The sequence below is a fragment of the Brachyistius frenatus genome, unplaced genomic scaffold (assembly GCF_029030835.1).
Source record: "Brachyistius frenatus isolate BFR_SWC_R1_liver_20210118 unplaced genomic scaffold, ASM2903083v1 Contig_3, whole genome shotgun sequence".
Taxonomy (NCBI): domain Eukaryota; kingdom Metazoa; phylum Chordata; class Actinopteri; family Embiotocidae; genus Brachyistius; species Brachyistius frenatus.
In genome coordinates, this window is record NW_027210602.1 from 1,946,362 (window position 1) to 2,086,651 (window position 140,290).

General features: G+C 41.1%; 12 protein-coding genes across 25 annotated transcripts in view; 9 read left to right on the forward strand and 3 right to left on the reverse strand.

Moving 5' to 3' along the window:
* Positions 1-3,028: 3,028 nt before the first annotated feature.
* LOC138623195 (anthrax toxin receptor 1-like) lies at positions 3,029-17,821 on the reverse strand. Of its 4 annotated transcripts, XM_069702581.1 has the most exons (19): positions 17,540-17,605; positions 16,130-16,326; positions 14,924-14,995; positions 14,752-14,823; positions 14,562-14,643; positions 14,416-14,449; positions 14,083-14,162; positions 13,536-13,604; positions 13,374-13,454; positions 13,194-13,254; positions 12,890-12,988; positions 10,702-10,771; positions 10,004-10,082; positions 9,544-9,639; positions 9,322-9,363; positions 9,126-9,218; positions 6,614-6,778; positions 5,822-5,902; positions 3,029-4,540 (listed from the first exon to the last, which is right to left on the reverse strand). In XM_069702581.1, the coding sequence occupies exons 4-19, from the start codon at positions 14,808-14,810 to the stop codon at positions 4,163-4,165; spliced, it is 1,569 nt and encodes a 522-aa protein (XP_069558682.1). In that variant the 5' UTR covers positions 14,811-14,823; positions 14,924-14,995; positions 16,130-16,326; positions 17,540-17,605; the 3' UTR covers positions 3,029-4,162. The 4 variants fall into 4 exon arrangements, with proteins under 4 accessions (XP_069558682.1, XP_069558663.1, XP_069558672.1 ...); XM_069702562.1 differs by lacking the exon at positions 16,130-16,326 and having other exon boundaries at positions 17,540-17,821; XM_069702571.1 differs by lacking the exon at positions 17,540-17,605 and having other exon boundaries at positions 16,130-16,459.
* A 2,618-nt stretch (positions 17,822-20,439) lies between these two features.
* LOC138623088 (bone morphogenetic protein 1-like) lies at positions 20,440-35,228 on the forward strand. The gene is made up of 20 exons (XM_069702380.1): positions 20,440-20,569; positions 24,200-24,310; positions 24,390-24,539; positions 24,668-24,785; positions 25,462-25,640; positions 25,717-25,822; positions 26,891-27,015; positions 27,199-27,314; positions 28,143-28,245; positions 28,332-28,448; positions 28,603-28,748; positions 30,918-31,113; positions 31,215-31,340; positions 31,934-32,097; positions 32,219-32,399; positions 32,663-32,788; positions 33,220-33,347; positions 33,435-33,648; positions 33,863-34,113; positions 34,203-35,228. Exons 1-20 carry the CDS (start codon positions 20,440-20,442, stop codon positions 34,335-34,337), a joined length of 2,922 nt encoding a protein of 973 aa, XP_069558481.1. The 3' UTR covers positions 34,338-35,228.
* Positions 34,884-38,870, reverse strand: trim69 (tripartite motif containing 69). 3 transcript variants are annotated; one of them, XM_069702353.1, is made up of 6 exons: positions 38,137-38,870; positions 37,654-37,749; positions 37,234-37,467; positions 36,507-36,529; positions 36,301-36,434; positions 34,884-36,185 (listed from the first exon to the last, which is right to left on the reverse strand). In XM_069702353.1, the coding sequence occupies exons 1-6, from the start codon at positions 38,764-38,766 to the stop codon at positions 35,641-35,643; spliced, it is 1,662 nt and encodes a 553-aa protein (XP_069558454.1). In that variant the 5' UTR covers positions 38,767-38,870; the 3' UTR covers positions 34,884-35,640. The 3 variants fall into 3 exon arrangements, with proteins under 3 accessions (XP_069558454.1, XP_069558461.1, XP_069558470.1); XM_069702360.1 differs by having other exon boundaries at positions 34,885-36,185; positions 36,301-36,416; XM_069702369.1 differs by having other exon boundaries at positions 35,670-36,067.
* A 5,905-nt stretch (positions 38,871-44,775) lies between these two features.
* On the forward strand, positions 44,776-59,959 carry LOC138623102 (calsenilin-like). 4 transcript variants are annotated; one of them, XM_069702413.1, is made up of 10 exons: positions 44,778-45,133; positions 48,424-48,598; positions 49,132-49,148; positions 55,188-55,427; positions 57,428-57,497; positions 57,732-57,802; positions 57,902-58,009; positions 58,113-58,217; positions 58,922-58,984; positions 59,090-59,959. In XM_069702413.1, exons 1-10 carry the CDS (start codon positions 45,128-45,130, stop codon positions 59,135-59,137), a joined length of 903 nt encoding a protein of 300 aa, XP_069558514.1. In that variant the 5' UTR covers positions 44,778-45,127; the 3' UTR covers positions 59,138-59,959. The 4 variants fall into 4 exon arrangements, with proteins under 4 accessions (XP_069558507.1, XP_069558514.1, XP_069558522.1 ...); XM_069702406.1 differs by lacking the exon at positions 49,132-49,148 and having other exon boundaries at positions 44,776-45,133; positions 55,117-55,427; XM_069702421.1 differs by lacking the exon at positions 49,132-49,148 and having other exon boundaries at positions 44,781-45,133; positions 55,303-55,427.
* A 4,128-nt stretch (positions 59,960-64,087) lies between these two features.
* On the reverse strand, positions 64,088-66,181 carry LOC138623096 (calcium-binding protein P-like). The gene is made up of 2 exons (XM_069702393.1): positions 66,088-66,181; positions 64,088-65,634 (listed from the first exon to the last, which is right to left on the reverse strand). The coding sequence occupies exon 2, from the start codon at positions 65,628-65,630 to the stop codon at positions 64,188-64,190; it is 1,443 nt and encodes a 480-aa protein (XP_069558494.1). The 5' UTR covers positions 65,631-65,634; positions 66,088-66,181; the 3' UTR covers positions 64,088-64,187.
* Positions 66,182-68,862: 2,681 nt separating this feature from the next.
* On the forward strand, positions 68,863-77,704 carry LOC138623133 (protein phosphatase PTC7 homolog). Its single transcript, XM_069702440.1, has 6 exons — positions 68,863-69,404; positions 71,056-71,235; positions 72,265-72,463; positions 74,175-74,298; positions 74,404-74,533; positions 74,963-77,704. The coding sequence occupies exons 1-6, from the start codon at positions 69,203-69,205 to the stop codon at positions 75,019-75,021; spliced, it is 894 nt and encodes a 297-aa protein (XP_069558541.1). The 5' UTR covers positions 68,863-69,202; the 3' UTR covers positions 75,022-77,704.
* Positions 77,705-78,421: 717 nt separating this feature from the next.
* tbc1d10ab (TBC1 domain family, member 10Ab) lies at positions 78,422-85,580 on the forward strand. Of its 2 annotated transcripts, none has more exons than XM_069702601.1 (9): positions 78,422-79,114; positions 81,283-81,382; positions 81,578-81,685; positions 82,105-82,211; positions 82,311-82,425; positions 82,628-82,693; positions 83,162-83,351; positions 84,164-84,318; positions 84,517-85,580. In XM_069702601.1, exons 1-9 carry the CDS (start codon positions 78,948-78,950, stop codon positions 84,919-84,921), a joined length of 1,413 nt encoding a protein of 470 aa, XP_069558702.1. In that variant the 5' UTR covers positions 78,422-78,947; the 3' UTR covers positions 84,922-85,580. The 2 variants fall into 2 exon arrangements, with proteins under 2 accessions (XP_069558702.1, XP_069558710.1); XM_069702609.1 differs by lacking the exon at positions 78,422-79,114 and adding an exon at positions 79,803-79,957.
* Positions 85,581-100,542: 14,962 nt separating this feature from the next.
* aplnrb (apelin receptor b) lies at positions 100,543-102,884 on the forward strand. Its single transcript, XM_069702454.1, has one exon. The coding sequence runs from the start codon at positions 100,628-100,630 to the stop codon at positions 101,696-101,698; it is 1,071 nt and encodes a 356-aa protein (XP_069558555.1). The 5' UTR covers positions 100,543-100,627; the 3' UTR covers positions 101,699-102,884.
* Positions 102,885-107,445: 4,561 nt separating this feature from the next.
* nfkbil1 (nuclear factor of kappa light polypeptide gene enhancer in B-cells inhibitor-like 1) lies at positions 107,446-110,049 on the forward strand. 2 transcript variants are annotated; one of them, XM_069702466.1, is made up of 4 exons: positions 107,446-107,765; positions 107,868-107,980; positions 108,807-108,927; positions 109,014-110,049. In XM_069702466.1, the coding sequence occupies exons 1-4, from the start codon at positions 107,492-107,494 to the stop codon at positions 109,607-109,609; spliced, it is 1,104 nt and encodes a 367-aa protein (XP_069558567.1). In that variant the 5' UTR covers positions 107,446-107,491; the 3' UTR covers positions 109,610-110,049. The 2 variants fall into 2 exon arrangements, with proteins under 2 accessions (XP_069558567.1, XP_069558576.1); XM_069702475.1 differs by having other exon boundaries at positions 107,447-107,765; positions 108,810-108,927.
* A 1,881-nt stretch (positions 110,050-111,930) lies between these two features.
* atp6v0a2a (ATPase H+ transporting V0 subunit a2a) lies at positions 111,931-123,288 on the forward strand. The gene is given in 22 exon segments (XM_069702488.1): positions 111,931-112,209; positions 112,448-112,621; positions 113,027-113,105; positions 113,309-113,406; positions 114,431-114,568; positions 114,921-115,018; positions 115,120-115,246; positions 115,455-115,537; positions 115,624-115,717; positions 117,006-117,218; positions 118,937-119,087; positions 119,189-119,296; positions 119,299-119,327; positions 119,418-119,575; positions 119,688-119,778; positions 119,869-119,987; positions 120,253-120,463; positions 120,557-120,676; positions 120,760-120,876; positions 121,096-121,213; positions 121,353-121,524; positions 122,265-123,288. Coding segments are annotated over 22 exon segments (2,610 nt in total). The 5' UTR covers positions 111,931-112,200; the 3' UTR covers positions 122,368-123,288.
* A 1,649-nt stretch (positions 123,289-124,937) lies between these two features.
* Positions 124,938-137,890, forward strand: osbp2a (oxysterol binding protein 2a). 2 transcript variants are annotated; one of them, XR_011311069.1, is made up of 15 exons: positions 124,938-125,257; positions 126,639-126,844; positions 130,541-130,791; positions 130,936-131,104; positions 131,444-131,564; positions 131,658-131,724; positions 131,845-131,982; positions 132,099-132,344; positions 132,491-132,611; positions 132,741-132,844; positions 133,182-133,277; positions 133,727-133,911; positions 134,057-134,277; positions 134,810-135,008; positions 137,445-137,890. XR_011311069.1 is itself a non-coding variant. In XM_069702502.1 (14 exons), exons 1-14 carry the CDS (start codon positions 125,097-125,099, stop codon positions 134,950-134,952), a joined length of 2,229 nt encoding a protein of 742 aa, XP_069558603.1. In that variant the 5' UTR covers positions 124,938-125,096; the 3' UTR covers positions 134,953-137,890. The 2 variants fall into 2 exon arrangements, 1 of the variants encoding a protein (XP_069558603.1); XM_069702502.1 differs by having other exon boundaries at positions 134,810-137,890.
* A 532-nt stretch (positions 137,891-138,422) lies between these two features.
* The window catches only part of slc35e4 (solute carrier family 35 member E4), a 7,641-nt gene continuing 5,773 nt past the window's right edge, over positions 138,423-140,290 (forward strand). The window contains exons 1-2 of one of the 3 annotated variants that reach the window (XM_069702528.1): positions 138,423-138,642; positions 139,703-140,290. The exon at positions 139,703-140,290 is cut by the window's right edge and continues 23 nt beyond it. In XM_069702528.1, coding sequence (XP_069558629.1) covers positions 139,722-140,290 — 569 coding nt within the window. In that variant the 5' untranslated portion in view covers positions 138,423-138,642; positions 139,703-139,721. The other 2 variants (XM_069702536.1, XM_069702520.1) reach the window with 2 other exon arrangements.

Below are 140,290 nucleotides of genomic sequence, written 5' to 3' on the forward strand. Positions count from 1 at the left end.
CACTGTCTACCTTGCCTGAACAAATAATGGCAATCACTGACCTCACACAGCTAATCAGCTCCACTGTGATGCAGGTTTATCAACCACAGTAAATTTTACACACTGCCTTGAACTAATATATAATAAAAACCTCCCAAAACTATCTATATCCATTTGTGTTTTCAAATCCTGACGGGTTTAATGAGATTAAATCATCTCATGACCTGATCTGGGTCACTTTCCACATTTTCCATGCGCTCTTCTTGTCCCACGTTCAGGAAAATGAATCAGTCTAAGCTCACATGACAGTTTGCATATCGCTGAATGAAAATAAGAGGCTCGTCTTTCACAGATTCAACGTACCCTTCAAGATATTTCAGCAGTAACTCACGGGTTTTATGTGGTTTTACTGGAGGAAAAATTCTCTTGAAACTGCAAACACATTATGTTTGCAGTGATCTTGGGTTAACTTTATTTTTAATCTTTTTTTTCCATTTTACCTCTGCATTTTCTTTAATCCTCATAATCTGGTTTTGATAAAAACAAAGATTGCCCAACAAAATTTTATGGGAAGACAAGAGTTTGTGCTCTGCTTCTACTTTGACTTGAGCTACATTTGCAGACAAAGTTGACAGCATGTGGAGCCACCATGTCCTGCTGGACTTCATTCAGATTTAGAGGACAAAGACTGACGAGTAAACATCACCAGGTCTCCAACAGAAAAATACAACATCCCACTGGAAGAAATTTTTTTTATTTTTAAAACCAACTTAAAAATAGAAATATTTTAAATGAAAACCCCACCTCACTTTGCAGCTGCATGTCCCTCCTTTTCTTTGACCCGCAAGCTGGTCAAAACTGTCCAGATTTAAAAAAAAAAAAAAATCTTCCAGATACAATCTGAGTTTTTAGAAAGAAATGAATTTGGGCTGGCAGTCTGAACATTGCCTAAAAGTTTTAGGATTAGAATTGTTCTTTAACACAAACAGGTTTTGTTCTGCAAGTGAGATCGACCCTGCAGTTGTGCTGTACACTGAAGTCGCCAATAGGATGCAAATGTGCAACAAAAATTGTAAACACACACAAACACTGTTGCAGACCTGATTATTAGCGATCGAAGCACCAATGGTGGTGGAAGCCTATTGTTTTTGCTCGGATTATTAATATTATTCTGTCCAAAGATATGGTTGGGGAGCCCCAACCCTACGCGGTGCAAAGGGGAAATTTTCATAGAAGATAGTGATCCTTGAAAGTTCTTTTCTTACAAGAAATGACGCATGTCAACCTTTAGGGGGCGCTATGATAAAGGTCAATGCTTTTTGTTGAATAACTCCTAACTCGTAAGTAACACAAGCCAATGCTGTGTATCCACGCGTTCCTTACATGGTGCCCACTGTGGGAAGCATTGGGTTGCTACACAGGTGATAAAATACACAGATGAGTTCAAATCTAGATCTTCCAAAGACATGAGGAAAATGTCAAAGGGTGGTGTGAAAGATGTTCACTTTCTTTCGTGAAGCAGCCAATCATGTCACAGTGTATCAATCAACTGGTTAAAATCCTACTGGAAGATACTCTTGTCCGTTTTCACTGTAATTGGTGAAGTTGGAGTTTCAAAAGACAACAGGATGCTTCCCTTGGGTGGGTGTAGCTTCAGGTCTGATTTGTCTTTGGACACTTGGCTTAAGTCAATGTGACTTCTGGTCTGAGTTGCGTGGGGGTACTGGGACCCCTTTGTAATTTCTTGCCATCCTAGTCTGTATTATTGTTGCTGTTTTCACGCAGGTGGTAGGCTAATTAAACTTTCATAAGTGAGCGGTGGGAGGTACAAAACGATTGGCAATAAATTATGATAAAAATGGGTCATTGCGCCCTCAATAGAAATGACAGTATGCTATGGCAAAAAAATAAATTAAAAAAAAAGCTACATGAACCTGATTAAAATGTTTACTAGAAGCTTCAAAGTACACTGTGCTTCATTATCTTCTATTTGACTTGTAATTATAGCATATTTTTGGGTCAATATTAAAGGTGAGAAATTATATGAATTAAATGATTGTTTGGTTTGGTTTGTTTTTGCACATTACATAATCTAGCCCACATCACCCTGAACAGCCAAAGTAGGAGCAAATTTATGAACATTTAAAAATCAGCATAGAGTCCTGCTCATTACATTTAACAATCTTTGAATCAAGATTTTTACATATTTTTTAACTTTTTGGAACTTTGCTCTTTGTTACACTTATATTGTGTCATTTAGGCTGATAATATAGGATTAATGTAAAAATTTCAGGAAACCTTAGCCTCCAAATGATCTTCTCATCTTCGTATGTCTTTGTCATTGAGCTGGTTCTGTGATACGTTCTATGAACCTTTCCAGGCTGATGCTGTTGGTGTAATGCTGGTGGGGAGTGTTTTCTTGAAGCCGTATCAATCGTGGGTTGAATGCAGCAGCTTGACTGAGTATTGATGACCATTTCACAAGGCAAAAGTCCAATTGGTTTCATAAACATGATGGTGAGTTCAGCAGACCAGATCTGAATCCAACAGTGCACCTTTAGGATGTGGCAGCAGTGTGCAGCTGAAGCAGAGAGCTTCAACATGAAGCAAAAAAAAACCTCAGGAATGTTTTCGGCTGCTTTTAGAGAAAAGGGACGTCTTGCCCAGTATTTTTTATTGTGCCCCCGTTGAAGACAAAAATAAAAGCACCCTTTACTTTTTCGTTCTCACCATGAGTACCTGTCAATGAGTAAATAATAAACTTAATTTAATCACTGTGTTCACCAGTGTGGTTTTTTTTTGCTTTTTTTTGCTTTACATTTATGCATCAAGGCTGATCTGAGGTATCTGTTTTTTGAAACAACTTCCTGAGCCGCCTCGCTCGGCCCCTGCACTTCTTCTACTTCCTGTTGTGGGCACGTGCCTCTCACTGGTGTAGCTGATGATGCTTGTAGTTCTTTGGAGAAGCCACAAAGGTCAGCCTGTATTCATATATAAAAACATTACATGCTGTCAACAAGGAAATAAATTGAGTTAAAAATGTGAATAGTAGCGTTTCAAACAAATAGTTTATTGCCTCTGAATAGGAGCATGTCAGCGGTAAATGTCCTTAAAATCAAAATATAATGTAAATCTGCTTTCATAACAGCCTGTGCAGATCTGCTTTTTTATATTGTTTGCATATTTACTTTGTGTGTGCTTGTTATCAGATCATTGCCTGCTTTGTGAGTAAATAACAATGTTGTTGGTCGCTGTTTTACCATCAAAGTTTTTTGCGTAAATCTGGCTTTTGTATGAGCTAGTGCCCAGCTGCGTGTGTGCGTGTAGGTGTTGCCTATTTTGCATATGTTTTCTTATATGAATATTTTTCTTTTCATAAACAAATATAATAAGTTCAACAAAGTTTACTACTTACTTTTTAAAGGGTAATATGTATATAAGAAAATAGAAAACCCTTTTTCATATGGGACATCTCATACTTTATATTGCATCATCCCCACTAAACATTCGGCTGTGCTGTACAGTGAACGTGAAGCTAGAGCTGGAAGGCGATTAGCTTAGCTTAGCATAAAGACTTGAAACAAAGGGAAATGGCTAGCCTTGCTTTGCTCAATTTTCCAAAAAACCTCAACATCAAAACTGTCATCGTCCATCAAATGCAATGAGTGTACATAAATGTTTTGTGATTTAAAGACATTCATTTACAAAATATACATTTTCCATTTACCAAACAGACTTGCATGTATAAAACACATGATGCAGTTGAGACTTTAAACTCAAGATTTTTGTTTTTCATTATTTAGACCTCTGTGAAACATTAAAAGATGATGTTAGGATCAAAAATTCAAATCAGACAAAGGCTAAAGTGAAAGTCTATACTGCTCCATCACAATTGTTTGATTTTATATTTGGTAAGAAGACATTTTCTGAAAAATTGAAGAAATGCTAAACTCCAATTGCACTTAATAGCCAAAGCTTTGCTTTTTTACAGTAAACATACACTTTGTAGACTTTCTAAAAAGTCATAGTTCATGTCACATAATGTGCGAGCCATACACAGGTGGTATAAAACTACATAGTCACTGTAATTTCATTCTGTTTGGAAGTAATCAACAACAGACACAGTGAAAAGGTCTTTTCAGGTTTCCAATCTTGGATCCTTCTCCTCAAATGTTTGGCTCCATCAGTGGTTCTCCTGATTAGGGCGCGGAGGGGGGCGTGATGGAGGAGGCGCTCTACATGGAGGTGGGCCCTGAGGTGGAGGTGGCAGAGAGCCAGTTGGGGATGGGGGTGCAGAGACTTGGCCCATGTTGGACGGGGGCAGCGCTCTGTTTGGAGGTGGCGTGTACATGGGAGAGCTGGTGGAGGATGGAGGAGGAGTGGATGGCAAAGGAGGGAGGGTTGAAGTTGGCGAGGGGGGAAAATGGAAGAGCTGGCTGCCCTCTGACGGATGACGCTGGTAACTGTGGGGCAACGTGTAGACCGGTGTGGAGGAATGGTTGTAGATGGGGTAGCGAGGAGCAGGGTAGGATGGGCTCCGGGTGAAGTTTATGCACCTTCCCTGTAATCAGTGCACATAAAGTAATCACAGGTCAGTGAAAGTGTTTTAATTATGAACAAGATGGAAAGAAAAGTGAATGTACTAAAACAGGAAAATGCCATAAACATTTTTTATTGTGGGACAGCGATTGGCAGGTTTGGAGGGGTACGGCTCTCAGCAAATGGAAAGAGAAAATTCCTCTTTTAGTGAGTGTCATGGAAGCAAACGGCATTCCTGCCAGCCCGGCCGTGCTGACGGACCTGACGGAGGCAGGCAAGCAGCATCTACTCTTAATGACTTCTGCAGACAGAAGCATACCTCCACACTATACTGCAGTTGTTTTTAGCTTTTTCTACTGACGCTGCCACTTTAGAGTTCCTTTGAAGTCAATAGGCTTATGATTAGAAGCAGTTTGGACTTAAAAATGTTTAGTCTATGGAATAACTGCAATTAATGTCATGGAGATAAGATTTTGGCCTAATTCCTTTCTGCTTTGTTGTTTGATCCTAAGCCTTCACTCCAAACATCCCTTGTTCCACATTTCCAGATGTCCTGAATTAATTCTCTGAATTCTTAAATATCTCCCTGCCAAAAGTTGAAAGTTGGATCGCAATCCTATTAATTGCTTTGTTTTGAATACGTGTGATCAATCTACATAACTACGTGTGTAAAGGGCTGTTACTCATTTTTGTTTCTCAATACAATTATTACATAACAAGCTGACAGCAATCATTGAGCAAAATCATTAGAATTTCTTGTATTCATCCGTATGAAAACAGCTAGATGAAATTAACAGAAATGTCAGATTTCCATCACTATTTCAACATCATTTTCCACCGTTTGAGGTTTGTCTCGCTTAATGACATCGTCACGTTGCGTCCTCTTCTCTTGCTGTGGTTAGTGCCACCATAGTACATCGTTTATTTTGATTATTGGTACCTGTCATTATCAGTAATTTCTTTGTATACTTCAGTAATAAGCTCTGTATATTCAAGTGGTTATTTGTGTCATATCTGTCCTGTGCAATTTTTGTTAACAAAGCCTAAAAAGCAAACAGAAATGTAGTTTTTATTTGTATGTTCCAATGTCCAATGACAACAAATGGCTCTTCTTCTTCATACGGTGTATGTTATTAAACTATGATTTGGCTTTATGCAGTAATCGTGGCATAAAATGAAAATGAAATGACAATTAACTCTGTGATCCGACTTTTTTGTTAGACAATTCATTTCCATGATGGTGACAGACCTTTTCATAGCATCACACCTCGACCCCTCATGGTTGTGTTATCCTATTTCTCACCTTGTCTCCGGGATAAGGTCGCATCACAGACACTCTGTCATAGCCTTTTCTCAGGAATACACAGAGAGCGTCCAGTTTTCCCTGTATAGAGATGACAGTCAGTAGAGCTGAACAGTCCCTCAAAAGACAAACAAGTGCAGAAACTATAGTAATGACAAGAAATTGTCTTTTGCTCCAGATGTCTCTTTGCATTGAAAACTACTGTATATACTGTAATAAAGAGACAGATAAACAAATATTAACACCAGCTGCACAGATTCCACGTTCAGGGGTTAGCTCAGTTCATGTCTGGTTCATATTACCCTTCATCCAGATGACTAATATGTGAGGAAGCAAATGTTATAAACTATTTCCTGCTAACATCATTCCCAGAAACACAACATTTTTTACATTTTCTAGGTTATGATCGAAAGACGACAGTGTAAGGAAGAGGCCTACATGTCAGAAACAGTTTTAAAGCATCTGGAATAATCATCTTCTACATATGTGATCCATGCCTTAACTTACATTTTATGGCAGTAATACATCTCTGACAACTGAGCAAACTTGGAAAGAGCATGAGATTTGTTTAAAAGCTCTGGAAAAAGCCATCAAGTGAACCCTAAGCTATGATTTCTTGTCAAACCATGATAAGTAATATTTAGTAGGAATTTAAAAGCCGTTTCAGGGATGTACTCATAATAAAAACACTTTAAAATGAGTAAATTATAAACATATATTTGGTAAAAAAAAAAAAAATGGCAGAGGGGATGAATTGAAGCAGTTAAAATGAATGGAAAAACAGGGGAGCACCTTGATGGGGGAGTACCACTTCTGGGGACGGATAGTTTTGTGCATGTTGTAGTAAGGCCTTGATGGCGATGGATCAAACTCCTCTTCAGGCATCACAACTCGGGCGTTTTTAGCTTTTTCCAGTTTGGCTCCTTCTTCAGTTGATCCTTTATCTCCCCAACGAACCTGAACAGAAACAAGATGCTTTTAGTACTGGACTGCAATTAGTGACAAATAAAAGGAATTAAGTTAGTGTCAAAGATTTAAAATTGGTATTGAGCTGAGAATTTACTATTTGGTTGTATTTTCAGCGGCAGACAAGATTAATTGATATTAGATATTAATGTAAAAATCCATGCAGATGGATTAATGAATCAAGGGAAACGATTGATAAACTTTCTTGACAACACTTCTTCACTTTAAAAGGAGCTGTGTGTAGGATTTACTGGCATCTAGTGGAGAGATTACTGAACCAAATGACCCTCCCCCCTTTCCAAGACTGTAGAGAATCTACAGCGGGCGCGAAACTCGCTCCCTATGCAGATATGAAAGGCCTATTCTAAGGTAATGAAAACACCATTTCTGCCCCTAAATCCTACACATTGGACCTTTAATCTAAAAGGCCCATTTAAAGAAATGATCCCTAAAAATGATAGATTATGTACAATATGCTTACTGCTACCTTTAGCTGCTGATAGATTCCTCACAGTTTACATCAGCACCAACAGGCTCAGGTATGAAAGTTAAATGAAATGTAATGTAAATCCCGTTTTTCCATCAGCCTCAGCAGAACTTTCCGTTTAGTGCAAATTAACAAATGTTAGCATGCGAGCTAAGATGGTAACTGTAACAAATATACTGCTTAGCTTTCAGCAGGCAGCGTCACAAAGCTGTGAGCAAGGCTGTAGTGCATCATATCCTAAACTGTCATTTTTAGGCTCTGCATCTGCATCTGCAATTTACATAGAAAAAGTTTCTCTTTCCTTTCACATTCAGATGTTTGTGGCATGTCTTCATGGGTTTTAATTAAATCCAGTCCCCTGAAATCCACAAGAGAACAAAAGTTGGCTCCTTTGCCTCAGTTTAATTTTGTCAATTTATGACGCAAGTTTCAGAATTGGGTATTTTCATGAACCTCTGAGAGAGCATAAATCCTTCACTTTTGAACTTGTATGACACAAAACACCAAAATTCAGCAAGAGACCTGCTGTCGCGAGTCGTTTACACTGTCAAAGGTTTTTCTTTTCTATCACTAAAAAAAGCTAAAATGTCTAGAAAGATCCAGCACGTGAAGGGTGAAACCAGAGCTGTCAAAGCAGCCTTGAAAGTTCATTACTCAAAGTCACACCCCTCCAGCTGCCACAGAAAAGCCATGAAGGTTTTAACTTGGCAGAAAAAGCACATAAATGAAGCTGTGCATATTTTCCATGGCTGTGTTTGGAAGCGGAGCCGTTTCAACTTCACAGCACATATACTCCTCAGACTGCGCTAACAGTTTGTACAGCACTTCACACCGACAGAATTACTTCTGTCTCCTTGCCCTTATCTCCCAAGACAAAGCACACATCTGGTCCGTCTTGGTACGAGGCAGTCTCAGTAAAAATTCTATTCACCTCCTACAAACTGCTGCTCTCAAGCCTCACATTTCAGACTTTCTTATTCCACCATTGAGGTTATCATCATGACTCTGAACTTTTCTTACTGCTGGTCTTCCTCAGAAAGACAAATTCCTCCTTCGTTTTTCTTTCTCAATCTGTAAAACCCAAGCCACTCAACAACTGTACAACAACCACAAACAAATCATGCAAACTCCGGCCCTTAAAACCGCCCCTCTTAGATTCTACCAAGCAATTCTGCCGTCTTTGCAGTTTACTGTCCAGATGGCCTCGTCTTAACTCGTCACAACAACACAGTGACTCAGCCTCTTCCAGGGTGGACTTTTGTTCTCATCTCTTTGAAGGAACGAGCTGCTTTGTGCTTCCCTTTTTGTTCCCTGCTTACTGGTGTTTGATCACACTGCCATCTTTTAACATTTTCTGTAAACTAACTGAGTCAAACATGCCACGTGTTTCACATGTGAACCTGAAACCAGTTTACAGAAACACATATAACGTTTGATATCATTTGAATATTTTGAAGATTACATGTTTAACGTTAAAAGAAAATGTAGGTACACTAGCAAGTAAGGAAGCACGACATTGTAGCTGACAAATTACCCATGGAAAATAGTCATGTGACTTAGACTTTTAGAAAAATATTTCCATATTTTCTTTTAATGCTTTCTCTTTTGCTTCTACGTGTATTGTTTGATAGTTTTGGAAACTGTTGTTCCTTTTTTACCTTTTGACTTACTTTTTTAGGTGTTCATTTGTCAGATATCACACTTTAATTCTATTCTAAATACCATTACCCAGGACCAACCAGTTCTTGGTCTTGGGTATTTACACTGTAGTATAAAATTGTGTCATATTTGTTCACTGTGTTTGCATGATTATTATATATTGCCTTGTTTGCAGTTTGCTTTCTGGGTTACCTCCATTCTCTTGATGCCTCCGACTCCACGGCCTCCGTAGTACGATGCATCCACTGTGGGCCACCTCTTCTTTGGAAAACCATCCTCATCATCCTAAAGTAAATAAATATGTGAATATTTTTTGCTGTGACAAACACAATACATATGTTTAAAGATATTGAAATGTAATTGAGCATTTGAATAATAAAACACTCACTGAGATGTCCTCTATTATTGGGGGAGGCGGCTCATGAATGACCTGCAAGCATGCAAGAAACATATTTACAATGAGCTTCACAGGATCGCTGGTGTGTCTTTTATCACATCATCAGTCCTGTTTTATTCAGGTTTTATTCAAGTACAAAGTGCAATGATGTATGATGAAGATAACTGTCAGTGATTGAGTTCATCCTTGAGATTAAATTTTCTGTTGTCGTACCACAGTGCAGCAGAGAGGCCAGAACCACCACAGCAGAACGATGGTCAGTAGGAGCAGCAGGATGAGCAGAGCTATGGCCACAAACATCCCATCAGACTAGAAGAAGAAAAAAAAGTATCAAACAAATGTTACTTCCATCGCTAATACACAACAAAAAGTGTATATAGAGAGAACAATGTGGATTAGTTTCAAATTTTGTAACATCTTGTGTCAAGGCCATTAATGAAATGCAGCACCCTGTGGCAGAAGATCAAGCTGCTGTAGCTGCAGACATGTGTGATGTGGCAGTTCAGAAACAGCTGATTCACACAAGAACTAAAGAGCTGGTGATGACACGTTTCTACACAATAGATAATTTGCAAATTTGAAGTCAGTATCTACACTGAAGTTTATTGCACACTTTTAGCCATCAGGTCTGGGTGACTTTGGCTTTTTTTGTTTTAGTTTTTGTATTACTTACACAAGAGACTGCAGTGATTGTGACAGAGCTTGATATGAAGCTGAGGCCATTATTCATGCTGACGTGGAGAGTGGCAGACCTGCAGAAATGGGAAGAGAGTAAAGCAAAGTGCCTCGCTGGCATATTCATGGCACCTCTAACTGTGAATATAACACTGAGAATCAGCTAATACATGTGGATGTGCCTCCATTTCACATTAAAATCTAGATCATAAAGGCAAAGCAAGTCTGCTTATAAAGCACTATTCAGACACGGCTGTTCAAAGTGCTTTACAAAGGCATACAAATCCATTAAAAATAATTTAATTACATTCAAAAGACAAACAAAAACAAGTCAGTTCAAAGTACTTTACTGAGGCAGAGAAGTGGAATATATTAAAATTGCAGTAACAAATTTACTATACTGGAAAGCCCTGAGCAGACAAGCTTGTCCAACAGGTGAGAAGCATTAAAGCAGCGTCACCGTGCTTGGTTTAGATTAAAAAACCACTGACTTAACCTGTCCCAGTGTTTAGGCCCAAGACCATTTAGAGCTTCATAGATGAATAATAGGATATCAAATACAGGGATCCTCAGTTAAAACTAAATTTGTTGTGTATTTTAACTGATTAGACTAAAAAGAGAACGGCAATAGTGTTTATAATACAACTACTAATCTAAGGAAACCCATACTTTCTATTAACAGTAACAATCACTTACGTTCCCTCTTTCTCCAGAACAGGAGCGGGGCACAGAAGGTACGTATCTCTCACTACCAAAGGTCTTTTCACTGCGAAAAGAGAATTGTCGTAAGAATTTGTATACAGTAAATTAAAAAGTATTGTGATGAAAGAAACAGTAGTATAAGGAAAACCAGAGTTCGCTCTTTTCTAACTCCAGAAAATTCAAGCCTCAAAATTGTTTTTTTTTGTTTTTTTTTATTAAATTCCTGGACTTCCTGTCCTTATGGAAAATGAAGCAAATGAGGGAGGGTTGTGGTTTATTTACGCTGGCTGAGTGAGTGTCTAGTGTGTGCAAAGACAGTGCTCGTCCCTGATGAGATCCACATTCCCTGCTAGACATCTGAGAGGCGTTGAGCGGTACACCAGCTGATTCAAAGCGGGGGGAGACGGCGCTGATGGTTTTTGAGATTGAGGCTTTAAGTTGTCGGCCACAAAGAGCTGCTGCCCCTACCCATCCTGACCATATGGCCAAAATAAACTTGGCACAGTGATGTAAATGGCAGCTGAGAGCAATCCCCAAAATGTTATGTTGTGTTAATCACTCTTTTGTGTGGACAGTTATTTATTATATTTCTTTGTAAATGCATTAACATAGTCTTTGGAGAAACCCCGACTGAGTCTGTCCACTGTCACGCTTTGCATCTAAATTGTAAAACTTTTGAAATGACTTTTTTCTTCTCCTCAACCCTCCTCCTTTCTATTTGTTGTTTGTGTCCCGTGTGAAAACAAAGTCAGCAGTGACTTACTTTAATTTGAGTAACTTAATTTAGGTATAGTATTTAACTTATTGGCGGCACAGTGGTGCAGTGGTTAGCATTGTCGCCTCACAGCAAAAAGGTTCCGGGTTCAAATTTGGGCCTGGGCCTTTCTGTGCGGACTTTGCATGTTCTCCCTGTGCCTGCGTGGGTTCTCTCCAGGTACTCCGGCTTCCTCCCACCATCCAAAAACATGTGTCTCAGGTTAATTGGTGGTTCTACAAATTGCCCTTAGGTGTGAATGGTCTTTGTTTCCGTTTGTCTCTATGTGGCCCTGTGATGGACTGGCGACTTGTCCAGGTTGTACCCTGCCTTCGCCCAATGTGAGCTGGTATAGGCTCCAGCCCCCCGTTACCCTGTTCAGGATAAAGCGGGTATAAATAATGGATGGATGGATGGATTTAACTTATTCACACGTTACGTGACGTACGGTCGAAACGTGCGTAACTGTAGCCCAAACTATGATCTTTTCCTGAACCCAACCAAGTACAAATGATGCCTAAACCTGACCAAACTGTGACAGCATCACAACGTTAACCATACGTTAATTGTTGTTACCATGACAATTGAGGTCTGGTTCTCCTATCACTGGTACAGTCCAACAATCATATATGTGGTTGATAATGGCCTTCTGAACCTACTAGGCGTTTTATGAGCCCAAATAAGACCATATATTTGTGACAGCAGCGTCTTAATAATTTCATAATCAATAGTCTGATATACAACTGTAAGTCAAACTGATTGGTTTCATCTCCCCGTTTCTAATCTTTAAGCTACACGAGAGTATCTATGTCGGCCAGATGAATGTGTATTTCAAAATCACAAACTATTCCTTTAAGTAGTTTTAGCTTTAAGTTGAATGATTTACTCACAAGTTTTTTTTCAATACATATGATTAAGTTTTGGTTGATCACCTTTGATGACCAACAAAGGAATTATCAGTTACTCAAAGATGGAGGAATACTTTTTTGTTTTATTGTTGCTTTGCTTCTTATGGGCAGAACTCCACAACAGCCTTTGCACATGTGACTTATTAAACACATCCAGCAGACGCAGAGTAAGAATAGCACTAATTTGATGCCAGGTGTCTGCCAACCAGCTCCTGAAGGAAATATCTGACTCTTAAGCTGCTAAATGTTTCACCATATTCACCATCTCGCTGGCAGTTTCGTCTGTCTGGTGTTTGGCACTCGGCATGCACCACTGTGCTGGTAAAGTTGCAAGCAGTAAAAATAAAACAATGAGCAAGTTGTAATAATTCTCTGTGGAAATGAGTGGGCTGCAGAGCGGATAAATCAATTGGTCTAATATATTAATAAATAAAAGAGAAAACTCCTCAAAGAGATTTGTTTTTAGTGTATCCCTGTGTGCCTGGGAGAGTGGAAAATACCTCAAGAGCAAAGTACTTACTCAAAGTAACTGTGTCATTGATGCGGAAGCTGCAGAGGACTTTCTGTACATCTCGGGCGTGAAGGAAACCGTTTCCCTTGACAACCACCTGAAAAGACTCTGGAGAGGGAATAAATCAACCATTTATATCATTTTTCTTTGCAGTAGATTAAAAAGTACAGAAAATGTTTCAGAATAGTGGTCATTAGTGTATTTTGATTTTAATAATGCATCTGGATGTAACTTTGAGTACATTTCTGAACTAAACATTGTTTGTTTACAGCACAGTGCTCTGTGGTTTTATTACATATTTATGTTTCTTTACCTCCTTCACAGATGCTGGACGGCTCCACAGCCAGGATCTCAATGCACGATCTCTTCAGGATCTGCATGAGAAAATCACAATATCAGATGGACTAAAGGTAACGTAGTTTAAATTATGCCCGGATGGATTTCATCAGGAATTGAAATCTGTCTATGAATGTCATGCTTGTGTCTTTCCTACCGAGTCAATGACCCCTTGCAGCGCTTGAAATCCATCGTTTACAGGGAACACGTGGTCTTTACTGTCAGCTATCGTTGACAGCTGTCAATAAACAGGGCTTATTGATTAATTGATTGTTTGCAGGATTGATTACTTCATCTGTTGGTTAACTGACTGATTTACCTGGGTCTCATTGAAGTCTTTGACTCCAACACAGTACACAGTGGCACCCAACTGACGCGCTCTGCCGGCCTGATTCAAAACAAGACAACGAACAAACAAACAAGCCACAGTGGAATAATGAACACTATCCACATCACACTGAAAGAAAAATGCTGCTGCCGACAGGCTGAAACTGAAACTTGTTTTGTGATGTCACTGCTCATGTTATGCCATTGACAGCGGCTGGAAAACATCTGGAGTGACGTAACTGAGAGTGATGTGATCACAAACACAACAAGCTTCCTGTAGAGAAATGAATGCAAATGCAGTATTCAATTCAGGGTGAATTAACCCTTTAAGTTCTCTAATGTTGAATTATTTTCAAGCAATGAGACACAACCATTGGTTGTTTGATGGTATGATAGACATCATAATTACTGGCTTTTGGGAAAATGGTGTGTTTGAGAAGATATTAATGATCTATAAACTTGTTAATTGTGCTTTTATAGGTTTAAACACTCCACAGTTTAGTAAAAACTCCAAATGGTTCTCATGTCACCTCTCTTACCTCTCTTTGTGCCAGGTCAAACTGATTTTCTCTCAGTTCGCCATCTGTCAGGCCAATGATGACACTCGCTGTCCTGTAACCTAGGAGACAGAAAAAAAACTGCGGTTAAAATTGTGAACAACTTTACTTTCGACAAGTGAACTCTGTTGTAGATTGGATTCATTTGGAAAAATATTTAGAATATAATTGTGATGGGAAGAGCAGCTGTGTTTCAGTTGTTTCTCTCATTATGTGATGACTCTACCATACAGTGTGCTTGGACTATGAAGAATATGAATGATCAGTAAAGACTCCACCATGATTAGGTGTTAAAAAGGAAAATGTTCTCCTCACCATCGCCGGTCCCGTAGTATATTTGCTCGCTGGCCTGAGAGAGAAGTTTTGAGGCGTCAGTGGCTATAAATTTAAACAAGCCTCATTTGAAGAGGTAGATGCCAACCTGTTGGGTCAGTTTTCCATTGACTTAACAGATGACTTACTCTTTGAAATCCTCTGTGCATGAAGGTGTCTCCGCCTGGCTGCACCATGCGCAGCTCCTCCAGTCCGGCCCGAATCTGTTCTCTGATCATGAGAGCAAAAAGTATTGATCGCATTGAAAAGACACAGCTCAGAAGGATTAATGCAAAAGTGAATCATAAAGATGTGTTGGTGTGTCTGTGTGTATGCCACCTGTCTTCTGTTAGTGCCATGAGAGTCCTTCCTTCTGTTGAAAATACAATAAAAGACATCCGCAGCTGAGGACTGGGAAAAAAAACAAAAAAACAGCAGAATATTGTCATGTTTCACAGTCTGTTATTTTCTCCTCACTTTTTAAATATCAGCTGTTTCTGTGTGGACATACCTGATAAACTTGTGAGCCAGATGATCAACAAAGTAATATATCTCGTTCCAATAATGTTGCACACTGCCTGACCTGAGAAGAAGATCCAACAGTTAAACGATTAAATAAGGGATTGAAAAAACTTTAGTTCAGTATTGTCTCTAAATATCACCCTACAAACTCTATACTATGAACACTTGAAAGACTAGTCCAGTTGATTAGTATTGCACTTCCATAAAGGTGACTTACGGGATATTTTATAAAAATTGTAAGATCTGATGCAATTGAAACAGACAACTGATACTGTTCTTACAGACTGTGAAGTGCTCCTCATGGTGGGTAAAATGACAATGCATAAAAAAGTGGAATGTCTCTTTTAAAGTTTTGATAGGCTTTTTATACAATAATCAGATCAGATTGAGGATTGCAGTATTCTAGCACTGCAACAGCATAATAAATTAATAAATTGTACCTTTATTGATACTGCTTATCCTTTTTATGGTATATTACAGCTGTGCAAATGAATTATTTTCACTATTAATGAATCTGCTGAATGAATTAGTGTATAAAACAACAATAAATTGAGGAAAAGTCAGTTACACGTCCTCAGATTACAAGGTGATTTTTTTTTTTTTTCACTTTGCTTGTTTTGTCTGAACTAAACCCAAAGATATAAAAATGTATTATCACATAGGACAAAGAAAACACGAAATCTTTACACAAATTAGTTGCATTTTCTTTCTTATAAAACATTAAACTGAATGGTGAGTTATCAAAGTTTAACTAGTAATTTACTCTTGATTGATTAATCAGGTAATGAACTAATAGTTTCAACTATAATTTCACATACCAAAAGTTCTGAGAAAAAAAATACATTTACAAATAACAAATCAATTGTATTACTTGTTATATTGTTGGTAAATGACTTGTAAGAAATCACGCTGCAGCTGCTTCTTGCACTGTTTAGTCCCTATCTTCTGTCAAACAGAAGTAAGTGGGTGGTTCCTGTGTTTGTGTTTCCTCCTGACTGTTTAATATTTCCACTCGTTGCTTCAGTGCCCATTTTTAGACGCCAACCAAAAACTAAAGTGCCACATGATTCTGTCTTGGCTTCTTTTTAGGTCCAGATTTTCTGCAGGTGCAGATTCACCAGAACAATCAGCAGGATGCAGATTTTTTAATTGGTGTTCCATAATTTAAGAGAAATGTGGGGAAAGTATGCTTAACCTCTGCAGCCTGCTCTGACACTGCACTGCCTCTCTTCTCCTCCCTCCCTTCTGTTTTCATTTATCCTGTGATGTGAGTCTCAGTGCGGAGACCGCCAAAAACCTTGGGATCTTTGGAACATCTGGCTCCAATGGAGAAAGGGTTCTGCAGCCCGAAGCACAGAGAGAGACGGAGCTGGGACGAGATGTGGGCTGCTCCTGTCAATGAAGTGTGGCTGCAGTTTGACAACAAGAATCCCTGCAGTGCACTTTATCATCTCAGTGAATGCACAAACACATCACAAATGAGGATGTCATAACATAAACACACATTCTGTCAGTTCTCAAGGCTTTTAACTGGCTGAGACTGAATGTTTGCAAAAATCAGCTATTAGTGAGTATTCTTATTTCTATAGCTGTTTTTAAGAGAGAGTTTATAAAGCAAAACACCAACGTGACCTGTTCAGGAGCTTCATGTTAGCTTAATGAAAGTTTAATGTGCAGTGTAATATAACCCTTACGTTAACCCTTGGAGGGCATTCAAGTCCTCAGATATCTGCTCCTTTGTTTCATAAAATGACACGGTGTTGCAATTAGAGCTCGAACAATAACTAGAGTGACAAAAAACTATTCAGCATTATAAAAAACAAAAATCATCTAAGTCTTTTCAATACAAAAATGTCTATTTGAATAATCAGGTTTCAAACTGTGGATTGGAGAAAATAATCCATCTGAAGATACATCTTAGACTTTGGAAAACTTAAATGTGTCACTTTTGTCGGGCATTTTATTCGGTAGCACAAACAACTGATCAGTTAATTTTCAAAAATTAGCCGATAATGTAAGGAATTACTAGTTGCAGCCTTTGTTTGTTGTGGATTGCAATCAGATCATTTCTCTCTTTATGATGATGTTATTGATTTTGTCCTCAGTTGAAAATGTTTTAAATGATGAAGCTTTAAAAATAGTGTGATAGATACACATTTCATTTTGTGCCACAGGAAATCATCAAGAGATATGATGAAAGGATGAATGTTTTCACTGTCATAATTTAAATTAAACTTTAGAAAACCTCTCTAACATTTCACTTGAAGTCCAGAGTTAAACAGGTGAAATTTCAAAATAAATGTACATTGGATGCATGCTGCTTTTACAGGACCTACATGAGCTCAGTTTTGGCAGTTACAAGTCCAGGTGATTCACATATCTGTCTCTTAAACCCCAAAAACTTGCCCTATTTTTTATATTCACACTGATCTGTATTATAAATAGCCTAAAATCTGTCTGTTACAACACAGTAGTGGCCCATAAATTCCTCATGAGGACCTCTTAAATGAAGTTTGCACCTGTGTCTTCAAAACAAACTCAGATGAGTCATGCACCGAGCATTAGAAGACCTCGTCTGTGATCAAGTAGAAGCAGGAGCACTCACTTGTCCAAAACAAAGTAGAGGTCGAATCCTCCGTAGCAGGACGACCCAGCTGCCCTCCTCTCGTAGAACTGTGCTGCACCGCCGGCCGCCAGGACCGCCACCAGCATGCCCAGTTCCACGCCGAGCAGGACCTGCCTGCACCAGCACTGGGACATCACCCCAAGTTTAAGCGAGCGCTCAGCCCGGGAGAGGGTAAACATTAATATTCTCCAGCAGGAGTTTTCCTCTTGACTTCTCCCTCACAGTGCGCTGATGTCATCAGCCATGCTGTGAAGACTGATCTCCAAGGCATGAAGTGCTCTTGTCTGGATCAGTGTCCCATCTCCTCAGGAGCAGATGTGTGCTGGCAGAGGAGGAGTGAAGCTGGTGGGACTGAGTCCTTGACTCCCTCTCTCTCCACACTCAATCATTTTAGCATACGGTGCCATGAGTTTGCACAACAAACCAAAACAAGCATGCTTTAGCTGGAGGATGATTTATTGCTTCTTTCTTGTATTTATGTGAATGAACCCACAGCTTTGATCACACTTCTGTTCTCCCTCATGTTTTTCTTAGTTTTTTTCTGTTACTTCTGTTGAAGGCTTACGTTATTCTTCACCTTACCCATCAGTGCCACATAGTGGCAAATACATGCATCCTGCAAATCGCTGCACTTGAACATGAAACTGTCACTCATTTCATCTGCATCCAAGAACTTGGAACTTTACCTCTGTGAAAACTTAAATAATAGCACGTCTTTCGTAAACTGATACTTGTTAGAACAGTTGATTGCAATTAATATCAAACGGAAAACCCTCATAAAATTCACAAAAAGCTATCCATTGTGTTTTAAACAGTACATGTAGAAGAGAAGGGCACTTAAAAAATCTGATTAGTTGTGAGGTTTTGTGCAATTCCCAGGCTGAGTAAAAATCAAAGAAGATAAAGATTAAGAAGACAATATTTATCATTAAAATTTAACCTGCAGTGTAGAACTTCTGTCTCCCCGTTCTGCCAGTGAAAGTAATAACAAAACCACTTTTAACGTGATCATATCATAGGCTCCAGAGTGACCTACTCAGCCATAATACGGGGGATAAACCGTGTCACAACCCCAGCCCAATGACTGGTTTTATTATCTGAATTTGATCCATTCAGTCTGACAACATTTGATCGTCACAACTGAAATATTGTATCTCCATTTAATTAGCATAGGGCAATGTTTTACCAGACACCAGATTTAAAAACTGTATTCTGTAAAATACAGAGGGATTTACCAGGTGAAGACATGATCTGTATTTCGTGAACTCATTTGAATACAATCAATGTTCATTTAGATGTAAAATCCCACCCTTTAGACTCCACACTGCATCCACATGGTTTCTTCATGACAGGAAGAGAGAGTTTTCAGGGATGAGGATACTGTGAGAGCCACAGACCACCATAACAGAAGGAAAGAATCACTGCCACCATCGTTTTAACATTTCTGTTTGTGTACAGATTTAATCAAGGACCTTTGAGGCAAAAAGAGACAAATACACGCTGTCCTCTAGTGGACTGGTGGGTGTACTACACACGGTGACGCGACACCAGGTTGTTTTTCTGACCTGTGTGTATATTATTTCTCACCTGTCCAACAGGTGTCTTCAGTCTCCTTCCCTGTTCTTCATCAGGTCTCATCTGCCGTCCAAGCTGCTCCTCAACTGCAGCTAGTGTTGGTGTGTATGTAAAACAGAGTCTGCATTGTTGTGCCTGCTTATTTTGTCAAGTTCTTTTAATGTTCAAGTCATTCATGATTTCCTGTTTAGAGAATAGGCTGTACACTGAGTTTTATTCTTCTGTTTTACTCTACTACTTCTGGCTGTTGCTTCATATTTAAGTGATATAACCATGGTATTGATCTTCTTACAAGTAAATAAGAATATGTACCAAAAAGTCACACTATTCCTTGAAAACTTTACATCAGAAACAGGACCTGCATTTGTAGAAATCCTATATGACACTAGCTGAACTGGAGTGACTGTAGTTGGGACCAAAAATTATGGCAGCGTCCCTATGGTTTTATGTGAAGCACTTTTAATTGCCTGGTTGTTGAAATGTACTATACAAATAAACTTGGCTTGCCTTGTCTTGCCTCTCTTTCTGTGCCAGCAAAAAACAGTTCATAGGAGGCTGAATCTTCTCTTGGCAGAGGCAAGCTGGAGTCTGCACAGCATGACACTGTGGAGGCAAACTATCTCAGCTGGGGAACAGAAAACAGGATTTATCTCTTGCCAAAGGTGATCATTTGGCTAATTAGAGAGGACAAACTAAGAGGGGGAGTTTACAAGCTGCATCCATCATTAGAGATGGACTAAGGGACAACAGTTGAATGTGTGGACCTGCAGCCTGCAGGTGGTCCACCGGGTCAAGAATCAGACCTGATAATGTCTCTGAAGCATGTATAATTAATTTTTAAATAGTTGATGCAATTTAAAAATGTAGGTTATTTTAAATAAATTATATAAGCAACTGTTACATGCCAGGAGCTCAAAGCTGCAACTTTTGTTCATATCCCTCAATAATTTGGCTCCATGCGTGATCATATGATCTAAAATCTAAGACACTGTACTAAACATAAAGTAATAGAAATTAAGTGAAGTTTACCGGGTACTTACTCCTTATGTAAGTGCACATAAGCCATCTGCCTGCAGGTGAAGTACCTCTTCAGAGGCATGGATGTGTGGTTGGCTGTGCGCTGAGCTCCGCTCTCGGTCCTGTATGACAGCGAGTCTCTGCAGCAGCATGGAGACGTGAGAAAACAGCGTTTATAAAAACCACACCGCTGCTGTCGAGCAACTTTTTCTTCTTTCCCTTTTTTTCCGCCTACAGTTACCAAAACCTCCCCAACTTTACGTCCCCCAGACATTTGATGAGAAGTCATGGAAGTCGCTCCTACGTTTTTGTTCCTGCTGTGCGGGCTGCGCGTTTCTCTGGCGGCTGATGGGAAGCTGGACACTACTTTTACTCACCTCGAGGATGCAATCGATTACAAGGATCCCTGTAAAGCTGGTATCGTGCATTTTCCTTCCTATGAAATTAATTGAGTTTTTTTTGGTTTGTTTTTTAACTTCCTTTTGTGTATGAATGATGTCTTATTTGGCCAATAACCAAAGTCATCTAGACCCAGAACTGGACTGATGAAAAGGATCAACTTTAAACAGTTAAAATAGCTTTCAGTGATAAAGATGTGAACACCTCAATGAATTAAAGTAAGCAAAAGTAACCAATAGAATTAAAATGTATAGTATAGTATACCATAAACTATTATATAATAAAAAATAATAGTAACTAATTGTTAATGAAATGTAATGGCACATGAATAAGATGGTGGTGTAAATGTTATTTTTTAGTGTTTTGCATTAAAATCTGGATTTTCAAACTAACCATCAAGCAAATCTATTAAATCAACACAGTTGAATAAAAGTGCAGTGTTTGCTTCAAAAATGTGAAGGAGTAGAGATGTAAAGTAGCATAAAGACTGATGATGTTTACACCTACTTAACATGAAGCACCTGTATGAAAAGTTACTGCAAAATCAAGAATACTTTCAAGGTCCAATGTATACTCTCTTCACAGTTACTATATTTGAAGGACATATTTGGACCCCTTACTCTTTTCCCTCCACATCCTATTGTAAATGTGTTCAATGTGATTAAATGTAAAACAAGTGTATTGTAGCTGTGAATCACCTTTCTTCAGACACTCCCATGAGAAGAAGTGGTGGAAAATGAAACAATAGATTCAAAAAATACTTGATTACATGCGGAATTACAAAAGTACGAGCAAAAGGTACACAAGTAAGTAAAGTAAAAGTACTTATTAAGTGATATAGTGGTCCCTTCGTTAATGTTATATTGTATTATTGTATGCCATAACCATGCTTAAGGGGCATTGTGCTGTTTTTCTTATGTATTAGTTGATAATCATTAAACTGTTGGGTAAATTTCTACAGCAAAAAGAAATGTGGTGAGGTATGTACAATATTTGTTTCTCAAATCTAGTATAGAGCAGCTTACAATGGATATATCCAAGTAAAGTACAAGAACCTTAACTGAGTTCATGGAATTTGTGATATATTGTTGTAATATGTCCTGGAGTTGAAAGGGTTGTATGTATGTTTAAAGCTGCTCAGGTTGAACGACAGGAGGGAAATCATGGTCTTCAAAAAAACAACCATTCAATAAATCACGCATGTGTTGGTCAGAAATATGCAGAGTACCCTGATGATATATTAATGCATTGGGAATTCACATCTAAATTCACTGACATGCAGCTGCACAACATATTTTTCCCATCATCGAACATGACAAACACTTTGGTTATCCGGGGGCCTCCGGCAGGTTGGGGTCCCTTTTTCACTTGTGACTTCTGAAACGTTCAAAATACACCACTCTTCCACTCTGAGGTAGTTGCCTGGAGACTGGAGGTCATTGAGGCCGTGCCAGCCTCAGTCCTCGGCTGGACGCCGGTGAAATCCCTCTGGCTGCAGGGCATGGGGTGCACGCTGCAGGGGTGACAGTCATTTACAGTCACCCTTTGCATGAGTGAATTTACTTCAAAGGCTGACACAGGGCCCGCTACGTCCTTTCATTTATACTTTCAAAGGTTGTTACATCACACGCCTGAAAGAGGTATTTACAGGGAAAGACTCCAGTGAGCTGCGTTGCTTGTACAATATGACCATCCAACAGGAGACAAAATATTATTTAGAAAACATGGCTCCCGTGTGTGTGTGTGTCATCTTCGTCAGTCTCTTGAGGATATCAAATGGCTTTTCAGATTCTGATGTCTCTGAGTAAGACTTTGTAATTTAATACAGATGTTGAAGGTTTTCCTTGTTCACTTAAAGATTATGTTGTAGCCTTTTTTTTTTTTGTTACAGACAATCTTCCCTGTTTCTAATGTGTTTTTCAAACCATTGTGAGCTGCTTGAGAGATGTAGTCTGAAACTCCTGAAGGGTTTAAGCTGCAACTATTTCCACACCACTTTTGCTTCTTTGCTTCACTGTTGACAATGTTAGAAATCTTGCAGTGATGCAAATTGTTTTGGGAAAATCAAAACAGCAAAGCAGTAATTCCTATTATGACTGATGATTTCAGATGATTGCTGTGTTTTAAAAAACACAACTGGTTTTGAATGGGATTGTTGGTGTTCACTTAGTTTGTGTGTCAAAGGGCAAAATCAGTCCATGACTCTGCTGTAATTATTCTCTATATGTGGAAATCTGCAATTGGCAATTTTATGCTGCTGCAGAAAAGGGAAGCATAAAGGTGACATTATTGTGATTTTGTCAGATATGAACAACCTTGAGTTTTATGCAAGTGATAAATGTAATGTTTGGTGAACTTTATGCTGCAACGCACACACAAAGCAAACAAACTATGTCCATAGTGTGACTACAGTTCACGGTCGATAATGTGGTCAGTCACAGGTGACGAATTTTAGAGGACAATACATTTCCTCTAAAATTCCTTTGTGCTATTAAGCAGTTACAGTATGCGTTATTTCACCTTTTCAGCAGTGTAAAAGTCAGAGTTGCTAAAAAAAATTCAGTAGGAAATTATAATTCAGGAAATTTCAAAATGTTACTCTATCTTTAAATTAATACCAAAAAAAAGATATACACTGTCTAATTTTTAGGATGCATTAAATTTTGATTTTATGTAAAAAATATCTTAAGCTGCTTATAATCAAGGCACTACAACAGTGGTGTGTAAATTTGGAAAAAGTAAAACTACACAGAGATCCTCTATTGGCCATTTATATGAAGCCCCTATAAAAATGATTAGGCACAAATCAAAGAGTGCCTTATTATTCAGCAACGCTGTAAAATGTAGCACAGCGTGATCAAAGTCCTGTCACGTATCCAACACGTATATCTTTATCCTTTGAAATGACTCAGCAGTCCTCCAATCTGTTTCAGTTTGTGTGCTGTTGTGTACTGCACAGGCTGTAATCACGACGTGTGTTTGCTGATCAAACAAACATATGGAGTTCAGCTTCTTTTCAGGACAGAGATCTGCAGAAGCAGAAACAATGGAGCCTACTACAGCCACTATAAATCCCGCATTCAGAGTTATTATCCTCGTTCATTTAAGTCATTCCAGGACAAACTAGACGTGCCAATCATGTAACAAATACCAGGCATCATTGTATTTACTTCGAGTTTGAAAAGTGTTTATTAGTAAGAGTTCATAGTTAGGACTTTTTTTTAGCCTATGTTTCCATGACTTATCTACAGTAATCTTTTGAATGCTCTCATGCTGTTTTGTGAATCATATCTGCACAGACAACACAGGCTCTACTGAACAGTTAACCAGTGAGCTAATCAGCTAAGATGTGTTAATTATATTTTATGACCAAGGTCTATATAGTATGGAACTTTGAGAGTTTGATGATTGGTCTGATGATTTCAATTCTTTTCTTCAGTTGGACTTGTGGTTTTTTTTACTCGAAGCTTCTTTTGTCAGAAATGCTCTGTCACATTCCTGAACACTTGAAGTTACTTATAATGCAGTCCTGAAGGCTACATGTCAATGTATTAGTGTATAGAAGATAGCAGGATACATTCTAAATATATGCTTTTGTTTTATTGTTAACACATATTTATATATATGTGCATTTACCTGTCTGTACAGCTGCCTTTTTGGGAGACATCGCTCTGGATGAAGAAGACCTCCTCCTGTTCAAAGAGGCCCACAGGGGTAACGATGCACAGCACGCTGTCCAGAGCAACCATTCAAACTCAGGTAGCAATGCACTAATCTTCTACAATATGAACAATTCAAATTAAGTGAAAGTAAGTAGGGTAAAGCAAAATCTACACAGTTAACAGGTCCACTTCCAATGAAAGTGTCAGAGTTGAGAGAGTTGCAGACACACAGAGTCTTCATCGTCAGAGGAGAGCAGCCACATCCAGACCGGAACGAGTGTGGCCAGACGGCATCATCCCTTACGTGATCAGCGGGAATTTCACTGGTGAGTTTCCGAAGCGAAATCTGTTTTTACCAACAAGTTGTGCTCTGTACTGTACAGCATGTGCCCTCTGCCATGTGCCGCTTGGACATCCTGAAACTGTCAAACTCTAATTCAGAGTTTCCTTACAGGCAGTCAGCGAGCCATTTTCCGTCAGGCGATGCGTCACTGGGAGAAACACACTTGTGTAACGTTCACTGAAAGGACAACTGAAGAAAGCTACATTGTTTTCACTTATAGACCGTGTGGGTGAGTTGGGATCACATTACCTGTCTGTAAATGCACAATTGTCCTCAAACTAAAAATTCTAATTAATGGACACTACAAGTGCCTTTGCATCTTTTATTAAATTTACTGTTTTAGACATTTTAAATCACCTCCTGTTTCAGGTAGAGAAATAAACTTGATTAATTTGTTTCATTTACTTTGTACAATGTGAAAATCAATTAGCCGTCTCTACAGTCAGAGTGTGTTTCATCCCAGTAAAACTAACGTGTGGTTAAATTTTACATGCATGTTATATTATTACTATTATGAGGTTATTACGTGCAGACTTTCCTATCAGTCTGTGCTTAAACTGTTAAAGCTGCTAAAATCAATTGAACATAGTAAATGGGTGTGTAAAACGTGTCACTTGTGGTGATAAACCCACAAACATAATTACATGACTTTGCAGGTTCTATGAGCTTCTGTGAGTGAGCATTTTTATCACCTTTCAGCTTGTAGTTTTGTTTTTCTGGCCCATAAAATGACTCACTAATTGAATCACTGTTGCTGCTCTCACCAACTGCATTTTTATCCACAGCAGGCAACACTTACACATTCAACAAATTGTAAACAAAGTTAGTGACTGCTGGCTGGCTGCAGTAACAGAAAAGAAACAGTGTTTCAGGATGTGGACCTGAACGGTGTCTCTGCCAACCAGATGCTGCTCCTACGTGGGGAGGAGAGGTGGCGGCCCTCAGGCCATCTCCATAGGAAAGAACTGCGACAAGTTTGGCATCGTGGTGCATGAACTCGGCCACGTGATCGGCTTCTGGCATGAACACACACGTCCGGACCGAGACGAGCATGTAAGCATCATCAGAGACAACATCCAACCAGGTAATGTCACTGCATGGTTGAAAGTCAATGCATGTGTATTCTCACTGATGCTCCAGATGTTTCTCCTTGCATTTAGGACAGGAGTATAACTTCCTGAAGATGGAGCCAGGCGAGGTTGACTCACTGGGAGAAGTATATGACTTTGGAAGCATCATGCATTATGCGAGGAATACATTTTCCAGGTTGGCATGTGATGATTTCCCGTGATCACATTTTGTATTTCCTAAAGCTGGAATTGTTTAAATGGGATTTTTTTTTTTCAGTTTTGTGTCCCAGATCAGTGTTTCCTGAGTTTTCAGCTCTGCCCTTTTCACATTAACTGGCTCTTAAACGGCACCACTGAGCCAGTTGTTGGTTAAATGGTGTTTAAACTGGTGACTCACTCTGTGTACCCCACCTATATATTAGAACTGGCAATTGGCCATGACATCATCAACACTACCTTACTCCAGACACTTTTAATCATTTCTTTTTAATTTTTTTGAACTTTTGAGTTTAAAATACATAATCTAATAATGTGACTTTTAACACTGTATTTAAGTTCATTCACATCCATCTGAAAAAAATGTAACACTATTATCCTGCTACATCACCAGCTGAGCCACCACACTGACCTGGTGTTTGTCCCTTTATTCAGCATTGCTGAACATTGGAGCCCTGCAGGGATTTGGTCCTTTATTGTCACAGAAATGGTTTCACACTAGTCTCCTTTTTATTTCTGTCTCGTGCATGTTGTTGCCCCATTGCTTTTCTCTGTGCTTTGGTTTTTTACCTCCATAACCGATTTGCAGGTCTGGGTCATGGAGGCAAGCCAAGCTAAATAAAGGCCTGGTAGTTCAGGCTTTGTTAAACAATTTGGGCTTGGAGTGGCCTTTTTCTCTGGCATTCAGGAGCGGGCTCCACTGAGCCGGCTGGCACCGGTCAAAGGCCCCATTCAGAGCGCTCTGTTTGCACATGCCTGTCATTCATGGGTGTATCACCATGGGAACTGTGCAAGAGTGAGAGCTCCGAACTCAGTGAGAGATTATCAGAATCAATAAAGTATCGAGGTGTTGAACGGAAGGCGGAGCAGATAAAATCCTGAACTCTGATCAGTCTTTCTGTTTTAAGTTTTGAAAATCAGATTTCCCTGAACATCAGTAGAGTTAGAAGATGTTGTTTCTCATCAGGCTTTCTGCGCTGGAATTGATTTTTTAATCATCACAGTTTTCAATATTCTTTTGCTCATATTTGGAATTTGTTTGAAACAGAGGCATCTTCTCAGACACGATCCTGCCACGTTATGACGTCAATGGGGTCAGGCCATCTATTGGACAGAGGACGAGGCTTAGCAAAGGGGACATCGAACAAGCCCGTAAACTCTACAAATGTGCAAGTAAGGTGCATTTGATGAGCAGAAGATATACTTACCTGATAATCCATATTATGAAATCACACCGTGTTTGTAGACTTTTATAATTTTCATAGCCAATCTGAATGTACTCAAAATAAAGCTCAAACCTTTGTACACAGGAAGTGAAAAGAGTTTTATGTTCTTCATGGTGTGTGCTTGTGACAGGGTGTGGGGACAGCCTGCAGGAAAGTGCTGGAAACTTCTCATCCCCTGGTTTCCCCAACGGGTACTCAGCCTACGCTCACTGTGTCTGGAGGATTTCTGTCACTCCTGGTGAAAAGGTGAGTGATGACAAACATGTGGAAGCATTAACTACAAAAGGGTCACATTTATCAAGTTGTAGATAAATGAAAGTCAGTGTCTTTTCATATTCATTTTCAATAAATAAACTCACCATATCAACCCAATGTCGAAGTGTCCTCGAGCAAGACACTGAACCCAAGTTGCTCCTAATGGCAGACAGCATTTCATTTAGCAGCTCTGTTGGCATTGGTGTTTGAGTTTGTGTGAGTGGGAGACAAATTGTAAAGCTCTTTGAGACTGCTAAGTTTAAAAATATACTGTATAAGTGCAGACCATTCACCATATCACATAATTGGTGAGTAAATTTAAAAACCCAATAAGTCTAAAGTCTAGTACAGACTCTTTAACTGCAATTACAAGGAGATGTTGTGCACCCGTGTGTAAAAGAAGAAGTTCTAAAGTTGTATTTATCATTACGGTCATGTTGTTCACCATCTCAGAAGGTAAATGGATTAGCTTTAAATAATTTTGTTTTTCTTCTGCCTTCAGCTCAAACAGATACCAAACAACATGGTTAATGTAAATAAACACATTTCACACAAAGGATCATTAACTAAAATAATGAAAAACTTGCATTTTCCGAGTCACTTGAATGAAATTATTTTGCACATTGATAACTAACACATTTGTCCAACTCAGATTTAACAAAACGATAAAAAAAAAACACTGACAGTTTTATTTTTGTTTGAATATCTTTGTCTCTTGTGAATCTTATGAATCTACAACATTGTAGATTGATGTTAAATCTTGATGTCTAAAATGTCTTGTAACCCTCCTGCCTTCCATCTGCTTCCTCTTCATCTTAGATTGTTCTGAATTTTACCTCAATGGACCTCTTTAGGAGTCACTTGTGCTGGTACGACCACGTGGAGGTCCGAGATGGCTTCTGGAGAAAAGCTCCTCTGAAAGGTCCATTTTATATGCGTGTTATATACTCAGCACTGTGAAGTACTTACTGACAGGCAATGTCATTATTTTCTAATGTACTTCGGCAGGCCGATTTTGTGGCGACACACTTCCAGATCCAATTATCTCCACCGACAGTCAGCTGTGGGTTGAATTCAGGAGCAGCAGCAGCTGGGTGGGCAAAGGCTTCTCAGTTGTTTATGAAGGTACGACACGGTCAATTTAAAAGACACACTCGATGTATGCTACATTCTCATTTTTCTCTTTTTATTATACCTGTGTAATGTAGACAGCTGAAGATATAGAAAGTTTGTGAATGAAATAAACTGCCATTAATCTCACCTCTCAACTCATGTGCAGCCATCTGCGGCGGAGAGGTAAAGCGGGACAGCGGCCAGATCCAGTCCCCCAATTATCCTGATGACTACCAGTCCAATAAAGAGTGTGTGTGGAAAATCACAGTAGAACAGGGTTTCGACGTTGGCCTCTCATTTCAGTCATTTGAGGTAAAATACACATTATTGGTTCTCTCTAGTCTAACCTCAGTACCCGCAGTTTTATGAAGTCATTAAGTTGCAGCCCAGATTTTTTTTTGCCACTTTATTTCACAGAAACTAGTGCAGTAAAGCACAACACCTTCATCCACTGTTGAAGAGTCTAAACTGAACTTTAGACTTTTCTTAAATTAAATGTAAAGGCAAATTTATCTAATTCTGAACCTGTTTACAACTACTAATGTGACAATGCTAATTTTAGTTGTTACTGTCATGACAACGCTGACAGCAAATGTCTACTGCACATACAGTGGTGTGAAAAAGTGTTTGCCCCCTAAACCTAATAACTGGTTGGGCCACCCTTAGCAGCAACAACTGCAATCAAGCGTTTGCGATAACTTGCAATGAGTCTTTTACAGCTGTGGAGGAATTTTGGCCCACTCATCTTTGCAGAGTTGTTGTAATTCAGCCACATTGGAGGGTTTTTGAGCAGGAACTACCTTTTTAAGGTCATGCCACAGCATCTCAATAGGATTCAGGTCAGGACTTGACTAGGCCACTCCAAAGTCTTCATTTTGTTTTTCTTCAGCCATTCAGAGGTGGACTTGCTGGTGTGTTTTGGATCATTGTCCTGCTGCAGAACCCAAGTTGGCTTCAGCTTGAGGCGGACATTCTCCTTCAGGATTTTTTTGGTAGACAGTAGAATTCATGGTTCCATTTATCACAGCAAGTCTTCCAGGTCCTGAAGCAGCAAAACAGCCCCAGACCATCACACTACCACCACCACCATATTTTACTGTTGGTATGATGCTCTTTTTCTGAAATGCGGTGTTACTTTTACGCCAGATGTAATGGGACACACACTTTCCAAAAAGTTCAACTTTTGTCTCGTCAGTCCACAGAGTATTTTCCCAAAAGTCTTGGGGATCATCAAGATGTTTTCTGGCAAAAATGAGACGAGCCTTAATGTTCTTTTTGCTCAGCGGTGGTTTTCGTCTTGGAACTCTGCCATGCGGGCCATTTTTGCCCAGTCTCTTTCTTATGGTGGAGTCATGAACACTGATCTTAACTGAGGCAAGTGAGGCCTGCAGTTCTTTGGATGTTGTTGTGGGGTCTTTTGTGACCTCTTGTATGAGTCATCGCTGCGCTCTTGGGGTAATTTTGGTCGGCCGGCCACTCCTGGGAAGGTTCACCACTGTTCCATGTTTTCTCCATTTGTGGATAATGGCTCTCACTGTGGTTCGCTGGAGTCCCAAAGCTTTAGAAATGGCTTTATAACCTTTTCCAGACTGATAGATCTCAATTACTCAATTACTATAACTTAAAATTTGAAATCAGGAAGGGGGCAAACACTTTTTCACACCACTGTACACTGTCATTGTAAATGTATGTTCTTCAAAATTAGTTGATCAAATTAATTTATAACAGGAACCATGTACAAAATACATTAATCTCAAAAAGAGGAAAGATGCTTTGTACCAGATTTAGCTACAAACTCATTTCCATCTGCAGTCCCTGGGCGTGGTGATAAATAAAAGCGAAGCAGCTAAAGTTTTGTAGAATTCACAATAAAGGTTTTACATTTTTCTCCTCAGCTTTTATCTCATTCACACATTCATGAACCACTCAAAATGGCTCTGTAACCTTGTGTCGTGTCCCACCAGTTGAGGACCACTGACCTATATTGTTGTTAGTTACAAAGTATTGCAGGGTGGATACAAATAATTGTGACAGGTGGTTTTAATACTGAATGCCCCATTAGATGGTTGAATTGTACCTGCTAGTTTTCCAAATGAGTGGCCAATCTGACAAATGCTTTACCAACTTAATTCTTTTTTTCTTTTTAAATTCAACATTTTCTTGTTCAGTTCCAAGTCTTTGTCTGCTGCTCAGTGATAACAGACAGTAAAATAATTATTCAAGTTGAAGTATGGTTCAATTAACTTGATATACGCAGTAAGCTACTTGAGGTTTGTCTAAATCCCTGTGTTCCTTCAGTGTCTCTGTAATCTGAGGGAATCAGAGTAGTAAAACTAAGAAGTAAAACACTGTGAAATATTTCATAAAGTAGTGCAGTGGAGGAAGAGTGAAGGCCTGTTTAAACATCACAGACTGCTGAACATACGAGGCCTCACCATCATCTGCTGTTAGAAAACATCACTGCCCATGCTGTGACTGCAGGTGGAGAGACATGACAGCTGTGCCTACGACTACGTGGAGGTGAGGGATGGCGGCTCAGAGAGCAGCCCGGTGCTCGGCCGTTTCTGTGGCTACGACAAACCGGACGAGATCAAAGGCAGCTCCAACCAGCTCTGGCTCAAGTTTGTATCCGATGGATCAATCAACAAAGCTGGGTTTTCTGCCAACTTCTTTAAAGGTCAGAAAGTCAATGAGAGGGATTTTAAAAAAATAAAAAATTTAACGTGATGCATATTGTCCAAACATAAAAACTTTTAATTCCGATTTTATTTTTGTTAGAGATGGACGAGTGCTCCAGACCCGACAACGGTCAGTGCGAGCAGCGCTGTCTGAACACACTGGGCAGCTATAGGTGTGCCTGTGACCCTGGGTATGAGCTGGCAGGTGACAGACGCAGCTGTGAGAGTGAGTGCAGAGCCTCACATTAACTCATCACCAACATTAGAGTGCCACTGCTTCCAAATATCAAGTACAGCTTGCAAGTTCGTTCCGCCAGTCAACTGGAGTCTGCATCTGCAACACATGGTGTCACTGTCTGCTCTGTGATGCTCACAATTTGGTCAAAATGTATGTGGCATTTTATTCGTTACATTCGTCCAGACCCACAAATGTTAAAATAAACAGATCTCCTTTGCCTCATGGAGATCTTATTCTCAGGAAGCTTTTTTTTCCCCCACAAGAGGGCATTGCTCTCCTTCTGCAACTTGTCAGAGCAGAGAGACAGATTTTACTCACTAGCCAACATTGGAATTAATTTTGCTCCTGGAGAGTTCGGTGCATTCCCAGATATTCTAGAAACTGTATGAGGCTGTCCTTAATGTGTGATTCCAGTACCCAGTAATACACCAAGTATACCCATTTGGATCTTTATTTTGATATTCTTCCTCTGTAGTTAAAGGTTTAAGGATAAGGTTAAAAAAATTCACAAACTCTCAAGGGGGTCTTGTAATTTATGCCAGTGTCTGTCTCTCTCACTTCGACTGCTAAAACCCCACCAGCAGCTGCCTGTGGCGGATTCATCACCAAGCTGAACGGCTCCCTCAGCACCCCCAGTTGGCCCAAAGAATACCCACCCAACAAGAACTGTGTGTGGCAGCTGGTGGCGCCCATTCAGTATCGCATCACCTTGGTGTTTGATGTGTTTGAAACCGAAGGGAACGACGTAGGTTTTCACTGACTTGTTTGTAAAGTGCTTGTGTACATAGTTAAAATCACAGTAATTCTGCAGAAGTTTTAGTTGATTCTTTCCTCATTAGTGCAACATATTTCTGTCTCCCCACAAGGTGTGTAAATATGATTATGTGGAAGTGCGCAGTGGGATGAGTTCTGACTCAAAGCTTCATGGGAAGTTCTGTGGAGCAGAGAAACCTGAGGTCATCACCTCCCAACAGAACAACATGAGGATTGAGTTCAAGTCAGACAACACTGTCTCCAAGAGGGGCTTCAAGGCTCATTTCTTCTCTGGTAAGTGATTGATTTACTCAGGGAGTATTGATTCAGTCCACACTGAACCAATGCTTCTAAACTGTAAAAAGTACTTTTAAACTCTATATGTTACATCTTTTTGAAAACCTGTTCTTGACGCTTCTTGAAGAATACAATATAGTACAACACAGATCTGGACCTAAAATGTCTACAAAATAAGTTTTGCCGCTTTCTTGTGACTTATTACTTTGTGCAAAGGAATTGAAATCTTTTTTTTTTTTTTTTTTTTTACATCTCAACAGATATAGACGAGTGCTCCAAAGTCAATGGAGGCTGCCAGCATGAATGCGTAAACACCTTCGGAAGCTACAGCTGTCAGTGCCGCAGCGGCTTCATGCTTCACGATAATAAGCATGACTGCAAGGAAGGTAGTAGTATGTCTTCTGCTCTCCTACATCAGTGTGATTTAATATACTGATTTAAAAGGTCAGTTCACTCTTTAAATCAACCATATTCTCACCTCTTGTGGTATTTAGGCCTGAGGATATTTTGTATGTCTATGTCTGAGGTTTCTATCTCTTCTGTTATTTTCTACAAAAGAAATAGTCGATTAAAACTGTGTTCTCTTAAGTGAACAGACCTTTTACTGGCTACTTAACAATGACCTATAACCCATTTATTATTTGGCCTTTGTAGAAAATATGTTTGCACGTGGAAAGGTTTGGTTTTGCTTTGGTTTGTCTCCACTTTTGATAAATGCCTATTCAAATTACCCCGGATGATACTTGCGCAGTGGAAAAGGAAATGATGTGAGCCCTTTCATTGTTTTTATCTGATGTGTTGTTTTGTCATTCTCCAGCTGGCTGCGACCATGTTGTAAACAGCGTGTCAGGAACAATCAGCAGCCCTAACTGGCCTGATAGATATCCCAGTAAGAAGGCCTGCACCTGGTCTCTGTTCACAACCCCGGGCCATCGAATCAAACTTGTACGTCATGACAAATTTAAAGCCATGAAAAGCAGTTTTCTTTACAGCATTTGTATCTATTTCAATTTCACTCTGAATGACTTGCAGGTTTTTAATGAGGTCGACATGGAGGCTCATCTGGAGTGTGCGTACGACCATCTGGAGATCTATGACGGGAGAGACCATCGTGCTCCGAATCTGGGACGCTTTTGTGGCACCAAAAAACCTTCTCCGGTCATCTCCAGTGGCAACAGGATGTTCCTGCATTTTTTCTCAGACAACTCGGTGCAGAAGAGAGGGTTCGAGGCTTCATACAGAGCAGGTGGGCACAGCAACCATGAAGTTACTGCTCTCATCCCCCCAAAAAGCCTGTAAAATAGACTGAAAGGGTATTTTGGAGAAAGAATAGAACACCAAAAAATTCGACATTTTCAACAGAGGGTTTGTTTTCTGTCGTGTTCAGAAAGCTGCATTCTTTCCCCACTTTTACGAGTTTCTCCTTTTGACCCTCTAATTTTGTGGTGGTGAATTCCCAGAATGCGGAGGAAGCCTTAAAGCCGAGGTCAAGACAAAAGATCTCTACTCTCATGCACAGTTTGGAGACAACAACTACCCTGGAGGCTCTGACTGTCTGTGGGTGGTCATGGCGGAGAAGGGTTACGGAGTGGAGATCATCTTCCAAGTGTTTGAGGTCGAGGAGGAGGCAGACTGCGGGTATGATTACGTGGAGCTGTATGATGGCGCTGACATCAAGTCTCCGAGGCTGGGACGATACTGTGGATCTGGGGTAGGGCTGATACTGTGTGTCGTGTGCAGTATACACAGCTCAAACTAAATCATTCTTTGAAAACCTTTTTGTCTGTTTCTTTCCCCCAGGCTCCAGATGAGGTCTACTCAGCCGGAGACGCCATCGTTTTAAAATTTCACTCAGATGACAGTATCAACAAAAAAGGCTTTCATGTACGCTACACAAGCACAAAGTTCCAGGACACGTTACATGAAAGCAAGTGACTTTCAAAACTTTCCCCAAACCTAAAGAGAGACTTCACCCCTAACATTTGGTCAGTCACACCCATTTCCAGGCGAGGACTGAATGCACTGGTCGATACCACAAACACCAACCCACATACTTTACATTGACTTCTGCTAGACAGAGTGAAGCAGAGAAATTACATCTTTACTCTTCCTCATTATATAGCTGCGTAGGATAAAAGGACTAGTTTGATTTACTTAAAGTATTCTCAGTCACACCGCCTGTAATGAGCTGATTACATCATAGCACTGTGTCAAGATATAAAATGTATATATTGTGATATAGTTTTTCTTGTTTTTAAGTTTTCTGAAGTGAAAAGGTTGAGATTTCAGAGGTTATTGTGACCTCCAGCCACTCATTCAACACTTCTCCTTGTAGGTTTGCAAAGACATCTCTGAAACATGAATCCAGCTTTTTTTAGTGAAATTTTCTGTGTGCATCTTTGAGGCCTGCCATTTAAACATTTTTTTAAATCATGAATCGAATTTTGGTAGCTCACTATATTCCTTCATGCCTTTATTAGTGCATTGGTTTGTTTCTTTGTGCTTTGGTGCTACAAGCTCTCAATCAAGACAACACATAAAGCTGGCGGCAAGAAAGTGCGAGTCAGCTTCTTGATCACAGTCGTGGAGTATACAAAAAAAAAACCTTGCCTTAAAAATGACAAATAGTTTACAATCTAGTATAAGTCTGTGCTATATTGGGTGCCTCTTGACATTCAACAGGTTTTTGATCAACTTGGGTTAAAATTACTCTCAATTCATCTTTTACATCAGGTACAAAGAAGAGATCCAAAATCAGAACCATTTGTGCGCTGTATACGATTAAATCTGATGATGATTAAAAAGCTTAATATTTAACAAACAAAAGGCGATTTTTTTTTTCTATGTCCAATCATGTATTGAGTGAAAAAGATGTTTTATTGAATGTATTAGTAAATAATGATCAAGAAAGAATATTAAACTGTAAAAAAAAATAACCACAAGATCACATTACATTGATCTCATTCAGGTAACCAGACAGTTTCACATTCTCCACTGAAGCACAGCTTCTTTGAAGTGAGCTGTGGCAGTAGATCCAGTCTCCAAACTGAACAATGTTGTACATAAATGTTACTTAACACATACATATTTCTATTGAATAGGCAAATCTAATATTCAATGTCTAGTACAAAATTACAAATCCACTGTTTAGTTCTGTACAATAGAGAGTATAAATGTTTTTCAATTTCATGCTCATTGAGTAACTTTTAACTTCTTGTTCCTTTTTTTGTCACAGCTGTTAAATCTTTGGTAAGAATACTTTGAGAGGCTCATTTTCATGCACTTTATCCAGGAAGCCCAGGTTGAAGTAAGGATACAGCGTCTCAGTGAAGGTCTCCCTGAAGGTGTACAGGTGTGTCATGCTCTCTGCATTGTAAAAGGACACCAGGCCTCTCTTGTAGTCCAGGTACACGCCAATCCTGGCCAGTGGCTCCTCCAGGGACAGGACGGTGGGAGGTGAGGTCCCAGCCATGTACTGGATCCCATAAGAGAGGGAGAGAGTCCAGAAGCCATTAGCAGGGAGGGCTTTGATGACTCCCTTTCTGGGCACCGACTCCCGGGCCACCCCGACGGTCCAGACTGTGCTGCTGTAGACTTCAATCTCCCAGTAGTGGCGCCCGTGGGTGAAGCCCTGGCTGCCGAGCAGTGACAGGGCAGCGTTGAACCTGTAGGGGTTGTCCAGCACGTTGTGGTTAAAGGTCTGGTACCGAACACAGGTGAGGGAGGAGGTCAGGCTGAGCCAAGGGTTGGCTGTGCTGGAGTTAAATGTAATGGCTGCTGGGACTGAGGAGAGGGAAAGTATGAGGCTAAAGATTTCAAAGTTTATTTAATAATACATGTTCATGTTTGCTAGATAGATTTCTGTGGAGTTCAGACATTTAGGAGCCAAAGTAAATACCTGGATAGAGGCTTCCTCTCATGGATTTCCACACTCTGTACTGCAGGGGCCCTGCAAACCGACCCTCACATAGGCTGGGCGGTGTAAACACAGGTTTCTCAAACTTCAGTGAAGGCCTGCCAACAAAAGTAAAGCTGAACAGTAAAGAGAGGAATAGAGCAGAACCCTTCAGAGATAAAAAATCGTCTGACTTTTCCCAAACTCACCTCTGGAGCAGCACTTTGATGCTCTGAAACAAGACACAGGAACAAACACAGGAAAAGAGACACAGACTGGTAATGAGTTCTGTTGTATCAGAAAGAAGCTTTTTTCCAGATTGCATCAATGTCTGAGCTCACGCTATCCCATCCTGTGGAATCTCCTTGTGGCTGGGGAAAGTCCCGTAGCCGTGGCCAGAGTATGGCCCCATGCCTGAACTAAACTTCTTATTCTCCAGATCAGCGAGGGAGATCAGTAGCCTACATCCTGTCTGAGCTCACTGACAGGAAAAGTCTTTTGTTAGAAAAAACTTGGCAACAGTGTCTGCATTATTACCAATATGTCAGTCTTTTTTTTTGGAACACATGCACACTGACTGATCAACATGATTACAGCCTTTTACAAACGGTGTGCAAACTCAACAGGAAATCCAGAGTGGTCCCACCCTGCTCAGTTAAATTTTGAGTGTTGCTGTTGGAGCCTCTTTAACATGTTGGCACAGAAATGTGAGTCTGCTCCTCAACAGTTGAAGTCCAACACTAATTTTCATCCGAAATTTGGCCTTTTTACTCCTTGTTTCAATGTGGTCAAAAAAAACAGTTTTGGAAACAAATAAGTTTGAAATCAAGAGCTCAGCATTTCTCGGCTTGATCCTCCCCAGATCTGACTCATCATGCTGTTAACAACTTCCAGATGAACTGTATCATGGATGAAGTTCATATTAGCTGAACCTACCCGGAGCAGAGTGAACGGGTCCTGCTCTTGCAGCTTGGCCTCTATCTCATGGACGGCCCTCTGCAGACGGGAGATCTCCACACACAGCAGAGCCTTGTGCTCATCCAGGCGAATCAGCTCCCTCCGCTCCTCCGTCTTCAGCTTCACCTGCAGCAGCTTCTCCTCCTGGTACAAGAACTGGTGCAGGTCACTGAACTGGGCCTCGATGCGTTGCTTCAGATCAGCAGTGTGCTCCTAAGGAGATGATGGACATTGTCACTCAGGGCAACGAGCATAACAGTGCAACCACAGATGGACAAAAGCGTGAAATCCATGAGCAGACTGAGACAGGTCACTCTGTCTAGTCTAATCTTTTTTATATTGGCAATTGAATGAGCCAGACTTTATTGAGTTACGTCTCATCTCTATGTTTCCTCTCACCTTGAGCTTTTTCACCTCATCCTCAGCTTCCCTGTCGTACTGCAGGGCTGTGTTGAGCTCAGCTTTTAAGGAATCCATCGAGCTGTTCAGAGATGCCTGTTGGGACAGAGACACAACATCACTGCATGTCGACCCACATTAAACAATGTCACTTCGACTTTTAGGAGTTGTTGTGGAGCAAAAACCATCAAAGGATACAAATTAAAACCTTAAAAATAGTCATTGAAAATGAATGCTGCCTTTTTGTTTAAGATTTCTGCTCATGAATAAGGAATCAGGGAGGCACAGCAGTGACTAACATGCAAATTACAAGAGGAAGACCATTTGCAACCTCAAAACTTTTTTGAAACTATCAAAGGTGTTGATGTTTAGATACAGTGTAGAGTAAAATTTGGGAAAATAAACATAAATCATTAAAAACTAATTTTGACATCCTGCTGAACCTTTTACTGGAGACAGACACTTAATTAAAGCTGAACTTACCCTGTATTTCTTTTCGGCCTCCTGGACACACACCATGGTATGATTCCTGTGCTCCTGAGAGAGACCACACACCAGACACACCAGCTCCTGGTCCTCATCGCAGTACAGCTTCAGCTCCTCTCTATGTCTGTTGCAGCGTGGGACAGGAGCCCTCTCTGTCATCCCGACATCTGCCAAGCAGGCTTCAGTCCCGCTCTCCTCCAGACCATGACAGTAACTTTCCACTATGTTGGCAACGATGCGGTTGGGCCTGTAGCACTGTCCGGGGTACACCTTCCTGCACTGAGGGCAGGAGCCCGTGCCCCCCTGCCCGGGGCCCCGGGGCCCGGTCCAGTAACCCTCAATGCACCCCCTGCAAAAGGTGTGATCGCAGGGCAAGGACACCGGCTGCTTGAAAAGATCCAAGCAGATGGAGCAGGTCAGATCACGGCTGATTCTGTTAGCTGAGCTCTTGGCCACTTGTCCAGCTGTGGGGGGCTGTCGCAGCTTGTCCATTGCTGTTGGCACAGCAAAGTCTCCTTCTTTTGGTTTCCAACTTTTTTTGTCTGGCTTTATCCCCTGGTTTAGTTTCTCCAAGTTCTGCAGATAAACTGACTGGATTTTCTTCACTTCTTTCTGATTCTTGCTCATTCCTTTGCCTTTGTTGTTTCCCTTTGTTCTGACTGTACTGCTGGACCTCTACGTCCTTCCTCTACTGCAGAGTGTGGCCACTCTCCTTGGCCTCCAGCCTTCCTGTTGACTGTGGGGGAATGAAGGGGGTGGTGCAGAAGCAGCCTCTCACATCCACATCAGATAGTGAGGGGATCTCAGTGGCCCCCCCTTTTCCCTTCAGACTGACGTCACATAATCAGGAAACTGAGGCGGACCATGGATATTCTTTCCTTGGCATGTTTGTTCAATGAAGTCTGCGTAGAAAGTCCAACTTCACTAAACTCTTAATCTTCTGGAGAGTAACTACAGAAAAATGTAAATCCACTTTATGTGACTGTGTGTGTGTGTGTGTGTGTGTGTGTGTGTGTGTGTGTGTGTGTGTGTGTGTGTGTGTGTGTGTGTGTGTGTGTGTGTGTGTGTGTGTGTGTGTGTGTGTGTGTGTGTGTGTGTGTGTGTGTGTGTGTGTGTCCTTGCAGGAATGTGTTTGAGACGGAGAGAGGGAAGAAATCTGTAAGTAGTAACAGATAACAGATTTCCTGTTTCTTTTTATGACAGTGCTCTCTGCCAAGTGAGTAATCATCCTCACCAGTGGAGAGTAAACATGATCATTAAGAGAGTTACACAAAGAAAGAAGCTGTCCTTCCATGGACAAATACAAATACTGCAGGCATCATGTAGTATCCCTTTTCCCTCTGTTGTTATTATAACAGTTTACTCCCTCAGGACCTCTGAACATCTGTCCAGTATTTCAACATGCAAGCTGAGTGTTCATGCTGCTCCGATTGTTTCCACTCTGTAAAAAGAGCGAAGCAGGACCATGAAGAGACTGAATATTACAGGATGTCACGTCAGGCTAATGACAAACTACAAACTCTGTGATTATGTGCTGGAACATAATCAAAGGTCAAGGGAGTAAAACCACAGTTGGATTATATTGTTTGAAAAAAATAAGAGACAGAGATAGAGATTTATTTGATCCCCCTCGTGTGTGTGAAGTGTATTCTGATGGTCTGCCTTTGTTGAAGAAGCACTGCGTAGAAAGAAAGGTATATCCAAAAGTGGGTCAGCAGCTAACCTCTTAAATGTTTTTAAAATAATCATCCCTCTGAACATTTTCAATAACAGCCTTTAAATAGCGTCTCATTTGATCTCTTCTCATTGATATTAGTGACATGCTTCTCTGAGTGTTTCTTTTGTGTTGGGAGGCAGAGCTTATTCTCTGCCTTTATTGTATGTCATGAACAGTAGTGACATCTGGTGTCCAAACGGAAAATTAAACAAAGAGGATTTATTGTATGTACAATAGAAGAGCACTTGTGTTGAACATAATACTTAGATTTGTGTTGCAATGCTGCTTTTGTTACAGGTGTCATCAGAGCCTTAAGCTCAACTAGGTATCATACAAAGTGTGTAATACACCCAGTCTGCTGCAGCATATCGTGTCAGTGTAACGTTTTTTGAAAACAAAACGATTTCCAAAGAGATTTCTCCAAAGAAATCCATGCCGTTTTCCCACAGACTCAAAACTTGTTCTCCATAGTAAAAGTGATGGGTTTGATCCATGCAACAAACCACAGGCTGCTTCTCTGAGACTTAAACATGACACTCACACAGGTGTATTACATACTTTGTGGTGATACTGGTCTGCCAAGGTTGTGGCATAACATGAACTCTGCCCTGAGACCATGGTGCTGAACTGCTGCTGGGGCTCTACAATGATTTATACCTGAGCATCAACAGGTATAAAATCCTGGATGGCGGCACCTCAGGTGGCCTGACTTGACCAGCTTTAATCCACAATCACAAAACAAGTCACACTCTGTGCACAAACTGAAACACTACGCTTATGAATTATTTTTTTTAGCACATTTTCTTGTACCACAAAGTCAAAGGCTCCTCGATATATGTTTGTGATGATTAACATCGCAATACTTTTTGTTTTAGCTCAAATTTAAAAAATAAGAAATATATATAGAATATAGAAATAAGAGAATATCCTCAACCTACTGTGGAGTACTTAATTATCATCTGAAAAACTCAATATCACCATGATACACACATGTTTTAATTAGACAGTATGAATATGTGATGAATCCTTTGCAAAGTGCTTCTGTGGCTTCTTCATTTTGTTAAACTCAAACAAACATGCAGTTTTATTCATATTAATATGAAATAGCCTGCAAAAAAATCAGGTCGCATATGGCGTACATGTTGCATTAGTCATGATGTGCAATGACTGGAAAGAGAAGAAAGACAGTAGGATATGAAAGTTTCATCGTCTGAATTTTAAATTCTCTGAGGCTTTAGTAGAAAATAAGTAAAATGATGGCACGCTGTGTAATTAACCTGTAACCTTCAGAAATGACCATGGCAGTCTCTTCAAAGCTGCTCAGGGCAGCAATTAACAGAGGCGAGCGATTAGGATTGTTGAGGTAATTAAAATGTTAAAGTACCTTATGATCCCTGTAACACTCCTGGGTCAAGAAAAATTGAGTGGGGTGCAACATGGGTGAAGGAAGATGATATACTCTGCTTCATCACACACAGTTTGAAAAAGAAAGTTCAAACAATTTTAGCTGGATTGCTAAACTGAAAGCTGTCTAGCTGCGATAAATGTTGGATTGTTTTTCCAGGTGCACTTAAACCCAGCAGCAGTTTTGGCTTTGCACCTAAATTTGAGTGCTGAAGCACTGGAGATGAAATGATAGCAGCAGTGAGGAGAGGTAGAAGGAGAGAGGAGGGAAATAATATGAGGGTCAAGGTACCTCCTATATTCCAGGAAATATTTTCCTGATGCATAAAAAGACATAATAACGGCTTCCAGCATGGACAAGAACCAAAAACATACCTTCACCATTTAAAAAAATCTTTGATATATTGTTTGACAGCTAAATACAGTAATTTTACAAACAGTGATTAGATTTATCACCACTTAAACAATATCACCAACAATGTCATCAACATATCGCAGGTTTTTGTGATACACAATGATACAAAAGAGTAGCAGTGGATGTGTGCATAATCGTGTGCAGCCATGCATGTGAGTGTTTGTGGCAAATTCAGGGGGGAAAAAATTCAACATTTATGAGAAAATAATAGAAACTGCTTTTCACAGACACACACTAAGCACACACACACACGCTAAGCACATCTGCAGCGAACACACACCCTCAATTAAACCCAGAGCTCATGTGTAAGGCACCAGGGAAACTGGAGGCTCTCTGGAACTTGTGAGGCTAAAAATAACTTCAGTGTCTGCAGGAGTGAGACAAACCTGTGGGAAGATGAAATGCGCAAGAAGGTCTGAAAATGCAGAATTTCTACAGCTTCTTTGGTGATGAAGCGGGATAATATTTTCAATAAATGTGTTGACAATCCTCTTAAGCAAACAAAATATAATAAATTCAGAGGTAAACATGTTTTCATTGTCCAGCTTTTTTCTTCTTCATATTTTCAGCCTTGCATGGCTAAAATTACAGTTATCATCCCCTGAGGAAATCGGTCTAATCCTCTCATTTATCACTAAATACCTGCAAAACTAATGACATTCCCATCAGCCTCAGTTGTTTGTTTTCATGCCGAACGAAGATAATGAACACATAGAGCCTTAGGCCTGGTGAAAGTCTAAATTTGAACATTTCCACTGCAAGCATGTTGCCGGGCAAATGTTAGCATTTAGCTTAAATCACCACTGTAAGCTAAATTCTGTCATTTTAGATTTCAAAGAACTTAAACTCTGAAAAATGAAAATGCTCCTCAGAGAAAGAGACCAAGCCCATATTTGCTGCCAAATATCTACCCGCATGCCACAACCTGAGGGACAGTGAAGGACCTACAGACGCAGGACACAAACACAAATACATGCATAGGACTCTCCATGTATCTAAACATGCATCATTCCTAATATTGTTGTAATATTTATGTGGATGTCTCTGTGTCGAATATTTGGACAAACTATATTTTAATACTGTAGTACATTTTTATTTTATTTTTTAACTTTCAATAAAGCCCCAGTGAATTTAATTATTAGAAATGACATTATATCCACACAATCATCTGCTTTGTTAATAGTAGCTGCAATGAAAGTGAAAGTAATCGTGTACACCCCTGAGGATTTTATACTAGATTCATCTTCTCTCTCTTTGTCCTCCTCTTCATCCCTGCGACACTTTCACAGACACAGATGCAATGTCAGTCCCAGCATATTTCGGGACGCTTCCTGCTCTCATATTCATTTACCTTTCAAGTTAATGTGAAACCATGGATAGATACAGATGCACAGTACAACGTGTGCTCTGACTGAGCTGTAATTTCAATTTTCAAAGTCAAATTGAAGGAACACACGATGCCTTCTTGGCTCTGTGGTTTCAGCACACTAAAACCTCCTGTGCAGTACCTCCTGTATAGTTTAATGTTCCAGAGGACAGCTCTTTTAACAACAGGTGAAAAACCTAGCATATGGCTGGACTGTGTATGAAACGCTAGTGGGCTTTTAATTTGAAACTGATACAGGAAGTGGTCAGAATGACCAGAGTTCAATTGTTATTTAGTGGGTGTACTGTAATAAAAGGCCTATCTGGAGCTCAGGTAGACAGGTGGGGAGGTCACTGTTGTTGTCAGGTGTTTGACCCCAGAAGGGCAAAGGCTTTTTGACTGCTGTGGTGGTGAAGTTTGGATGTTGTGCTGTATGTTGTGAGTTGATTTATTACTGGAAACTGGACATTTATGCACTGTGGAAACAATCAATAAAAGGGATTGTGATTCTGCAACCCAAGGAACAGCCTGCTGAAACTTTAGTCTACATAACGCACATTTAACATTTGGTAACATCAAACAGAAGTGAAACTCGTCAGCCAGGTCACTCTTGGGTTTCACGTCTCAGCAGCTTGAAGGATTAGGCTAAACTCCTGCGAACTTCTCATAGAACTTCGTACGAAGCCGTAGACAGTGAGGTTGTATTATCTGATTAAATATTTGATGATAGCTTGAATTCAGCAAGCGCGAGACAGTTTTGGTGGAACAAATTGTTATTTATAATGAGTAAAATGTTTGAATACTTGCTGTACGTTTTGGGGTTTCACTAAATTGTGGCTGCAAATGTTTTTTGCTTCATGCTGACTGGAACTGTCTAACTAGCAGTGGTGCTAATCTTAGCTTACTGCTGCTGGCCTTTATTTTTTTTAGAAATGGTTGGGTTGGATTTGACTTTCAAAGCTCTGTTGTGTCATCGTCTGACTCTGTTCATGTTTTCTTTGTGTCCTTTTGGAGCCGGGCCAACATTGTTAGGTTAATGTAATGTTACTTAGATAAGCATTTGAAATAGGAAAGCAGGCAGGCGAGGACAGGGAACAGATAAGTGTCACACAGTTCCCCCTGGGTAATGCAGTTTATTCAGGGCCATTATGATTTATGATTACCTATAATGGAGAGGGCAGAAAAGAAAAGCCAGTACACTAAAGACTAAAATGTCTACGTGCTAGTTGCATATTGGTGAATACTCATATATTGCCCACTCCGAGCACTGGTTATTTATATTTTTAAGCTGGATGGGTCCCAAAAAACTAACAAGTCAGCTGAGTTTTTTTTTAAAGTTTTTTTTAAGTTTTTTTAGATAATGCATTAAACTACAGTTGCATGTTGACATATTTTTCTCATTTTGATCCTGAAGGTAGCATATTGCATGGCTTCAGTAGAAGAAAGTGACGCATCAAAATCTGACCCCAAAACAAACTCTGATTTATTGAGAAATTCTCACAAGCTTTTATGCAAGAATGTCCTTTGTGTTCACGGGGGGAGGGGGAGGAATATAATACTTTTCTGTTATTATTATTATTATTATATGAGGAGGTTCATACAGACAACACAGCAATCCTCTTTAATTTCCTCAGAGAGTCAGCCTGTTAGGTCTGTCTGAGTTTTGACTCGCATCATCACTGCAGCTTCTAGTATGTCTGGCGCTTCTAATAACATTTGTCACGATGTAAACACCTCGTCCGGCTCTATATAAATTGTTTGCCTCTTCTTCACCTGTTGAGACCAGCTCGTGCTTTTTTTGATCCTGCTGAAGATCACGACTCTCCTGCAGAGCACTGACTGACTCTTTTGTGTTTCAGGTTGGGGCTTTTACTGTGCTGCAACACGCAGATGTGATGGGTGTAGTTTAATGGTGTTGAGCCTCCTCATCTCAGCGTGTGAGCGCAGGACTCTGAGCAGCTCTGCTCCTCCTTCAAACAGCTGCTGTCTCTGCACAGTGCAGTAGCTCACCGAGGGTCGTCTGAGAAGCAACAGTGGAGGATTGCAGCGCTTTTTCCAACCAAACAGCAACTGAAACCCAGACGCAATGCAGGTACAGTCAGCATTTCTCCCTTTAGGCTTTCGTTTTGTTATTGCTGAATTAGATTAAACCAGCATGCAGACGAATTAGTCATGATAACATTCCTGCAGGGGACTGGCAATGTAGGCTACCTGTGGTACTCTGTGCAGCAAACTTCCTCTGACCTGCTGGTTCTTTCTAATTTATCAACTGTAAAAAGTCTCACAGCTTAACTGACCATGATAGAGGAAAAGTATAGAACCCTGCATGTGTGGAAGAGAGACTGGGATGCCTCTCAAGTCCACTGAAGTACACAGCTACAAAAGTCCATTTGAAATTTACTTAAAATGAAATTACACCATATATATATATACACACACATACATACATACATACATACATACATACATACATATCACATAATAATAATATTTATTTATTTATGTTGAACATTGGGTAATATCTGCATCTGGAACATAACCAGAAATGTTTTATAACTATTGTGGAGCAAAATTAGAATATTTTCCACTGAATGTAAAATTATTCAGAGTACAAATACCTCGTAATTAAAGTCAAGTAGATTATATTTGAGTAAATGTAGTTAGTTTCCTTCCAATAGTAGTGATTTCAAGCTTTAAAGAGAGTTATGATGAAGCATTATGTACTGTATGTGTTGGTCTGACCTCAAGGAAAATACTAATGCAGTATGTGGTTGTGTGTTTTTAATGACTGCAATTTAAGGTAGTTTAACACATATATTGAGGCAAAAACATCTTAACCATAATAAAGAATTGTGCAAGCATGATGTGCGGCCTTGAAGAGACCAAAAGCAAGACATGCCTCTGTGTGTGTGCAAACAGGTATCAAATGTGAAGATCAGTGGAGGTCGGTAGCCCACAGCGTTCATGATAACTTAGATGATCACAGGGACCATCTCACTACTCAGCACACATGGCTTCTCTCCGTTTAATAATGCAGCGCTCTGGATTTTAAGAGCCCAAATTACCTTCTCTTCTGATAATTTAGGACCAGAGATTCTTAGCTGACAGTTTTATCTCACTGACATTTTATAATTTGATGGATATTTTTTTTTACAGAACTCTCTAATTGCTAAAGTTTGGGAACTAAAATGAGAATTCAGATCAGGAAGTGTTGACAGACCCTGTTTTAGACAGTCCAGAAGAGTCTGCTGCATTTATGTATGAGACAGCTCTATTGACTTGAATTAATGCATCTGTAAGTGTGATTGTGCTCCAGGAATGGATGCTTTTGTGTGTGTGTGTTCAATTGTTCGTGTGGATTTCGGTTGGTCCATCAAGAATCAGTCTTAGTGTTTTACTCGTACTCATCATTCACCCCAGCAGGGCAGGCAACTCTGATCTTTTATTGATGCAATTTTAAGGAGTGTGAATTATTGAGCAACAGTCTGGATGCTGTGTATGCTTTGGCATCCCTCCATATTCACAATAGGGCACCAAGGGGACCAAAGAGATCCCCAGATAGCAGGTCTGTAGATGTTCTTTCCAAACTCTTTACATTGCCTTCTAAATAACTTCTAAGACAAAGTTGTTTTATTCATACAGCCATTTATCAAAACAAGTAAAAGACTGCTCAGTCTGTGTGCGCAGAAAGTCAGAAAAAGGAGGCAAGACAACCCTTAGACCTCGATGATAACCCAACAAAAACTGGTTTTGAATAGTCAAATAACTAAAGGAAGAAAAGAGCCTCATCAAAATCTACAAGAAAAGGCTCAACATGAAGCAGTGCCTGTCACAGAGTACATCATAATATCACTGTCAGTGGCTGCAGTCAACAGTTACTATGTGGGACTGGAAAACACAAGACATGACACTCAAGAAAAGAAAAAAAAAAAAAAATATTCAGACTGGAAAAATAACAAAAATAGCAAAACATAGCAAAAAGCACTGCAGTTTTATTTACAATAGATCGGTTGTGCTATTTAAACTCAGAAAGTTTGTCACTGAAATTTGAATCTAAATACAGAAACATTGAGTGTAAGGTGAGAACAAATTATGTGATGGTGAAAATAACTGGAAACAGGAGAGCTTGCATGACCCCGTTCCCAGAAATGCTTGATACAGGAGAGCTTTTCCATTTTTTTCAGAATTTTTTCCATAAAAATTTGCACTTTAAAGAATGTTTAACCCTTTATGATATAAAAAAGGCAACAATTTTTCAGAATACATAAACTGATTTCCTCCTAACAGCAAAGTTAAACCCTGCTTGACAAAAATGCTGTATTTTAGGTGTGACAAGCGCAGGAGATTTAATGAGAACACCTCCAACTTCATTAACATAAATACCTTTATTCCAAGTATTAAAGTATTGATTACAAAATTATTGATCCATTCACCCCGTTAGCTCGCTGTCTAAATGTGTTTGAATGGAACTCCTGCTTACATTTCACAATAAAAGAAGATGCGCTTGCAAGTACCACACTTGCTTTCATATTATACCACCATGTAATTAAAAGCTTTTATCAGCTCTAATTCTGCATAATACCCTGACCTTTATATATGGTAGGCTGAAGTTTGTATTGCAGATTCATTTTATTTTCTTTGGAGGGATTTTTTTTCTGTTAGAGTCTTGTGTTTCCCCTCACTGAAATCTCAAAACGGCCTCATCTCTAACCCCAGCCTGCCATCTCTGAGCCCTAACCAAATCTGAGTCCTACGCCAATCATAAAGGGTGGTGTCATAGGAAACTCAGTTTAAATGTGAAGAACATAGAGTACAGTGGTATGGCTGTGTAGGTTTTAGGCTCTGCTGAAGGAAGGATGATCATTAAACCTGCATAAAGCAACATTACCACTCATTTGTGTCCTCCTGATGAATGTTCACCCTCCTTCTAAATCTGTTTTTGGTCATCAGCAACACCTCGGGGAAATATCTGTCTTGTAAACTGCTAAATGTTCCACGAGCTGATCTCAAACTGTGTGTGCAGCTGTTTTCAGCTTAAACGTAGTGAGAGTGAACCAAACCAAAGTTGTGGTCTGTAAAAACCAAAACAAGGAGCTGAAAGACGCTAAAATGCTCAGCAGAGTTTCGCTGAAGAGTTGAGTGATAATTCCCTCTATGTCCCCCACTATTAGTGACCCCCTTTCACATACAAACAGTCATGTCATCCATTGTTATGACAAAAATGTTAAGTACACTCAATTTAACCTCTGTCTTTCAATCAAGTGTGTCGTTAAATATTTTAATCAAATAATATATTAAACAATAAGTTAATTCTCCTGGTCCGAGATTTGGTTCGTCTTAAAAGCACCATGAGGTCTATCTTGATCTTTGTCTCCTCCTCAGGCAGACGAGAAGACAGTGGACGGTGGGCTGCTGCCCGATGCCAACGGGAAAGATCCAAACCCGGGCGGGCAGACCGAAGGCTCCAAGTGGCAGAAGCCGCGTCTAACACGTAAATCACTGATGAAGTGCTGCCTCGTTAAGTGGATCATCGCCAGCACCACGCAACAGGGGCCAGGTACAGGCACACAAACATGGCACCCCACCAGGCGAACACCCTGAACAACTATGAAACATATTGTATATTTGTATGATTGTGTGTGACAGCAGGGGAGATCAAAGCAGGATTAATACAGTAGGAGTGCATGACCTCAATCTCGTGTGCTGCAGAATACATACATTTCAAAGTCCCATCTATAGAATAGATCTACATTTAGAATTCTACGTTTTTCCCTGTTTCCTCGCTCTTCACCCAACGACACTTTATTTCAGCAGTTAATCAGTCTGTGAATGATACTTTCACCCACTTCATATTTCTAATGTTTTAATGTTCTCTCTCTCTCTCTCTTTCTGTCTCTCTCTCTCTCACCTCACACACACACACACACACACACACACACACACACACACACACACACACACACACACACACACACACACACACACACACACACACACACACACACACACACACACACACACACACACACACACAAATCTGCTTTCATGCTTTGTTTGACTGCTTCACCTCTGAAATTTTCATACATAAAGAACAACATAACACATTGGTATATATCTACAGTGTATGTACACTAAATGAGAAGTGGCACATGTTTTAGATGAAGATAACAGAGTCTTTCACTGACTGCTCCTGTATACTCCCAATCTGGTTTATCTAAATTATTGACACTGCTCTTCTATGCAGGTGTACAGGACAGACTTTTCTCAATCTGTCCTCCCAATATCACATCTTGTCTTGGTTTCCTGTGCAAAGAATCCTTTTCATCAGTTTTAGAGACACTAAAAAGCACTAAACAGCCTACAGAATTTCTCCTCGGTGGTTTTCTAAATGATCGGCTGTTGTCATACATACTCATTTACTGCTGACTAGTCTCTCTATGCCAGCAGACAGATGGCCATGTGCCTTGGACAGGAAAACATAGCCGCAGGACAAATGGTCTGATGGCTGACAAAGCATTGCATCAAAGTGTTTTGCCTGCATAACAGGAGCATTATACAATTTAAATACAGCAGTATCCCATCCTTGAATTGGACATCAGCAAGGACATACTTTAGATGTTTATTTACAGTCTTGTGTTTTTGGACATACAGCACTGAACCACTGAAATATTCGCTATTTTCTCTGAGCTCAGTTTGTCACTTTTATTGTTTAAAATCCATCGGTGCATATAGTTACTCTTTGAAATGGAGATATCTGTTAAGGCTAAAGCACATTTCCTGCCCTTTATTACAACTTCATCACCATCTGCTGGCCTGCAGACATTTTACCACTTGCATGCCTCATGCACCACCCTCTGTCTCCAGCAGATGGCACTCTGCACTCACTCTCTTACTTTACAGGTGTTCAGTCTAGGGATTTACTTGCAACAAAATGTAACCTAACACAAGCAACAGTGGAGTGTGGAGGTCAGCAACATCAGCAATGCAGAGCTTGGTTGTGTTTCATTTGGGCTGTGGAGCTGTTGAAGGTGCAGCTGCAAAAGACTATCAAATTTTATTTAAGGACTACTTAAATGTCTTCTTAAAACTCATGAACTGTAATATTACCTCTCAGAAATAATTACAGTATATTGTGTATTTGTGTGATGCTTCTTTGCTTTGAAGCAAAAAAGTCAACATGTTTCAGAGTTTGTAGAGATGAATAAATCTACATTGTGGCTGCTGCCGGCTCTTCCGCACATTGTTTTGCTTGATAACTTATAAGACAGGAAGATAATTGTCATGTGATGTTTCAGAGTGAGCACATTTGGTTACTGGCAAGTCAAATTAGCTGTGAAAGGGACAAGGCCATCTATGACACATGATGGAAATACTGAAAAAGAAATGGCCTTCATAAAACTGTCAAAGACTTTTATTTGATATTTTCTCAGGGTAATTAAAAGTTTGATGATAGATGGACAAAACTGAATGAAAAGGCAGTAAAATCCTTTTCTATATGTGAGCCCTCCCCTGGAAGGTAATTTTTTTCTCTAACAAAATTAAATGCCTGAATCCAACGAAAGCGCTGTGCGCACTCAGAGCAAAGTTCCGAGATAGGAAAGTTAACTGTGACGAGACGTGACAGTTTGTAATTGATGGCCTCGGTCTCTGAGCTGTAATGTTGCTCTCACTGCAGTCATTAAAGCCTGATGGTGAGACTGATGGCTGCACTGTCTGCATCTCTGCATGCTTAAGCCACCTCACTCTTGTCTGTATTTAATAGAAGAACAGGGATAGATCAGGACTTAAGGTGCATTAAACAGCATCAAGAATAATTGCAGCAAATCTTCAACTGCATGCAAAAGATGGAAAGTTGTAGCATTTTATTAGTTGTGAATTTCAGAAGGACATTGGTGACGGTGCAGTTCTTCTTTTCTTCTTTCTTCTCTTCTTTTTCTTCTTCAGAACTGAGTGCTCTGCTAAACTTTCAGTGTATAAAGTGCAATAGTGGCAAACCTTTATCAATTTATTGCTGTTATTGCTGTTACAGTTTCGCAAACTGGTGATCATCAAAGCTCCTTTTAGAGTGGCATTCTCCTAGTTTTTATAGAGTGGGCATTAAGGAACCTATAGACACATACAACACGATACAAGTATTAGGCTTAGGGTCTAAAGGGAGCTACAACGTGACCTGCAGACCACAGTAGCTGATGTGAGGCTTCAGGACAGTGTGTCGGGTGCGGTGGATCGTGGTTTGTATCGCAGGGACCCTCCAGATTAGGGTTATTTCTCCCCTTGTTCACGCCCCATATATCTGACTTGGACATAGTACTGGCAACTGTTATCTCAAGAAGTTCTCTGGATGATACAGCCATTGTTGGATATTTATTAGAAAGGAATGAAGAGTACAGGAAGAGCAGTTTGTTGACTGGTGTGAAGAAGCCCCAGATCACACCGGTGAACACCCAGGGGTTGAGTATTGAGATGGGTGGAGAGTAAAAATACCTTCGTGTTCACCTCCCCCATAAACTGGACCGGACTGACTAACATGGGTGTCCTGTGCAAAAAAGGGTCAAGATCGTCTCCATCCGTTGATGAGACTGAGGTCGTTCTGAGTGAGCAGACCACTGTTAAGAGCATTTTGTTACACTGTGGTTGCATCAGCAGTCGTCCATGTGATGGTCAACTGAGTAGCTGGAAGCACGGAGAGTGAAAGGAAAGGACTCAAAAAGATGGATAGGACAGCTGAGGTCTGGACTCCATAAAGGAGGTGGGTGAGAGGAGGAAGCTGTTGTCCATCTTGGACAACACTTTTTGTCTACTCCGTGACCCTGTGGGGGCTTTAAGCAGCTCCTTCAGCAGCAGACTGCTGCACTCACACTGCAAGATGAAGCTGATGCTCCTGCAGATCCTTCATCCCATCTGCAGTCAGGCCGTGCAACAGTAGCTCACAGCCACTTTAAGTCATATTTAGTTATCATGATCTGTCATTTCCCAATTATCATAATATTCATCCCTGTGCAATAACACTTTTACCATCTTCTCTGAATTTCCAACCAGAAGTTTAATATTTTCCTTACAATGTGAAACACCACGTGTGAATGATTATAAATTTCTGTCGACAACAGCTGTGGCTGGATGCATTATATTAAGCTATGAATTTCTTCAAATTTGCCACAAACATTCAGTTGGACTCAAAAATGAACTGATTCGATTTTGGTGGCTAAGGGTCAAAAGTCACAGACCGGACGAAACCCATTTGAGGCCATAATTCACGAATTTTAATACAAATGTCCAATTGGAGAGAATTAAGGGAAATTATATATTCAAAATGTCAAAGGTCAACTTCACTGTGCCATCAAAATGATCCACAAAAAACAATGCAAGAAACAGATCCAATGTTTGCTCCCCCCACCCTTTTCAAATATGGTCACTTCTGGCTCCAAACTGCTCTGAACTAGCAAGATGGCGATGGCCAAAATCTGAACTCGGGGCTTCATAACAGCCGTTCACAAACCAACGGGTGATGTCAGGCTTTTCTTCCACTTCAAGTAAATTAATTCAAGTAAACAAGTAAATTTTCCCCGTGTGGATGAATAAAGTCTTATCTTACAGTGCATTATGCCCTATGACACCAATTGTCACTCTGAGCCATGTCTTCTGCTTGCAAATTGCAAATTTTGCAAACAGTACTGAGATTTCTTCTTTTTTTTGGCATGGCATTATCTCCGTTCATTAAGGATTGCAGTTCATTTGGTTGTAGCTTACATAAACTCTCCCTATCATCGCAATGTATATCTGGCCCACTTTCTCTGCCTGTTTAAAGACCAGTATTTTACCTTTCAACAATCATTGATTGGCTCTCCACGCCCTTTTCCTACTTAAACCAAGTCCATTATGTTGTGCAGACTCATCAGTTGTGAACTATACTCATATTCTTCTTTACTCTCATTATCCTGCAGCACAGCACAATCATAAAAGGGCTAAAGAGCTACCTTACTTGTGGAAAAGTGTCTTTAGACTGTCGTGTATGTGGAGCATTTTACAGAAGCTACATGCAGTGTATGAAATATGCACCTCTGAGGTGTGCAGTTCACCTTCGCAGCATGGATATACTTCACTTCAGCTTTATTACAACGTCATAAACAAAGCACAGTTTTTACATCGGCCTCATTGTTTATCCAGCTCTGAGTGGATCCATCGGAGTTATTGAGTGTGTGATTCAGTGAACAGCCCAGTAGACACGGGCAGCGCCACACTGGGCAGGGCCGACTCCCTCACCCTAAGTGCTGTTCATATCCCAGCCATCAGCAGAGGCGGATCAATGTTTGGTTTTACAGTTTTGCGTCCTTGAAATGACTGAGCAAATAAAGACAGCTTAGACTGTCAACCAGAGACTATTAGAGAAGAAATTCCGTCAGTAACAACCTGCTCCACCCACCAACCTCAAACATACATGTACACACACACACAGCTCAGGACAGAGGGAGAGGAGATGGAGTAAGTGGAGGTGGAGCCCAGAGTTGATGGTGTTGTGGGAAAGATCCTAAAATGAACCAGGATGAGAAATGAGTAGTAACAGAGATGGATCGCTGGCGAGTGGAGTTAACTTTGGATGATTTGGGGAAATTGAGAATTTATAAAGTTGATATTCCTTTGCAAGAGCATATGATGGACTTTGGACCTGTTTACTTAAAGAAGGATGCCCTGCAGTCTCTCTGTTAGCATTTCCCCCCCAACTGGTCAGTGATTAAAGTCAAATAATACCTGCTGATGCTTGTACAATAGCACTGATTTTCAGAAGAAAAGGAGGCGGAGATAATAGAAAGAGATGATAGGCAGCAGGTGATGTTTATAGATGCAAGCTGCTCCGATTTATCAGCTTTGAAAACAAAATTTCAAATTACATTTTTTTTCTCAGAAGAGTTTTTGCTGAGGTGATATCTAATGCAAGGCAACAATGGGTTTGGACGGCATGGAAATTATGGCCATCATTGCGGTCATTGGACTTTTTTTTGTTGTGCTCAAACAGTTTGGGATTTGGGAGCCTTTGTCACTGGAAGGTAAGACACAAAGAAAGACACAGAAATCAAGTTGCAGGGTAAAACTGTAGTATTTAGTATTTACCGTTCTGTGTAGTTCGATCAGTGATATTATTCTTCCTGTTCATACTGACAGTGAATTCCCACTTTTCAGTACAGAATTACCTTACTGTGTTTATTTACTCTTTTTTGCTGAGCTGAAGTGTGCAGGGTTGTAATAAAAAAAAAAAAAGAGAAAGTCCACACTAAAAACACAAATCTTTGATTTCCAGTATTATTTTTTTTTAAACAGACTTGAAAACATGTGATTCAGTCCTTCTATAGTGTGTTGGAAACATTTCAATTAAGTTGAATATTTTAACAGTCCCGTGAATGTCTTTTCATTTCTTCATCACTTCTTCTTTTTTATCTTTCTGTGTGACATTCTTGTAAAGATGGTGAGTAGCTCCAGCGGTATTCCTCTGAACATTATTATTGAGTTTCATCTCAGATGTCTCAGGAAACGTTTCCCCTTAATTCAATATCAAACCGACCCTGTAAGTCTTGCACGCGGACATGATAAACCTCTTCTCATGGTGGACTTTTACACCTTTGGCATAAAATGTCTTGAGATTTGCACTAATAATTGGCAAAAAATGTGACACTTAATGTCAGACATCTTAATTCATTGCTCACTGTAAACTATCAAGTTGTATTATAATGAATAGTGAATCAGAGAGTAAAGCAGTTATTTCAAACAATGTGACAGCAAAGTGTCCCCAATGAGGAAGGTACTTTGTCCCGGTAACTGCTCTTATGCACTAGATATCATTTATTGTATATTTACTTATTTTATCTTATCATCCAAATTCCTTTGAAATATTTCTTCATGCTACAAATTCCTTGATTTTCCTGCTTTTCTCTCTCTCAAATAAAATCCTATGTCTTTCCCTTCTGTCTCATTTCTTATTTCTGTCTAATACTGTACATTTTTCTTATGGCATTGTATCGCCCACCCATTTCCTTGTCCCACCTTTCCTTCCATTTCTGTTTTTACATTTTTGTTTGTGTAAAGATGGTGAGCATTTTGAGTTACATAGCATGATTACATTTTTTTGTATCTCTTTGATTTTCTCGTATTTTCAGCTCCACCCCGTCCTCCCTTTCTTTTTTCTTTCTTTCTTGTCTTACTGTTGTTTCCTACCTGTTTTTTCCTCCCTTCTTTCCCGCCCTCCCTGTTTTCTCTGTTTCCGTGTGACAGATAGCAGTGACGGTGACCTCGAGCTCTCCATGGTGCGTCACCAACCTGAGGGCCTCGACCAGCTCCAAGCCCAGACCCAGTTCACCAGGAAGGAGCTCCAGTCGCTCTACAGAGGCTTCAAAAATGTATGAAAACAAGCAGCACAGTTTGGGGTAGCTCCTCGTCAAATTACCTTCTCAAGAGCATTTTTGATTTGAAAGGATGAGTTTCCATTTTTGCTAATATTTTTTGCATTGGCTGCATTGCAGAGCAACTTCAGAGGTTGTTTGAGTTGCTATGATTTTACAGGCAGTTGTCCTTAAAAGAAAGGAAACGAATAAAGTCGGCTTTTTGATCAAATTTGCAAGACCTTCTACTTAAAGTATATGGACAGCCATACAATGTATGTCATTGTTAATTATCTCAATTCACAACCAAGGACATACATACAGTATTTCTCTATTGCAGCCTCCACTCTCCTGGGAAGGCTGTATTATTCAAATCTTTATGGTCAGCCGACACGTGCACAAGGATGTACAAACATCGGAAGTACTTGATGCATTATTTTTGCCTCCTACGGGAGTGGGTAATGCATATCGACAGTTAGTGGCTGTAATGTGCCATTAAAGGAGGGAAAACTCCATTAAAGAGGAGAAGAAGACCACAGGCTGATGTAAACAAAGCCTGCTTTAAACTTTAAAAAAGACATGCACATGTTTAATGAGGTTTAAGAGACATCAATGGTACACATAATGAGGTGTGCTGAGAAATGTTAAGTGTCAACAAAACTGTAATTAAATCTCCACAAGACAACTTTAAATAACCAAAGAGACTTATTTTTTACAGCATGACAGGAAAAGTACAATTATAGTTAAGAGCATTAACCAGTAAATTGGCAGCAACTTCACAGATTTTGATTTTGCATTTGAGTTTTTGTTAGGAAAATTACTCAGAGGCTGTATTCAAAATCAAACATATCGGACATTTATTCTTGCAAGAAGGAGCAAATACATGTACACTCAAAGAAGGATGTCCAGCATTGCTCAGCGTCTCTCCTCCGTTGGGCAGCTTTTATACAGTGTGACAAGCAGTTGACATCCACCCCCATTTCCTTTACATCTGAGTTCAGTTGTAGGTCACAAGATAAGGACATATGGATGTCGTAAAATTAGACGTCGTAAATTAGATCATGCTGTGGACAGATAGTACTGAGTGAGGTCGTAGGTCACAGGATCCAGACATGGAGACGTCGTGTCTGAGAACATGTCCTGTCTGAGACAACAAGAACATGTTGTGCAACAGATAGACAAACATTCGACAAGTATGATGAGTCCATCAGTTTTCTTGTAACAACTCAAAATGTCTGCAAAGAAAAAGGTTTTTTTTTCAGCAGATTATTGCAGTTATCAGTGAAATCAGCGGTCATGTTTTTTTTTGGATGAAATTAAACTGTAGGTGGCATTTTGCTCTGTTAGGTTATACACATGAAGATATTTTATTTTTCAAACTCTAACGTTCTCTCGCTCGCTTTTTCTGTGTTTTTATTGATAACGGATATCGCTTGCATCTTCTCTTGAACCTCAGCATGACGTCAGGTCTTCTCACAGCAGCTTATTACTTTAGGGTATCTGCTTTCTTTCAGTAAAGCTCATAAAGTCTCAAAAGGTTTTTCTCAGTTGAATGACGTTATTGCGTATCCAGCTCTTTTCACCCTCAAGTGGCCACATCTGTGCACTGTCTGCACAGCACCATGCAGAAGAACAGGTTTTTATCAATCAAGCCTCTGCAAAAGCAAGGACATTGACATGTTTGATCATATCTGATTGTTTGGGAATTTACGCATAAATAGTTTTTCACTGGAGCACTAATATCTCTAAAATAATCAAATAGACATGTGTAGATGTATCATTTTGGACACTAAGTGATCATGGCAGCATATTGTTCCTTCACAGTGTTTGACAAAGGGGCAGCTGCAGTTTCATCATCAGTGTTGGATTCATTTAAATTTTAAATGTTCACATCTCCTGTAATTCACAAATGGTAAAAGTCCACATATGTTTGTGATTACAACAAATAACAGAAATCTAAATCTAAATATATAATTTATTGTAGTATTATTTTGTTGTTGGTGTTTACCTTTCAATAGGAATGTCCCAGTGGGCTCGTGGATGAAGAAACATTCAAAACCATTTACTCACAGTTCTTCCCTCAAGGAGGTATAGTATGTCACTTAATGAAGCAAACATATAGACGAGTGACCTAAGAGTACAGTTTATTTTTGCCAGATGCGGTTTCTTTTTAATTCTGCCACTTATAAGAGTACAATTAAATTAATTTTACAAACCAGTTAATTTTCCTGATCACTCAGTCATGGCTAAAATAAATGTGTTGTACTTAACAAACGTCACTTCCTGTTAAATTTCAAAGCTGTGTCCATTATTTGCTGTCAGATGCGACCACATATGCACATTTCTTGTTCAACGCATTCGACATGGACAGAAGTGGCTCCATCCGGTTCGAGGTGAGCAAACCAGGAGCTGCATGTTGATATCTAATAATTTATGAACAACGATTTTTATATAAAGAAAGCTAAAATACAAATATTGAATTGCATTCACAGGACTTTGTGTTAGGATTGTCTGTGTTGCTTCGAGGATCTGTTACAGAGAAACTTCGATGGGCATTTAATCTATACGACATCAACAAGGACGGCTACGTAACAAAAGAGGTACAGTGGATAAATGAATTCTCATGAGAAAAAAAACCAAATTGGTTGTATTGTCAGGATTTCTACAGATTTCTACAGATTTTTGTCTGTTTTTTTTCTGCAGGAAATGTTGGCAATAATGACATCCATTTATGACATGATGGGCAGATATACTTTACCCAGTGTACGAGACGATTCCCCCTTTGATCACGTGGAGAAATTCTTCCAGGTAAACCACAGTCTAATATTTGCATGTAAATACTGCATGTATTATTACATCTAGTTATTATACTGATCCAGTATCACAGTGTGTGTGTGTGTGTGTGTGTGTGTGTGTGTGTGTGTGTGTGTGTGTGTGTGTGTGTGTGTGTGTGTGTGTGTGTGTGTGTGTGTGTGTGTGTGTGTGTGTGTGTGTGTGTGTGTGTGTGTGTGTGTGTGTGTGTGTGTGTGTTTGTTACTGTAGTGTTTTCTACTCATTACATATACTTTACTCTCTCTGTCAGGCCCTCATCAAATAAATGAATCAAACTTTTAACAGAAAACAAATCGAACTTAATTAAGATGCGCAAGCCAAGAAAAAGCTTTTACAGCACGCTACATAGCACCTGGTGTTTTAGCACCCTGTTTCTACTTAAACAAGCCAGACCTCAAAATTGCAGAGACGCACAAAGTAAAAAACTAAATCAGCCGCTGAGCCGTCATGTCCAGTTTTGGTTTCGTACCATCTCGTGATTCTCATGAAAGGTCACATCTCTAAACAAGGACCCACTTCATCACCAACACTTCATGACTCACTTCTGAGCCTCACATTAACGTTTCTGAGTTATTATTGTTTTTAGGGGGCGTTTACGTTAGCTTGCGAGCTTAACTAATCCACAAACTATTGTTCTTACTTATTTTCCTGTTCAATTAAACATTCTCTTTACATGACAGAAAATGGATCGTAACAGAGATGGAGTGGTAACTATAGATGAATTCATAGAAACCTGCCAAAAGGTAAATCCATCATCAAATTGACAACATTTACCACATGGTGACATTTTTGTTTTTGTTTTTCACAGCAACACATTTTCTTTTGCATCTCTGTTTCTCTCTCAACAGGATGAAAACATCATGGCTTCAATGCAGCTCTTTGAGAATGTCATCTAGTTTCTGTAGAGAAATGTGGATCTCTAATGCTGCTTAGTGCTTCCAGCTACAAGCTTTTGGGCCTGAATAACTTCATTTATCCTGAAAAGGAGAAACTGGGTCATGCAACACATTCAACTCGTTTCAATACAACCAGGCAAACATGAATCATATTACCATTCAAGCTGTCCCATGCAGAGAAATGTATAGAATTCACCGAATAAGAAGAAACGTTTCTTTGCATGACAGTTCGGTTTTTGTTTTTGCACATGAAGGAAACTAAAATCGTCATCGCTGGATGAGCATGAGTGTTTGCCCGGCAGCAAAAAGCATGTGATGGAAACCACATTGAGCACAAACGAGGGGTTTTATTTTTTACCACTTTGAAGTTTGTGATTCAGAATATTTTGTTTCACTGTGAATGAAATGATTTGTATCTGAGTTTTTTGATTTTTGGGTAATTACGACGCCCCGTAATTACATTACCAGAACCTGCGAAAACAAATATCTACATTCACCGACTACTAATTCTAATAAATCTGTTCTATTTTATGTTTCAGACAACATCTGTGTGACAGGTGGTCTAAATGTGCTAAGTCTTTTCACAAGTGCATTTTTATCTTATTTCTCACCAGTATCAGTTTCCACTGGGACAACACACAAGGCTAAGATCCGTGAAAGCAGTAGGATGTTCACTTTAAACCGAAATATGGAACAAACCATTTTTACCCTCAACTGATGTTAATATCTAGCAAGTGACTGCATCCAATTGTTTAATTGTATTTGATGTTCTGTAACTGTACAGCTGCAAAAAAAAAAGCAATAAAACAAAGTTTTAAGGAATTCGCGACTGTTCATGCACAGATGCTTCACTGTTTAATGTCACGGAGTTAACAACGCTCCAATTGTCCAAACTGTACCCCAAAGAGGATCCTTGAAATCCATGACACAAAACAGAACTTTTTCTTTGCATCACAGTCTTGGTGTTTCATATGAAAAAGTTTAATTTGCTCAAACTCTGTGTCCAGCATCAATCTACAAAGTTCAATCACAGAACTTAAGATTTCTGTGTGTAACAGTACATTATGTTGTTGGGAATGATAAAAAAAATAACCAATCAATAGCAACAAAGCAACTTTGACTGTTCCCTCTCTCCCGGCAGGCCTTACTTCCACTTAAAGAGCCAAGTTCAAAAGACCAGGTTCAAATTAAGGAGACAAACTAACCACTGCTGAGCTGTGATAAAAAAAATGCAGACGGTAATATGTTTCTGCTGCTGGATGTGAAATACCAACATCAGCAAAAAACATTGAACCTGTTCTGTATTATTGATCCAGAGCCAATAGCAAAGCAGAGTTTGTTTTGGGGAGGAGCTGTGCTGACTGTGTTCACTGGATGATAGTATGGAAATTATCATGAAAACCAACATGCTGCTCTGCTGCACTGTGCTCCAACATCACGACCTGTCTGTGTGACCCATCTGAAAGGTAAATAAATCCTGTTGTTTTACTTTCAACATGTTTTCTGTTATTTAATGCAAGATTATTTAAAATGTACACTTTTAATCCACATTTTTACCTGTAGGATTTCAACTATACAAATGCCCTCTTTTCAAATGTATTGCAGTGATATACAGTTACATACCTTAAATGTTTTGGGACGACATCACAGATATGTTTTATAATAACCAATGAAAATGTACACTGCTAATCAGGGAAAGGAAAAACAAACACATCATGAAAGGGAGAAATATGCATCACATAATAGCCAGCTAATCCTAGTGTTGACTGAGCATGTGGATTGTTCTGGATGTCTGTTGTTTTTGTGCTGCTGATCACGTGACTTCTGTTGTGCAGTGAGCTACAGTTAATCAAAAGCTTTGATGCCAGTTTGAATGGCTGCCAACAGACTTTGTAAAACTCCTGTCTTTCAAATGAATAAATAAAATGTACAAAAAAGGAGGGAAATATCTTTTCAATGATATCAGCTTTAGTTTTTCAGACAATACATTCTCTTGTTATTCACCCTCAGCCTCTCCCGCGTGTGTTTGCAGCTTTACAGTCATGGCTGGCCAGCAGATGCTTCTCTCACTGTGGGTTTGGATGCTGCTTATGGCAGCGTTGTGCCCCGGCGCACAGTATGCATACAGTAAGCGTGCAGGTGGCTTCAAGGTCCGCGGTAAAGGTGATGATGGTAACAAAGGGCCTCCCTCCAAGAGCCGGGGCCTCTCCAAGCAGGGCCTGAAGTGGGCAGGGGCAGCAGCAGCCGGGATGCTGGGAGGTACAGGCACCGGGTACGGGCTGGGGTTCCTTGGCAAGTCAAAGCATGGCTCTGGGAATCACTATGGCCGTAAAACAGCTCACACCTCCGAGCAAAATCAACAAGTTTCCTACCATGAAGGCCGAGGACACCGCAACCAGTCTCTGTGGAGAGCCTTTGTGAAGGGGGGCGCCCCAGCCCCCATGACTAACATCTTTCTTACCCTCGGACATGTGTTGCCTTTCCTCACAGTAGCCTGGATTAGAGACATTTAATCCAACAGCTAACCAATGAGAAAGCAATCAATTATCAAATCAGATTAAAGGTTCTTTTAAACAAATAAATAGTCCTGTTATTTATTATTTAATACAAGATGATCACGTTTGTCCAAGTCTTTTTTTATTAACCAATCCTAGCTTTATGACTGCAGGACTGCAGTCTCCATTCTGGGCACTAAAGTCAAGTGTTTTCTGGGATTTAAGCAATTTCTATGGGTGTATGCTTCTAAGATTAAAGACAAACAGTGGTTATTTTAGTGACTTTTTCTAGTATAATGTCTGTCTTAAATTGATTAGTTTTGTGCCCACAAAAATAAATAAAAAAATTGCCTTAATTAATGTAGCTATCAGTTAATTGTTTGGTTTGTAAAACATAAGAAAACAGTGAAACTGACTCAATATGTAAGACATTAAATGTCTTGTTTTGTCTGAGCAATGATTTAAAACTCTAAAATATAAAGCATTACAATGTACTTTAAGGAATAGAGGCCAATTCTCAGTTTAAACTGAAACCTTTAAATGTTTATAATTGACAATTTTCTTTCAATCAACTAATCAGTGTTAGTTTGAATCATTTTTCATTCACTAAAGCATATCAAGCTGCTTTGTGTATCACTGTTAAAGAAACAAATAAAAAAATTCCTGATGAAGAAATTTTCTGTTTGAAACTAGATGCTCAAGATGCTTTTAAAATGGCTGCCATGAACTGCCAGTAACTTCAAGTGCAGATATCTTTCTGCACTTATAATGTTCTTATTTTAATATTTAATTCGTCAAAATAAAGAGATCATAAAAAAGAATGTGATATGTTTGTGAAATTGTATCATTTAGGCAGGGAGACCATTTTGCACTTTATTGTATATAACACATAAACATCCATGATGAACCATATTAGTCATATTATTCAATGAGTAACACGTATTTACAGCTGAGTCAAAAACAAGCGAACACTATACTCGCAAAATGACAAAGGTACAGAATATCCAGTCCTAAAGGGAAGTAAGTGCACTTTACAGATATTCTACAACCTGAATTGTCTGACAAAGTGAAACTGTAATTTAAAATCGACTAAACCCAATTTGCCAGAATCAAAAAAATAAACAGAAGGAGCTGTGGAGTGGAGTACATAAACTAATAAACTGCAGAGAATAAACAAAAAAGACTACTCCATAAAAACAAAACAGAGAAACTTTACTATCCATCATGTAAAGGGATGCATACAATTACTTCAAGATATACTGTACAGTGTTTTCAAATTTAAAATCCCTTGATTAAAATACACCGAGCGCTTTACAAAACCTAGAGGGAAAGAAGATGGAATAGACACAAACAAATAAACCAACTGAGAATTCAAACTCTGCAACTTTTAACAAAAAAGAAAACAATTATTTTTTTTCCCGTTATTATCAGAGATGCATACACTATAACAGCCAGGGGAGGTTAAGAGTTTTGGGAAAAAACAAACAGAGATATTTACAGATCCAACAACACCTGACCTCTGACTATCTCACTGTACTTCAGGACGATGCATGTGATCAGAGGAAGACGCAGAGATACCGTATGTTGACCAGCTCAACACCAAACAGCCTGGAGAATTTGTGTCTCTGGAAACAAAATAAATCCTGGAAACGTGAATGTGAATACAAAGATGGGCACAAATCTTCGAATGATTCATGTTCAGAATGACGTAAAGAAACAACCTGTTTGAGGAAATATTAAGTCAAGAGTTGGAGCTTCCAGTTCCACTGTTAGTCTTAAAAGACTGTTAGTCCAAATGATGACACATCACGGGACAATGTGTGACGAGTATGGTTTAGAAAAACACAGTTGAAGCTTGGATGTGAGAATTGAGTCCTTAATTGCTGTGGACCTCATTTGTTTAAAGACTGCAGTTTACAAGCATCAAGTGCTATTGTAAGCTAAAGTACTTATTGTTCTCAACAGCTGCAGGCAAGGTAGCAACACCACTAACGACACTATTTGCTGCTCATTAAAGGACCCATGTTCACCTTTCTGGCAAAGGGTTACATGCAATCTGCAAATATTGTGAGTACCACGTACCTGAGGAGAAGTCACACAACTATTACAACAACCTTTAATCTTATTTTGATTTCTATCATTCAAGTGTGTAAACCACCTATTTGTAGATGGTTTAATATGCCACAAAAAAAAATACCTGAATCCATATTTCTATGCGATCAGTGCTCAATAATCTGGAGTTTAAAAGTGCAAAATAACAGAGTTGCAATTTTTTTTTTTTTTTTTTTAAACATAACAGAATAATAGTGCAGCTTAAACAACAAGAAACTCATGAAGTGTAACATTTTAAGGCAGAAGTCGCCTCTGATGCCTTAATTAATATACAAATGTTAACATTTCGTTACCTTTCGCTAGTTTTCTGCTGCGATATTAAATGATTGTAGTGTATAGAAGAGTACAGGTATAGTCTGAGATAATGTACATTACCAGTGGACGTGCAGATATATGGAGGCAGTTGAAAGCCTTTTTGGGTGTGGTGGAAGGATTTGTTTTCCTCACTGCAGCAGGAGCATGCTGGACAGCAGCACAATGGAGGAAATGAAAAGCTGAATTACCCCGTTGCTCAGAGGGCTGCTGCTATTCAGCTGAACTTGTTGCTCTGCTTTTCGTTCTTGCAGGAAACGCTCGGAGTAGATCATGAAGCCCTCCACGCAGCGCCGCGACTTCAGTTGCTCAATTAGGGCGGGATACCCAATCTCCTCGATGCTGACGGTGTCATCGTCCTCGCTGCTGGCCTTTTTTTGAAGAACGTTTGTACTATTCATGCAGCGATCCATGAACTTCTCATAAGAGTCTGCCCGTGGAGGAGGTTTGTAAACGTAGTCACGGCCATAGTCCTTTTCATCTGTTGACTTGGTGCCGTAACTACGGTACATGTAATTGTTGTAGTAGGACTCTTCTTCAGGGTTGCGGAAATTGAAATGTGGTCGAGGGAAGCGGCCAAGTCCATATCCAACGGCCATTCCAGCCACAGCACCAACGCCGGCTGCCAACATGGCTTTTTTGGCAAAACCCGTGGACTGGGGCTTGTATCCCATGTTCTGCACAGAATGAGAGAAAGGGGAGCCTCCCGTCCCATAGCCACCATGTCCATAGCCTCCTCCGCCAAAGCGGGGACTGAGGATCTTATTATTCGGGTTCCAGTTGGGGTTACCACCAATCCCTCCGCCAGGGTAACCCCCTGGATTCCCACCAGGCACACCCCAACCCTGTCCTGTGTTTCCCCCTCTGACTGGGTAGCCCCCACCACCTGGATACTGGTTCGGGTAGCCTCCTGCAGCAGGATAGCCTCCAGGGTAGGAACCAGCTCTGCCTGGGTATTGGTTGGGGTAGCCTCCCGCTGCTGGGTAGCCTCCTGCTGCCGGGTAGCCTCCTGCAGGGTTCTGGTTTGGATAATTCCCTCTCCCTGGGTTTTGATTAGGATACCCTCCACCTGCTGGGTATCCACCTGCAGCCGGATAGCCACCTGCAGGGTTCTGGTTTGGATAATTCCCCCTCCCTGGGTTTTGATTAGGATACCCTCCACCTGCTGGGTATCCACCTGCAGCCGGATAGCCACCTGCAGGGTTCTGGTTTGGATAACCTCCAGGATTGGCTCTGCCAGGATACTGGTTTGGGTTACTACCAGCGGCTGGATAACTTGGTGGGTTTTGTCTGGGATATCCTCCTGGATTGGTGTTGCCTGTTCCCGGGTGAGGGTAACTTCCACCAGAGGGATACGGATTGGTCTTTCGGTTGGGATTCTGTGGCTGTTGAGGGTAGGAGCTGGACGGCTTTGTCTGTGTCCCGCCCTTGTTGCTGGAAGATGAGGTTTTCTTGCTGCTGCTGCTGCTGCTGCTGCTGCTGCTGCTGCCTCTTTTAGCCCATGTCGAGTCAGTGTTCAGAAGTGACATAATAAGAAGGACCAAAAGAGCCATCTCACACAACCGCCCCATCATGGCTCTAAAGAGAAAATTATTTCAAGGTGATGATCATATCATAATAGCATCATAGGAACAAACATGACTTTCCCTGTTCTTTATAAAATGACATACAAAAGAACCAAGTGGTGCAGATTCATTTTATAATGATAAACCAGCCACAATTGTATACGCCTGTATATATGTATATACGCCATATAGAAGCAAATAGTCTGATTCAATCCGTGTCCTCATTAAATTTCGAAGACATTCAAGTGGATCACTCTCATTATTTTACCACCATTTAGTTAATCCGACTCCATAAATACGCCAGACAAAATCGCATTGTTTATCAACAATTACCGCATTATTACCACCGTGCCTATTCGCTTAGATAACATGACCTACAGAGCCATATCAAGTCATAACACGACCCACGAACACTTGCATAAGATCATCATCGTTAAATATCCCTGAAATAAAGGTTATTTCTTACCGGGAAGTGATGGTTTGTCTGTGGGCTTCGATGATAATTCGTTGAAAATGCGTAGCCCCTCCGCCTCTCCCCTCGGTTATGAGGAGCTTCCTTTCTTCGCGTATGTTTATTGGCTTTTTTCCAGGGTTGCTTTTAGGTGCAGTAGCGCCACCAGCTGGTTGGAGGGTGGCTGAAAAAGGCAACCCTGCTTCAGTTTTCCTCATATTTTCTCTGATTTCTAAAAGTTTGAAAAAAAAACAACTTTATCCTCCATCACCTGACACGTTTTTTTTTCTAGTGTCATGTGATTCATTAGGCTTGCAAACTAATGTATCTGTCAGTATGACAGTATGAAAATAGGTAGGTAGGTAGGTATTTACTTTATTAATCCCCGAGGATTTTCGCTACAGCAGCATACAGAAGCAATAAGATAATAATAGAAATAATAGAATAAAATACTAGAATATAATAATAGAAAAGTAAAAAAAATAGCATGCTCCAACATAGTTTGCAATCTTCCTAATCATGCTTATTTATTAGCCTGTTTAGTAGGACCAACCCTCATCCACTATATAATGTTTTTCTCCTTTCCTTTTCTGTTGTTTGCTCTCATGAGTAGCCTACTATAGTAATATGTGCCCTCATTTTCAGCCTTGCTATATTTAACAGTATTTATTTATTTTTTTTTATCTCCAGCCACACAATTAAATGCTTGAGTCCACATGAATTTTGATTTTCCTACTCTCTTAATTCTGAAGATTGTTTGAGCCATGCTCACCCAGAAAATGCTGTCAGAGCTCGAGCTACTCTACCAGTGGTCTTTCAAAAAAGACTTAGGAATTTATTCAGAATATTCCTTGCTGTTTGAATTGCTCCCTCAACTCTGCTCTCCTCTGTTTTTATTATATAATAACAATATTGATAATAATAAGAATTACAGTAAAACAAATAGTAGTATGGATATTCTTATCATTATTAGTCACATTTTATGAAACCTCAACTCTGTATTTATATATACGTTCACATTTTTTTTAAAATTTGTTATTATTTAGGCTATTTAGTGTTGGAGCAGCATGAGCGAGGATGTTTCCTACACCCTCACATCTCCCCATCCCACATTTATATATTGGAAGCAAGCCTGGATGCTTACACATAAACATTGAATTGCTTATATGATTCAATCCATCGAAATTATTCACACATGTTGCCGTGCCCATCACTATATGCAGAAAATTAACAAGAGAAATATAAACAAGCTGTTCTGTCTGTGATGACTATCCAGAAACAGCTTTACATCTATTTTGGCATTGTTCTAAGACCAAGAAATATTGGCAATACCTTTGCAGGTTACTCATTTATTATATTTCTTCAAAGATTTATATTATAATGGAAAAATGTGGCATTTGGTTTCCTAAAGAGATTCCAGAAGAGAAGATAGCTATTTTCTGTAATAAATTTGATAATATTGTTGGCAAAACTACAAATTAAAATGTAGCCATAAAAATAATTGTTTTTTTGTCTTTCTGAAGGATGTTGAGAAATATGTGAAACGACTATTTGGACTCCAGCAAAAAGACCAAACCGTCAAAACAATGTAAAAATGTCTGTATGCTATGTTTTATTACAACGACTAGTGCGATATATCCCTCACTCTCTTTCTCATTGATCTGCTATCCCCTGAATACTGAATTTTTGGTATATTATTTCATTAATCAAATTTTAAAAAGGTACTACAATTTTTTATTTATTTATTCATGCTGGACTTTCAACATTGCATGATGGTAAGAACTTTTGTCCGACTTTAGCCTGCGCTGCAAAAACGTCACGATGTCACATGATATTATAGATGAATGGGAAAGCAGGATAGAATACACCAATCAGTCAGCAAGATAAATCAGACCAATCACACAGCAGGATAGAATAAACTAATCAGAAAGCAGGATAGAATAGACCAATTAGATAGCAAAAAACCTGCAGCTGCTCTGTGGTTTGTACTTTAAGCTTATAAGTAAACCTCAATATTTCAGACTGATGAGCGGACACTCTGTTTATTCACCCAAATATGTTGCTCTCTAAAATTTACAGACCAGACACAGTTTACATCAGTGTTGGACACATACAATTAAATCTAAGTACATTTAATAGAAACCACCTCTTTTTACAGCTTTCTTGCTGGATGTAAAACTACAGTGTGATTGAGTCCAAATGTAAAACTACAGTGTGCCTGTGTCCAGATGTAAAACTACAGTGTGATTGAGTCCAAATGTAAAACTACATTTTGTCTGTGTCCAGATGTAAAACCTGAGCGGCAGAAGGAGCTGGTCAATAAATTAGGAGAGATTAAACTACAGGTGATAAATGCTCTTCTCAGAATAAAAACAAACGTCACGTCAGTAAAAGTTTAAACCTTTAAACCTATCAGGATAAAGTAGTGTCGTCACAGAGAGGGTTCTCCACCGTTGCAACTGGAGGAGAGCAACTGCAGCCGCCTCGCTCCTGCGATGTTTTAATATCTTGTGGCAAACGCACCGACGGCGTCCGACTTGACAGGGGCGTTTTTATACGCCCCCCCCCCCTGCAGCCACTGGCAGTCATGCGCACTTGGAATCCTCTCTCTCTCTCTCTCTCTCTCTCTCTCTCTCTCTCTCTCTCTCTCTCTCTCTCTCTCTCTCTCTCTCTCTCTCTCTCTCTCTCTCGCATCTTCGCTGGGAGGAGCCATATCAAGGCACGCGGCTCTTGTCATTGGAGGACGTCGAGTTCCCCGTGACGTCACGGTTGTAAACGGTTAGGTACCCGTATGTACTCGCAGCTTTCTGTCCGGTGGAAACATGTCGGGAGGGCGAGAGCCCAGCGGAGGAAGTGCATCTCTGAAATGTACACCTGAGACATAAACGGCTCGCCGAGCAGTTCAGGACTAACAAGCAGCGTTTCATGCGAGTTTACAGCGACTGCCAGGGGGGGGGGGAAAGGCCTACGTTACTATTTCACAGAAGAGGGCCGGACGACAACAACAACAAAACCCAGACAACCGGGGTTTGATCCGAAGACGTAGTCTCACGGGCAGGTGTCCGGGACAGAGAGGAGGGAGAGGGGTGTTCGGGCTCTAATCAAGACCGGGGTTTCTCCTTGCTGGGGAATGTTATCCGTATTGTCTTATGGCAGACTGGTAGCCAGGGCTGTCCTGGGCGGACTCTCTCAGACAGACGGTCGGGACTACAGCCTGGTCACCGCCAGCTATGGCTTCGGGAAAGACTTTCGGAAGGGGATCCTGAAGAAAGGGATGTGCTACGGGGACGACGCCTGCTTCATCGCGCGGCACAGGACCGCCGATGTGTTGGGTAAGGAGGACTCTGGAGGAGGTGGTGGTGGAGGTGGAGGTGGTGGTGTCAAACACATGCATGTTTAGAGAGCCTCGCGTGCTCGGGTGACCTTCAGTGAGCTGCACGTGTACCGACCACTCGGATGAAAACACGGCAGCTCCCTCCTCTTCACACCCTTCACACCAAACCACAGCTCCACGTTTGCGGTCATCAGGTTAGCCGGAGACCTTACAAGCCGCAGTACGCGCATGCTACCTGCAATTGTGGCATTTCTCCTCCCCCCCGAATAAATAAATTTTAAAAAGCCGATTATTAGCGGTGCAGTTTGAGGTGAAACGCCGGGATGACATTTCACCTCGATGAGCCGCTTTAATGCAAGATATCAGACACGTGAAATTAGACGACGTAAATGAGGTTCGTTAGAGGTGGACACGACTGGGGGGGGAAAACAACAACAAAAAAAGACCTCGTTTAAACGTCTCTTGACTGAACACGACAAAATGTCTCGCAAAGGTCAGAATGGTTGAGCGTGGAGGCAGCCATGTTGCTAACAGCATCAGCAGCCTGCTAGCTGCAGCTGGGTGAAATTGCTTTGTCCTCACACAACCCAAACCTGCACAGACAAATAAGTGAAGAATCAAGTGGCTTGGCCGATACCTGCACGGTGTGTTTTGTAGTTTCCATGCACTGTTCAGTTTTAAATGTGAGGGGCTACTGATTTGAAGATGATAATAATAATAATAAATTCCCCCCAAGGTGTTTCAGGCACAGAGAAATGACGTGGTTGTGAAGTGTGTGTGTAGTAGTAAAGTCTTGCCAGACATTTCTCAGACAAAAAAAAACAACCTTGACTTCTGGCCTGGATAATTGTAATTGAAGGCGGTACAGGGTGGAAATTGGGGGGGGATCCCAGGGTGTGTTTTCAGTTTCTTATTCAAATCTCTGGTTAAAAGAAAAGAGAAAATGATACCAATGCAAGTCTGTAACCTAAATAAAGTGAGGTGAGACTAAGGAAGCTTGTTGTAAGGTTTTACAGTATTGGTTAGCGGGATTGTCCTGACAGACATTAGAAGAATGTGAAAAGGTAAAGCATGACCTGCCAACAAGAAATACAATAATTGTGATAAATTATAGTTTACTTGTTTTAAATTTGAAGCGCTAAGTGAAACTTGACTCAAGCCTTTCATAAACCCACATATTCATATTTAACAGGGTGACAAATGTCTGCAAACGGGGCGATTTTAGTCAATGTCAAAGCAGCGTCACCTGCAAGAAAGGACGGGACAGAACGTCAGCAGGGATTTGCAAACGTGGACGTGATGTTGCCTTCGACAGGCAAAGAAGTAACGGCTGCTGTAGTTATTGTGCTTAAATGATGTCGGGTCATATCGTTTGCTCTAAAATGTCAGCATGTTGCTTGTTTGGTCTGTTTCATAGATATTTGAAGAATGAAAGCAGAAAATCCTCACATTTGTATAGACGTTATAAAAACTGCATTTGGTATTTTTGTTTGGCAAATAATTAATTTTCTTTTAATCAAACTAAATGATCACCATGTGTGGGGAAAAAAAAACCATCCTATTTGTTTGTGCGTGGGTGAGTAGCAAAACAAGAAAATAATTCTTCTTCTTTTTTTTTTCTTTTTTCTAAATCCCATTTTCTCAATCAGGTGTAGCAGATGGGGTGGGTGGTTGGCGGGACTATGGTGTCGACCCATCTCAGTTCTCCGCCACGTTAATGAGGACCTGTGAGCGACTGGTGAAGGAGGGCCGCTTCACTCCCAGTAATCCAGTGGGCATCCTGACGTCTGGTTACTACGAGCTTTTACAGAACAAAGTCCCCCTGCTAGGTGAGGGCACTCAGACAGAAAGAGCTGCGTAGACGACACACACACACACACACACACACACACACACACACACACACACACACACACACACACACACACACACAGACACAGAGTCACGGGTGGAGTGAGCTATGTTGAACAACCATACTCGAGAAATAAATAACATGGCTGCAGTATGAGTCAGACTGTGAGTAGTGGCCTTGCTTGGAGAGATGCCTAACATACTGCAAGTCATGACAGAACTTTTCTCCATTTAAATCACATTTCTTCTTCTAAGCAGGCAGATAATATGGGTAGTGATATAACCGACCAATTATGAAGCATTTCTTCACAGAAATTTGCTTCAGGCCTAAACTTGCATCCCTCTGAATGATGAAGCACCAGTGAGTTAACTGTGTAACTTGATGAAGTTGACACTTGGAAAGTGAAACTCGGTGACCTCGCGGGCTTCAAAAATGTACACAGGCTGAACATTTTACGTCACACTGCATCTTCAAACATTCAGGAATCCATCTGTTCATTTGATACTGCAGGAGGGTTGATGAGATTTTAGAGCCAAAAAAACGATACCGGGGTCACATTTTCTTTTGAGGCTCAGTAACCCTGACCCACAGCTAGTGCAAACACTGAAGGGCTGCCATTATATTTGTCAAACGGCCTACTTTTATTTTGGGAAGCTGTGACGAGGTCAGTGCTCGACTGTCCCCGCTGAAGGTTAAACAGACTGTCGCTCGCTGCAATCGCTGAGGAACTGGGACAAGCAAAGGAGAGGACCTGTGTGTTTGTTTTTATCTCCTTTGACGGGAGGCCATTTGTGAAGGGCATCATAATATTTCCTACTCACTCTAGAAGCATGACATACTGGTTGGGCAGCATTCTTACACTCATCAGCCAACGCTTCTTTTATTATATTCTGTCCAAAGTGTACATTTTTCCCACATTGACATCTTTTCTCCTGTCCTCCTCTTGAATTTGACCCTCCATACGTATCCATAACCTTACCGACATTTTACTCTCCCGGGTTTTTAGGGAGCAGCACAGCCTGTATCGTGGTCCTGGATGGAAGGAGTCACCGGCTACACGCGTGCAATCTCGGTGACTCTGGCTTCCTGGTGGTGCGAGCTGGAGAGGTGGTTCATCGCTCAGACGAGCAACAGCATTATTTTAACACACCCTTCCAGCTGTCCATCGCTCCGCCGGGGGCTGAGGGGGTGGTGCTCAGTGACAGGTCAGTGGGTCGGTGTTGGATACATCCTCATAAGTCCAGCGTGAACGCAATGTACAGAACATATTAAAACTTAGATCGTATACACACACCAATGTGGTTTAACAAAAGAGGCTCCGACAAATTAAAGTGAACTTGTCCTTTGTGAACTTTCGTTGTTGAGCCGAGCTACTATCAGTTTTTAACCCCCAAACGGGGTTCTGCATGGCATTTTGCCGCTTAAATGATGATTTGAAATGGAAATGTCGGGCATGACCACTTTCATTTTCACTTCCAAACAAATGTTCAGACAATTAAATTCAACTGGACTTATTTTAAACTTGCTTTATCCTCCACTGTGGGAGGTAAATGTAGCTGCAGGTAAGACCTTTCAATCACTTGAGTAAACAAGACCTGCTTTGTTGTGACGCTCTAAAGTGTGTTCACATGTACTTGGGACTATTCCACGTCTCCACATAACCACCAAAACTACATCTTTTCATACGTGGCCCACATGCAAGAAAATCCTCTCTGTCCAGTTTATAGTCTGATGTTTTGGTTTACATTTTAGTGATTAAGGTGAACACACTTTATCTTTATCACCACAGCCGAATAAAATACTTCCCTCATCAGCACATGTTCAGAGATTTATCTGAAGTGGTAGCTATACGGCAGATGTTTTCTGAATAAAAACATTGGCTGTCTGTCAATGCTTGTTTCACCAAAGACAGGTCTGGGTTTACTGTTTCTTCTTGTCTTTTTTTTTTTTGTAAATTCACCTAATCTGTAAATTGTGACGCACATCAGACCCATGCTGTGGAAAAGCTGCCATTAAAAACTAATCGCATAATTCTATAGGTTCAGACGGCCTCATTCAGTGTATTATGGTTCAGCCTTTAACAGACACCAGAGCGTATACTGGATGTTGCCGTTCTCAACAAGATGACAGGGAGTCCAAACACACAGAGGATATTAAAGTTTGTTCTCTCTATTGCTTCACATCTATTTTTTTCTGCGTGAATTGAATTCGGCCGGCTCAATGATTATCTGGGTTTTTGCTAATCCTGATAGCAACACCCCCAAGCCACTCTTTATGGATTTATATTGATAGATTATTTGTGTTTTCAACAGTTTCAGATTAAACAAGCACTAAGGAGTATCAAGAATGTTTAAAAAAAAAAAAAAAAGTCTCATTGTTGCCTGCATGCAGGCTTGCCACGTGGTGTCACAATTTGATTCTGGCAATGGCCACCTTATTAACAAGGGATAAACCTTCTTATAATCCTTTCGGAGCAGCCTTGGAGTCTTGTTTTTGGATTCCTTTTTACACTGGTTTAATGTTGTTCTTCTGAAGTGTGATGAAATTCCAAGATTTAACAGGTTAGCGTTCTTTTTAAGGTACATTTATAGCTCTGTGGTATGCCAACCTAAAATAAACCTCCCCCAAGATTTGGCAGGAACATACGGCTCCCAGGAAATAAAACTTGAGTCTTGAGTGTGGCGCCAGCTAGTAGCGCGGCCTCGGTGCGTCTGGCAAGGTCAAACAGAGTAGGCTGCTTTTGAGTCAGCTGTCCGATTAAACGCACATGCCACCCCGCCACCTTTCCAGATTTGGCAGAGTGATTCCTGACGTGCTTAATTCCGAATTGGAAACTTGTCGCCAGCAGCTCAGGTGCTTCTTGCTCTGGTTTCACGTCTCATGTGACTGATCTCACTGCCCCCTCGTTTCTTCCAGTCCCGAAGCAGCTGACAGCTCCTCGTTTGACGTGCAGCTCGGTGACATCATCTTAACAGCAACAGACGGGCTCTTTGACAACATGCCGGACTACATGATTCTTCAGGAACTCAAAAAACTCAAGGTGTCACCTCTGGATATTGATCTTATTTGTACATGCGATGAAGAAAAAAAAAAAACTAATTTACATATTTTACATTTGAATGCTTTTTATTTGTGTTCCTTTCAGACTACAAACTACGACAGCATCCTGCAGACTGCACAGAGCATTGCAAAGCAGGCTCACAATCTTGCCTATGACCCCAACTATATGTCCCCTTTTGCACAGTTTGCCTGTGACAACGGTCTGAATGTACGAGGTACGTGTTCTGGATTTCAGGGGCTTGTTGTTTTGTCCCTTTTAAACCACCGTGATTTACACACGCAAGTAACTCGGATCTTATTAAAAGCTTTTTCCTTCTTCATCAAAACATCCAACAGATGTTTGCTTTAGTTGTACAAATATCTGAAGTGGATATGTTTTAGAGAATTGGATATGTCATAATTATTACAAGATATTATGAAGTACATTAAATATGAATGCAATATAAATGAAGAGGATGCATATTGCAAATATTTTGTGGATTTCCTTCTTCAATTTGCAAATTGTTTCTGATAATTAGTCATAAAAGACACTAGTGGAGTGTTTTTTTTTTTTTTTTCTGCATTCACACCGTAAATTTGTCTCTGCTTGTGCTGACTAAAGAAAAAAGGGCCTTCTTTACATGATCTTTGTTCTTGTCCTGCAGGTGGGAAGCCTGATGATATCACGGTACTGCTGTCCATTGTGGCTGAATATACAGACTAAAAACGAAGGGTGTCTGTGTGAGAGGGCTTCTCTGGGGCTGATCCTTCCATGCCGCCTGCCTGAGTCTTCCACCTGCAGCCCCTCCCAAAATGCACTGCGTCTTGTGGGCTGACGGGGGAGGCCCTCCAACACGATACACACACTCTGCACACAGCGCTGCAGACATCCACCTGTGTGACATTTTGTTTTCTTTCTCTGTCTCGTTTTGGTGCTCCAACGGTTGAGGGCTGGCTGCCTGCCTGCCTGCCTGCCTGCCCGCCCACCCGCCCGGGCATTTTCATGTTGATCATGATGCAGGAGGCCGAGAACGACGGGCTGACGGATGCCTTTCGGTCTCCCGTGTCTCACTGCGATGCGACTAAAAGACCCATTAACCAATGGCTTTGAAATCTGGTCGCCTTCTTGTGTTAAAAAAAAAGGTGATATAACAAGGTGTAAGCCATGGGTTTGGCTCATTCAGAGAGTAGTTTTAGAGTTGACTATTCAACCTGGCTATCCGTTTTTGTCGTTCAGCTTAATCTGTCCCTTATAAATGTCTTTGAACAAAGTGTACAGATTAGACCGAGATGGTTGATGTTGGGAATAATTGATTTCGAAGAACGAAAAGTAAGCGTTGGTTTTTGGTGTCTCGGGTTTGGGAATGTGAACGATGGAAGGGCAAACTAGCGCAAATCGAAGAAATCCGTAAAGAGAAACCGTAACACTTGTTCAAGCTTTCACTTGAAGGTTAATCAGGTTTTGTCACTTGGCTGAGGAAACTGTCGGTGCACACATCCTGATAAGTTGTAAATATTTTTGCGTTTTTTTTTTTGGGCTGCGCTCTGGCCTTACTGTCGTCTTTGGTTTGGTTAAAGCAAAGAGCTACTTCGTTACTATTGTGGAGGATATACACATGCATTCATAAATATCTATTTTTTCGTATACGATATTAATCTTGAAGTGAGCTCCTTCGGTACCACACTTCTCACTCTGCCGAAATGAACAAGCTGAGATTGATCGCTGCAGCAGCTGTGTGGTAAAAAGGATGTTTAAAAAAAAGTGTGCGTGTGCGGCATACATGTGAAAAGTTGTTCTTGGAGTACGTGTTGTATTTAATGTTAATATTTGTTATCTCACAAAGCTAAAGCTAGCATCTGGGAATGCTTACAATTGCAATGATGGGTCAGGAAGAAATTTAAAGGAAAAGATGTATTTTTTTAACATTATTTTGTTTTAAAAGTAACAGATTGAAGCGTCTGCTGCTGACATTGAGTGTGATGGATGACTAATAGATCCAGCTATCTTAAAATGTGTGTGTGTGTGTGTGTGTGTGTGTGTAGGTGTGTGTGGGTGGGTGGGTGTGTGTGTGTAGGTGTGGGTGTGGGTGTGTGGTTCAGATTTGTTTTTATTTGTTAGTTCCTTATTTCCCCTCTCATTAGTTTGCTGCTTCTCCTTTTGTAACTCGGATGTCGGTACATGACGCATATGATTTACATGAACATGCTCACCATGATTATGATGACTGTGCGTAAACGTGTGTGCTGGATTTCACCAAATTACATTAATCGAAGACACTGATACAGTAATGGTGTTCTGCTCATGCTTTGTCTGACGCCTCACCCCACACGGTTTGGACAAAGTTTTTAGAGTTTCAAAGCACGTGCACCAAAGACACATTTTCTTTGTGTATTTCTGTTATGCTTTGTTGACACAAACATCATACAGCAATACTTTAAGCTGCATGTGCTCAGAATCGGGTGTGATGGCCCAAGCGAAGTATTGGTGGAAATGTTCAGAGTGTGTTGTCTATTCCCGAAGTTGTATCATATTCCTGGTTTAAGTTACATGTGACTGGTTTTCTCTACGTATAAGACAGGTTAAAAGAACCAAAGAAGGAAAGCCATATATAAATACATGATTAGGGCCCTGTGGGTTGGTGGAGACCAGTATCGTCACTATATTGTTCATGTAACAACCATGGTAAAAAATAATACAGCTGCAGAGTTGAATCCAGAGTTGAATCCGTGTATTTTGCATTCGCGCACAGACAGCTCAAACATACGATGAGGCAGCAGTACAACAACTGAAAAACCTTATGTTCTACAATGAACACATTTTACATCGATTCAAATTTGACTGGTCTCGCTTAAGCGATACAGGATACTGGAGACTATTATTTGAATATTATGTGTCCCGCTGTCTGCACTGTTCTTTGTGTGGTTTTGCTACTGGCACCATTTTACAACAATTTCCAACAATTTTCTCAAAGTCGTAATCAGTTCTTGTCCTTAATGGTTTGTGTAAAAAGGTTCTTAACTTGTGTTATTCAAAAATAGCCCTATATTTGACAGAGCTGTCACCCCTTTATAGAAGGAGTCGTCGTGAACTTGCAGTATGAGGGTGAGCAAAATTTCAGCCTTAACAAATAGCTAGACCTGTAATCAAGAGGCCTTTCCTGTCATTGCAAGCTTGTCCCGTCTCCGTCGTGTTGCCCAGTGTTTGATGTAAACGAAGTGTGCCCCCGCCCTCTTTTTTCTCTCCTGCAAAGGTGCTTCTGCAGTTTGTATGGTCTGATTGTCCACCTTCCAGCAAGCGTGTGAAAGATACACTTATGTCTACAGTGTAACAATGCAGGTCTAATTTATGTAAATATGTTTTAAAATATGTACAATATTTAAATAAAGAATCTAGTATTTATACTAAACTTGTCGTAGTGAATTTTGTCTACATTATTATTATCAACATTGGATGCCAAATGTTTTAAAAATGGCTCAGGAGGTGTGTTTTTCCCAGGAATTGACTGAGATTATCCCTATTTTCTATTTTACTTTGGTATAATTTTCTACTGTTGGCGGAAATATTGAATCAGGACAAGGAAATAAAAGTAATACAGCAGGTGAACTGAGGTGGTAAAGTGAGCTCTCTTACTCTGTAGCCTGAAGCTACTTTTAGATTAAGACTTGGAAATAATGAAATATTTTCATTGTCAAATAATCTTGTTTTATTATTTTCTCAATTAATCGATTAGCTCTCTGGGCTTTTAAAAGTCAGGAAATGGTAAAACGTTTCCAAAGCCGAAGGGAAAACCTAAAATAGCCTCACAGTTCAGGAGCCAAAGATATTCAGTGTATCATCATGGAGGAATAAAGGAACCACAAAATATTTACATTTCAGAAATTGAAACGAGACTTTTATCATTTATTTATTTATTTATTAAATGACTTAAAAACGATTAGTCGATTATCAAATGAGCTGGCAATTAATTTGCTGTCAATCTACGAAATAATTGCAGCCCTTTTTTTTTTTTTTTTTTATCAGATCAAAGAGTTATTTGATAACTACTGCATGTGATACACACGGCTGCGCCTGAACACGTGATTTCCAGCAGTAGGTGGCGCTAGAAAAACCCACAGGATGCAGAGGATGTTTTGTTTACTAATCTCCTCCAGGCGGCTCCTCTTCCTCGTAGCCGGCAGCTAACCTGCTGACAGCAGAGATTCTGCATCCAATAGTGTGTGTGTGTGCGTGCGTGCGTGTGCGCGTGCGCGTGTGTGTCAGCTGACAGCTGTTTAACGCTCGCCTGTCAACTTCGGAGTTAGCAAGCAGACCCGGGGCTAAAAAAAAAAAAAAAGATCGAAATCGCTACGTTTGGCGCTTAAATAGTTCGCCCAGTTCCAGGGGCATTATTCTGCGACTCGGGACCTTGATTATGTGGCCAACGCGAGGAGGTTTACCAACGAAACAAACTCCCCTAAAGTGTCGGTTTTAGCATTAGCGAGCCGGGCAGCAAATCTTCCTTAGCAACCGTCGCTAGCCGTGACCGGTCGGTTCGCAGGTGAAAAGCAGCGCGCGACTTCATGGAGACCGTTGAGGTGTCCTCTTCGAGACACGTCCGGAGTTACGTGGACACGTCGTTGGGCTTCCGCTGAAAGGTAAATGTTGAGTAAATGGCCAAGACCGAGCAGGGCAATGGACTCGCGGAGAAGCTGACGGACGACGGGAAAGGCGGCTCGGACGGACCCGACCCGGAGGTAAACGGCGGCGACGTCCCCGGAGACGTCCAGGTGGACAAGTACGGATTCACGGGAGGAGCCCAGCAGGACGCCGCAGACTCGTAAGCAGTCGTACCGCCGAAGATGTCCTCTCGTACGGCGCAGCGTTTTGTGAATGTTTCCGCACGCTGCCTCGTTGTTGTTATTGTTGTTGTTGTTTCATTTTTAGTTGGGTTAAAGACGGTGAACGTAAACAAACAAAGTCGCAGACAGCTTAAACTGAATTTGTGAGCATGCGGGGGGAAAGAAAAAAAAACAAAAGGTTTAGATGAGTCCAGACTGGGGAATAGTTGGCGAATTGATTTTTTATTTATTGTTTTACCCTGATGTATAGTTTAATTTTATGACACCAGTAGTTCCCAGCCTGTCTCTCGTATCCGAATCAGATTTATTGGCCGAGTTATTATGTTATTACAACACCAGTGATTTGCTTTGGTATGCAGCAGCTTTCAGTGCACATTCAACAACAGACATCAAAATAATCAAAGATTAAAACAAGTTAAAGTAACAAACGAAAATAGGACAGAACCCAAAAACAAGATAACAACTGGCAACGTCTGTATAAGTATGTAAAGGTTGACTGGTGGTGGTTGGTTTGTACTTGTACCTCACAACCATGTGCAAATCCCTATTTTTTTTTTTTTTTTACTTAAATACTTAAATATTTTTTGCAGTAAAGTGCTGAAATTTACAATTGTGCATAGATGTTGGTATACACAGTTCAATCGAATCAAAGGAATCATTGATTTTATACAAGTAGTGCAAAGTTTTAGGTTCAGTGAGTACTGAAATAAATATTAGATGTGTTGAGAATGAATTACGCTTTGTGGTCATTTACAGTACATGCATGCTTGTCTATATTTTGTACAGCCTGCTAGGATATAGTGAATATTTGACAGTGACAGGTGAGTGATTTAATTGTTCTTTCGGGTGAAGGCGAGAGACAGAAAACTGTTTTCACGTCTGGTGGAAGCTGGACTATGTTATATCCAGGGTGTGAGGGGTGATTTTCCCTTCAGGTTTCCTGACTCTGGACTTCTGTACAAGTCGTAGTGGCAGTCTGTTTATGACCCTCCGCACTTCAAAGTGAAACTGCGTCTACTCGTGACTTCTTGACATTGTCGCTGGCTGCATGTGTTTACGAGTTGTGAGCAGTTTTAGAGTCACTTTTCCAGTTGGACAGTTTTTTTTTTTTTTTTTCAAATGCATGAGGATGAAAACTGTCCTGTATGTAGTTATTAAAAGGCAAAGATGAAAGTAAATTACCAAAAGAGAGAGATCACCTTCTCTTCATTGGCCTCTTTATGGAATAGTACACGATAGGTATTGAATTGATTTTGAAAAGGTCTGTTGTGAAGGGACTCGATGGATTTACCCATTCTTACGTCCCGGGATTTCTAAACCCTCGTAATTTCCTGTGTGAGAGCTCTTTTGTTCTGGAGCTGCCGGGTGTTTTAATGTCTTGGCCGGTGGTTCCCAGCTTTGTGGTGCAGATCCATCAGTAAGTCCCCGTTAATCTCTGCCCGGTACCAGAGGGGACCGAAAAAAAAGGTACATTTTGACGTCTTTTTTTTTTCAGTTGTTTCTGTAATAATCGTTGCGGGGTTGTTATTATTACACAGTGAGTTTAAGAGTCATGAGTAAACATTGCATTGTTTTAAGGTATCTTCCTCGCTGGCTCTTAAAACTGGTCTTGGACTTTGCCTTGAAATTAAAAGTTTTGCAGGAAGTTTTTTTTGTTTTGAATGTGCTTTATAAACAAAGAGCTTTGACTTGGAATAAATGGTGAACACTTGAATAACTGGTCAAACTAGGCTGGTTTTGTTCTGTTTTAAACACAATGCAAATTGTCCTTGTCTTGTTGTGTGGGATTATTAGTTAGATAAGATTAGCGTGACTGACAACTTGTCGTCTCCCTTTAACATTTGTAGTGCAAAAGCTGTAAATCAAGCGACACCTCTGTGAGTGAAGCGGGATATTGGTGAATGTTTTGCGTTGGGAGGCTGAAGTGAAGTGAACGAGGGGAAAGTTCTCACACAGCTTCCTGTTTTCCTTTTACTTGGCTGTCGATGTCAAGTGTTCAACTGCTTTGTCCGAGGCTAGGTTTCCTGCATGTACAAGGAAGAGATGAGCCGCTGTCCCGCCCTCCTCATATGACAGGATTCCCCCAACATCAGTACAGAGACGTGACAGAGTAAAGTACAGCCGCTGTCGTCTTCTGTCCCTACAGTGTGGGAGAGATACCCATCGACGTGTTGAGGCAGCGGGAGGCAAAATGGCTGGAGATGCTCAACAGCTGGGACAAATGGATGGCCAAAAAACACAAAAAGGTCGGCTTTAGAAACTGTAAATTGCATCTGTTATTATCACTGCACTTAATAAATTTCAAAAACTGAGCTGGAAAACATAACCATTGCCTCATTATGCCAGTTTTTGTATTGATTATCTCTAAAAAAAAATGTGTCTTGCTTTTACTTTCGCTGCCAGCGGACTCTTGAGTAAATGTACACATGTTGAATAAACAGGTGAAGGAGCGCTGTCAGAAGGGGATCCCTCCGTCGCTGCGGGGCCGGGCCTGGCTATACCTCACCGGGGCCAAAGTGAAAAGGGAACAAAACCAGGGCAAGTTCGAGGTCAGTGGTACACACACACACACACACACACACACACACACACACACACAAATATGAAACTGCTATCTTTCTGCATTGTAGAAGTTGTCATTCAGCTATGTGCGGCTTCTTTTAATCAGATCTACTTGCAGACTGTCACAAGAAACGTTTACAGTTGACCATCGTCATCTACAGAAGAAATAAAATTCCTGCCTTTGTTTTCTTTTGTGTGAACTCGGGAATCAAAATTCAAATACAGCAACAGTAGCTAAGTTTGGGGGGAAAGTATAATTGTACATGTGTGACATTATGTGGAGTTCAAGGCTCATAACTTAGCTGAGGTTTTAAGTTCCAGAACGAAATTGCTTTAAACTAAAGAAGAAATTATTCACAGATGTGACAAGCAATGTTGCAAAAACTGAATAAACTGTGTGTTTTAGGAACTGGACCAGCAGCCAGGGGATCCCAAATGGGTTGACATCATTGAGAGGGACCTTCACCGACAGTTCCCCTTCCACGAAATGTTTGCAGCGAGAGGAGGACATGGGTATGCAATTCTTTCTGGTGGCCTATGATGATTCATATTTTTGTGTTAATGCGGCTGAACATTAGTCGCAGTATAGTTTACGTATGTTTTTACATGCAGGCAGCAGGACCTGCTCCGAGTGCTGAAGGCTTATACTCTGCACCGACCTGAAGAGGGTTATTGTCAGGCTCAGGCTCCCATTGCTGCTGTACTCCTGATGCATATGCCAGCTGAGGTGAACTCATAAACGCACATAAAACTGCTGCTCTAATGATACGGCTACAAAGAGTGACAGAAGTGTAAATTCTCAGATGACTTTTTGCACATTATTCACCAAAGTGCAATTTTTCTGTCAACATTTTCCGTCTTTATCGAAACGGTTTACTTTACACCACGTGATGCTGTACTAAACGACTCATTTCTTGTCTTTGTCCCAGGATGCTTTCTGGGTTCTTGTCCAGCTTTGTGAAAAGTATCTTCCTGGATATTACAGTACAGGACTGGTATGTCATGAGAAGAGCTTCAGAGCGTAACAACATTATATATTCACCGGTCAGCTCGTCAAATATTGTCTACCTGAACGGATTATCTTCATGTAGGTATAAAATGAACACGTTGTTTAACCTACACCCACATTATTTTTGCGAAGACTCCTTACTGGACTGACTCTTTGCCAAAACAAAAAAAAACGGACACCTCGAAAATAAGCTGCGTGTCGGTTTCAGTTTATAGAGTCCGAGCTTCCTTGTTGTTCAGCTTGCTGCTGGTATCCGTGGCTACGGAGGGTGTCAGACCTCTGTGGCCAGTGTGTCTCTAGCTTGGGACTGATATGCTGCCGACCTAATACCACGAGGAGGTGACGAGTCTACAAGGACGAGATAATCACACAATCAGATTAGGCAAAGAATACAAGTAGTCTGCTCTCTCTCTCTCGAATCCCGACCGACTGCTGTTCCACGTCGTCTCCACAGGAGGCGATCCAGCTGGACGGGGAGATCCTGTACGCGCTGCTGCGGCGGGTGTCTCCTGTGGCCCACAGGCACTTGAAGAAGCACAAGCTGGAGCCCATCCTGTACATGACCGAGTGGTTCATGTGTGCCTTCTCGAGGACTCTGCCGTGGGTCTCGGTGCTGCGAGTCTGGGACATGTTCCTTTGTGAGGGTGAGGCGCCACACAAAATATTTTGTCACATGGCAAATAGCGTAAACAAATCCAAAATGTTTTCCCCTGAGCTGATCAGTCACTTTTACAGAGATCGTGTCCTGGTAGAATCGATGTCATTTCAGCGGCTCGAACCTTGAGGGGAAATTAGTTTCGGCTCGTAGGCGGCAGCTTTGCGTGATGCGGCTTTTGGCTGTTTGTTTGTTTGTTTGATTCATTGGAGCGTTTACGGTGCGAAGTGCAAAATGCCACAGCAAAATACGCCAAATGAATCAATAGGCTAGAAGAAATCAAAGTTTCCAGGAAAATGGAGAGACAGAAATCGTTCAAAACACCTGCATTTATATCAGTGTGGTCTTCAATCGATGGACAAAACGAAATGTTTTGAAGGGTTTTTTAAAAAAAACGATGCGCAGCCAGCCGTACTGCTTCTCGACAGATAAGGTATCTTGGTATATTTCACTCTGCAGTAGCCATAAGGATCTGCTGCGTAACGATAGCAGAGAAGCTTGTTGTGAGCTCGGAAAGTAACATTTACTGTCGTGTTATGTAGCTGCTCCGTGATCAAGCGGTGACGTGTCGAGGAAGGAGGGGATGACTAACCTCAAAAACGGGCAGGAAGCGCTGCTGCCGCTACCGGGCCCCAAAAGACAGTCCATGAATGTTGCACTTTTTTTTAGCCCAAATCCAATAAGCCCGGAGTATTTAAATCGGCACTGTTCACAGCAATCAACCGGTCTGCAGCACCATATCCAGCCTCTGTTCACACGAAGCCTGCTGCTCAAGCTGCATGTTGATCTCACTGTTCTCAGGAGTGAAGATCCTCTTCAGAGTGGGCCTCGTTCTCCTGAAATGCATGTTGGGATCCCAGGAGAAGCTGAAGGCCTGCCAAGGTCTCTATGAGACAATGGAGCTGCTGCGAGCCATACGGCAACAGTACATGCAGGAAGGCTTCCTGGTGAATGAGGTATTGTGTTTCTTATCCATTCTGTCGTTTTTAAAACTGCGCCTGCTGCGCGCTCGGCGTCCCTCTTGCACTTTGCCCCGCTGAGGTCGAGTGAGGGGGGGGGGGGGGTTTAAAGCTGTAATGTGCCGGAACACTTCAACCGATAACCCACGCGTTACCTCACGTGTGGCTCGCGCTTGTCATCTGTCCGTGTTTCAGATTATAGAGCTGCCCGTGTCCGAGAAAGACATAGAGAAGGAACACCACGCTCAGCTGCGGCGCTGGAAGGAGACTCACGGAGACCTAAACTGCAAGTCTCCTCCCAGGATGCACGGGGCCAAGGCCGTCATGGCTGCCGAGCCACCCAGCCGACAGGACCTGAGACAGAGACCGACCATCATCGTGGAGTCTCCTCCGGCACCCAAGACGGGCGGGGAGCAAGCGGAAGGCATCAAGGGAGGTAGAAAGACCAAAGAGGACAGCCGAAAGAAAACGTTCCTCCCGCCGGTGGAGACGGTTAACCCGTCCCCTCCTCCCCGCGACCCTTCACCCCTCGTCAACCACGTGACCGTACGCGGGTCCAGAGAGAGTCTGAGCAGCGCAGAGCACGACACTTACCTGTAGCAGGGACAACACCGGCTCGGAAACGGGAATCCTTCCACGCAGCTCTGACTTAGCGGCGACACCCGTCACAGTTTTCAGTCGCAGTTGCCAGCGACCTGATCAACTTCATCGGCCGTCGCGGTCGTAACTGAGAGTTTTACTATTTTTACAGTCACCGCACTCCAGACAGAAATCTTTTCCAACATTATTCAGACTGCTAAGCAGCTGCTGTAACACTCAACACATTCTCAGTGTATTTCATTATTTCAGGTTTTACAGTGACTGGGCCTTTTTTAAGCTTAATGATACAGTCGTGAACATTTAGCATTCATGTGTAGTCAATTTTTAAACGTAATGGAACTCAGACATGTAATTTCCAGGGAGCAGCAGCAGATGGCGACTCTGTGCACTTTGCACCCACTCAGTGGGGTTTTAAAGGGATAGTTAGGATTTTTTTTTTTTTTTAAGGCGGGATCGTAGGAGGTACTTATCGATAGTCAGTGCACAACCTGCAGTAGGGGGGGGGGGGTACTAAGTAAAGTACTGCTGTAGATGAGGGTCAGCAATAAAACATATTTGAACCACCTTTAAAAAAAAAAAAAAAAAAAAAAAAGTCCCCTCAAAACATTTAACATCAGTTTAAATGTGCACAATATTTAGAATATTTTCACTGATTTATCCGAGCCTCCGAACCAACCCGATCAAACACCAGTCACACGACAACTAAAGGAAACCTGACTGACCGAGGCAAAGACCAGCGACTTTCATGTTCTGCAAGGGTAAAATGATTGTTTTCTTGAAGTGAGTCTGGTGGAATAAAGTGATATAACAAGTTCACTTCCCTCATATCGGGCTGTCCAACAGGCTGGCAAAGCTGTGGAAATATTGGAAACACAACGCGCACTTAAACTGGAATAGATTTCATTTTTAGGGGATTAGAGTATGATTTATTGCCGGCTCCGTCCGCAGCAGCACGTTGTTTAGCCTCGTGCTGCTGCGGTTGACTGCTTCTCCAAACTGGGGACCTCCGTCGACTTCACGTTGATCACCGACTGCTGAAAAGTCCGTCGCACGTCCCCACTTCAAACTATCCGCATCCCTTTAAACCGGCGGGAGCGTTACGCTGACGGCGTCGTAGGGCCGAACCGTACTTGCTCGCGGTTAACAGCTCCTGCTGCTCTTTACCTCTGAAAAGCGGAGCGCTGATAAATCTGCTTTGTTTTTAAATGAAGTCTGATTTTGTCTCGATCGATGAGGTCTTACCTGGAGCGCTTTGCCTTTTACAGTCTTCCTTTTCATCCGCGTTAGTCACTACGTTGCCAACGTAGACATTTAAAAAAAAATTATTTTTTTTTAATCTATCCTGCTTGGCTAGTTTCAGTCACACTAATTCGCAGACACACAGTTTACAAGTGTGTCCGTTCAGCTCTGACTGTTGACTGTTGTGCTGCAGCCCGAGAGTCTTTGCTGCCAGCGGACACAGGAGGGCGTCCTCTGATTACCTTTCGGCCTCAGCAGCTACCTAACGGTCATCTTGACGAGAATAAAAAACTGACACCGGCCGTGAGCCCCTCAAATGAAGGAGGAAAGTGCAGGGACATTTTGTACCACTAAGCCAAAGATTTGTAATGCATTTTATTTTTTATTTTTTTTAAAGCTATATCCATGGAGACGATCCAATTAATCATGTCTTATAGTATTTCATTGTTGTCTTTTTGAGAGTGTAAAGAGTTTATATTTATGTCGTGAATGAAACGGTAAATTTTGAAGAATGCTCAGCTGGTTTTGTACAATCTTAGAAGTTTGTGGCTCCTTTGATTTAGTGATTTCTAATTATACAAGAAAAAGACGACATGAGTCTTGGAATATAAATTATTATGCTTCTTTTTTTTTTATTATTATTTCATCCTGAACCAAGAAATCCCTCTGAAGTGGAAATTCCAAGTCAAAATCGAAAAATTTTACATGAAGTCAAAAGTAGTTATCAAATATAATATTTAGTAGTTGTCAGACAAAATACTATTTATAAAACTCCTGAGCTACAGGAGTTTGATAATCACCCATTTTTAAATGAAGAAACTGTTTGAAATGAGTTCATAAGCAATCAACTATTAGCTGTCCAGGAAGTTGCTTTATCAGCAGCTACACATGTCATCATACATCAGATTATTTTATGTCAAGAATTTCATAACAGGGAGTGGTCCTGGTTATGTGTTGAATTTAAACACTGCGGGGATTTTTTTTTTTAAGTGTTCAATATGCTGCAGGATATGTGTATTGTTTTCTATTAGAAGAGCAAAGTTTACCCGCTGTGTCCTCTGACGCTTTTTAAAGACACATTGACGCTTTTAAGATTCCAATTTTAAAACATTTAATCGTTCAAATTTACAGCAATAACTCGGCTCCCATTTAACCAACATGTCGTTCATCAGAGAGCTCGCTGCTGTCGACTCGTGTTTATGGTGCCAGTGAGCGTCATACAGGGATTTGAATGACGAATGATTATGAAAAATATGGTAACGTTTTAAAGATTTTGCTTCAACGTCCCATCAGAATATTGTAAAAAAAAAAAAAAAAAAAAATGAACACTTCATTACATCACTGAGATGCTGCTTATCACAAATCATTGCTGCAGGCGTATTGAAAGAGAACATTAATGAAGTCAGGGGCTTGTAAATTTGCAGCTTTTCTTTTTGTTGAATTGCTCTATGTAAGACTTTTACTTCTGATTTAAAAATCAATTTGTTTTTTTTCTGTTTTTTTTTACCGAATTACATTTAAAACAATAAAACTTTCAACTCTGATCATACAGATGATATTTTCCCCGTTTTATATTACTACGCATTCTCCGTCTCGTTGCCTGCATTTACGGTGAAACAAAGAAAACGGGACAAGAGGGAAAAGTCCCACACAGACGGGCAGTGTTCGAATCCGCGCTGCGTTATCATTCAGCGGCCTCGCACCCGCCCTCCCTCACCCACGCAGCAGCACACTTCCTCGGACACCTGTTTCTCCGGCTCTTTCAGCTCTCTGAGGAATTTGCATCTCAAATAGGGCGAATTCCCACAGCACCGTCCAAAGCGCCTCACGCGGCCACGAGGGCCTTCGGCCCCTGAATGGAGTCTTCTGCGTCTATACAGGCCTTCTTATTCTTCCTCCTCTTCCTCAGTAAGATTCAGCTGCAGTCCAAGAAACACGACAGCCAAGAATCCTCTTCGCTACGTTTTCATTTACCCGGCCGGTGAAATCCCAACACGGCTTTAATAGTGCTTAAATACGAGATGGGGCCCATTTGAATATAATTGTTTTCCCATTGTTCGTTGAATTGTTGCGGTCTTCCAGCACTTCCGCTCATTTTCAGTAGAGATTTTTTTTTCCCTGTCGTTTGACGATAGATTTAATGGAACAGATTACAGACGGGGTTTTAATTTAGCAATTTGTCACATTACTCACAGAAAGACTCCCTCACAGCCCTCACAGTGGCCCTTTCTATTTCGGCACAGGACTTTGTGCGAGTTTTGCCCGAGGATGCCTTTAATCAGAGCAATTTTTTTTTTTTTTTGTATTTCTGTTCCTACTCATCATCTCTTTTGTGCCTTCCTTTGTCTGTAAACAATGTAAGCTTGTTCTGCCCCTTCACAACCCAACTCCGCTCTTCACCTCAATCCCACCCCACTCAACTCGACCTCGCCCTGGTCGCCCCACCTTTCCGTCTTTCACTCTGCTACTGCATCAGCGACACCAGCCGGATCCGGGCCCAGACCAGAGAGGGTGTAACGGGAGCCTGTCTTTATGGCTAATCTGCAGAGGAGGAGGAGGAGGAGGAGACGTGACCCAGACGTGCCCCCCATAACCGCAGAGCTGAGCACAATTTGAAGTATAATAACTTGGTGCTTGAATTGTAAACCAGAACATCACGGTACCTCCTCTAGCACGCAGGATGCTTTACCCCCAGCTGGAGCGCTTCAAAAGTGCAATGATATTTTCCAAGTGACCAAAACGAACCTATAAAAAAATGGTGTCATCATTTTGAGAAAATACATGCACTATTTTTTTCTCCACCTAATTTGGTCTTGCCATTTCTCACGGTCCATGTTGCTGCTGTTGAAGCCATGTTCAGACTTTTAAGTAGTTTAGTGTTAAAAAAAAAAAAACAACAACAACAAAACAAGTGGCTATGTTGGTGTGGACATGTTGCTACGCGCTCTGGTGTGAAGGTGAAATATGATCTGGGAAGTTCAGCTGGAGTAATACAGTACAAGCGTGAGCTTTATGACTCATCCGACACAGAAACACTACACAGCACTTTATAATACTGGAGACGGGATTATACAACTCTGGAAAGTCATCACAGCGAGTCGTTTCATCCTCCAGCTTTGTTGCAGGACAATTTTGATCATCTGTCTGAAAGTGTCTCCAGGTCTAAACAAAACCACCAGCAGTACAAACAAAGTCATTTCATTCCCCTCACAAAGTTGAACTTAGACAACTAGTTTAGAGAGAATGGATGTTATGGAGCTGTTGTTAAACCAGATGTAAAAAAAAAAAAAAAAAAAATCCATATTTGTAACTATATTATCAACTAAAAACGAACTAACAACCTGCTGTAGTGAAGAAATTTCCCCTCGGGATTAATAAAGTGTATAAAATCAAAATCAAAAATCAAAAATAAGCAAATATTTCCCAACGTCTGAGCTTAACGGAGGAGTTGAGTCCATGAGCGATTCATTGGACTGCAGGCAGCTCTAACGCTTCTGTAATAGGAGCAGGACAGGGACGACTCACTGTTGTTGGAAATAAGTAAAAAAAAATTTTTTTTTAAATACTTAAGAGAGAGTTTCTGCGTTTTGTGAAACAAAACTGTTACACAACTTAAGCACCCTGCTGCACTTGTTTTTTCATCGTATAACTTTAATAGTTTCATATCTGCAGCGTTCATACAGTGCCTGTATATAAACAGATATCTCACACGTGATGTCTGTTTATACACTGTAGCTGTTTATGGGGAGGAGGGAGGGGGGGGGGTGTACAGTACAGCGAGGTGGATGATCTCACGAAGCCATATGTGTGAAGCGTCTGGGAGATTATAGTCTGGCTTCATGAGCTGTAAAGCTCCTCTAAAGCTTTTTGGTAACAAGGACTGAGGGTCTGCAGCTTTATCCCCACCTGCCACCCCACATCATGCCCTCTGCCCAAATCTGCCCAATGGGGAGATTAGAAGGGGTATAGGTCGGGGGCACGAAACAAAAAACATTTAAGTAAGTCCATTTTTTTTCATGCTGAACTTTTGTAAACCATTACACAGTGCATCGCTGTGAAATATAAAACTATAAAAAAATAAATTAAAAAAAAATGTGGGGAAAATAAAGAGAAGGGACTCCAATAAAATGTCGTTGAGAATGAATAGGTTTTGAAAAGACATTTAAAACGCTGAAAAGAGACTGCTGATCTAATCTGTGGGGGCAGGACATGAAACGCTGAATCTGAGGTGTTGGTTTATTTTTGAGACTGGCATTTGCCGTGCTGCTGAACTGCACCGGGTTATACTGAGAGCTGTTTCTGTCAATTTGTTATTTCGAGCCTCACAGTTCAACAGCATGTGATCTGTCTAAACCACAAAATGATAAAACAAACAAAATGCAATGACAAAAGGCCAAATGAACTCGGATTAGATTCGTTATGAAGTGATTCTGAAATGCTGGCTCAACGCTTCATCGGTCAGTGGTTTTAATGTTAAGGCTGATATTGTGAACCAGATGGAGAACTGATTAGTCTTTCAAATTAACTCACAATTTAAACGCGTCCCTTTTCTGCTGCTCCACTTTTTGGTCCATTTTAACTGCTGCAGAGTTTTAAAACGACCACGTGAAAACAGTGTGAACATGGCCTGAGAACTCCTGGACGATCCTATTCGTAACTTTTCCATGTTTGTGGGAACGGCTTTGATGAGAAGTTTCAAGTAGCAGAGCTGCACGTGTGGGACAGGAAGCGGACTGGAAGGTGTCAGCGGTCAGACAGATGCTCATTCAGTGGACAGTGGACAGGAAGTGTGTGTACCCTTTAATGGTCTTGCTCGGGATAACAGTAGCTGGTCGTGTAGCCCTGATGATCTCAGAATCCGTCAGACTTTTTCTGACCCTGGGTTATGATTTGTAGGAAGTGATAACGCACACCTGCTCGGTTCCAGCCGGGGGATACCCCTGATCTCATTTATAGCAAAGTCCCAGCAGAACGTCTTCTGAATCATCGTGAGAGTGATTCATCCAGTCCACACTGCATGCCAAGAAGTACATCACAGCAAAACTTTACAGCACTCAAGGTCACCGATTCTATTAATATTAACATTTCAAAGTAAAACATAAAGATCCACCGCTGCACAGGTAAAAATAGGTTTATGAATGGATTGAATATGACATTAGTTATTGCGTGGACTCGAGTTGTAAAGCATAGAAGAGAAAGCAGAGATGCAGTGATATGTTCTGTTTGTGTGGGGTGTGTTTAGTGTATGATGTAGTTTTAGGGTCATGCCCAGTTTCTCTCTGCTCTGAAAAATATCTACCAGTCTTTCCTCTCAGTTGGAGATCTGGACTAAGTCATACAATTCATTATCTTTAACCTTGTTGCTCGAACTCTGTGTGTTGGCGTTGACCAATCAGCTCTTCCTGTCTACAGCTGATTGAGAATGCTGCAGGTCTAATCCAATTATTTGGACCGTTTTCCACTCAATGTGAGTGTGTTTGAAGTTGGGTTGTCTCCAGGTTACACATTACACAGCCTCCAGACGTATCGTGTGTTCTGGTTTGGGGACCTTGATGTGATCTCTGAACTGCTGAACAGCCTTCTGTTTCAGCTTCCTGCTAAAGACTGGCTTTTATTTTACAGGTTTTACAGTCTCTTGATTTGCATTTCTTTGCGTGGTTTTCTTTTTTCAGCATCATCTGTATAGTTGCACTTTATGAAAATCCTTTTTTTTTTTTGCTGATGGGGATAAATCAATCAGCCAAAGTCGGCTGCAGAGGTAGAAAGGTTTTGGATTGCTCAGCATGTTGTTGTGCTGGTTCGTCAGGTTTGTTAGTTGTTGCTGCTGAAGCTGTCAAATCCCGACGCATCATCAGTGTGCATTCTTGTATTACTGATTAATGCCCTATAACTTAAAAATACCAACAGTAGCAATTACTTGTGGTACGAACCGTTTTGGTTTTGGCATAATTACAGTAGTTGAGAAGATAATTGGGAAAAGCTGCAGTATTCATCCAGCAGTTTGTTTAATCCATGTGTGTTTAATGTGTAACATACAGTCATTTTCTCATAAATCAAATATCAAAAGAGTATTTTATAATGAGAATGTTTTAATTTATTTCATTATTCCTGTTTTCTAGCTGGTTTAATGTGCAAAATCTTCTGTTTGTTGCACTTTAACAGCACTCGTCTCTTGCTAACCTCAAATGGCGCTGTTTGTGTTGCATGTTTATCTCTTCACCGAGGATGTTTGTTGACTCGGTCCTGTTGTGTTGATGGTGCTTTTCTCTAATCTGTATTGATCTGGAGTCACTTCCTGCCATTGTTGTGTCACATCCCCAGTATCTCCTTTCTTCCTGTCCATCTAGTTCTCTCTTCCCTCTGTAAGGAAACCAGGGGGGCATGCAGAGGATACACAGAGAGGGGTTAGTCTGGTTTTTGTGTTGTAGCCAAACATGTACGCAGCTTTCCTCTGGCCTCCCAAGAAGCACGACAGCGTCAGTTATTTCAGTACGGGCCCCAAAATGAAAATTTTACATTCAAGTGACAAAACATTATGATAGTAACAAAGGAGGCCGTAAGATGATGTCATTATATAGCGACAAAGTGGAAGTAGGGAGGAGGTGACGGTGGGTGAATCGGCCTCTAACACAGGACACTGCTGTTTGTTTCCTGTTTCAAACCTTCAAACTGCAAATCAATTTAGTTTTTTTTAACAATTGATGCCCTTATCTGCATGTTTATTATTGTAGCCATGGCAATAATGTTTCCCTGACATTAGAGAAGTAGTTGTTCTAACCCAGAGGTGCATAAATTATTTTCAAAGAAAGGACAAAAATTCATTTGAATGGAGGTCCGCAGGTCAAAAGTAAATGTATACGAGATGTTCAATTACATTAAAATGTAACATATTTTTACACAAAATATACATTCTAAATATGATGTAAAATTTCGGAATGATTAAAACAGTACTTTTTCATCTGCTTCATAATAATTTTGCAAAAATTATTGTCATAAACATAAAGCATCTCATCAAAGAATGTGTGGGCCAGAATTGGCCTGTGGACCTCAAATTGGGCAGCTCTGATCTAACCAAATCCTTTTTTGTGCCTTATAAGAAACCTCAGACATCATAAAAAGGTTTACATCTGAACAGTGATTTGTGAAGCTTCTTAAAGGCACAGACAGATAATCTTGTCCTGCTGATATGTTTGGGTCGTCACAGCAGAAAACACTTTTATGTGCTGTTTTTGAGAGCATGGATGAACAATTAGATTTTGTTTTTTAATTTGGACGACCGGTTGGAAATAAGACGTTCTTATTTTCTATGGTAACTCCACATGCATTCAAAGGCTACCTTTCAACTAACCAGGCTAATATAATGCCTGTTCAGATTTCCTTCAAATTGAATTAATAAAAATACAGCAAATTAGGCTGCAACAAAATAGAAATAATTGCATTAATATCTGTGTGTGTGTGTGTGTGTGTGTGTGTGTGTGTGTGTGTGTGTGTGTGTGTGTGTGTGTGTGTGTGTGTGTGTGTGTGTGTGTGTGTGTGTGTGTGTGTGTGTGTGTGTGTGTGTGTGTAGGGGGGGCAAGAGAGATGGTAAGGGATGTATGTGTTAACACAAGCCAGTAAGTGACCTCACAGCCTGTTATAATTAAGACTAACGACAAAAGCATATGTACACCAAGACCTTTGGTTTGAGGTTACAATAGCTTATTGTGTTGCATCCAGTGCAGTCATGGGTGTTACATAGTCACGTAGGGCGGAGGAGTATGTTTCTTTGCATGTGTGTGTGCATCTCTCAACCTTGAAACTGAACCGAAGGCTTGTGTTTCAGAAACTGTGTGAAGTTGGGACAGCCATAAAAATCTATAAAACAGTTCGTGTTACATGTGAGGGATAAAAGACTTGAGCACTTTCTAAATCCTACAGCGCATTTAGAAAAGTTCACACAGGTTTCAGGCTGCCTGCTTTTGACTGGACCGTCACTGTTTCACACGGTCTTGTAGATGATGTCGGTCCGACATCCAGGAAAAGAAGAAGGTTTCCCGCCTGCTGGACTTTGCATGCAGGAAGAGGGAAATGTAGGTTTTACTGCAACTTTCTGTTGGTGTTTAGACAGCAGGGAAGCACAGATCTTATCTTTGTTCTTCACAAATGGTTGGGATGTAACTTGTAACTTGTCCAAAACTGCAAGTGGCCAGAGAGCCTTAAGTATGTTTCAGTTATTCATTCAGTTATATCGAGATTGTTTGCCATCCTGTGCACATACAACTTAAACTCACTACTAACTAATGAGAGGTTGGTTTCTTTTGTCACCTTTTTAGGCATTTTTATTTTTACTTTTATTTCCTCGTATTTTAGCATTGCATTTCTCGTGCATTTCTACTTTATTAAGAGAGAATGACTCTCTTGTTTCAGAGCACACTCATTTTTGTCTCGTTTCCTGTCTCAAGCAGACGGCGCCCACGACTATGAGTGAATATTACCATATAGGTGTCTTCAGGGTGGGGCTGTTATCAAAGATGTAATGTTTGAGGAAGATCAGAATATGTACATAAAAGTTACAGTCACTTGTAGTTTCATGATGAGATGCTCAAAATGGCCGCCACACCACAGGCACACCATTAGATAAAAACAAATTCCTTTCATAACTTTTCATCCCAAACATGTTAAGAGTGAACTGACTCAATTTAAAGTTGGTCCGACAAAATCTCTAGGAAGAGTTCAACAAAGTACAACATGTGCGATGTCAGGATTCCTGTCTGCTCCTCTGTTTTGTCCCCAATCACCTTTCCTCATGTTTTCTGTCATTCCCCTGTCTGTTTGTTATTGTTTCCCCATGTGTTCTGTGTGCCTGCGTTTGGGTCCTGTTACACCCCACATCATAACATGCGAATCGCCAAAAATGGCGAATAAATTCAAAATGGTGGACTTCCTGTTGGGGTGACGTAATGGTGCAATGTAACTTATTTGTACGTCTAGGTGTGATACACATGTCCACCGAATTTCGTGCATGTAGGTAAATGTAGCCGCCGGGGCATCTCTTTAGGGGGCGCTAGCAAGCCATTTGGCCACGCCCACTCGCAACTCCACTTGAATATGAAATCTTTTGCCGGGAGAGACGTGTGTACCAACTTTCATGAGTTTTTGAGTATGATAAAGCCTCCAAAAAGGCAAATCATTTGTAAGAACAAGGACCGAAAAGAAAATTAATTCCTTGAAGAATAATAGGGCTTTCGCACCATCGCTGCTCGGGCCCTAATAAAGATATACATATTTAATACCATCTCTTTTCTCAATACAGTCACTTCTATGTATATAGATTCGGCAGTATCCAGTATCTAGATTTGTCCAGGGCCGTGACCTGAAGACACCATCGCAGCTCGTACTCTGTAAAGAAGGATGGTGATCATTACTGTTCATCTCTGATCATCTTTAAGATTATGTTACGTGTTTCCTCTGCATCCATCACTAAACAAACAAACAAACAATCCTCCTTATTGGCCTGTGTCCTGGATCACACAGGAAGTGAACACAGACACTGACACGTGTGAGTGTAAACAGACCACAGTTGCCTGGCGACAGCGATGACTCTGTAAATGATGCTTTGCTCTTTACGGTTAAAACTCCTGCCCAGCGTGATAGGCGATGCAGCACCACCCCTCTCTGTAAAAGTTATATTTTCACTGGTGACCCCGAGTGCACGTCTGAGCTATTTATACCTTTTTGTGAAAACTGTTTGGGATTTCCCTCGTCTGTCTTCAATATTTACATTTAATAAACATTTCTGTCTTGGGTCGGGTGGCAGCAGCATTTTGAAAGCAGGAAGATTTCTATCAACAGACTGTCCCGGTCGACTGAACTGCAAACACAACACAGAAGTTCCACGTGTCTGCCGAAGGTTAGCCGGTCGACGAGAGTAGTTGCTGCTGCTCTGGATGGCTGCAGTGCAGTGGGGTCATTGGGAAAACATCTTGCGACCGTTAGCACATGTGCTGAAAGCAGATAAACAAAGTGCACGGTTATGATATAAATTCAAACTCGGATAGGGGACTGCATCATAGCTGCTTCCTGGTGTTGGAGTAACATGTAGGACCTGCACACTTTTCCTCCAAGTACTTTGCATCTTCTTTGTCCTGACTCTAAACAGCATAAATAATGTGAATCTATCAATTAAGAGGACAAAATAATAGAATCTATGTTCTCAGCACTCAGCTTCAATCATGGAGAACCTGTTGTGCTTTCCTGATAGATTTTGGCCAATTGTGTTGATTATTGTTAATCTACAGTGAATTGATTTGACCAAAAAATGTTGCCTGAGAAGCCAAGAAGCTGATAAAGATTAAAAACTACCTTGCCAGCTGTTTGTGAAAACATCCTGCCATTTTTAACAATTAAATTACATTAATGTGGGTACTACAGACTCCAGACAAAAACATGCAGGTGTCCTCTTCATATTGTACCTTATATCGTATCCAAGCTGCAGAAATATTGCAGCAGAAAACATATTTCTCCCACAGTCTGACATGACAACTGGCCACCAGCTGTCGTGATATCCTTCACCACTCTACCCAAGGTACTCACTTATTAGAAGACAAGTTGAACACTGTTCCGGCCGTACAGACAGACAGCGGTGGAAGAAGTGCTCAGCTCTTGAACTGAAGTAAAATAAAAAAAATAGAACAATAAAAAAAATACTTAATTACAAGTAGAAGTCTTGCCTTGAGCAAAAGTACATAACTACTATCAGTAAAATGTACTTTAAATGTCAACATTTTAAGTAGACCTTCTCTGCAAAATGGCCCATTTTAGAGTGTTTTTATTTAACATTATTTGGGCTTCAAGTGTCTAATATATGTATATCAATGCATGTACTGAAAATGATTACATGTTTTAGGTGTAAAACATTGATATGAAAAGTAACGAGTAATTAAAGCTTTCAAATAAATGTAGTGGAGTAGCGATTACAATATTTTACTCTAAAATGTGGCAGAGTGGAACTATAAAGTAACATCAACTGGAAATACTCAAGTAAACTAACAAGTACCACTGAATGGGACTGAAGTGCAGTACTTGTGTAAATACTCTCCTTTCCGTTCCTTTCTAGAAATATATGTTAAAATGTGTCTGAAGCTGATGAGAAGTGAGAAAACATGTAAACGTCTCCCATCCTGGTGGCCTCTGTCTCACAGCTCGGTGTCAATCACCTCGTCGTCCCGGCTGAAAGGAGAAAAGGGAGGACAGCAGACGACGTCCATATGGTCCAGCTCGCCACAAGTGTTGACTTTGACAGCATCTGATAATTAAAAGAGAATATCAAACTGACTGGTAATGTCACTGGCGCTGATTGCTCAGAATTTGCCCGAGGGTCCATTTATCATCAGAGCTGTCATGGCTGCTCTCCAGGTGTTTGAATCAGACGTATCGTGAATTTTCCGAAGAACTCCAGTCTGACTCAAGACTTGGTCACATCACAAGTGAAGCCTTGAGGAGCCAGCTGTCTCTGCGCATGGGGAAGAGGGGAGCCCTGTGCATGTGGTCTGACAGCTTAATACACGTAGCAAACAACTGTCAGACCCCCACACACACCTAAACAATGAGAACACACCTCATGCTCTTTTGGCGCTGCAAGTATCACCAAAAATAGGCTCGCAAACACGCAAGGTCCCGATAAAAGATCAAAGAGGCGTTCTGCAGCCCTGCAGACAGACTTCCACTGCAGAGTGTGTTTGTGTCTTTCTGTGTACAGTTTGGGACTCATCTCTACCCCACCGGATACGCTGTCTGTAGCTGTTTCCTCGCTGATTGATAACTGTCAAATGAAGGACTGAGGGTGAAACACCTCGGTGTGGTTAAATAAGAGTGAAAAACTCAAGGAAGGTCCTTGTGTCTTCATAGTGTGTGGTTTACAGCACAAGGCCACACATGAAAGAAGAGCACCACTGACAACAACAATCACTATAAGACACAGATGGGCAATTAAGAGGAAAAAAAACGAGCTGAATGTTGTGGAAACAGGCTCTCCGACATGCTGAGTGAAGGATGCTCTGGGAGGAACTTCCAGCTCAGGCCGTTGGGAACTTGTCACTCCTGACTACTAAGAATAAGATGAAATGTGATTTTTGTCATGCTGCATGGTCTGAAGACATACAACTATCACATCAAAATCACAAAAATGTAGATTAATCTGCTGCAGATGTCATTTCCTGTTTTTAAGAGGAAACTTTTCGACTATGAAAACTGTTCCATCAACGCTGATGAGGGGATTTCGGGAAAAGTGAGTGGGTGGACTGATCACCCAGGCCTGGTGTTTTATGCAGCCGCACGTTCACATCCCTGTCAACGAACATGGCTAAAAACAGATCTCCGTCCCAGCAGAACACAGATAGGAAGCTTGCTTTGATTCACTTCACTTCGCTTTCTTCCTGTTCTGCCCAAGGTCCTAGAGCCGAAAGCCAGACAGACAAAGAGCTGGACGGACGAGAGGGGACAGAGCTCGGGTGGAGGCACACAAACACAATCACATCAGTTTGATTAACAAGTACCGCGAGCTCACATCCCAACAACTGGCAACAACAAACAGCTATCCGCAAGTAAATGACGTTGGTGAAAGCAGAGGGGACGGGAATAAATCCTCATCTTCATAATCAGAGGAAGAGGGAGATGACTAAGGAGGGGAAGGGAGAAGGTTGGCGGAGGCAGAGATGGAGGGGAGGAGGAAGGGATCAGAGGAGGACGATTGTTGAGTGATACAGTAGTTGTGTCTAAAGACCGGTGCCCCGGCGCCACGGCTGCCACTCTGCTGAGAGACGGAGCAGGCTGAAGACTGAGACAGTGCACCTGGGACACCAAATATAGAAGAGAAACAGAAAAAGAGAACCATTTGTTTAACATATATTTTTTCCAGTTTTAGCTTTGCAGCTCTGAATTTAGAAAAATGTGCCAGCAGTGTATATTCTGTAGCAGAAAAAGCAAAGAACTGCAACACATTTTATAAACTCTTTGAGTGTTTTACATGTAAAGTCTCCAACAAAAATGTTTAATGAAGTCTGCTGTCAGAGAAATGCAGTATGAAAAAGAGTAGAAAGTGTTTCCCTCGTGAAATGGACACATAAAGTAGCAGAACATGAATTTTGACAGCAACATAATTAAAGTAAAAGTACCCCAAAGTTGTACTTAAGTACAGCACTTCTACAATACAACTAGAATTTTTGATACATTTTAGTGTATTGGAACTGAGTGTTTGGCTGCACAGCATTAATTATTCTACTGTTTTGTGACAATTAAATCATTTATAATATTTTTGACGTATAATTTGTGCTCATGTCCTGTAATAATTTTGTTTCTTAAATGTTTTGGTCTCTTTTACACCATGAAAATCACTTTGTAAATCTACAAGATTTCAAAACCATTCACAAATGCAAGTAGTGATTAAAATCTGGAAGATATGTAACATAATTTGCCCAAAGTTTGCATGTCTTTATGGGACACTTTAGAGTTTTAGAATTTATTTTAAGGGTTGAATAATTTAGCAAAAACTAAGACTTCCAAATGAGAACTTTTATTTTGTAGTCTCATGGGTATATTTATTTTTTTTACACCATATTCCGTACCTGCCCTTGTGCTTACCCTTGCCTTTCATTGTGTATTATACTGGCTGTTTTATTTTTATAATTTTTTTTTTTTTAAAAATCAATCCGAAATGAATTGTAGTAAGTAATGTTTTCAATGATTCATATCTTGGTACATGTTCAGTCGAAGGTCAGAGGTCAAAGTTTCTTTTTTTTAACCTGCAGTTCCTAAATGTGAAACACTTTATTTTGTGGTTCCTGTCTGAACATGTACAGGCAAGAGAAAAAAAAAGACAACGAAGCGTTAATAGTTATAGTTTCCTATTTAAATTTCAGTGAATGAGAGTGCTCCAGTGCAACAATGATCCTCAACTGATTTCACAATTGCCCACTTCGTGACACTTTCCATGCCCAGACATTACTCCTGTCGAAACATGTCGAATGAACTTCCCATTCAGTAAGGAAATATTGGAAATATATTTGTTGCAACTTTTTCAATCTAGGAAACTAATCTTGTTGCAAATGTTTAGTGCACAAAAGGTCAGGAAATTCTTTATTTGTAATAAAAAACAAAGGCTGAAGAAAAAGAATTGATTTCCTGAGAAATAAACTACAAACATGTGAACTAATATGGCATGTTTGGCGTGAGATAAGGCACAAATGAAATGAATGGAGACAGGGGCTGGATGTGTGTGCAGAGCAGAGAGGAGGAGGAGGAGGAGGAGGGCATTGTGAGGGGAAGAGGGGGTGTCGTGGGAGGGTGCAAGCTGGGTGGGGGTATATAAGGCCAGGCAGATTTCACACATAGTAACAGACCTCAGAAGGCTGTCAGCTACTGTGGAGCTATCTGAAGAGACAATTTTCTTTCTCCTAAAAACAAGGACCAGAAGAGCAGAGGAAGAATAGAGATGGATTCGACTGTGGGTCCTTATGAGTACTACGACTACGAAGAGACAGAAAACTCCACCATGTGTGACTACTCAGAGTGGACGCCGTCGTACTCTGTCATCCCGGTGCTCTACATGCTCATCTTCATCCTCGGCCTCTCTGGAAATGGGGTGGTCATCTTCACTGTGTGGAGAGCCCAAGGCAAGCGGCGAGCTGCAGACGTCTACATCGGCAACCTGGCCCTGGCTGACCTCACCTTCGTGGTCACTCTGCCTCTGTGGGCCGTTTACACAGCCATGGGCTACCACTGGCCCTTTGGAATGGCCCTCTGTAAGATCAGCAGCTACGTGACCCTCCTCAACATGTATGCCAGTGTTTTCTGCCTCACCTGCATGAGCTTTGACCGCTACCTGGCCATCGTCCACTCCCTGTCCAGCACCCAGCTGCGCACCCGTGGCCACATCCACGGCTCCCTGACAGCCATCTGGCTGCTGTCCGGTCTGCTGGCTGCACCGACTCTCGTCTTACGCACCACCAAATATGATGCAGAGACCAACCGCACGTCCTGCGCCATGGACTTCAGCCTGGTGGTGACAAGTAAAGAGCAGGAGAACCTGTGGATCGCCGGCCTCAGCATATCCTCCTCAGCTCTGGGCTTCCTTCTACCCTTCTTGGCAATGATGGTATGCTACGGCTTCATTGGCTGCACCGTCACCCGCCACTTCAACACCCTGCGCAAAGAGGACCAGCGCAAGAGGAGGCTGCTGAAGATCATCACCACCCTGGTGGTGGTGTTTGCCGCCTGCTGGATGCCCTTCCACATCGTCAAGAGTGCCGACGCCCTGTCCTACCTGGACCTGTTCCCCGCCACCTGTGCATTCCTGCGCTTCCTGCTGCTGGCTCACCCCTACGCCACTTGCCTGGCCTACGTCAACAGCTGCCTCAACCCCTTCCTCTACGCCTTCTTCGACCTGCGCTTCAGGTCCCAGTGTCTGTGCCTACTCAACCTTAAGAAATTATTGCACACCAGCCCACCCAGCTCCCTGTCCTCGCAGAAGACAGAGGCTCAGTCCCTGGCCACAAAGGTGTGACTACAGCTGAGGGCCCCGAGGCGTGCTGGGGAGGAGGTGAACCATGCAGAACAATGCAGGTAACTTTGCAGCAATGGGTGTTTGCTTACAGTCCATCTGCATTCAGTTTCAGGGTGTATCCTCAGCTCCCCTCTCACTCGGTGGACTACAGACGTTTGACTGAAGAAGACTTGTGGTTTTGGGGTCTTGACCACACTGAAACTCCAGTCTCACTTTCAGCAGCAGGGAAACAAAACTGAACTCCAAGGGAACAAGAGTAAAACAGACTTTTTTTGTGTGGAAAAAGTGGAATGTATTTGAAAAGGACCATGAATTTCTCTGGTTCTGCTGTGAACTTTATGCAAAGTGCTTGAGCTTTGAATTCTGAAACTTTGTCCTCAAGTCACGGTGCAGTGTATTACTCATGCATTTGCCCCCGCTGTTCTTGTTGTCATTAGTAAACTTGATACGTGATATCTTGTCAGACTACACTGCTCTCCAGATTGGTCTGTAGTATCTGCACCATGGCCAGAAGTGTTATGTCTGTGTGTTTGTAGGAAGGTGTGCCAATCAGCGAGAGCTGCTGGGAGTCTGATAAGAGTGTGGTAAGGGGTTTGTGTGTGGGTGTGAGAGGGTGGGCAGACAAACCAGACAGACAGACAGATGGCAGCTGACAAAATGTTTTCAGGTTAGTGAAAGGTCCAATTAAAAGGTGACTGTTTTGACAGTCTGTTGGAGTGTGTGTGTGAAGAGTGTGTGTGTGTGTGTGTGTGTGTGTGTGTGTGTGTGTGTGTGTGTGTGTGTGTGTGTGTGTGTGTGTGTGTGTGTGTGTGTGTGTGTGTGTGTGTGTGTGTGTGTGTGTGTGTGTGTGTGTGTGCGTGTGTTAGGTGTCAGAATATCAATGAATTTGTTCCTGACAACAACATTCAAGCATTTTGTGAATACACATCCTTTTGAATTCATGTCTTTGATTTTTAATTAAAGGAAAGGTGCTTTGAAGAAACAAATATTCTCTCTCTGGTGTCACTCTGTTTCTGGGGATAACTTGTGAAGTCATGCTGGAATGTATTTTCTCCTGTCCACTGAATATTGCTCTTCCTGTTGGTGCATTGCTGAGAGGAGGCAGTCTCCTTCCCATTGTGTTTCGCAGGGGCTGAAATCAAAGCATATGTCTGCAGGAAATGTATGTTCGACTTGTTTCCCTCTTCCAGCGTGTTTGTTTCTTCTCTTGCAATTCACTGCTCACAAACAATCAGCAAGTACAAACGTTTCCAAACTGGATCACCCGCAAGACATTTTGGCTTCGACCCAAAGGTGTTAAAATCCTCAAAGGGTTAATTACTACAACATTAGCATTCTTGTTCTGTACCAATACATCCCAAATGCATCTAAAACGTCCCTTCAGTCGCCATGTTTTCACAAATTTATCAAACATGATCAACTATGTTATTATAATTAAATGTATTGTTTTTAACACTACACCAGGTTGAGCTTTAAATTACAATTCAGTGATTAACCAGTCTTGACTGTAATGAGCTTTTTATAGGATGTAATCAGCAACAGCGGGGAGACAGAGGGATTGGACTAATCCTTGGTTACTGACTTGTAATGGGCCTCGACTATCTGTCTTTTTGTAATACCTGTGACGGAGCGTGGCTTAGTCTAAAGCAGTTACAGTTACAGAACGGTGCAGAGGACAGTTTGGGGTGAATGTGACCAAACTGAACTCTTTGTAGAAGGAAAACTTCAGCAGTGACTTCAGGTTTTTAGGTGAAGATGTCTTCGGTGAATGAAAGAAGTCCAGCTGCTGCAGCCACAGACGCTCTGTCTCAGCTCAGCTTAATCTCATCCGAGCCGGGACACAAACACAGACATGTAAACAAAATCTTTGTTAAACAGATCTCTGAATTTAGTCTAGAACATGTGTCTATAGAGGAAAGAGAACTCCCTCAGCCTCTATCTCTAATAAAACATTAAAAAAAAACTGTGACAGACGTGCAGCAGTAGATTAAATAAGCACTGTGGCATAGACTATGCACCCGAGAGTCAGCAAAACAAGATGTTTTATTGGTAAAACAGCATTTAAGCTACATGCACCAGCTTCTTTTTACAAGATGACTTGTCATATTATCCTCCACCTCCCAGCATCAAAGTCCCAGCCTGACGTGAAAGATAACCTGGAGAGATTATTTTCATGGGTTTCCCAGTTTTATGAAGCTTATGTGATCGTGTTACGCAGATTTCATGGCATGAACTTTACCAAAGCTACACAAAGTGCGACAAGAGAAATACGATTTATTTCCTTTGATCGTACGTAGGCCGGGTGTTTGTCTGAGATGACTGCTCAGAAATGATAAGACAAGTGTTTTCATTCCAATGTAATTACACAGTGGGACAATTAAGTGTGTCCACACTGGAAGAAGACTGGCAGGGAATCCCGAGGGTCGAAGCAGTCCTCATATTCCCTCTCTAAGAAATAAACAATGTGAACAACTCACAAGCATAAACTATCATTTAACTTTTGCTTCAGTCAAACACTGTAAACTAGCACTGCTTTCTGTGAGGAGGCAACAGCAGCTCTGTTTGTGCAAAGACAGGCAACAGCGTCGTCTGAGGAAAACAAACTCATACCACTAATTATATTCTTAATAAAAACCACAGTGAACTCCTGATACAAGTCTTTTTTAATCACTTAACAACCTCGAACTGCTTGATTTGTTCCACGGAAATAAAAAGGACCAGTTAAAGGATCAGTGAACAGTTTTTATGAGGAGCATTTTCTACCCTGAAACTATGAAGTCTATGGATTATCTTTAAGAACCAGGACTTTATTGAAGGAGTTGTCATTTTATGTTACTTTACATTTACACAGTAGTATAGAGAAATATTGTACTCCTCATTACATTTACTTCACATCTTTAGCTGCTGGTTTGGTAAGATTTTACCAAATAAAGTGGTCAACATATCAAATATCATGTGTTGTTACAGATTATACAACAATTCCTTAATCATGACCAGCAGCAACATTAAAATGATGCCTGCAAATAAATGCATCAGTATTTTTTAATTCAATATTATAATATTTAGTGTAATGTTCAATTTAAATGGGAATTTGTATAGTAGCTTCTAATCCAATGGATGAATAATCTAATAGAGATGAATTAATATTAGATATGATTTAGTTTTAACTTTCCTGAAATTACCCATTGAATCTGGACAGAAAGCAAAAATCCTCCTTGTAAACCAGCGCATTACAGACTGAAAAGGTCCAAACTGAACTCTTTACTGGACGGGATACTGTTTGTTTATCAGGTAAATGTAAATCAGGAAACACTCGAGGCAAAAGTAAAACGACTTTCTGTCGGGCTGCTCACTAACTCATTCATTGTAATATCTATGGGTGCCGAATAGCCCACGCCATTGTGTTATTGTAAAGCAGGCTTGCAGCCAGGCCTACTGTATGTTAGAAACACATGTCCAGCTCTCATAAATCAGAACCCAATAAACCAGGTCAAGCAGAAAATAGACAAAGGAAGTGTGCACGCATTTCTTGCTCCTTCCCAACAATAGAGGCTGAGCAGCGCAGCCGGCAGACCGGACCTTGAGTCTGGTCTGGCAATCGCGTGTTAGGATGAGATGCTGATCCCTGGAGAGAGTCTTGGAGGACCCTCAGCTTCCTCCCACCCGGTCTTCCCGAACTCCTTCCTAGCACCGTCCCAGGAGAACGACAGACCCAACGGATAGGATAGGAGTCAGCAGGCTGAGCAGGAAGGGTGAGTGGAGGGTGGGCAAGGCAAGGGTTCCTGACCGGGATATCCTGTCTTTCAGAGGCATCGCTCTGCTGTTAGGGCCCTCAGCATGCTCCACATGAGGTCTTGGAAGACAAGGGTGCGTGCTTCGCACACTCTTCTGCAAAGAAGTTATCTTATCAGAGAGCACATGACAAAGATTAAGACAATAAAGCTTATGTTACAGTATATTTTGTGGCAGACATGTGACTCAAACACCTGAGGTTACAAATCAGATGTGCCTCTCACTCTCACCCTCTGTTCTCACTCCTTCTCTGTCTCTCCTGTGATGGCAGACCTTTCAAAGGCGTTCACACAAGCCAGCCATCGTTAGTGGAGACACGTCGTTTCCGAATGAGCGGAAGTGCCCAAGCTTTGGGTGACTCCGGATCTTGAGTCTTAGAGAAGATCCTCCTCTTCACTGTGCACAAAGTGTCCCTTCATTCCCTCCTCTATCCTCTCCATTGTGCATCCTTCCCTCCTTCAGGTCTCAATGGAGGCCCTGTCATCCGCAGTGGGACCGAGCCAGTTCAGAGGCTCAGCTGCACTGATTCAAGCATTACAGGTAAAAACTGACAAGCAAGGAATTACATCTCAACAGCATCCACAGTGTTGGTTAGTAACTGAAGTTCAGCTTTAACATGGCAGCACATTCATCTGTAGGAAATAATTTGGAGATGCCAATTGTCCTGTGTTGTTGCAGTCACATATCGAAGGACTCTGAAACAACAAACTGCTGCCACACACAGTGTATTTATGTATGTGTGTTTGTGTTTGTGCAACTCATGTTAGTCACTTTGCGGAGACTCAACTTCCTTCTGAGGAAAACTAACGAGTACATTTAATACAAATCGTTGGATTTTGGGCTGAGGCTTTAGTTTAAAGATGTTTTTTTTTCCAACAAGAAAATCCATTGAACTCAATATTTTTTTAATCACATGTTCTCTCTCCAAAATCTGTTAATATGCAAATGCTTAAAAAGTTTAACATTACAACACAAAATGTTTTGTATTTCATTCTCCGTGTATGCACTGCATGTTTCAGGTGTTTGCACATCAAATTTTGGAATTGGACCACCACAGTCTGCTCTTACATCTGCATCTTAAACTCAGGTTTAAGCGGAGCACAGGGAAACTTTCCCCCTTCAGATGGGTGTGAAAGGAGCCATCCAGGGTCAAACCCATCAGTCATTTATTCTGCACAGTGAAGCTCAAACATCCAACAGAAGTAACGACAAGCGAAACACAATTTTGAGTGAAGTGGGCTACAGGATTAATAAAAGTAGTGTTATGACTTTAAAGTCTGGGTCGCAGCTTAAATTTCTCAATAAACTTCTTGTTAAATTTTTTTCTCTGCTACAAATCAATGTAAAATATTTCAAATAAATTTCTCAAGCTGTAATTCACAATAAAAAAAGAAACATTTCAGTCATTTGTTGTAGCAGACGAAGATATACAAATTTATATAAAGTTGTATATGTGTTATCAACTGTGCATCTTGTTTTAAATGGCATCAAATTCACAGAGGGATAAAAGCATGCAACCGTTAAGCCCTTAAAATGGGTCATGCAGGTGTCATCAAAAACGTGATTTAATTCTTGTAATCCTGTTTGCAGCCCACAAATGTAAATGCTGTTTTAGAATTTGTTTTTTTTAATCTTTGATTAAGAATCTTGATGCAAGAAAAAAAAAAATCCCCAAGGGATAATATACTGTATCTTTATCTCGATAGAGGATGGCAACTGAATCCGGAAAGTGTGAGAAACATCAATGAATTAAAAGGCATGAAACGTTTTAAAAGCTTTATGTATATCACATTTCAGGCCATTTCATTCAATGCGAGTGGGGGGGAAAAAAACACAGAAATGTGCTTTTGGAAAGATGAGATACTGACACCTAGTGGTAACATAGGAACTACTACTGTCCGGAACCTCGCCGCCCGTGCTGTTGCTAGCTTCGGACTTATTAGGTAGACGGCCCGGATTAGCTGCTAGCGGAAATTAGCTTCGGCCTTGTTTGTATTCTACATGGCGTCCCACAAACAGGAGCGGGTGTGGAAGTACGTGGAGGAGGGCAGTTTGCTGAAGCTCAAGTCGTACCTTCGGAAGCACCGGGACCTCGACGTGAACTTCTCCCAGGGCAAGAGGCGGAGGAGCCCGCTGCACCTGGCCTGCTACCTGGGAGACGACGCCGCGGTGCGGCTGCTGTTGAGCCACGGAGCCGATGTTCTCCAGAAGGACCGTAAAGGAGACACGGCGCTGCACGTGGCAGCCAACAGGGCTCTTAAACACGGGAAAACAGGTGAGGAAGACGAGGACAGGAGATTGTATTGATTATTATTATTATTATTTATTTATTTTAATCTTATTCCCTTTTTTTTTATTATTTTGTATTATTATTCAGCGTATGAAGACCTGGTCGTGCCTCTCAGAAAGAGTTGTCCTGAAGCTTTGGATACCCCAAACACAGCTGGAGTCACACCGCAAGACCTGCTGAACTGGATCAAACGCTCAGAGGTAAACGGGTTGATTATCGGACTGGACATTTGTAGGGCTGCAACTAATATTCACCACGTCTATCACTTCACCTGTTAGTCCCATCACGTCAGGGAATTGTATAAGGACGCAGAAACACATTACAAATCATTCTTTATCACACCCGGTTCTCAAATTTCAATTTCCTGTAACGATCAATTGATTATCAACATTTTCTGCATCGGAATGCACTGAATCGTGTTAAATAAGGTCACAAATGTTCATAGTTTTGAGGCTGATTAGAGTCAAAACAATCAGCTGATAACAAAATGAAAACAGATGCGACCTTTGGAGCAAGGAAAACATAACGCCTTTGCAATGTCAAGATATTGTGATATTCAAAATCTAAGATAACATCTTATTTCATATCACCATCTCAACATAATATCAACCCTATTGGTTTGTATGTATATATCAGTGGCTAAGTAACAAGAAGTTGTGGTAATTGTACAGAAATGCCAGTTATACTTTAGGTTTGAGGTTATTTTGACACACTTTAACCATCACACCCTTTTTTTTTATGATCCAGAGACCACAGGTTTATTTTTTTTAGATGGATGATTGTCTGTTTCCAATTGTGGTCACAGAACCTGTTAGGTGTCATTTCTGTGAATTAAAATCGATCGATCGTTTCACCATCATTGTTTGAGATCTGAGGAAACACAACAAGACACAGTGAGTGTGTGAGTGCCGCAACTCATTGCCAGCGGACCTCCTGTTGTTGTGGTGTTCACTGTGTTGTGGTTGTCGTGTGTCAGTCCTCACTGAGGTGCCGTCACAGTGATATTTACGTGTGATTTCCTTACATGAGTCGGAGACTGCAGGAAACATGAGCCGTCCAGGGATGACTAACCCGGAGAAGGAATGGGTGGAGAAGCTGTTTGGTGAATGCGAGGATGAATTCTCTGAAACCTTCGGAGTTTATGATGGTACATTTTAAAATATCTCTTGAATGCTGGGTTTGATTTTGACATTCTGATAATTGATAATAACACCGCGGGGTTTTGTTCCGCAGCTGATGATTTTCTACCACTGGATGATGACGAGGAAGACTTCGGGGACTGGGCTGATCGGATCAGGAAAGAGTACTTTGATAAAAAACAAGCTGAAGCTCAAAGATTGGCGGCGTCGTGTTCTGGATGGAAAAAGAAAAAGAAGAAAAGCAAAGAAGACCGAGAACAAGAGGAGAAAAGCCATAAGGAGCTCCATAAAAAGCTGCAGAAGGAGCATGAAGAGTATTTGGCTCGAGCAGCTCGTAAAGAGGAAGAGACTCGGCAGGGCAAGAAGCGACAGTACGATGAGAGATGTGCAGCTACTTTTAATGGCGCCCATTCAGCAGAAAGCACGAAGTTAAGCTACAGCGACATCCCCTGGCCGGCTCCCAAAGGGACAGTTCAGGAGATGGTGGACTTGATGCTGCATGGTGTGGACAGAAAGGACGTGCCTGTGTTTCGTAAAATGCTCCGGAAGCAGCAAGCACTGTGGCATCCTGATAAATTTGCTCAGCGATGTGAAGCTCGGTTAGAAGAGAAAGACAAACAGCGGGTCTTGGATACAGTCACAGCTCTGTCACAGGAGCTCAACAGACTGGCTCACAGTCTGAAGACTTAAAAATCACCTCATGTACTCGTCGTATATTTTATGTACTGTGCTGGAAATCTAAACAAAGAAAAGACTCTACTTCCAGTAAGTCATAAGACCGAAAAAACTAAATCCTGTCCACTGTCGTTCAGTGTACTCCACCTTATCAACATTTGAGTTGTCTCAACCTCTTCAGGCGAAATTCATACACACAAATATCAACGGCACCATATATGCAAGTGTAAACGGCCTAAAAATACCAAACAGGTGTTAGAAACAGCAGCTCTTCCAATTAAAGGGATATTTCAGTATTTTTTTTTAAGTGGGTTTGTATGAGGTACTTTTCCATTATCAGTTTTTACCCCCAGTTTGGAGAAGCAGACTGTATCAGCTCAGAAGCTAAACAATGTAGTGAACTTCAACAGCACATATTTTAGCCGATTAAAACAGGCCCAGGTAAAAAAAAAAAATCATTATCAGTCTAAGTATACGCTATATTTAGAATATTTTCGCTGCTTTCCTTTGCTGTCAGATGACCTTTTCGTACAGGGGACTGGAGCTGTTATATCGCTCTCTTTCAAGAAACCAGACTCGTTTGATATAAATAGTAATTTCACAGTCGCTGGTTCACCGCTGCTTCGATTGGTTAGTTTGCAGGATTTTTCCAGGTTTCTGGGGGGCATTGTTGCCGGGGTAGTGGTGGGCAGTTATTTGACTAAAATACGTAATCATTTTTGGACTATTATTTTACAATATCTGAAAGTGTTATAAGAGCAGGTAAACCCTGGTTAGTTTGGGTTATTGTGTGACTTTGGTGTTGGTTTTGGATCTGAGCTAATAAATTAAAACGACACCAGAGTCACACAGGTAATACACTGAATGGGCATAATAACAACCCACGCAAGACTGCACTGAGATCTTTTGTGCATTCAAAATAATCAGAAGAGACAGTTATTTGATTTTCCTGACACATTGAGAAAGAAATCATCATCAGGTCTCATTAATAAACTGAGTTGCGGGGGACAAACCTGTTCATATGTGTGGAGTTCAACAACCGTGCAACAATTGTTCCATCAATGAACAAAAACCAGGAGGCACACCTTCCCTCAAGTACCTGCTACACCTGGGTCATATCAGTTTTAATCACCTTTTTCTTTTTATTATTCAAGAAGTGCTCCAACCGCACTCCTGTCTGACTGATGAGCAGCAGAGGGGGGGAGCCTTGCTCAAGGTCACCTCGGTGGTGGTAACACTCGGATCCGTCCTGCCGGTCTGAGGATAGAAGCAGTGATCTGTGGATTACAAGTTGCTTCTCTGACCTCTGACCCCACAGTGTGTCCGTATGTGTGGGTAAAAATGCAAGTCACTTGAGATGAAAGCAACCCCCATAAGAAAGTCATGTCAACGTGATGGATGTTTATTATTTTTATCTGATTTAAAATTGAGGGTGTTTCTCGCAGGATTAAAACACTGCACGTGGTTTTGATTGGACATAAACACATTTTATTTATTGATTGCCTGATTTATAAATAAATAAATTAATTAACATCCAGATTTCTCAAACCCTGAGTCCCGTTTTTGTGTCTGGTCATGTAGGGAAGAGTCTCGTTAAAAACGTGCTCTTACGTTTCATTTGCGGCATTATTAAAGTATAAATCATCACAAGTGAAATTTAGGACTTAAAAAGTGAACAAATCACCCCAAAATCCCCCAAATAAAGGATTTCAGACAAAGAAGAGCAGATGGCCGCCCTGCTTTCAGCGATGGAACAGAATAAGAAGATGCGCTGGTTGCCAGGTTGGTAAAGAAACCCGCTTTTTAAACAATAGCGTTGCTCCTCTAGTTTATTTTTAACGACACAAGGAAGCAAACCAAATTGTTTACAAATCCAAGGGAATTTTTATTCCTAGGAAGAGACAAAATGTAAATGAAGTAGCTTATCTAGTTCTTCAAATGTATTACATCAAAACATAGGCCCAGTAAATCCGACTGGGAGTTTGCAGACAAAATTATTACAGACTGGATTTTCTCGGTTTACCGTAAAACATTTTAGGTATTAATATATTTCCTTGAAAGGTATTTGCTTGTGTTTTTATTCTTCTTCTTTTTTTTTTCTTTTTTTTTAATTGTAAATATTTCACGTTATTGTCTCACTGCTGTGTGTTTCTTTTATCTGGACCTTGAGTTTGGGAAACATTATTGTGCTACATGTGTAAAAAAAAAAAAAAAAAGCCTACATCAAACAAGAGATGTTAATGTCTTCTTATTAAGGGTCACGGATTCACGTAACGCCTCTTCTTTGCAAGATCAGGAAAACCTGATTATTTCCGAGGATGCGACCGTATCTGGCAACCCGGAGACGCAATCTGTGTCAATTGCCGGGCGACGTAGAGCGAATGAAGGCCGTAGCCTATTTCTAGACTGTGGCTTATTTTTAACGTGCCGAGGCTGCCTTTCAGCCCCGTTTGTCTGCATGTCGGGTTGATAATTCATTTGTTAGCTCGCCTGTTGCCAGGTGCTGTCCGGCCTGGGGTTTGCGTCGTCGCCGTGTTTTTGCATTGTAATGACAGGTGTTGAAGTTACAGAGCCTGCAGGATGACGCCTTTCTTCGGGATCGCTCGATGGAAAAGGTGAATTAGGGAGGTTTCTCTCTTTGTTTTCGTATTGTTTATTCAATAGGTGGGGGTGGGTGGGTGAAGAACCGGGGCGACTCGCAGATCCAGCATGAGGATAATGTCCCTTCTGAAAATCGTCATTATCAATGGACAACAATTAATCCTCGCGGGGGGAACTTAATTGGCTCAGGGGTGATTTCGTTGGAATTTGTGATGTCCTATTTCGGTTTCAAGTGAACGGCTCGTTGTGCAGGTCGAGCAGGCTGCAGACAGATTAGAAGGTAGCGCTGGAGGACTGTCTGTGTGGCAGATAAAGATGGTGTTTCGGAGTGAGGAGATGTGCTTGGCGCAATTGTTCCTGCAGTCCGGCTCTGAATATGACTGCATCAGTGAGCTCGGGGAGCTGGGGCTGGTCGAGTTTCGAGATGTAAGTAGAGAGACTGATGGAGCACAGACACTCCTTTGCATGTGTTTTTTTTAAAGGGATCACGAATGTAATTTGTTTAAAATAGCCTATTTGCATTTAATTATGGACCAAGACAGAATAAAATTATTCCACCTACCTCTCATTTTCTATCTGATTATGCATGTATTTTTAAGGGAGAACTATCTATCTGTCTGTCTGTCTGTCTGTCTGGTTTGTGCAGATAAAGATGTAGTTGAATGAAGATTTTAACAATATTTTACATTTTGTATGGAGCAACATTTTTTTTTTTTAAAAAAGAAGAAATTTACCAATATTAGAACCTGTCTGAGACTATTTAATGATGCTGTGGTGATCCATATTATTGCTCATGCAGCCACCTGACTTGTCATTCTTCTCTGGTTTCAGCTCAACCCAAGTGTCAGCTCATTCCAGCGGCGCTTCGTCAGCGAAATCAAGCGATACGAGGAGATGGAGAGAATTCTGGGTAAGGGTGCACCTGGGATGGCTCCAGTGGGAGTATGCATGATGAGCACACACCCAGACAGTCAATCAACTGGGTACTAAGCAATTTATGGGATGATTGTTTCTTGGGTGAAATGGTCCCACAGAATTTTTTTTTTTTTTTTTGCAGCTCGCTCTGTTACTTAAGTTGTAATGAAACAAACAATCAGCATTTTCTGTGGGCAGGTTACCTTCTGAGGGAGATCCAAAAGGCCAAAATAGCCGTTCCAGAGGAAGATGAGAGTCCACTTGCACCTCCCCCAAGACAAGTCCTTGAGATTATGGTAAGCGTCCTAAAGGGTGTGTTTGCATGCAAACTGGCATAATGGTTTTGACCTTTATTTACCTTTATTTACATACACTTAACCCTTGAACTCAGATCTCTATTCAGAACCTGATTACTGCAGCGATGGAAGCATGTTTAAGTTGTATGATGTTTACACTCAGCAAAAATTCATGTTTTTTTTGGCTGCCCTGTTTCATTTAATTTAAATATTTTAGATATATTTTGTCTTATTTTATACAAACAAAAATATTTGGTATCTTTGGAAACTTTGTGAACCCCACGGGAATTTAATATGAAGCTGTGTGGCACCAACCCAGTCTAAATTAGCTTTAATTTTTCTTATGTTATGTATGAGTGGTGATCTTCATTCTCATAATAGTCTTAAACACACCCGTGTAATGGTTGCGCAGTGGTTCGATGTGATTGAATATAAAGAAAGATGCCAAAATGTTAAACCCTCCAGTTCCCATAATTCCCTAACTCCCTTGAACCCAGTGTTGCTGGATTTAGGTTGTTAACGCAATCAGCTGTAATGGAAGAAGAAATAATACAGTTGATACTTTTTCTCAGCACATATAGTCCATCATTCCACCATTTATTTCCATCTTGCTCGTTCTTTGAACCAACTATACAGCTGAAATTGAAGCTGCATCAACACACGTTGGACAATGTTAGAAATCTGGATGAGTTGTCACTACATGCTACAATACTTTGGTTTCGGTACTCCATCTAGCTGTAATAATATTTTAAACAAAGACTATGTAACTTGCTTAAGCAATAACACACACTCTTTAATACCTGAACTATATGATAAATAGGGGTTCTTTCATTGTTACACATATAATTTTACTGTTCAGTAAAAGTGACATAGTCTTGCTTTAAGGTTTAAATACGCACAACTGTCTGTGACCATATTCTGGCATCACATAGCGTCAGTGTTTCTTTTTTGCTCCTGAAGTGAACTGAACATGTTATCCTGCTGCTGAACTGAGACTTACGTCAGTATTCAATGTGATGCTCAGGAGCAGCTGCAGAGGCTGGAGATGGAGCTTAGCGAGGTGGCGAAGAACAAAGATAAGCTGCAGAGGAACCTCCTGGAGCTCACCGAGTACACACACATGCTGAAGATCACGCGCACCTTCATCCACAGCCGCTCCAGAGTGAGTGTGTTTCTGTTCACATTAGCTGTCGTGGGCTGCATTTTCTGGTCCTGCACTGTTTGCGTCCCCTCACCTCTCCATCTTGTTTTCTTGTCGCTGACGTGTTTCACTTACGTTGGCAACAGAGCTGGAACTACAGCACTGGTTTTAATTGATGACACGTTCTCGAATGCAGCCGTTACAAGCACAACCTGACTCATCCAGGCTGCAACTGCTGCAACAGTGATGTCTTATGTGAGACGGGCAGCTGTGAGAATGAGCATCACGGCCCAAAGTGTGAACCTCACAGCAGCTTTGTGTACTAGAACCATGTACGCTGTCATAAATGAAACATGTTCCTTTTCATAATTAGCATGAGGCTCTTGGTCCCCAGTATGAAGAGTTCCCCACCATGGAGACAGACTCGGTCACGGGATGCACTGGTATGCAAAGACTTGGAGCCAAGCTGGGGTGAGCAGAAGTCGCAGAACAGGATGTCCTAACATGAATCCACTGCCTTTTAAAAAAAAAGAAGTGAATCCTAAACCTGATCGGATGTCTCCTGGGTGCAGGTTTGTCTCCGGTCTTATCCAGCGGGTGAAGGTCGAGGCCTTTGAGCGCATGTTGTGGAGAGTGTGTAAGGGTTACACCATCCTCAGCTACGCAGAAGTGGATGAGAACCTCGCTGATCTCGACACTGTGAGTGGAATTACTTAATTTATTATTTAACGCTATGAGGAAATCCTCTCAACTGTCAATAAAAACACCTCATTTAAGATCAAATGATAAATATCCTGCATTTGTATCAGCTCATGACGAGTATTATGGCAGGGACACATGTAAGTTGCCATCACTATGACTGCTTGTAGAGCTGTAGTACTAACTCATCTGATCGGTGTTGTTTCAGGGTGAAATAAGCAAAAGTGTTGTGTTTCTCATCTCCTTCTGGGGAGACCAGATCGGACAGAAAGTTCAAAAAATCTGCGATTGGTAGGAATACCGTTGTTCCACAACTTCACCCTTCAATACCTGATCTATATTCCTTTGTTATCAGCATATCTGTCTGTTGTCCTCAGCTACCACTGCCATCTTTACCCGCACCCTGAGAACGATGAGGAGCGAGCAGATGTGTTGGACAGCTTAAGGACGCGCATCCAAGACCTTAACAATGTAGGACTGAAGGCGTTTTGTCCCGGACAGGAAGATTTAATACAGTGAAGGAAATCATTATTTGATCTCTTGCCGATTTTGTAAGTTTGATCACTGACAAAGAAATGAATGGTCTATAATTGTAATGCTAGGTTTATTTTTAACTGTGAGAGACAGAATATCAAAAAAGAAATCCAGAAAATCACATCATATAAAAGTTATAAATTGATTTGCATTTGATTGTGGGAAATAAATATTTGATCCCCTACCAACCAACAAGAATTCTGACTCCCACAGACCGGTTAGATTAGTCATCTCGCTTTAAGAAAGTACTCCCAATCTCAAGTCGTTATCTGTATAAAAGACACCTGTCTCAACTTGTTACCTGTATAAAAGACACCTGTCTCAACTCGTTACCTGTATAAAAGACACCTGTCCACAGAATCAATCAATCAGATTCCAACCTCTCCACCATGGGTGAGACCAAAGAGCTGTCTAAGGACGTCAGGGACAAGATTGTAGACCTGCACGAGGCTGGAATGGGCTACAAGACAACCCGCAAACAGCTCGGTGAGAAGGAGACCACTGTTGGTGCGATTATTTGGAAATGGAAGAAACCCAAAATGACCATCAGTCGCCCTCGGTCTGGGGCTCCACGCAAGATCTCGCCTCGTGGGGTATCGATGATGAGAAAGGTGAGGGATCAGCCCAGAACTAGACGGGAGGAACTTGTTCATAATCTCAAGACAGCTGGGACCACAGTCACCAAGAAAACCATCGGTAACACACTACGCCGTAATGGATTAAAATCCTGCAGCGCTGCAAGGTCGCCCTGCTCAAGAATGCACAGAGCCGTCTGAAGTTTGCCAATGAACACCTGAATGATTCAGAGAAGGCTTGGGAGAAGGTGAGGTGGTCAGATGAGACCAAAATCGAGCTGTTTGGCATCAACTCGACTCGCCGTGTTTGGAGGAAGAGAAATGCTGACTATAACCCCAAGAACACCGTCCCCACCATCAAGCATGGAGGTGGAAACATTATGCTTTGGGGGTGTTTCTCTGCTAAGGGGACAGGACGACTTCACCGCATCAAGGGGAGGATGGACTGGGCCATGTACCAGGAAATCTCGGGCGACAACCTCCTTCCGTCAGCCAGGACACTGAAAATAAAGCTACCATTACAATTACAGACCGGTCATTTCTTTGTCAGTGGGCAAACTTACAAAATCGGCAAGGGCTCAAATGATTATTTCCTTCACTGAATGTGCACGTATTCGAAGTGAGTTTGTAGTAACTGTTGTTTCCTGCAGGTGCTTCACCGCACCGAGGACTATCTGAGGCAGGTTCTGCAGAAGGCCTCGGAGTCGGCCTACACCTGGGTCGTGCAGGTGAAAAAGATGAAGGCTATCTATCACATCCTCAACCTCTGCAGCTTCGATGTCACCAACAAGTGTCTGATTGCGGAGGTGTGGTGTCCCGTCAGCGACCTGGCAAACCTGAGGGGGGCGCTAGAAGAGGGCTCGGTAAGTTGAAAGTAAAATGTTCCGAGAAGTAGGTGTGATGTCACTTAAAATGTTGTGACAGTTTGTGGTGAACGGAATAAGTGTATTCGCTCTGAAAATACGTTGTAAGATAAAACAGCCAGACTTTAGTTAACTTGGCTTACTTGGTAGTAAAAACAACACTACCTTAAAAACGGTGTACAATTAATATTGACCTCCTGATCTCTATTTCGTCTGTGTTTGTTTATATGGATGATGACAAGGTTGTCTGTCAGTTTTCTTTATTCGGACAGCAGAAATAGAGCTGTTTATGAACATTCTCATTTAGGAAGTGGGACATTCCTAAATATGAACATTTGCAATTCCCAGCTGCCTGAAAACATGATTATGCTGATTATTTATCACTATTACTCCGCTTTTGTAGGGAATCAAATTATTAATTACATCCACTGCTTCCCTTTTCACACTATTCTCAGTCTACATTTTATACAACACTGAATAAGTCTTAAATGTTTGAATTATACTGACATCTTTCACATGAAATCAACATGTCTTTTTAAAGTCGGACCAAAACTGTGATAGGACTCAATTTAAACAATAAAGAGAGATTTATGTTCTGTACAAACTGCATGTAGGCTGCTCCATAGCATTGGAAACTTCATGATGTCCGATTGGAGGTTTCTGTAACTTTCCCCAATAATGAAAATGCCACCATGAACAATGCAATGTCATTATACTTGAATATGTTCTGTGTAGTGACAGGCTTTTGACTGCGACTGTGTTTGGAAAACAAAAGGTAAAGCAGCCCATGACTACTTGAGATTCATCAGTTTATCTGTAAATAATACATAAAATCTTTAATAATTCCTTTTAAAACTATAATCCCTGCATGACCTACAGACCTCTCAAATCTGTAAGCCAAAGGTTTCATTGTTTTTCCTCCACATGAGTAAAGAGGCATCTTTATAACCTTTCTGTAATTGTATGAGAATTTGTGGTCATATTTAATGGTACTGTATTTTCCGTGCACTCATGGAGCACCTAACTCTGCTTTTGAAAGTGGCTATCTATATAAATATAGTAGTTGTGTAGTGACCAAAGTAAGCTGTAAAAAATATTGCAGCTGATTAAGGTAGATTCTTTTGTGGAAATCAAAATACCATTTGTGATTTATTGTGTGTTATATTTTAAAGCATGCAGCTTCATTAGTTATTTATATTTAGGAGGTAAGAGAATATTCTTTTTTCAGGGGTTTTACTGTCCTGAACTGGTTGTATGAATCCTTGTTGGCCTCTTAATTGGATTGAACTAAGCTTATCGGCTGTAAAGCACTGAGACTGTAACACTCATGTTTTTACCTCCATTGTCCCAACACTGACAGCAGGCCTTTTAAACAACTCCCTGTAACCACGCTCATGTTTGCTTTTTGCAAACATGAGCGTGGTTACAGGGAGTTGTGTTTGCTGTCGTTTGCCTCAGTGGGCGTTTCCTCTTCCTATACACAGTACATGTGCCAACACTCCTCCTGCTTCAGGGAGGATGTTTGGTTGTTTTCAGGTAAAATTCCTCCACAAAAAAAAATTCTGATCAGAAAACAATAATTATTTGACATTGAAGGGAGCACCAAGACACTATGGTCACTGCTTCTAATTTCCAACCCTGGTCGAATAATTTCCAGTGTCAGAATAATCCATGACTTTCTTACACTCTTACAAACTGTATATGTCCTTTACCATCAGAGGAAAGGTGATGCAACTGTGCCGTCCTTTGTGAACCGTATCCCGAGCACTGATACTCCACCTACCCTGTCAAGAACCAACAAGTTCACCAGCGCTTTTCAGAGCATCGTGGAGGCTTACGGGGTGGGGGACTATCGCGAGGTAAGCCCAGGTAAGAACTCGTACTACGTTTTGCGAATAAAAAGGTACGTCCTTTTTTTGCTTTTGAAGAAATCCAGAATAAAAACACTCATTAAATGCTCTTATTGGCAGCTCCCTACACCATCATCACCTTCCCCTTTCTGTTCGCTGTGATGTTCGGTGACCTCGGCCACGGGATGGTAATGAGTCTCTTTGCATTGTGGATGGTGCTGACGGAAAAAAGCAGAAGAAGAAACGCTCCAGTAATGAGGTGGGAATGAGTTGTTGCCGTCATCCATAATGCAGAGCTGTGTTTTCGTAAATGACTTTCAGCTGATAGTCGTGTTTCTGTTGCCCTTAGATATGGATGACGTTTTTTAATGGACGTTACATCATCCTGATGATGGGGCTTTTCTCCGTCTACACTGGACTCATTTACAATGACTGCTTCTCCAAGTCTCTCAATATATTTGGCTCTGGCTGGAGCGTCAAGGCTATGTTCGCCAATCAGCAGTGGACGTGAGTTCTCAGGATAAATGCACACTCTGACAAATATCATTTCTGTTTGTTGTGGTGTTTTAACAGGTGCGTCCATTTTTTCTTATTCATTCATATCTTTTTCACATTGCAGAAACAAAACACTTCAAGCAAACACTTTGCTCACGTTGGACCCTAATGTTAGTGGTGTTTTCAGTGGACCGTACCCATTCGGCATCGATCCTGTGAGTAAATACTCTCAGACGTTTCAGTCAGGATATAATCAGCTCGTTCTTGTTTCGCTCTCACTGAGATGCTTTTTAATTTTCCATCAGATATGGAACATGGCAGTGAACCGGCTTTCCTTCCTCAACTCTTACAAGATGAAGATGTCAGTTGTCATCGGGCTCATTCACATGAGCTTTGGAGTGGTGCTGAGTGTCTTCAACCACTTGTAAGAGCCTCAGGACATTACTTTTACTCATGTACTTACAGCAAAGGAGTCCATCAGTGGCACCTGATGTAATTGAATCTGTGAGACTTTGATGGTCAGATATATATGTGTTTTGTGTGTTGTGATTGACTTTTATTCATGTAATGTCGCAGTCAACAACTGCCCAGATGCTATACTGGGTAACATTGTTTTTGTAGTCACTGAGGGATCCACTCATGATGCCCCATCACTTTCTTTATTCCAAAACGTTTTTCTCTCCCTTCAGACACTTCCAACAGAAGTTTAATGTCTACCTGCTGTTTCTTCCTGAGCTGCTCTTCCTGCTCTGTCTCTTTGGCTACCTGGTCTTCATGATTTTGTACAAGTGGTTGGCGTTCAGTGCACGCGATTCCAGCCAGGCTCCCAGCATCCTCATCCACTTCATCAACATGTTTGTCATGCAGGGGAAGGACATCATTCCTCTCTACCCAGGACAGGTGTGTGTTTGCGACATCGTCTGGATTTATTACCTGCTGATCAATCTGCGTTTTGATCCTTGTTAAAGCAACAGCTTTGTTTTGATTCCACAGACTGGGCTGCAAATTTTCCTGGTTGTCATAGCGTTGCTGTCAGTTCCCGTACTGCTGTTAGGAAAACCTCTTTACTTGTATTGGCTGTATCGTGGAGGAAAAGGCCTGCGCAGACGCAGGGTGAGTCCAGTCAAAAACACTGCAGCTTTGTATTTTGGTTCATTTGTCCTGTACTCAAAACTAACTTTGTTGCCTCACCTCAGGGTTATGAGAGGGTGAGGCGTGTAAGTGAGGACGACAATTCCACAGCACCATCCTATGAAGATGATGAAGAGGAGGGACTTGATGAAATGACCAACAAAGAAGCTCTTGCCAAAGAGGTTAGACAACCTGTTGCATGAAACAATCGGAGATCAATTATATTTCTTACATTTTGAAGTGTATACAACATTAGCTGTATTTTCACATTAGAAAAGCGAAAGAAATTAAACAGAAAAGAAAAGAAAGAACAGAAACATTGCTCGCTGTATTATTATCTGAACTTTTCAGCAGTATGAACTGAGTGTGATGTTTTATATGTTGTTGTGCGTGTTTTTCAGTTTGACTTTGCGGATGTGCTCCTGCACCAGGCCATTCACACCATAGAGTATTGCCTGGGCTGCATTTCCAACACTGCATCCTACCTGCGTCTCTGGGCACTCAGCTTGGCTCATGCCCGTAAGTGCCGTCAGGAAAAGTAGAGCACCCTGAGCACTGTCTGTACCTCTTTTGTTTGTGCTGACTTTGCATTGCTTTACCTATGATATTCTCTCATTTTTGTGAATGCCTTTGTGTGCTTTGTTTTCGCTGGTTTTAGAGCTGTCAGAGGTGCTGTGGGGCATGGTGATGCGCCTGGGTTTCAGGATCACCACAAAAGTCGGGGTAGTGGTTTTGGTTCCTGTGTTCGGCCTCTTCGCCGTGCTCACCGTGTCCATCTTGTTGGTCATGGAAGGGTTATCAGCTTTCCTGCACGCTCTCCGACTTCACTGGTGAGTGTCAACGCTTTTCAACTTCGCTGTACCACTGTGACTTTCTTCTGCATCAGATTTTGATCCATTCGGTCCAATGATATTAAGTCTAGAAGAGTTTCACAATTGAATTATTTTACCCCTATTCTAGTAAATTTAGGGTTACACTAGAAGTTAGCCGACTCTGTTGCTGTCTCTGGTAGGGATCGGCATTTCAAGTAAAAATACTATTTAAAATCAGAGACTCACTTGCACCATTAACTCGGCCTCAACAAATGCCATCCAGCTTCGAAAACCGTCACCTTGGACAGAGCTGATGAGAAGCATGTCTAGTTTCATCTCTGAGATGAGGATCCAACATCAAACTCTCTTTGTTTGGTCATTTAATCAGTGGATGAACCGTCTGCTTGGTGCTTCTCTGTAATGTCGATGCTTTGCTGTGGTGAACTTTTAAGCTCGCTCTCCCTGCAGAGTTTGACTGCACCTCATCTTCATTTATGTTTTGAAGGAGTTCCACTCAGAACTTTTTGACAGCTGTAGTCATCTTTGCATGTTTCTCCTGTTGGCACTGCGGCGTCTAATCTCCCAGTGACACAGTTTTACCAGGCTAAGCTCCTTGTAATGTAGTATTTACAGGATTGACATATTAAGTTAAAAACAAAGTTGATATTGTTATTGAGTTTAATTTTTAGATTCAGCTTCCATCTAATTCATTCTGCCTTTTATTAAGTGCTCTTGCTTGCTTTACTCTTTGATCTCAGGGTGGAGTTTCAGAACAAATTCTACCATGGGACTGGTGTCAAGTTCATTCCCTTCGACTTCTCCCTTCTTCCCTCCGTTTTTGAGCAAGATGGCTTGCTTTAAAGACTCTGAAGCACTGGATATGAGTGGGAGCAGACTTTATAATTGAAATGGATGCTGGGAGTTTGAACAATCCACTGTGATAACGACAACAAACCTTCAAGACAATGAATTGAAACTCATTCTTGTAGCAACGTTTTTCACCATGACGATTTTTAAATGTTATCGGCTGTGCTGACTGCCTTACTACTGTACCCAGCAAACCTCTGAATACATAGAGGTTCGAAATTCTTCTTCTGTTATTCATATAATTTTGTTGGTGAGATATTGCTCGGCACTACTTGTCACACCAGTTGGGTGAATTGAAATATTTAATTTGCATTGTGCTGTGTAAACTGGTTTTGTATAACTTACAACATGGTATTGAAACAGTTATACAGTGCAATGTAAAGTTTGTCACAACAATATCTATCAAAACCATATCAAGCATCCTGACGTAGTGCCATAAAGATTTATTTCTGATGATGATATGGGGATGCCTTTCGGTCTTTTTTTTAAAACTGCTCCTCGACAGGATGAAAGAAAAACTGGAGGCATCCAAATCTAAAGGCAGATTCAAACATTAAAACCCTTTTTGTGAGGCATATTGTCACAAAGCACTTTGCAGAAATGATTGTAAAATTTCAAGTTTTCACTAATGACTGTGATGATGCCAAATGAAAATAATCAACTGTTTGCTGTTTGCTTATTTACTTATTAATGCATTTATTTAAACGTAAACTTCCCTGTAATCAATAGAAAAAAAACATCAAATTCTCAAGAAAAAAGTCAAGAAGCTTTAGGTCTTTCTTTGATGATAGTGCTTACTGCATTTGTTAATGATAATTAATCACGGTATTTATTTAAATTATTGTCTGTACAAGAGTCTACTATTTTACCATTTTGATGTGTTAAATAAAGGTTTCAAGAAATGCAAGCAAACAATGCATTCTTTGGGATTTTATTAGCTCCTATAATCCTTAAATTTGGTGAGAAGGTGTTAATACATACCAGGAGATGACTTTTCCTTTTATTGTTTGCATGTCTGGATCTACTGTCTTGCCCTCAATTTTGGTGTTTATCTTGAGCTGTTACACTTACAACAATATCCATTTGCAGTCCTGTTCAAAACTGTTAAAATTCACTGCACCTGTACACCAACTACAAACAGTAAAATGCTCCTAAAACATGAATGCACCAGCAGTTTTAACGTAATGATATATAATAATGTATCGGGCACAGTGGCCATTTTAGTCATTTCCCTACATTTCCCTGCACATACTGACATACTTTTATTTAAGTAGTACCTTTTTCAATGCAGGACTTTGAATGGAGATTTTTTTAGTACTGTTACTTAAGTACAGGATATGAATACTTCCTCCACCATTGCTTGTGTTACTGTGTACCATACATGTCACTGTCTGGTATATTACCCTAAAATAATAGATATTTTCAAAAACAAAAATTATAATCATTATTTTTAATTTAAGAAGAACAGCAGTACATGCACGCTTAATTGTATCTATACACTGTTACAGTGGGTACAGAAAAAAACACAAAAATGCCATCTGGTGGTGTTCAGCTATGTCACCAAATGTCAAAAAAGCAACAACGTATGATTAAAATGTGCAAATGAACAAAAATTATAAACAGAATCTTTCAAAATAACGTTATGTAAATGATGTATTTAAATAGAGAAATCTATTTAAGTCAGCATGCTAATCAGCAAGCCCCAATCTGCCCTCTCAAACATGAGAGGAAGAGGAAGTAGCATTTTGAAACATATCTTTAGAAACGGCTTTTAATACCAGTATTGGCCATGTAGTAATATATTATAAGGATACCTAATTGTACGACGTTACTGACAGTGTTAATATTTTAAATATCTGTTTGTGACAAACTCATCTAGCTATCTACCAAACTGAGACAATTTTATGCAGAAAAACAAACCCAGCATACCGACATTTTTTTGGACAAATCAGATCTTTATTGTAGCTAATAAGCGACACAAACTAGACTGAAAGTCATTCAAAATGGAATTGATATATAGTTTTGCTTCAGCGGTTTTATTGATAGTATGCTTTCACTAAAAAAAACAAAAAAAAATTAAGATAAGCGAGTTTAAATGCTTAACTTTTTTTTTTTTTTAATCAGTCCCTTCCTTGATCCGTACAATTTAATATTTTTAATATTATGAATTAAATATATAATGTAATCCTTTTTTCTTTTTTTTTCTTTTTTTTCAGTATTCGTCTTCCGCCTCTCAGAGATGTAGAAAAATCGCAGTAAAAGCCATATGGCACGCACACACACACACACACACACACACACACACGCACGCACACACGCACGCAGACCTGCACCCGTATGCTACAATCCCGTGAAAAAGGACGTCATCATGCTCTCCCCTCTCTCACATCATCCACAAGGCTTCATCATTGCGCGAAGTGCAATTTGCATAGTTTCATACAATAACGCGGTTTGTTTATTTCGTCGCAGCATATTAAACATCAGCGTTTAATATATTTTAAAGTACCAGAGGGTGAAGCTGTGGGTGGGGGTGGAGGGTGGGGTGGAGGGGGTGGATACAGGCAGTCACCACACAGCTGCAAGCTACCAGTAGCTTTAGCGCAGAGGAGCGCAGCGTAATCTGGCTCGCAGCGAAAGCTAAACCGCACAGCTGTTGACAAGGCAAAGCAGCTGCAGCTCCGCAGACTTCTTCCTCTCCGTCCGCATCCCGCTGGAGGAAAACCATGAACGAGCTGGTGAGGAGTTTGCCCTCCCCGACTCTCCCCGGGCTGCACCTCCCGTGTCCGGACACCTACAGAGGCTGGCTCTTTAAATGGACCAACTACCTGAAGGGCTACCAGCGGCGGTGGTTCGTCCTCAGTAACGGCCTGTTGTCTTATTACCGGTAACGCTGTGTTTATTTAACTAAAAAAATTAAAGTTAATAATAATTATATTTAGCAGCAGCATTGTTGGCAGAGGTGTTGATTTTTTTTTTTTTTTTTTTTTTTAACTGGGAAACTTTTTACTTAACCCGGCAGGAAGATGGAGTGACGACCAGGATGGTAGTTTTGGAAAAGAAAAGGAAAAAAAAAACTAAAATAACCTGAGTCATAACTACAAGGAGGAAAGAAATGGGAATAATTCATGTCCCCTAAACAATGCATACTCAAAAGATAACATGGATCGCATACAGCCTCTCGCTGTATTTTTAAGCATTTTTACGTTTGGATAACAGCCATAATTTTAGCTTTCTTTGATTTTAATTGATATAGCTTTATATCAATTAATTAGCTGACGTAATTAGCTAGTTTGAGCTAACAAATTGTCTTCCTTTTCAAAATGAAGTAGCACAGCATCAAACCCCTCAGTTAGTATTGTCTGAAACGGTGATAAATAATGGAGATGCAGGAGCATAAAAATAACCCACAAATGGGCCTGTTCATTGCTTCTGCATTAGTCATATAAAACACAGTTTACGCAGTAATAAAAAATAGAGATAGGTTATGACATCAAATGCTAAAGAAAATTGTAAGATAGATAGATAGATACTTTATTAATTTTAATTTTTTTTGGTTACAGCAGCATTTAAAGCAAAAAAAAATGACAGAATAAAAATAGAGGCAGTAAAAAAAAGTATTAAATATATATATATTTTTAAAAGCACATTATATACTAATAAAAATAGAATAATATTAAATTAAACTAAACAACAGTGCAACGGTGTTATTTATGTAGGATGGATTTGGCCGGAGGTGAACTGTTGTGCAGTCTTATTGCATTTTAAATAAAGTAGATGAAGTGCCATGTTCTCTTTTAACGTATCATTCACTCTTTCAATTTTCAGTATCTTACTTGTCATGTTTAGTGATAAAAAAAATCTGTTTCTTCTCTTTGGTTCTCATGTTACATGTCATCTGCAAAACAGCTGGATGCTTCCTTGCACAACCCCCCTCCCCCCTCCCCCCCTCCCCGCCCCCCCAAAAAATGCACGATGATTATGTATGAAATCAGTATGAAGCTACGATACAAATATCGTCCAAAGCCGGTCTCTTGAGTGATTTAACCTACAAATATTCCAGGGTCTCCAGAGAAAAAGCGTGTCACTCCATCACTGAGGCTTGTGTTTTTTGATTGACTTATATTGATGCTATTTTAACAGCAAAGTGCGTTGACATAATTTAAAACGCAGCTGCCCCATTTTGTAAATGGAGCACATTAACATGGAGCTGGGCAGGAAGGCTGTCGCACGCTACTGTTAACGCCGTTTATGTTGTTTTCCATCAGGACACAGGCGGAGATGGCCCACACGTGCCGTGGTACTATTCCCTTGGCAACAGCGCACATCGAGGTGGGCGACACCTGCCACATGGTGTTAACCAGCGGCGGCCGAAGCTACCACCTGAAGGCCACGTCTGACGGAGAGTGTCAGAGATGGGTGTCAGCCCTGCAGCAGGCCAAGGCCAATGCCACTCTGTTGATGCATCACTCGGGTGAGAAGGATGTGTCATACTCTGTGTGATCCGTATGTTTTCAACAGTATTTGCGGTGGACTGTCAGTGTTCAGAATTTTGATTCAGCTGGTTTCTGGCTTTACCTGTGTGTTGTGACTTTTCACACACAGTACTTCCCTAGACCAAACAAACAATATGACACTTTGTGAAGTTAAACTATCCAGTCTAATTAATGTCTATGTCTTTAGTGTTAGATCTGTTGTTTCTTTCTAAAAAAAAAAAAAAAATTTAAAACCTGCTGAATGTCCCTGAACCTGTAATTTAAAGGAACAACAAAAAAGAAAGTCTGAAGTAGTCAAACTAATTTGATCTCTAACATGAATACAGGCTCATGCAATCAAGACGCACTTACCTAAATGCATGTTATGCTGTGTACAGTATTTCTTTGTAGCCTTCAGTGTTGTGTAAACAACGGGACACAAGATGGCAGTGTTACTTAATATGTTCCTATAGTCTGTTGGGGCAAGTTCGGGTGTGATTAAAGGCAAAAAGCTGTATTTAATCATGTCAAATTAAACGACATCCGCTCTCATCAGGAGAATACTCTATTTTGTAACCTCTGGATCATATTGTGTACAATAATATAATATAAAATGTTTAATATGAGTGTAGGAGCCACTTTTCTATCCACTGTTGTCCAGCCGGTCTTGCTCTTTGTGAATGTTTTAAGATAAATCGCCAGGAGCAAAGATGTGCAGTGTTTTTTTTGTCCCCCCCCCCCCCTATCTCTCTCTCTTTTCTCTCTCCTTTGCACAAATGTGCATAAACACACAAGCAGCCGCCTCCTCCCTCCCACTCTGTCTCCTTTTTCCCTCTCTGTCTCCTTCAGTATGACGACAGCAGTGCTGAATGAAATGACCTTCCTTTAGACTCCGCCTCCTGTTCTGGTAGCAGGAGGGGTAAAAAAAAAAAAAAGAGAGAGAGAGAGAGAGAGAGAGAAGGAGGGTGTGAGGATTTTCATTGAAAATATTTTTCACCATACACTCTGTGGACAATAGGGAGACATGAGTGCAGCCTTTTCAGTGAGTGCCACCTTGTAAGTAACCTGTTATTTTCCTCATAGCAGAGTAAGAATTAAGATAGACACTGTGTGTTTGCGTGCGTGCTCACATCCATGTGTATTTGTAATGGTTGTTCATGTGCGCTGATGGAGTTCAGTAAGTTTGGCAATTTTGTATTTAATACAAACACAGGTGTTGCTTTTGGGAGATAACAAAATGAGTCACTGCAGAACAGAAGAATAGTTAACAGTCAGTTGAATATTTGCCTTATTTGTTTGCGTTCATCCTACATTTTGTCAGGATTATAAAATACAGCTGCCAGAGGAATCATAACTCAGAGATGTGTGCTTATAAGCACCCTTCAGTGCTGAGTAAAACATTTGCACCTGCCACATGTAAATCAGTGTTTTCCGTCGCTCTAACCATATTAGCATATGGAGACATGATGCGTGAGATGTTTCTGCTGTATGTACTGGGAGACGTACTGATAGTAAATACCAGATCATCTAGAAGACATCGGGGGCTTTAAGCGTACGGAAGCTTACTTACTCTCTAACTGAGCTTCCTCGCAGTTCAGAAATTGTGTTTACAGTGTTCTTACTGCACGTTTTTGTCTCGACTGTTTTCCTTTAATTATTTTATTATTTTATTATTTATAATCTGCATGTTAATGTCTTATGTCTGCTTCACACAGTTTGGAAACGCTCAGCTGATGTGTTTTCATGCGTGTGCGAGCAGAGGCGCAAATCCTCAGGTGTTCTGGTGAAGTGTGTGATGTGATTATAGATTATCATTGCATGGGGCTTTTAGTTACATGCTTAGTAACAGGGCAAATTAATTGGCTAAAAGTGGATTAGAACAGCAACAATTAGCAGAAGTCATCAGGCACTTATCTTGTCTTATCGGTCACATGACCACTGTAAGATTTAGGTTTGTCTGGAATAGGTATGAACCGGTATGTTATGGAAACAAATGTCAATCTTTCCAACAGCTGGGTGAAACTTTAACATGGTTGATGATTAAATCCAGATGGCTGTAGCGATGGAGGAAACAAACAGGAATAAGCATTCAGTTTATCACTCGTAAATGCTTTGTCTGTGTTGCAGAAGCTTACAGTTCATCCTCGGATTTATAACTCTGATTCACTCTTCCCACTCTGTGTCCATATCAATAGATGGTATCACCAGTGGGTGTGTTTTAATGATTCAACGATGAGTCACCAATCGGTCTCAGATTCTTCAGTGTCCTGAGTGGAAAACAGTCCATTAGTGCACAGACTAGACCAATACGCTTCTGCCCTGCATGTACATTATTATTCCACGGATGAGTAAAATGGATCTGCACTTTCACATAAACATGCCGGATGGCAGATGGCTCCAGATCTCAAATTCATAATCTAGTGCCTCAACACCTTGAGCACCAGAAGTGAAGTCAGATCTTTTTCTGCTGCCATATTTGGGTCGTGAAACCATTACAGATGCCTGAAGGATTTTTCACCCTCATTTTTTAAACTTTTTTTTTAATCTTCTCCTCCAGAGACTTTTTAATCCAGTTTGTCCTGATTGTTTTTATTTCTTTTCCCACCCTTAACCCGAGCGTAGTAGTTTGTCTCCGCGCTGGTACTCTTAGGCGATGCTACAGTGGCCTAGATTGAGCTTGAGTTTTGAGATTTCACACACAAGGTTTCTTTTAGCACAGAAGAGATGTTTTGACCCAGAAAAACATCATTACATAGGATGGCGGCGGGATTATTTGTGTTGACATTTATAAATGCCTATAAATGTAGGTCTTTTGGGGAAAAAAAACCCCAAAAAACTGCTGCCTTTTTCACTAAGAGGCTTTAATAGAGTGCAGTTTGCTCAATAATGCACTTCAACCCGCAGATTTTCTAGTAGATCCATTATTACAAACCCATATTGTGTGGACAAGCACCATTCAGAGGCCCAAATAGAAATATAGTGAACATGCCAAGGTTTTATAAAGTATCAAATATGTTAGATATCAAAGAAATCTACAGTTTCTATTTGATTTAAAAGTGCAAATTTGCTTTTGAAGACAAATAAGTGTGATTAGACACAGAACATGTTTTGCCTGACTTTCTGTATTTTCATTAAAATGTTAGTTTTTTTAATTGGCATACTGTGTCATCTTTAAGGCTTTGAATAAAGACTTTTAGAATGAATGCCATGAATTTTCTTTGTGATGCCCAGCCATCAGTCCAGTCTCTCTCCCTCCCAAAATCCCTCAGACTGATGGCTCAGCTCATGCCAGTAAGGGGTAGAGAGAGAGAACGAGAGGAGAAAAAGGGTAGTGCGTCATCTTTTTCTCCCTCTTCTTCTAAAAATAGCCTTGCCTCCTGATTGCACAGGCCCACGTTTCCAGGGCAACGGTGTTCATTCACAGCTTTACGATCTTGTACAGGAAGGCTTGTGGAGAATCAGGGTGGGAAGTGTTATTATCTTCCTCTCTCTGTTCCCCATTAACACTCTCTCAGCTCGTCTCAATTTAAATTTAAAATATCTTTCCCTGTCTGAGGAGAAATTCATTCTCCAGGTGCTGTTTACGACAGTTCGAGAAACGCCCACATTTTTCAGACTTAATAACCTGTAATTATACCCGAGCATGTCTGTGAAATGACTTCAATTGTGGTCTGGGTTTGTGTGTCTGTGTGAAGATGACTCAGGAGATGAAGCCCCTGTACCTCAGGAGGACCGTGCTCTAACCCAAGGGGTGCTCAAGAGTCTGGCCAGCAAGCTAGATGACCTGAGCACCTGTAATGAGCTGATCGGAAAGCACGGTGCCGCCCTCCAGCGCTCCCTCAGCGAACTCGAGGAACTGCGTGCATCCACTGACAGCACAGACAAAGTGAAAGCTGTTAATGAGCGAGCCACCCTCTTCCGTATCACCTCCAATGCTATGATCAACGTGAGTGTGCACAATTCCTTCCTCAGCCAGTATACGGCCAAAGTAAATGAGAGATTGGTCAGTCGCGAATGCCTCTTTTATTAAGGGCCTGCAGCTCGAAGCTGCTGCCTGCATTCTTTGATGTGTGTTGTGTTCACACCTCAGGCTTGTCGTGACTTTCTGGATGTGGCAGAATCTCAGAGTCGGAGGTGGCAAAAGGCCCTGCAGTATGAGAGAGAGCAGCGTCACCATCTGCAGGAGACCATTGAACAGTTAGCCAAACAGCACAACAGCTTAGAGAGAGCCTGGAGGGAGAATCCCGCCTCATATACAGGTGAGACATATCACTTTCTCTCCCAGACGTCGTCGTGGCTCCTGCACAGTATGTTGTAGGAAAGAGTCACAGAATAGCAATATGGACCTCTTCTGGCCAGTCGTAGTGGTGCATTTCTATTATATGCATGTCATTCAGACAGATATATAACAGACACACATTTTTCAGTTTCGTATGCATTCACATTGGGTTTTTTTTTAAAACTTTTTCTAAGCCATATTACATATTTTTACAATGGTTACAAAGTCTTCTTCAGTGTCCATTATTTGGCCACTTCCTGTATGGCAGCACAAGAGTATGTCCAACATATATAGATTTCAACTCTCCGCCTCGCCGTAGGTGTGGAGCGGTCTCAGCAGCGGGATGCGAGCGATGAGAATGACGACGCAGAGTTCTTCGATGCCATGGAGGACTCCCCAGCATTCATAACTGTGACTGCTACTGGCGAAATACAGCACAAGTGAGGGGCAGCATCTCTCTACGGTGATGTCAGAGCTGTGTGTGTTATATTTCGAGCTGTGTTTCAAATATGAAATATGTTGCTTTCTCTCAGGCGCTCAGGAAGTAATCAGAGTATGATGAGTGGAGGAGGGCCCAATGACTGGACTCACAACGAGAATGTATGTCACCAAGCACGTGTCTTATACACACATGAAATATCATCTTAACTGGCCCTTTTCTGTTGATGCGTTTTGGTTTTTACGTAAACTTTGTGTTTTGTTGTGGTTTTTTTTGGACAGGACACCTCAGGCACAAACCACATGCAGCTACGACGAACAAGGCGCAGCCGGATCCCGGACAAACCAAACTACTCTCTTAACCTGTGGAGCATCATGAAGAACTGTATTGGCAAAGACTTGTCTAAGATTCCCATGCCTGTAAATATCATTTCTACTCCCTACAAATCAGCTGAATTTAAATAAATGCCTATGCTGGATGAGGAATTCTCTGCACCTAAAAGTATTTTTTTACAATCCTAAATGTGTGACTGCAGGTGAACTTCAATGAGCCGCTGTCGATGCTTCAGCGTCTGACTGAGGATATGGAGTACAGTGAGCTCCTGGACCGGGCAGCCCGCTGCGACTCGTCCTTGGAGCAGATGTGCCTGGTGGCGGCCTTCTCGGTGTCCTCCTACTCCACCACAGTCCATCGTACCGCCAAGCCCTTCAACCCTCTGCTGGGGGAGACTTACGAGCTGGACCGGCTGGAGGAGTATGGCTATCGCTCCATCTGTGAGCAGGTAAGACAACAACATGTCCATCTTATTAAGTGTAATTCCTCACACATCTGTTATACACACAAAGAGATTAAATCTCCCCCCCCCCCCCATGGCAAAGACCAACTTATAACAGTGTGCTGACAACAGCTGATACCATTCGCTCTCAGGTCAGTCATCATCCACCAGCTGCTGCCCACCATGTGACGTCACAGCGAGGATGGACCCTGTGGCAGCATATCACTATTGATAGCAAGTTTCGTGGAAAATATATTTCTGTCATGCCATTAGGTAAGAAGCTCGGGAATTTGCTTTGAAAATCAGTGTTGGCATGAATACCACAAAATATGACCTATAATTTTCCTGAAAAATACACCCAAATATATGTGTGGTGTTTGTGTGTTTTCCTGTTTGCCGTAGGCAACATTCACCTGCAGTTCCACTCGAGTGGAAACCACTACGTGTGGAGCAAAGTGACGTCAACGGTGCACAACATTATTGTGGGGAAGCTTTGGATTGATCAGGTGTGTTAGTTTTATCAGTTCAGTGAAAAAAAAAGATGACCTGTCTGTGTACTTGCATATTCTTAGACTAGCAACAGAGTAAAAGGTGAAATTAACAATGGATAATTTAGACTTCAGAAGAAGAGACTTTACAAAGGGTCTCTCTCTCTCAAAACACTTCACAGGAAGGAAATTACTGTTTAGAAATACAAAATCTACAAAAAAGAAAATTTTATTTTTGTCAGTGAATAAGTGGATGTTTGGGTTACACTACTGAGGGAAGTAATCTTGATCACCATACACTTTTAAGTCCCATCTGTTTTTCTGGCTTCCTTCCTGTCTGGTTTGCTGTTGGCAGTCGGGCGACATCGACATTGTAAACAACACTACCAAGGATACCTGCCGCCTAAAATTCTCCCCCTACAGCTACTTCTCCAGAGAAGTTCCACGGAAAGTAAGTCTGTTCCACCTTTTCAATCAGTAAACACACAGCAAGCCTCTTTGTCTTAATTCATATCTTACAGTATTCACGCAGTTGTACGATTGCCAGAGGGCAAAGAAGCCTCCAAACACGCAAGCCTGTGCCAAGAATCTGCAACGCTGTTGGAGCTTCGCTCGAGTTGGAAAGAAATCTTATATCCTCTGTGCTTAGTGCTTTCAAGTATAGATAACCCTCTGAAGAATGTTTGTCACATCAGCACGTACCATCAAAGTTACTCACTCATCAGCTGATGAGAAACCTAGGAGAATATATAATGTATATAATCTTAAAACAAAAAGATATCTAAAAAAAAAAAAAAGAAAAATTCAGTTTGATATGGCGCAACAACATAAACAAAATATGAATGAACAAAGTACCTAGCTGTGAATAGTCATAGTGTGCATGTAACTGTGTGTCTGTAGGTGACGGGAGTGGTAGAGGACAGAGAGGGCGCGGCCAATTACATCCTGTCAGGAACCTGGGACGACAAGATGGAAAGTGCTAAAATAGTGGACAGCAGCCAAGGATGTGGCGGCTCTGAAGGCAAACAAAAGACAGTTTATCAGACTCTTCAGCCCAAACTTTTGTGGAAGAAATATCCTCTCCCGTATGTCGAACACATATAACACATTTCTACTTTCTCTCAAAGACCAGATGTGTCAATTCAGCCGGTCCATCCGTCCAGATTTCACTTTCCCCTCTGCCTGACCTTTCATCGTAATGAGTTGTCTCTCCTATCTTTCACTCTCCAGAGATAATGCCGAGAACATGCACTTTTTCTCCTCCTTGGCTCTGACCTTGAACGAGCTGGAAGAGGGCGTCCCGCCCACTGACAGCCGTATGCGGCCCGACCAGCGGCTAATGGAGGCAGGTCTGTGGGACGAAGCAAACGGAGAGAAGCAGCGTATCGAGGAGCATCAGAGACTGGAGAGGAAACGAAGGGAGGCACAAGCCAATCAGGCCCTGGAGGAGAGTAAGTACAAGGAAACCAAAAACAGGAACAATGAGGGCAGAGGTTCATCGGTCGTTCACGCAGATCAGGGGTCTCCAACCAGTAGCTCGCGAGCTTGCTTAAATATGTTTGTGTTGAGTATCAATTTGTTATTGTTCACGTAAAAGAAACTTATTCAGCTGGTTTGGTGGAGCTCAGCTATGTGAATAAATGTTAGTAGTACTCAGACACTGTTAAAGTTTGTTAAAAGTTGCTCTCAGAGGAAAAAAAAAGTTGGAGATCCCAGCTTTAGATAAATTGTGATTTGTACTTCAGTGCATGTCTTTGATCAAAAACAACAGCTAAACATAATTTTGCAGCTGATAACGAAACTTAAATCAAAAATGGAGGCAACTACTGGATGGAAAACTAATCTTTAGTTTATGTCAGAAGCTGACCGCAGATCTGGTAGTAACTACTGAAGGCGTTGTGCTAAGAAAGACATTGCGATTGATCCGAAAAAATAGTACTTGTTCAAGCCATGTCTTAAGAAAGCATGACTCTGTGTCATCAGGGCAAGACATTGAGGGTTACCAGCCACTGTGGTTTGAGAAGAGGACGGACGACAGAACAGGAGAAAGCACCTTCGTCTACAGAGGCGGCTACTGGGAGACCAAAGAAAGACAAGACTGGAGCCAGTGTCCTGAGATATTCTAGGACTAAATCTCCCTGAACACCGTGGCATCAGACAGGCTGGGTGATTCCTCGTGATCGTAAGGATACTCTGAATTTCAAGCACAAAAAAACTCCTGCTTCCACTTTGGAATTGACTTGCTTCTGCTCTATCTGTGTTTCCAGAATGCATGGCCTCGGTTTGTGTTCACGCTTCAACACTGTAGAAAACTAATTCATGAGAGCATATAGAGTTCTTATGTGAGTGTGTGTGTGTGTGTGTGTGTGTGTGTGTGTGTGTGTGTGTGTGTGTGTGTGTGTGTGTGTGTGTGTGTGTGTGTGTGTGTGTGCGCGTGTGTGTGCGCGTGAGTGTATGTGTGTGTGTGTGTGATTGCCATATGCTTTACAGAGAAATGATTTGTGCACTGAAACACACTTCATGGTCGTGCATATGGGGCACGGAGTACTGTGGATGTTTTGGTACAAGCACTGAATGTCTTGTCCTCAAAGCTGGAACAACTCGTTCTTCGCTGTGCTCTGGCAGAGACACCAAGCTTTTAAGAGAACTGTAGCGGGACGCAGCCTTTTTCTCTGCTTAAAGGCTTCCTCAGCAGAACTTCATTCATTCATTCTCCCCCCTCCTCCCCTGATTCTTGGGTATTTTTTTATTACACTATTTCTTAAAATTGCACAAATGTATCTGGAAGGATTTAAAGTTATTGTTAACTGGCCTCTAAAGAACAGTTACCACTCCATGAAAACCAAAGTAGATGTCAAATCTCTTTGGCTGAACAACTGACTGAAAACACAAAGTTGATTTACAGTTAATCTCTGCTTCTCCCATGATCCTGATATTGTGATTCCAGCTCTATTAAAGGTGCCCTCCACCGACGTTACATGTTCAAGTCAGTTCACTAGAATGAGGCAGCACTACGCACAATGTGAAAGCACTTGAACAATATCTTCACTGGCCCTGGAGGAGCTTTGTTTACTCGGACAAAAATGATTAAAGCAACATCACTTGAGTCATCTCAGCTGGGACTTTAAAAATTCAAAAGATTACTGAGTTGCATCACAGAAAATGTAGGATCCAGTATTTTTAGAGCTTGACCCACACCAGGGACTAAACGTTAGGCTACTGCTGCTTCTGCTGCATGTGTTCTGGACATTCTTTTTTAATTTTTGTTCTCATCAGAGTATACAGTAATAAGTGGAGGAGTCCACCCAGTAACAATACTGATTCACAGTCTTTCATAAAGCCCCCAAACTTTGTGAAAGTGCACTCATACATGAGGTATAAATATCTTCAACTATCTTGAGACTCGACCATTAGAGTTCCACTGAAGTATAAATCTGCTTAACCTGCAGGATTTTCTCCAGCTCGGGATTATATTGGTGCTTGATGGTAATTTTAGCCTTAATTATGTAATGAAGTAGTAAATCCCCAGTAACTACTACATCAAAAGATTTTATACAGATTAACGCAATCTGGCAGACTATTTTTTTCTTTTGATGGGACTTACAGATATACTTAGGGGGGAGTTTTGTAATATTTTACTCAGAATATCAGGGTTCATCATCTTGGTTAATAGCAAACTTGTTTCCCCTTAACTGTTAGAAATGGCTAACTCTATTTAGACATTTCTAGACTTGAAAAGTGTGACTTTATTTGCATATGTCAGCAATAACAAAAGCTGCAAAGTCATGTGAGAACAAAGTACTCTGAGGTCAGAGCACTGTTTTATGCATTCAAATGATTAGTAACAATATTCAACTAGATGACTGATAGTTATGTGAAAAAAAAAATCTTGATTTATTCACATCAGCCAAGGGCCAGAAAACATTCAAGGAACGGCTTAACACTCTACTTGATAAGCTTTTTTGTGTGCAAGCAAGCACTTGTGTACATTAGTAGTAAATACATAAATTGTATGACCAATAATTACCTGTTTATTTATAGCTTTCTGTGTATTATGACAAGGCATGATGCACATGGTTAGTTTTGGCCTGTATATAGCAAGAATATAATAGAGATAGAATCACCTCATTTATAATCACTGTTAAAAAAAAATACTGTTTCACATTACTTGAATATTTATATTCTGGTCAGTACTTATTCTCTATTTGTGTATTCATGATATTAAATGGAGTCAAGACCAGTCAATGAGATGTGGGATTAATTCAATCCTAAATATAAGTTTCTAAAATACACTGTATGATATAAATGATGCAAATAAGATGTTCAAATGAAGCACAATGTTACGTTTACTTGATTATACATGCTACATAGCTAGGGTTTCCATAGCAACACATAGCTATGCATGGTTTTAGAGTGCTTATGCCCTTCTGTAGTGAGAAGCCTCTTCACCTGGCTAATTGTTTGTGGTATTTATTAACTGAACCATGATGTGAACTCACCTTTTGTGCCCAATTACCTCAGAAATTTTAAATTTTTGAGCTCAAATAAAAAGATAAAGCTGCCACTGTGCTATTGTTTACTGTCAGACCTATGTTGTTCTAATCTGTTGTCTCACAAGGGACAGATGACGAAGAAGACGCAAAGACGCACAGACGCTGTCACAGGGCCCTCGTGGCCAACAATACATTTCTCTCAGGATGATGTATCTGGTCTGGGGGGCTGGGATCAGGTTGGACGCCAGCTGCTGTCATGAGTCCAAAATAACAGACGTGACACCCGAAACCTCACGTCAGACAACAAATTAAAGGCTTTCTAATCAGCTTCCTATTCACAGCACACTTCCTGTCTCGATGTACGAATGAATGAAGAAAAATCGAAGAATTGTTTAATTTGTTTGCCTTGACGAAACAATCAAAAGGTACATTTTCAGCATTTCCTCACAGTGACAAATTACACTGACACTTTCCCTTGAGCTCAACTGTCATTCATGCATAAACCACATCAGAGTTTTGATTTTGAAGTATTGATGAATGGATTTTAATAAAGTTGACCTCGTGCACTAAATCGATGTGATTAATAAACTGCACCTCCTAGTTCAGAAAAAAAACAAAAACATTTTCAATATATTACAATGTCTTGGTTTAGGGATGGGCAATATATCAATATTTTGTCAAATCATAATGAGACCTGTGAGAGACAAGATATTATCTTAGATTTTGGATATCATAACATGTCATAATTGTTGTCTTTTCCTTCACCCACTTAGTCGTCATATCAAAATAACGTATCATTATGTATCAAAAATCTCAATATATATGTATATATATTGAGATTTTTTTTATATATATTATAAAATTATGATAATTTATTATTATGATATATATATTATAAAAGCACCGATAGTAATCCCCCAAAAAATATTTTGATATTTGATTCTGTCCATTTGGTTTAATACTCTTTGTGGAGTCTCACAAATAACACGTGCATATTTTATCGGTAATTATTTGCATTTTCAAACGTCTCTTCACCGTCACTTCCTGCATTTTTTTTTTTTTTTTTAAACTTACACCTGAACTCTCCAGCATTTGAAATAACTCCTGCACACAGAAGAGATTGTGTCCTGCTTGCACCATCCGCAGCGCAGCGCCACTTTAAAAAAAAATAAATAAATAAATAAATAAAAAAGAGTGGCATCGCCCTTTAAACAAACAGTCCGACGACATTATAAAGCGTCCGACTTTGTTTGACTTGACAAGCGCCGTGGCCGACTGACGGGAGGTTTTTTTGGGAGATGCTGCCGGTGACCCAAGAACAAGGTAAAAATAACAACAACAACAACAACAAAAACGAAGAAGCTTATACTGTGATTAAAAACGTCTCCACGCGGGTCTCGTAACGCGGCGCGCGAAGGTCGGAAGGAATAACAGCTGTTCGCGCGACCTGCCGTTAGCTTACGAACGGTTGCTAATGTTAGCGTGACGGCACGAGCGCGGAGCTGAGAGACGTTTCGGCTGCCCGGTGTCGAGAGACCGTCCGGTCGCACAGCAGAGGTCGGCTCGTCCTTTAATTTGGGTTTGGACAACGGGACAGTTGGGGCGTTTTTGGTGTCAACCACAAGGCTGCTTTAAAAAAAACAAAAAAAACAAACAACTGGCGTTGATTCAAAGCCGCGAGGCGCCGTGAAGTGAAACGGTAACGGAACTACGCGGTGTTTAAGAAACGAGTTCGTGTTTGTGAATAATTCGGGTTCCGGTACCGGGAAAAGGAAAACCTTCGAGGCAGGCCGTTAAAATAAGACGCTATTTAAAGCCAGCGTGACGACATATTATAACGAAAGTCCCGTGAGCTGCTGCTGCTGCGCCGTGTAATGTCAGATTTGGTTACCGGGACATCGAGTGCCTTACGTTGCCGTGATGTTTTTTATTTTTTATTTTTTTTGGTGCATCACACCGACTCGTCACTGTCAGTTCATAGCTGCCATGTTCGGATACGAACCAATCCGCTCCGTCCCCGTGGTGGAGAAGGCGCGTACTGTTTTCAAGCTCTCCTTCCCTCCTCTCCTTCCCTCCTCTCCTTCCCTCCTCTGTATGCCTTTGCTGCTGAGGCATATGTCATTTTGCCAGCAGCAGGCTGGGTTACGCAACCGGAGGCCGTCATACAAAACAGAAACACGTGTCCGTGCTGAAAGACGCAGCTCTGCCGGACAACAAAGCCTGACTCCCGGCGCAGAGAGGGGAGGGAGGGAGGGAAGGAAGCAGCAGCAGCCGTGTCGCAGGCTGCTCTCGCAATTCACCGCCCCTGAACTTAAAACCGGTTTGAGCAGCACGTTTCGTTTGGGGATGCGAGACACGGATTCAACATGTGTTTTCCTTACAGAGAGGACAATGATACGAACATGATCAGCGCCGATGGCGTCTCAAAATGCGAGGCGACTCTGCAACCGAGAGGCGGGAGGAGGCCACCCGCAGAGATGCTCCATCTGCTGTCGGCTGTCGTCGTCTGGCTGGTGACGGGCACCACCATCTCCAGCCTCAACAAATGGATATTTGCCGTTTACAACTTCAGGTACCCGCTGCTGCTCTCGGCGCTGCACATGCTGACGGCCATCGTGGTGGACTACGGGCTGATCAAGCTGCAGGTCGTCCGCCGCAAAGGGGCCGGAGAGCAGGACCTGACCCCCAGCGCAAAATGTAAGGTGTTCCTGTTGAGTTTGACATTTTGTGCCAGCATCGCCTTCGGGAACATGGGCCTGAACTATGTCCAGCTGTCGTTTGCCCAAATGATCTACACCACTACGCCGCTCTTTACCCTGGCCATCTCCACGCTGATCCTGGGCAAGCAGCATCACTTCCTCAAGTACACAGCCATGATGCCCATCTGCCTGGGCGCGTCCTTCAGCATCATGGGGGAGGTCCAGTTCGATCAGACCGGCTGCTTCTTTGTCTTTGCCGCGACCATGCTGAG

Excerpts from the sequence above, each read along its gene's own strand:
- LOC138623195 (XM_069702562.1), bottom strand. The coding sequence starts at position 17,739 with ATGTTTACCCTCTCCCGGGCTGAGCGCTCGCTTAAACTTGGGGTGATG. Across the intron at positions 14,163-14,415 it reads ATACTACGGGACCGGCGATG|GTTACAGGACAGCGAGTGTC; the intron begins GTGAGGAGAACA and ends TCTGTCTCCTAG. Across the intron at positions 5,903-6,613 it reads AGTGGTACTCCCCCATCAAG|GGAAAACTGGACGCTCTCTG; the intron begins GTGCTCCCCTGT and ends ATCTCTATACAG.
- LOC138623088 (XM_069702380.1), top strand. The coding sequence starts at position 20,440 with ATGGAAGTCGCTCCTACGTTTTTGTTCCTGCTGTGCGGGCTGCGCGTT. Across the intron at positions 24,311-24,389 it reads GAGCAACCATTCAAACTCAG|TTAACAGGTCCACTTCCAAT; the intron begins GTAGCAATGCAC and ends AAATCTACACAG. Across the intron at positions 28,749-30,917 it reads TCTCATTTCAGTCATTTGAG|GTGGAGAGACATGACAGCTG; the intron begins GTAAAATACACA and ends CTGTGACTGCAG.
- trim69 (XM_069702353.1), bottom strand. The coding sequence starts at position 38,766 with ATGAGCAAGAATCAGAAAGAAGTGAAGAAAATCCAGTCAGTTTATCTG. Across the intron at positions 37,750-38,136 it reads AGGCCGAAAAGAAATACAGG|GCATCTCTGAACAGCTCGAT; the intron begins GTAAGTTCAGCT and ends CTGTCCCAACAG. Across the intron at positions 36,530-37,233 it reads ACCCGTTCACTCTGCTCCGG|AGCATCAAAGTGCTGCTCCA; the intron begins GTAGGTTCAGCT and ends GTCTTGTTTCAG.
- LOC138623102 (XM_069702406.1), top strand. Across the intron at positions 55,428-57,427 it reads TCTACAGAGGCTTCAAAAAT|GAATGTCCCAGTGGGCTCGT; the intron begins GTATGAAAACAA and ends ACCTTTCAATAG. Across the intron at positions 58,218-58,921 it reads ACGTGGAGAAATTCTTCCAG|AAAATGGATCGTAACAGAGA; the intron begins GTAAACCACAGT and ends TTTACATGACAG.
- LOC138623096 (XM_069702393.1), bottom strand. The coding sequence starts at position 65,630 with ATGATGGGGCGGTTGTGTGAGATGGCTCTTTTGGTCCTTCTTATTATG.
- LOC138623133 (XM_069702440.1), top strand. The coding sequence starts at position 69,203 with ATGTTATCCGTATTGTCTTATGGCAGACTGGTAGCCAGGGCTGTCCTG. Across the intron at positions 72,464-74,174 it reads GGGGTGGTGCTCAGTGACAG|TCCCGAAGCAGCTGACAGCT; the intron begins GTCAGTGGGTCG and ends CGTTTCTTCCAG. Across the intron at positions 74,299-74,403 it reads AGGAACTCAAAAAACTCAAG|ACTACAAACTACGACAGCAT; the intron begins GTGTCACCTCTG and ends TGTTCCTTTCAG.
- tbc1d10ab (XM_069702601.1), top strand. The coding sequence starts at position 78,948 with ATGGCCAAGACCGAGCAGGGCAATGGACTCGCGGAGAAGCTGACGGAC. Across the intron at positions 81,686-82,104 it reads AAAACCAGGGCAAGTTCGAG|GAACTGGACCAGCAGCCAGG; the intron begins GTCAGTGGTACA and ends TGTGTGTTTTAG. Across the intron at positions 83,352-84,163 it reads GGACATGTTCCTTTGTGAGG|GAGTGAAGATCCTCTTCAGA; the intron begins GTGAGGCGCCAC and ends CACTGTTCTCAG.
- aplnrb (XM_069702454.1), top strand. The coding sequence starts at position 100,628 with ATGGATTCGACTGTGGGTCCTTATGAGTACTACGACTACGAAGAGACA.
- nfkbil1 (XM_069702466.1), top strand. The coding sequence starts at position 107,492 with ATGGCGTCCCACAAACAGGAGCGGGTGTGGAAGTACGTGGAGGAGGGC. Across the intron at positions 107,981-108,806 it reads ACTGGATCAAACGCTCAGAG|GAGTCGGAGACTGCAGGAAA; the intron begins GTAAACGGGTTG and ends ATTTCCTTACAT. Across the intron at positions 108,928-109,013 it reads AACCTTCGGAGTTTATGATG|CTGATGATTTTCTACCACTG; the intron begins GTACATTTTAAA and ends TTTGTTCCGCAG.
- osbp2a (XM_069702502.1), top strand. The coding sequence starts at position 125,097 with ATGAACGAGCTGGTGAGGAGTTTGCCCTCCCCGACTCTCCCCGGGCTG. Across the intron at positions 126,845-130,540 it reads TCTGTTGATGCATCACTCGG|ATGACTCAGGAGATGAAGCC; the intron begins GTGAGAAGGATG and ends GTCTGTGTGAAG. Across the intron at positions 133,912-134,056 it reads TGGAAGAAATATCCTCTCCC|AGATAATGCCGAGAACATGC; the intron begins GTATGTCGAACA and ends TTCACTCTCCAG.